A 144,179-nucleotide genomic window follows, 5' to 3' on the forward strand; every position below is an offset into this window, starting at 1 on the left:
TGGTGGGAGACATGGGTGGGGGCCTGGTGGAGGGTGTCCCTGGTGGATGGGGGGTGGGGGTGGTGGGAGACATGAGCAGGTGTGCAGGGTAGTTCCCTGTGGTGTGTGCTGCCTGCAGGGGCCGTGGAGGGTGTACAGGTAATGCCTGGGAGCACACAGCCAATTCGCGTGTGGAACTTCCCGCGCACCCCTGAAATCCACGTACCCGGCCATATCGCGTGTGGAACTTCCCGCGCACCCATGAAATCCACGTACCCTGACTATTTGCGTGTGGAACTTCCCGCGCACCCCTGAAATCCACGTACCCTGACTATTCGCGTGTGGAACTTCCCGCGCACCCCTTAAATCCACGTAGCCGGCCATATCGCGTGTGGAACTTCCCGCGCACCCCTGCAATCCACGTACCCTGCCATATCGCGTGTGGAACTTCCCGCGCACCCCTGAAATCCACGTACCCGGCCATATCGCGTGTGGAACTTCCCGCGCACCCCTGCAATCCACGTAGCCGGCCATATCGCGTGTGGAACTTCCCGCGCACCCCTGAAATCCACGTACCCTGCCATATCGCGTGTGGAACTTCCCGCGCACCCCTGAAATCCACGTACCCGGCCATATCGCGTGTGGAACTTCCCGCGCACCCCTGAAATCCACGTACCCGGCCATATCGCGTGTGCAACTTCCCGCGCACCCCTGCAATCCACGTACCCTGACTAATCACGTGTGGAACTTCCCGCGCACCCCTGAAATCCACGTACCCGGCCATATCGCGTGTGCAACTTCCCGCGCACCCCTGCAATCCACGTACCCTGACTAATCGCGTGTGGAACTTCCCGCGCACCCCTGAAATCCACGTACCCGGCCATATCGCGTGTGGAACTTCCCGCGCACCCCTGCAATCCACGTACCCTGACTAATCGCGTGTGGAACTTCCCGCGCACCCCTGAAATCCACGTACCCGGCCATATCGCGTGTGGAACTTCCCGCGCACCCCTGCAATCCACGTACCCTGACTAATCGCGTGTGGAACTTCCCGTGCACCCCTGAAATCCACGTACCCGGCCATATCGCGTGTGGAACTTCCCGCGCACCCCTGCAATCCACGTACCCTGACTAATCGCGTGTGGAACTTCCCGCGCACCCCTGAAATCCACGTACCCGGCCATATCGCATGTGCAACTTCCCGCGCACCCCGGTATACACGCACACGTTTATTTTTTCTCTCAGCGCGTGTCTGTGTTTGTGGGTACCCCTTTGTACGTCATTTGTCCTGGAGGGCCACAGTATTGGACATTGATCATGTCTGTATATAGGTGCTATTTGTTGGCGCACCTTTTAGCGCACATTTCTTGCAGGCGCAGAGACGCTACCGCCTGCTTTCTTGTGGCGGTCGTGTTTGTGCCTGTTTGTGCCTGTGCGCTGCTTTGAGCGTGCGCTTTTTTGCCCTATTCTATTCCATGAATACGTGTTGTATGCGAGCGTGTGGGCGTTCCGCGCACTTGCCTCCTAAACTTTCCCCGTGCCGCCCACATTCTTCCCCATTCCGAGTGTTGTGCCCCATTTTATTCCCCATTCCGAGTGTCCCGCCCTGTGTTCCGCCTACTTTAGAGCTGTGCGCTGCGCTCGGAGTGATAGCGCAGTGGCCGTGGCGCACGACGTTGGTTGACCTGTGCGCCGGCCTGCGCCGCGCGCTTTTTCAGCGCACGTCCTCTGCTTTTCTTGCGCACGGACTTCCATGAATCGACGTGCGCTGGTTTCCCTGCGCTTTTCGCTAATTTTCGGCGCAGCGCACGTATTGGCCCCTCTGCGCCGGGATTTTCGGCGCACATTTATTCCATGAATCGGCCTGTGAATGTTCTGGCCATGCAAATGCATTGAATTGACCCAGAGTTTGTTTCCAGGGCCCAGTTTATACCACTGAACATTGCAAAAGAGGTTTGCCCTCCCAAACCTGAACCTGTGGAAAGGTTGACTTAAAGATTCAAATGATGTGTGGCTCTCTTTCCAATGTTTAACAAAAGTAGTTTCAATCTTTTACACAGTGTTTGGAAACGGTTTTAATTGTACAAAAAATGGAACAGTATGTGACTTGAGATGTAATTGTTAAATTATTTGTTTTTAATGAATTACGGTCTGTGAATTAATGTCACTAGATAGGCCTTAGAATTTCAATTTTCTGTTGGTTTTTGTATTTATTACCATCAAAATAATTTATTTATATTACAACAATAAATGTCAGTCTGATTATTTCCAGTATGTGACTCAAGTCAAATCAAATGTAGAAGAGCCTGGTTAACTTAAAACCAACAGTTACCAGGAGCTTTTTGTTGGCTCCCCAGGACAACTAATGTAATGCTATAAATGAGTTCCTTGTTCCCTAGTGGTAGTTCCTGGTGGCTGGTTACTGCTGGATACCCAGGTGCTGGTTGTAGCTCCTGCTCATCCAATCCTAATATCAAGACCTGTTTGTAATGAACTCACAATATTTGAAGAATCTAAGCAGAAAATTGGGGCAGCAGGCATACAGAAACTCAACGGCCTCATTACAAGTCTGGCGGTCTTGAAATAAGGGTGCTGGAAGCAACGTACTGGCACCCTTTCCGGACCACCAGACTATGAGAATGCCTGCAGAGGCCTGTGCTCCCGGCAGGTTTGCTGCCAGGAGCATCGGCCCCTGCAGGCACGGTCTTCACGGAAGCACCAGCACCATTAGCAATAATGCCAGTGCCTCCATACCCCATTCCTGTGGAGTTTCTGCCGCCTGGGGTGGCACCGGGATAACAGGTGGTGGAAACAGTGTTACAATGTCAGCAGCACCCAGCAGTTAGCACCGGCGTGTTACCGCCGACCTCAAAATAAGGCCAACGTCTCCAGATCTCTAGTCCTCTCCAGTGTGGACTACTGCAACAGCCTCTTCCTCAATCAGCCTTTATCCTTCCTTCATCCTCTTCAACTAATCCAGAACAGGGCTGCAAGATTTATCCTTGGTCTCAAGCCCAGGCACTACATCTCTCCAGCCCAAACATATCTCCTTTGGCTCCCATTGGCTGCAAGGAGCAAGTTCAAGACCCCCTGCATCATCCACAAGGCTTTCTGGGGCCAAGGACCGTACTAAATCTGACTCTTTCTCTAAATACCAGGCCCTCCTCACTCAGTATACCCCAACACACTGTCTTCCTGCCCACCCCCCACAACCTACACTTGCCCTTCCAGGCCCCTTTTCCCTGACAAGCCTAGCGAGGTGTGCATCCCTACCGAGCCTGGTCCACCCTTGTCCTCGTATTTAGCATGTGGCCCTCAGTCCCTGCTTCCCCTGGCACTTGCCCACCTGGCCTCCCCTTAGCACTTGCCAAGCCCCATTGGCACTCTTCTTTCCATCCGCCCCCTGCACTTGTATACCTCCTCTTGCCTTGCACATCCCTCCCACCCTAGCATTTACCCTTCCACCCGACCTACACTGCCCCCCACCCCAAACAATAAACAAATTAAATAAATGAAGTCTAACCTCACTATAAAGTAGGAATCATGATAAGTGACTGCAGATTGCAGTAGGCCAAAGGTTTATGTGCCACAGTGTTAGCTAACATTGAAATAACAGGCAAAGGAATATGGCTTGCCAATGTGCACTATGAGCATGGGTCTGTGGCCTTTGCACATTTACATCTTACTGTGGAGGCCCTCATGTGGAGGACAGCCAGGTGCACCTGCATCAATGCAGAAATGAATATGATTGCTGGAATATATCTACACCGAAGCTAGTAAGCCTTTTAAAACTGCACTCATTCAAGGCATGCTGTAATTTAAGTGATATCATTTTTGTTTTCATTGTTGCTCTTCGCACATGTTGCCCTGAGTGCAAGAGTCCACCCAGCCTGGTGCGAAATTGCCCTGCCCCCCTCCCTTCCCGGTCCGGCCGTGCCGTTTCTATATATTAACCCACCGCTTTTCATTCATCTATATCAATGAATCTGTATTTCATGATTTAACCATCTATATATGTGAAATATGATTAATGAAATAAGTTTGTGTGTTTTTAATCCGCACTGATAGTGGGTAGCAAATAGCTACTTAGCTAACAGCAATACATACTTATCAGGTGTTGGGTGCTAGGTGCTTAGAGTACAGCTGAAATAGGTTGCATAGTCCCAGTGGTGAAATCATTTCACCAATTGACAGAATTGCCGAAGTCACTGTATTGGGCTCAAGATGCAAATGTCTGTTTTCCCGATGTGTATTCGAATTCTGTTTATTTCAGAAAGGAAGTGGCCCCCTTTGTCCAATAAAACGTCCCCACACTATTAATTTGGCTTTTTTCCGGGGCATTGCCCTATTGACGTATGGAGAAATCTGAGCATGTCTGCACCTCGCCTGGGGTCATCTTAGAAAGAATATGTAAATGTTGTGGGACCAGGCACATTGATACCGTTAAAATGGAAGAAAATATTTTCATATGTGGGATACTTGAAATATGTTGTTGTTTTTCAATGCACAGCTTGCCATTAATATTGTTCATTTTGTGGCATGTGTTCCCAAAAACAAAACTCGCTGTGAACACTGGATGAAGGATCCCATTCTTATTTGTCCTTGAATCCACTGCACTAACAATTTGAAGGACAAAGTGTGTCAAATATCCGCAAAGAATTGATAAGATTCACTATATTGAAAGTTTATGTTGGAAAGTTAAGTTTATATTATGGAGATCTGTTTTTTAAAGCAGTTGGTCATCCGTCACATAGGGAGAATGGAAGCTCAAGACACAATTGATCTCATTATGAATTAGCCTGTCCGGATTTAACGGTGCTGGTAAAACCGTACCGGCACAGTTTTCCGGACTGGCTAACTCTGACCTGGTGGGCATAACGCCAGTGGCCGCACACGGACGTGGAAACACCAGCACCATTACTGCATGGTGCCAGTGTTTCCGTTTCTGTTACTCCCTGTTGGGAGTAACAGAATGCCGGCTCAGGAATTACCAGACCACCGGGGCAGTAATGCCCCAGTGATTCTGGCAAGTTCGGAGCCGGTAAATCCCCAAGAGACCGGCGGCAGCCTGCTGGTTTTACTGGCACGGCTACCGCCGGACTCGTAATGAGGCCTAAGGTAAACAAAGTTTTAAAATAATATTTATGCGAGTGAGGATGGAAGGTGTGCTGTATGCTACATGATTAACGTAGTGACGGCTGAATGTTCAATTTGATGTAAAGAATAGACATCATAGATCAACTTAAATTGATAGTTAACATAAACATTTACTGTGTATATTCAATTATAAAGTGGGTACCGAAATATATTTTTTCATTTTCTATTTTACATAGTTATACTATGCCGATGTGCACCTGTCATGGGTACAGTGTACCGGTCTACGGCTTCTTCAACAGTAATTGGACAATAATCCTCAACAACGCATCTGTGATAACCGTTATCTAGGACGATCACCAGACACCAATATGTCCTTATGCGGTTGCACTAATAAGGAGCAGCATGGCAGCCTATAGGTTTTGAAAAACGTGCAGATGTGAAAGTGTTGCATTTGAAATTTAAACTACTCATTTCTTCTCTGTAATGGAACGCCATGTGCATCGATCAAAAATCAGTGATGGAAAATAATACCTTGCTTTGAAGAATGCAAACAATGGGATTAATCGATCGATAAATGGAATCGGCATTATAAGATCACTGTTCACAATTAAACAAAAAATGAGAACCATGTGATGTTCGCTAGCTATGACCTCTATTGTAAAAAGTTACCCATGTTTTCGTGGACTTAATTACATCTTTTCAGCATTATATAAAAATGAAAAGTACTTATTATGCTCCAGACTATTGCTTTTTTATTCAAAATTAATAGTTTTTATCAATTTTGTGAAAAGAAACAAAGGTTTTGCGTTTGTTGTGGAAGTGTGTGTTTATGTTCCTTGTTCTGCATTAGATAACGTTATGACATTGGTGATGATTGTTAGGTTTGGCTACGCTGCTCACTAACGTGATTTAAATAGGTGGAGCTCATCATGAGCATTTAGTGATGTCAGCGTTATGGGCGGGATGATCTCAATTAGTGCCGCAAGGGCACTTGTACTTAGGGCAATGGATCAACAGATAAGATTAGCACAAGATGGCGGTACCCGACCCGTCTTTTTCACATGTGTTAAAGTGAGAAAAACTCAGGTAAGTTGCATTCTTTTTAAGAACGATCAATGTATGCTCAGAAGTACATTTCTGACCGAAGTTTGGACTCATGTTTAAGTAACAGTGGGTTGTTTTTATTGGTTTTTGTGCCGTGGATCTTATTGGAAATGAGAAAATAATGTTCTGTCCTTCAGCAATGCTTTTGCATCTGCCCTGATGAAGGCCGGGTGCTTAAAAGACAATAACCCACTCCATTGGCCAAAACTCGAGTTGGTAGTATCAATTGGATGATTATATTTTTGTGATCTTTTTTGTCAAATTTATTGTATGTTGTTTGTAGGCGGCAAGTCACTGAAATGTCACGTTGTACAGAGTAGTGGCGCACAGTTGTGGAAAAAGGTGGCACCAGCTGGGATGTAGACACCAGCACGTTGTTTCTTTACATGTCATAATATATAATTACTTTGTTTTTCTATGTTAGTTGTGATGTGGTACGATTGAGGTGTACATAAGGATGAATGTGTGTGGTTCAATGTCTGGTGGATGGACCTCTAGGTGCAGGTGATGTACCTAGCAGTTCTTTATGAACATCAATTAGCCACATATATGAATAGTGTTTTCTGTTTGCATTCCTTTGCACATTTTGCATTTTACTGCACTTGTTAAAAGCACTTTGTTATATCTAATCTTCAGGTGTACTCCTTTGGACGTGTTATTAACAAAACAATAAAGAAAGTACAAATTGGTTCATGTCAGTGATCATTACATTTGGGAATTCTATTTTTCAAATCCTTCAGCATATAGTTTTTCCAAACATTTATAAATTGTGCTTTGGGCGCTGCTTCTTTGTTGTTTGACTTTTTTCCCCGCTGAGCCCTGATGCAAAATTGTGTATGTGAGACAACTTCATTTTTCGTGTGTTTTCGGCCTTGTCGACGGCCCTTACTGAGGCTTTTTGTATGGAGAATTGCACGGGCCTGGTCGAAGTCCTAATTTCCTGGCTCTGGTTAATGTACTATAACTAAATCCCAAAGCCTTGCTCTTTGTAAATGGGTTCTTCTCCCCCTATTTTGCACTTGGCAGAAGCACGAAACAGAGTAGCCTTTAAAGTCCACTTTTCTTGTCGACATTAGGTGGTACTCTCAGCTTTCAGGGATTTGAGGATCAATGTGATTAAAGTAACTGCTTGGGCAGGTGATATGCCTTTCTCAGCCAAATAAGGACGTTCCCCACCTACAACAGCTGATACATGCCGACTGTCGAGTTCTAGGCTACAAGACGAATCTGGACAAAATGGAGGTCATGCGATTGACAGGATTGTGCCTGTGCAGTGACTTTCATGGAAGCTCCATTCAGCGGCGGCCTACTAAACTGAAACACTTAGGGATGTATTAACCATATAAATAAGAGGCGCTATGATATGATATGGCATTTATAACGCGCCTATACACAAGTGTTTCAAGGCATGTATGTTGTAGTGTGTTGGACAGATTTAAGAAATTGTTTGAATTACGGTGGGTTCTCAAGGTGTTGTGATGGGGACAAACAGACTCTGTTAAAAGGAAGGTTACAATGAAAGTTCTCTATCCATTGCTATGCTCCCATTAGCGTGTCCGGACCAATGCCATGCCTCAGTGGAATGGGAAGAGACAAAGACATTTCTTTCATCAATGAAGTAAAGGCGCCAAAGTTTCAGGAAGTTGAGGGATTACCAGACCATCAGGTTTTCATGAGGGTTGTAGTTATTAAGCAAGCATGCTTGGGGCTGCAGCCGAAGCTTGATGTTTTCTTGCCATTGTGGAGTAGAGTTAGCGGAAGGCTCTAGCCCCTTTGGCTATGTCTTTGTGGGATACTCTTGTAATGGATCCTTCCCATGGTGGTTGATGGCCTTCATCAACCTTAGAGGTGCCTTTGTGTCACATACAGTAATGTGCCTATACAGTGGAATCCATGGTTTAGAATTAAGGGATATAAGCAGCTTTGGGATTCATGGATGAAGAACGTTCAGCTTTACCAGGATACTGGACTGATCCCCTTTCCAGCTGTTGTGACACAAGTTTGATATCTCTGTGGGTGATTGCCATAGGCATGTTCAACTAGCTGACATCATCAAGCACAACCTGGTAGCTGATTGGTAGAACCTTATAACACATTTTGGATGCAGGCTGCCACGTGTGTCAGGTGATGTAACTTCTCCTTCTCCCTTATTGGCTTTCTATAAATAACTTATTCAGTATATCCCATCCCTGGGATCAAAGGAGAATAAGGATGTCTGGGGACGATGAATGAAAAGACCCAATGTTAAAAAATGTACTAAAACCCTTTAGCACCCACTATAACTTAATCCATATAATTACTTGTGCACAGAGACCACATCACCCCTGTCCTACTGTACAGGTGGTGACTGCCGCCTAGCAATAGAGGCTGGTCTTGTCTGTGTCATCAGGTGTGATCGATGCTTCATATGAGCTTTGACTGTTCTTTGGTTCCGTCCTTCTGGGTGGCAGGTAGGATACTGTTATATTGGCTATTTACCTGCTGTTAGGATTCTGTGGTCCCATCCTCTGTTCCATCCAAATTGGAGACTTCTTGAAGCTAAATCCCAAAGCCTGGGGGAACTAATTGTGCTTAACATTCATTGACCGTTGAGTGGCAAAATCCCTTGTGCTCTCTCACAAGTCTTTGGAAATATCATCCTTGTTTTTCACATATATTTACCACAACACCTAAGGTCATATCTGCCACCTCACTTTTGCAGAACTATGGTCCATGTAAAAGGACGGACATGCACCCATGTTATCACAAAACATTCTTCCCCATTGCATCACTCCCTCCCTCGTCCCTCCCTGTTTTTGTAGCATCTATTTCCCACTTTTGCATCCTCTTATCTTCCGCTTTCTCATTTTCTTTACTCCAGCAGACAAAGGTCTGGATGCCTCTGGTGAGGGCACAATTGGGCACTCCACAGACAACCTCAGGCAGTCTGAAACTACTACTGTGATGATTTGGTGCAGTATAAAAGCCGATTTACATAACATATGAATCAAACTGGAATCTCTGAGCTGAGGATTTCCTTCTCAGTCACGTGATATTCAAAAGGTTTAAAGATTCCTGAGTCCAGACTAACTGATAGTTGCTTTATCCATTAAGAAGCCCACTAAGTAATTTGCCGTGTTGTGCACTGCTACATATATCAGCTCTGTCTACACAATGGTTGCCATTATAAATATGAGCTGCCTATCTAACGTAGTGTATTATTTTTCATTTGTATGGCTCCGCCTCCCACCTCCTCTCCCTTGAATCCACCCCTCGTATTCCTCAGTTCTTCTCTTCGGCCAGTAGATTTGTGTTATTTTCTTCTATTAAGCCAGTTAAAGATATTGCTACATTGGCCACTGCCAATGTTTTAACTGTAGAACAGTGATTACTTAACCTGTCAATTTGCACCTTAATCTCGACTATCTTATGAATGGTTGTTACTTATTCACTTTGTTTCTGGTTCTTGGAATACATTCATACAGTGTTATTAGTACTGCTACTTTAAAAAGTAACACCCAAGCATGATCATTTCCAGTGGCAATGTTGGAGGGTCACTGCACAATATTCAATAGAAAACAATATTCACGCAAACATCTCTATTTCTGCTCATGTAATGGGATATCCGGTTGACAATTTATTTTGTTGTTATATTTGCTTGTTTGTATACCTGCATACACTTAAATAAATTGATTGAACTAAAAAATAAAGTGCTAAATGGGAGGAAGTGGGGAGAATGTCAACACATAAACATTTACATAAATAAAACCTAAGGAGATAAGTGAAAGCTATGCATAGAGACAGATGTACGGCACCGGAATCCTCATTATGTATGGACAAGTAGAGATCCTTCTGGATCTGGGACTGGAAAGGGATCAGCAGGGCCAGGACAGCTGGGATTCAATGGCGTGGGAAGCGTCATGATGTGTGGTCAAATAGAGATCCTCCTGGATCCGGGAAGGCACGTCATTGGCAGGATCGAGACTGCTAGGATTCAATGGCATCAGACGAGTCATGAGATATGTGCACTAATAAAGATCCTCCGGGATCCAGGATAGGCGAGGGATCAGCCAGGCTGGGGCAGCTAGGATTCAAAGGTCTTTCTGAACATGATGAGAGCATAGAACTGGTAAAGGAGATACATATTTTCTGCCTTCAGAAGACTCCTGAGGTTCTAATATGTCCAAATCCCAGGCTGCCTTTTGAAGCTCTCTCCATATGAGTTGTTCTCTGCATGGACTAGCACAGGCGTTTATTTGCAGGAAGCTTTAAATTCAGAATACATGTACTTCTCTGCTCAAAGTATAAAATGACAATCCAAGTACTTTTCTATTAGGAATGTCGAGGGGACACTTTGGTCCTAATACTCCTAGGCATATACCACTACTCTGGTATGGGTTATTCAAGCTACTATAACTTATGACCTATCTTTCCACCATCATCTGTTAGTCCAAAATTACTTGTACAGAACTACATTGGTTTGCGCTATATAAACCCAAATCAAATAAAAATACAGAAAATACCATTCCAGGTGATAATGCCAGTGGGACTACACTAGCACCCTGATAGGCTGACATATTGACATCAGCAGTTCACATGCCACGCTGATGGGAATGCTAGCACGTTGTGTCCAGGTGGGGAGACTTGTGGGAGGGGCAGCTCGTACAGGCTTAGTGGGCCAAAAAGAAGGTGTTAAGACAGTCATATCTGCAGACATACTCCAAAAACAGATACTCCATAGTATAGGCAACAAAGAAAATGTATTAAGCCCCCAAACAGCTGGGAGATACAGATTCGGAAACAGCCCTGCTATTGGGCTGACTGAAAAAGTTCAGAAATCTGCCTTCCCTCAAAGTAAGCTTTATAGACACAAACCACAAAATTAGAATAACATATCTCAGTTGCATGATGGGCAGGTACAAATGAATGGCTTGGTCAAGCCCTTATAGATAAAATACATGGCTCTCTTCCTATTCAGTAAACACACTTCCTGCACTGAGCACCCACTCTGCCCACCCATGACATCACCATTTGCTGATCAGCAGAATTAGCTGGAAAAATACAGATTTCGACCAGCTCTTGTTTGCTTGGAAATTAAACTGAGATACGCAGTGCTCAAGGTTTGCTTACACTCAACCATTGACTCGCCATGTTCTGATTGGTTCTCCTGTCCTTCCTATCTCTCCCTCGCTTCATGCCAAGTTTAGTTTATAAAAGAAATCCTTACAACTATTACCCTTATTTTTCACCACCTGCCCACGAGACGCAACCTTTTTTAGTCAGAGGCCTGCCACCAGGGCAAAACTGGGATCCATATTTCCTCCCAGTTTTCCCCAGGGGGTCTGCGGAGACGACAATGGCACCGCAGGAGGATGCCACCTCAATAAAATTGGATATATTGTTAGCGATTTATAATCATTCAAGTCACAATCTGTCAGAGATCCAACACAGAGCCCTTGCTAAGGGATTGTCATTAGTCTCCACTAATCCTACAGATTGGTTCCTAGTTGAAATGGAGATGCAGAAATTCTTCAGGAAAGTTAGGCTGAAATCCTTCTTTCAGGAACATGAATCTACATCAAGAGAAGAAGATACAGGTCTCAGGTATACATTGTGGCCGCTTATCCTTCTGAATATGCCACAAGAGCCCTGGTTCTCTCTAGGCTGGACTATTGCAACAGCCTCTTTCTTAATCTTCCTACTTCCACTCTACGTCCACATCCAACTCATCCAGAACAGAACTGCAAGACTTATCCTCGGCCTCAAGCCCAGGGACTGCTTCTCTCCGGCACTGAAATCCCTCCACTGGCTCCCGGTGGCTGCAAGGATCAAGTTCATGATCCTCTGCATAATCCACAAGGCTTTCTGGGGCCGGGGCCCGCACGATCTACAACCCTCCTATCCTAAATATTTTCCCTCTAGAGCCCTCCACTCCGCTTTCACAAACAGAGATTTGGGGGTAGATCTTTATCCTCTGCAGGTGCCTCCTTCTGGAACAGCCTCCCTGTCTCTTTCCGTCTTGAGCCGGAGCACCTTAAGTTCCGGAAACTCCTCAAGACCTTCCCCTTCTCTTCTTCTCTTCCTTCTTCTCTCTCCCTCTCCCCTGCTAACCTCTGTTCTCTTTCTCTTCACCCTCCTTCCTCCTTCTGTTCCCTAACCTTGTTCAGTTTTTACGGACTGGTTGTCTGGTTCACCTCCAGAGCCTTACAGGTCCCAGGCTCCCCCACCAGTCTGTTTGCAGTTGCCTCCGGACCGCTGCAATTTGTTCAGCATTACTGCACTTTCAGCTTGCGCTACATGAGTGGGGCACCTTTCTGCACTTAACCCAGGGCCCTGCTGGATTGGAAACGTTTGTTCCCCGCCGCCACCCCTTCCTTGCACCTCCATCTGTACATATACATGACCTAAATGTACTAGGACTAGTAGGTTCATCTGTCCTGTCCCCCTTCCCCTTTTTCTTTTGTCCCCCCTCCTTAGCTTGGTTGCAACTGTAACACTTCATGCACTTGCACTAGGAGAAATGTTGTCAGGCCTACTATGCTAGTTTTTTCTGTTAAATGATTTGGAAACTTCAAGGCCTAAGAATGATTACTGTATTCCCTTGTTCTCTTCCCACCTTGAATCACATAGAAGCACTCCACCTGTGTATAGGCGCTGTATAAATAAATAATTACAATTACGCCCATGTTTGCTTGCAAACATACATAGAACTTAAAGGATGTTTGATCGATTCCCACCCTATGCAATCAATAGAAACCATTCACAATTGGAATTTGTGTCCAATTAATGGACACTTTCCCTGTGGGGGATGCTCAGTTTGCCAGTTTGCCAGAAAGATCAAGTTTTTCATGATTAGTCCCAGACAATGGATCTTCATGGCTTTACTAAGTGCAAAACAACAGAGGCAGTCTATTGCATTGAGTGTCCTGTGGCCTCAGGCACATTGGGCATACCAAGCGAGCGGTCCAGGTGTGCATCTCAGAGCATCGCTTGCGCATTAGGTGTGAGAACATCACAGCTCCTCTTGTATCCCATTTTCTAGTGTTCCAACGCTCTGCAGATGATTTTAGTTAGTGGGTATTGGATATGGTTAGATCCCCAATGCCCATCAAGCACTATTGAACAGAGAGGCCTGATGGATTCACAGGCTTCATTCCTACCAGGCAGGTCTGAATGACCAATTTATCTTCTCTTAGATGGAGCACTTTACCCCCCATTTATGTCGGCTATCTCCACAGACGCTTCACAGGTAGACCCTTCTTCTGACATGGCGTTCAACCAGACATAGAGGCATCTGTCCCTCCCCTCTGTCTGCGTGTGCTATTTCTTAAACCAGGCAGCCCTGCCACTCTGAGACCCTGTAATGCATTATGGACTATGTGACTCCCTTATACATATTGGCAGTGAGGAGCCAGCAGTTTCTTGTTGTCCTTGGTTTGACAATTATTTATTTAACCAGGACTTTCCTGTGCTGTGCTTTGTGGCCCTGTTGGCAGGCCAAGTCCATTGCCGTCCCTATTCATTCTGTGGCTCCTATCACTCTCCAACATGGCCGCTTTGCAAGCCACTTCTAGCTCTAGCCCTTTAACGTTGCGAGTGATGTCATCATGCGCACCGTTTGTTTGTAACGGAACGCGTCAAACATGCCTGCCATTTCTGGGTTTGGAATAGGCTCCTGCGTGACACTTCTTCTTTGTGGGCCCCTCTCTCACTTCTCTGTATCCTCGCATGGGCTTTGTAGCATTGTAGGAAGCGTGCATTGGTTACCCTGCGCACATATAGGCTCTCTGTGCAATAGGCTATTTTTTTCATTGTCTGTGTGGATGCCTTTACAGCATTTTTCTCAGTCCTTAGATGTTCCCCTTTTCCACGTGGTCAAGCCACATCCTTAAAAGGTTTGCATCAGTTTGGCTATGTTGTCTGTAGGCTCTTGGACATTCATTTTCAATAGGCTGCCCCTCTTAAAGACCGTATAGCTTCTATTGTGCATTTATTACCGAAAATAAAAGCACAAATGAGAAATGACCGAATTTCTTTGGTCGAAAAACGAAAATTACTTTTGCTTTTTTGCACGTTTTTTTTCTTTTAATGTGGGGGGAGACCCCCTGCACCACCCCCCTCCACTTCCCTTACCTTAACCTATACCCTTACCCCACCCCCATCTATTTTGTTTATAAAAAAAAAGTACAAACATTTCGAAATAATTTGGCCAAAAAAACAGTCATTTCTCGTTCGTTAGTTTTGCAATTGGTTATTTCTATGAATACTTTTATTTCCATCCATCTTTTGCAGATTTTGTCCAACTTGCAGTACAATTGTCTACTGACGTCAGGTGTCTCTCCAGTCTCCACACATGCGTGGTTAGGGTACTTTTCCCTCTTCTGCCTCGACCAACAACGAGGTGAGCACATTTGGTAATCCCCCCCATCTGGCCCGATGGGCTTTCATGATGAGCCCCAGGGGAGCCTGTGTAACTTACATCTATGGACAGACATGAGCTTAAATGCAAGCTCTTCCTTTTCCATTTCGTTGTATAGCTTGTCGGTCCATAGATTTGCCTTTCATGCCACATATCAACGCATGATATGTAGACTTCCCTAGAATCGTATAGGTAATTTTGAGGCACTAGGTCGTTGACATATAGCTAGTCGTAGCCTCCTCTCCATTGGCCAGGGCCTATTCATGAGCGCACCAGTGGTCTCCTCCTTGGGGTGGCACTTTCAGTTCTAGTGCACATGGGCTCGGTCAATTTATTTCTAGTTTATTTGGTGACGAGTTAAAGCCCTCCATCTAGTAGGGCAGCACAATTATGTTCCTTTCATTTTCTTACACCTTCTTGTGCCTAATATTTTCTTTACAACCAGCTGGTGTCATGGTAGCACTCCTATATGTTTCCATATATCTGCACTTCCTATTTCAGAATAGTGTCAGGTTTTTAATTTGTATTTTATTTGAGTAGGTTGTGTAAAGGACTCACCTTACTTCCTCATTTTAACACAGGGTCGTCTTCTGGTCCTGACGAACGTGGTGCACATTGCAGCTTCCACTGAAACGTGCGCTGCATGCCATTACATTTCCATATCCCCTGTGCAGGCTTTCCATTCGAGGTGGCATCCGCACGTAGACCGTATTTTTTGGTGCCTCTGCTTTAGATTACATAATTGCTCTCTGTTATCTAGCAGTAGAAACACAGCAGGTGCAGTTAGTCTACTCCTGCATTGTTCATTGGTCAGGGCCTATTCATGGGCACACCGGTTATAAATAACCTATCATATCTATCATATCATTCATGAGTGGATGGTTTTTTGTTTAATTTTGTCAGTCATGTTATCTCTGTATCATTTGGAAGTACCATTAATGTTGTTCTCCATTATGTTTGTTGCATTTGTCAGCACTCCAGCTTAATGTCCTGCACAGATGTTAAAGAGGAGTGTCCCCCATGATGACAAGTTGATCTCGACTGCCAATATTTACCGGGTTTTTAAATCACCTACAATACAAAAATCTATTTGGGCAAGCACCATCAATCGCCGTCCTTTACCACAAAAGACCAATCCTTTTATCGCATTCTTAAAAGTTATTCGATATCGTTTCTCTTTATTTCTTCGTTTATAGTTCTATCGACTCTTGCTGGCCTGTTGTTCTATTATTGCCAGAGCCTTTATTTTAACTTTAATATTTTTTCTCAAGTTTTTATCCTTCTCTGTTTGACGTCAATCACTTTATTATAAGACCTGATATTCAACAGATTTTATTACTATCGTTTTATATTTCTTAGTTTACACACAATAAAGGTTTTGCACTGACCTATTTATAACCCAAAATAAACGTGCACTTTTCTTTTTCTGTGATCACCTTCCTTTACCTTCCCTTAATACATGTATCGCATCTCACTATTTACTCCATTTTGGAGTGTAATACGCATTCGTCTTAATTGGCACTTGCCTCAGAAATCCGTATGATGTATTCTTAGAGTTTAATGCGTATTCTTTGGTCCCCTTGGAACCGGAATCAAGGTATCTCTGTTTGAACACAAATCCTATTACCATATAATTCCACTTTAGACTATAGTCCCTCCCGTTTATTTGCTACTTTCAATGCTCTACTTACATCTGTGGCTCAGCTCGAGTCCCTCAGCATCGACTCTTCCCAAATCGACCAGATTGCCTTTAGTCCACGGGGCACCAGTGGGGACTGTAAAGGAATTTCTTCAAATGGACACCTGCCGACCAATTCTTTCCACACGTGTGTATTGCACACCGCTCTCCACAGGAAGCTCCACGATCTTCTGGCTAATGTCAAAAGTCGTTGATCGTCCGAGAGTCTAGATCTGGTCCTCAGGTAGCTGGATCTCTAACCAGATCAGCACCTTGGAGCGTATTTTATGCAGAGAGTGGAATTACCATAGTAAATTACTTCGGACCCAAATAACCAGAAAGACTCAACGAATATGGTAAAATACCACTTTATTGTCAGCAAAATAAAGTAGGGACATCTGGTGACCATACAAAATGCAGTTCACTCACTCTCATCAAAGTTTTAATTACACAAAGGCTTTATACTTCAATGTATGTCAGCTATGACATCATCCTACGTGGCAAACAGTAGAACCTATCGGGGGGGAGGGATTGGTTAAGGGATCATATATACCTATAGTATGTATAAGTGTTATTGACACCATTGGCTGCGCTTTGTCTGTTAGGCACGCATCGAACTACCTTTTCATACGTATAATACTGATTATGATAAATAATAACAGCAGATTGGATATTGCAACATTGTATAGTATGCCGCTACATAGCCACTCATGATTGGTTGGTATACTCTCTCAAACTTGCACATTCTGCTCGCCCGCAGCACGTGAACAGAACAAAACCCAGGTGTAGAGAACAACATTAGACCACTGCCCACATTGGTCAATTAGCCTACCATCTCTCATCAGTCAGACCATGAGCCAAGGCATCTCCTTTGCAGTTGACCTTGCTGACTGCTTTCTTCTATGGGATTTTTAAAGGAGTCAGGGTACACCGATATCTAAGTCTGAGGCTTAATGAATAGACCTCGTTTTCGAGTCTTGCACCACGTTTCAGTAGACCACAAATTTTTCCATTCAACCTGTTATTTACTGTTATTTGATTTAATTGTGCTGGGTGCTATTACTCCCCCTGGCCTCTGGATACTTGGTTACTCCGTCTTGCATATACTTACTTCACCCCACCCTTGATTGTCCAATACTTGGCACTTGAAGATGTTTTTGTTTCTGCTTAATCTAATAGAAATGTGTCCTTCGTTCATAGGTTATCCTGGTTAACTCCCTTTGTACTTTCCAATTATGCCTTGCTGTATCATCCTTGGTCTCGGCAAAACAGATATTCATTTTTTCTTGTATGAAGCTGTTTTCTGCAGCATTTCTGATTAACAGCCCTGGTTTGTCTCTGAGGTAGTTTTAACACAATCCAACGTCCAGTTTTTCATCATGGCTACTTTCCTCATGTTATAGTTTCTACTGCAGCAAGCTTCTATTTATTCCAGCTACCTTGAGTTTCTGCATATATACATGTGTTGAGCTTTATCTCACTTACCTTCTCATCATAGATGATTTCTTCATCTCTTTATATTGGATTGGATTACTTTATTACTTGGACTACACCTTCATTCTTTACATATTCTTATATTGTTTCCATGTGCCATCGTGTCTTCTCTTCATGACGTCACTTTACTCTGGTTGGACTTTACTTGTAGCTCTTCTATGTCCAATGGTGTATGTTGACATCCTTCCACCACTTCAGTGAGAGGGTACACCCGATGCAATTTTTCGGAGTGCATAACGTTTCTCATACTTTTGGTGTGGTATTGGGATGATTCCTGGTGCCGTGCACAGAGTGTCCCTGTTTTGCATCCAGAATGACTGAGGTGAGGGGGCGGGCACCTGAGATGACGTCAGCTGCTGCTCTACAGTATCATTTGTTTATGACATCATATCGCAATAACACTCTGTGGCAAGCCTGTGTTCGAGCGAGAAGAACCTAGAGATCGCCAAGATGTCCATAACTATCACTGTTATAGTCAAGCGTTGTTAATAAAACAGTATTTTTGCCACACTACTGGTCTCTTCCATTTTTTGGGTGTGGAACATTCCCTGCCTGTCCACTGCATACCTGAGTGAGGGGGCGTCCTCCCCAAACTTGACAAATTCATGCAGGGTATATAATTGGAACAGGGGCAAAGACTGGCAAGAAGCACATATTTCATTTTCAGGAATTTTAGATCTCTTCATTTCCATAGGTGCCCAACAGTACAGCATGACACGGTTTAATGTTAACAATATTATTATTAATAATAATAATAATTATAATAATAGCTGGTCTTTACAAGACCATGTGCCTCATTCTGACTCGGGCGGTAAGGGATAACGGTCACCGGTAACTATTAGCAGGCCCATAATTAGCGCCTTCCCCATTCCCATTGAGCCCAATGTGGGCTCAAATGGGAATGGGGAATGGTTGGTTGAATGGGGATTTACCGGGTCCGCACAGGTCGGAATGTCCTGGTAAGTCCCCATTCAACCAGACCGGACACGGACCCGGTATTGGAGGCAACCATGGCGCAAATAGCGCCATGGCTACCTCCAATCTCGGAATGAGGCCCAATGAATCATCTTAAATCAATCCGTTTTAGAATGTTGCTAATAATGGGATACTTGAGAATTTGAACAATGAGCCTAATTGGCAGAGCTTGTGCAGCAGGGAATTCTTGTTGGGATCAAAGCATCAGACTACACCTCTATCCTCTTTGCAAAATGGTCCTGGGGCAAGTCTCCTTGCTGTTGGAAAAAGGAGGATGCAAAAAAAGGCCAGCTGAAAGCGATCCATCAGTCCGGACTTCATGGGCAATTGCATTAAGGACCAAGGAACTGCCAAAGCAAAGGCAAACAAGGAGGAAAATAGCTGGGGGAGCTGGAATGCATCTTCCTCCCTACCAGTAGCTCCTTTTACACTGTCCTGGATCACATGACACGAAGGAAGCCCTTATCTGCATGGTTTGGGAAGTGGGCAACTTCGATCGGTAGACACATTTACTGCTGTTATCAGAGGTCGTTTTTTTCTCAGCCTCCATAAGTGATGCAGCATCTACTAAGCAAACTGATAAGGCGCTCCACAACACCATGTTCCTCGTACCGTCAGTCACAGCGCATGTCCAAATGCATTTGTACCCGAAGTATAATGACCCCAGGCCACTCCTGCTGCCGCAGACCCACTGAAAATGGTTCGCACTCGCTCACTGCATGGAGTTAGGCCAATTTGGAGAACATATCGACACCCCTCCCCTTTAAAAATGTACCGTCAGCCCCTGCAAATATATAATGTAGCAGTAAAAGATGCCAAGCAAGTAAACGTGCCCATGCAGTGGCTTGTCCAGGAAGCGGCCTGGGGTGGCACGTGATACCACTGGAATCTGATTGGCCACCCCAGGCGCCACTCCAATATCCTAAACTATGATCATAAACTTTAAACACAGGAACGTAAGACACTAATGTTAGTAAAGTAGAGATGGGTAGTGGAGACAAATAGTACATTGATGCTATTAAGGTGTGTGTGTGTGTACGCTCGTATTTTATGCCACCCCTTCATAAGTCAGTGCCCCACTTGGGCCTCCCCAGTCAAAAGAGTCTGGACACGCCATTGGGCTCAGGTAGAAAAACGTCTTGCACTGCAGGGACAGACAGTGTGGAGCCCATTTCACAAACAGTGCAGGTCAGCCAGTACTCCACAAGTAAAACATTTGGAAATTAACTTGAGCATTAAGAAAATGGCAAACAAACTATAGCCGTTTTGCAGCATGAGACTAACATTCCAACAAAACGATCAAAAATTAGGCCATTGTGATCACAATGCTGGACTGTTCAGGTAAAGGCGAGTCAAGAAATCATTGGTAATTAATCAGCTTTTGTGAAAATGTTAGAACAAATAACAGCTTGTCCACAGACATTTAACAGGGAATAGCTTTCCAGGAAGTGGGGCAGGGGGAGGCTGCATCACTGGTTTGGCAACAGCTGTAAAAGATGCAGTATTTACGATAGCACATGTTTTTACCCATGTGGTTCAAGCTATAAATAGCCCAGATATTACATGCAGGAAATTCCATGTGTTTACTAGTTGAAATGCCATACCAACAAAACTGTAAATACCACAACAAATTACTTCCAGCAAAAAGGTGGTGGCAATGATTTCCAGGGGAGGCCAGTTTATGCTCTGATGCAACTTGTCACCTGAAAAGCACATACAAACCTCACAAAAAACAAAAACACACTGTGCAATAGAAGGCTGGGAGCTGGAGTTTAGAACATTCTCCTGATAATTGTGGATGGAGGCAGCCAGCAGCAGCAACAGGTAGTGGGAGGACCTCAGCAATGAGCAAATACCATCTACCAACCAGGACAGGCAGATGCTGGGGATGGCATTGTAATCTGCACAACCATAGCGTACCTTCCTAAACTAGTATCTGTCCTGCATGTTAGTGCAACAGTGATATTCCATCACCCCCTTCGAGGGCACCATCCTACATTTTCTGTAGTCCTGGTGAGGTGGAGGCCCACCTGCCACATGCCAGTAGGTACCTCTTTGTCACAGCCAGCCAAACAGAAAGGAGCCGACCACTTTAGCCCAGATAATGGAATGGAAATGAACATATAATCACTGTGGCACAAGTGTGTGGGAGCGGGGCTGTGTTGTGTATATGAAGTGTGCATATGTAAGTGTAAGAAGGGCACATGTGCACCGCCAATGCTCTATAACATTTCGAAAGTGGCCTGGGGCACTATAACAGTGGCATATGCCAACGTGAAAGTGGCATGAGGCTATGTGGCAACGTGAAAGTGGCCTGGGATAATGTGAAAGTGGCATGGTGCAAGATCCGAGTAGCTTGAGGCAATGTTGAGTAGCAATGTGAAAATAGCATGTGTGTGTGTGTGTGTGTTAGGTGCATTAATTGAATTGGAGCAAGGGCCAGTCAATGAACATCACCATACGTTGCCTGGATCCTAGAGAGGCTGGAGTGATTTCTGTTACTGGCTCTGCAGTGGCTTATGGCTGTCATTTAATGAAACTCAAGATGCCACTGCAGAAATTGCAGGGCACTCAGGTTCGGTCTGTTCAACCTCTGTTGAGTCAGAGGGTGGTGGAGGGTCATTGGCATTCAGTTATGCTTTCGGCTGTATTCACCTCAGCAAATGCCATATCATATCATATCATATATCATATCACTGTGTGCCGGCATCTTGAGAATATGTGAGGGTGAAAAGTTACAGATATTTGTTTCAGTTTGTTCCCGGTAAGGTGAGCACATGAACATTGGTGCATCTGCTTATTGGGTCGGTCTGCAATAAATGTATAGCTACTGCTTTACATTACCTCTGTAACATATGCAGTAGATCTCCTCTGCTGAAGAGCACAGCATTTGGTACCCTTCACACAATTGTCTATTCTTTTCTTTTTCAGTGTGATTCTTGTCACTAAGGCTTTCTAGCTCTTAGTTGCAATTTTGCTCCTTCTGTGATGCAAGCCACCTTGTGGAGCATTCAAATTGGGGGCGTACGGCAGGCAATGTGAAAGTGGCATGGGGTAATCTTCTAGAGTCAATGTGAAACGCCATGTTCTGGGGCAAGATGTAAGCAACATGGTCTATCTGCAATGTAAAAGGAGCACTGAGAAACATTCTGGGGCAATCTGAAAATAGTTTGGGCAATGATCTTGAGCTAATATCAAAGTTTCATTGGAAAATCATCTCAGGGCAATAGAAAAGTGACTTGGGCCATTATCTTGAGGCTACCAGAAAGTGGCATTGGGAAATATTCTAATTGCAATGTGGAAATGGCACGGGGCAAAGCTATAGGGCTGTGTGAAAGTATATTGAAGCAATATAAAAGTGGCGCTGTAATGTTCTGGGGAAATATTTTAGTGGCACGGGACAATGTTGGGGAAAATGCATGATCATTTTTTGGCAAGCAATGTAGAAATTAACATAGGAATATGCCTAGCAGGATAAAACTGGCAATGCAATGTTTAACATAGCATGACTGTCAAATCTTTCTTTTGTGAAAATGTGAATATGTTGGGGTAGGCGTTTTAGGTCCCAACATGGAAAGGAGGTTCACACTACGTAAATTGTACTAGGTCATGGTGCGGCTGAGTTAGATGCAATGTTGCAACTAAAGATTTGCTCAATGTAGTTAGAAGTACTGAAATGAGTGCTACTTTGTGTTTTAGTTGGATACATTTTAGAGTCACAGTAGTAGCAACATGAGTAGCAGTAGCATGGATACAATGTATCGTGCAATGTACAATTTGTAGCGCTGAGATGTATGTTGTGGGGAGCTTTATGCATGTGAGAGAGGAGTTCATTGAAGGGGAAACTAACGTGGGAATTCCACAATGGTTTAGATTGCAGACACATTTAGGGCATTGGGAAATATGGGGTTAATTGGGGTACATGGAGTCATCGCAGAATGCAGGTTTCACCTATTTGGAGTCTTAGTGGGCCGCAGAGTCACTGGCCTCGCAGGAATGGGGTTTTGCCTGTTTTGGAGAGCTGGACCACCGAGGTCATGGATGGGGGTAGGAAACGAACCGCATTGGGCAGTTGTGATAACATTACAAAATGCTGAAGGTGAGAATGGAATGGAAAGCCATTTGTTAGATTTGTATGGCAGAATTGGGTTCCTAGATACAAAAGGTAATTTTCCTGGGAGCTCAAAGAATTGTTTTTTTGATGACCAGAAAGGTCCGGTTACATGGAGGGCTACATTGAGAGCTGATAGTTTATCGGCTTTCAGGGAAATAAGCCGAAGGCTGTATGGTTTGAAGTGGCAGTCCCAAATAGGATTACATGAAGGAATGCAGAGAAAATAATATGAGACACCAGAGCATCGGAGAGGATAAGGATTTTACTGCTGCTTCAAAGGAGAGGAGTACTTATTTGTTTTTCTCCCTCGCCTTGCCTTGAAGTTTTTATGGAAAACCTTGCACAATCACCATCTGGGTAAATGGGTTTCTGTCACATGGCCTGAATAATAAACAGAGTTATTCACGAATGATAAATGTATTATGCAGAGTACATCAGAACTGACTATAAAAGAAGATCACATGTTAAAGGGGTTTTACTTTGTTAATGTATCTAATGGGGTTTTAGAGCTAGGGGTATTATATTACTTTGTATTAGTGAGGTATATGAGTTAGCCAATGGGGATTTGGGGGATGACTTTGTAACAGAATATTTGTGACTATGTAAATTGTCTAACTGTGTATATAAGCCTCAACTTTGTTGTCATTCAGAGAGAATCAGGTTGGTTTTCAGGTCCAAAGGAACTGACTAGCCCCTCCAGATCGTTAGCATGCAATTAAACCTACTTTTCTGACAAAGTGTATTCATTTTTTCGATTAAGCCATTCTTTCGCATTGGAATCTTTGAGTCACTTCCTTACATTTGGTGACCAGGCTGACGTGATCTCCAGGCTTTCTGCTGTTGGTTGCCATGCTGCACACACTCGGCTGAGGCTCTTATCTGAAAAGTAATCAGTTTCTGTGCACAACAAAGAAATGGCCTCTATGCACCAATTTAATTGAAGACCTGTAGGCTCACTCGGCCTGAGGTGCTGCAGTCCAGTCGTGCAGGTTTTTTGAAAGGGCAATGGTTCAGAGAGTTTCAGAGGACATCTCTTTTACAAGAGGGCACTCTTGCAAGAAAACTAACATGGAATTTCTTTTGATTGTACAATAGGGGTATGAAGTCAAAGATTTTTTGGTGCCATGAAGTTAGTTGAAATTGAATAAAAGTGAGAGATTTGACTTATGTGTGTGATGGTAGGATGAGTTGTTTCATGTCTCAAATCCCTTTTCTATCTTTTATTTCTTTGTTTATTATTTTTGGTAGTTAAAGTAGTGATAAGAGACCTTCCTGTAGCCAGGAAAAGACAGTATTGTAGTTGGGAACACTGTAGTAGTGAGAAGAAAAAGTGGTGTTGTAGTAAAAACACCACAATCCTGCAGTGCCTGAGCATGGGATATTCATTGATAAGGAACCATGGTATTGTGTTTTATTTTTGATAATATGCTGTCTTTTTGTGTAACAATGAATAAATAATGTGTGAAGTGAAGGGGATCCAGGATACTTTCCAAAATTAAGTTTATTTTTCAAGGTAACATCAGTACACCCACCAGCAGCACAGCATCCATCAGTACAGTAGGCTCTCCCTGTAATAATCCCCTTTACATTCTGGAACCCTCACATGTTCAACCATCCCTACTGTTCATCATTAATCCTATGCATACCAGTTAACTACACACCTCTCTCCTATTAATACAACACAAACTCTTTAAGCTTCTCTGGCTTAACAATTGACCTGCATGTTCATTTACCACCATTCTCCAAAACAAGGTCAATATGATTACCTGTGGAGCTCTATATCACTCTGAGATGCCCATTGCTTCTCAAGCATTCTCTCTCTACATGCACTCTTCATCACTTTTGCCACTCTGTTCATGTTCCAAAATCTTCCATTTTCTGACCTCACAGACTTATGTAAAACCTTCAAAACGTTGCATGGTGAGGACCATTTCATGGCGCCTTGCTTCAATGGACCTGGCAATTTGATTCTACCATAATCTCCGTGTTTTATCTAATTTTCTCTTACAGATTTCCTCTCATTGTATCTCAGTTTGTTCTACATTTGTTTTTTCTTTTATTCTCTCTCACTTGCTGCACACTTTCCCACTTCTACATCGCTTTCCCCATCCACGGGAAACACAATTTATAATTATGCTTTCTCCCTATAGATAACTCAAATGGCGATAATACAGTTGTGGCGTGGGGATAAAATATGTGTGCAGCCATCCTACTCATAACAACCTCCCCCCAATTCTCTCCATTCACCCAGGCCCATCTGATGCAATCTTTGATTAATTTGCTTAAAAAAACGTTCAGCTACCCCATTGATTTGGGGATGATAAATTGCAGTCAACCTGAGTTGAATACCATTCCTTGTCAAATATTGTCAATTTTTTTTAGATTTAAATTGAACACCATAGTCTTTCACCAGCTCCGTCGCGTATCCTTCCCTTCTAAATACATTAACCAGGAAAGTGATAACATCCTTAGTTGTGATAGACCTAGTAGCTTTTACCTCCACCCATTTAGACAAAATGTCAATTAATACAGTTCAGTATTTGTGTAAACCTTTGCCATGAAAGGGCCCAGCAATATCCATGCCCACTCTTCCCAAGGCATTTGGGGAATGCATACTAATGACATTGGGCTTTCTCTGAGTACAAGGTTCTTTTAACTCAAACAGCATGGGACGCAGTCCCTCAAAATTCTCTCCACTTCCAAGTCACACCCAGGCCACCAGAATTCTGCTCTCAGAGCCTGTTTGGCTTTCGTAATGCATTGGTGTCCCTCATGAGCTGTTTCAATTATTCTTTTTCTCAGATCAGTGGGTGGGATTACTCTATCCCCTCTTATGGCAAAGCCTCTCTCCACATGTAGTTCTTCACTTACTTTAGAAAGCCCTTCCAAATTGAATTAATGTGAAAAACCAGCGGACATGTGTGAACTATTCCTGAATTAATGTGGAAATGAGAGGACACATGTAATTTATTCTTGAAATAATGTGAACAACACTTGACCTGATCACCTAAGGATAGATAAAAAATGTAATTTAGCTTAGTGCTCAGCGCATACTTGGAAACACCAAACTGATTTCAATTATTTAAATGAAGAAGGGGGTACAACTTTTAGGTGTTTCCAGGAGCGATGGTCCCACTCTACAAATCTATTGACCAACGGCGCTGTGATACTCTCCTTAATACTCCAAGTCTGGAATTAAAGATTTAGATAAAGTTGTAGGTATAGAAGCTAAGGGTTGGCCAAAAATTCAAGCACATATCATGCGCCATTGTAAAAGGAGGCAGGAGAAAGAAAAGGAAATAGTGGAACAAGTGCAGAAAGCCAATGCTAAATTAATTCAAAAGAAGTTGGACACAATAAGCTTAGAAGGAGCCATGATCACAAGCTTAACCTAAGGATAACAGGGACAGCAAGGACAATTTGAATGAAATGTGGCTGGAAGGATATTCTCCTGATCTCAGAGATATGGGAGGTTTTTAAAGGGGCAGAGTAAGTTTCCTGAGAGTACGAGGGGGTGCATTTGGTGGATTTAGAGGAGGGAGGCTTAAGTTCGGTAGACAGATGGGAGGCCAGTTTGGAGGACCATATGGAGTCCAGTGGTGGTCCTGTGGCAGAATGGGACATTTGTTAGAGGATTGTAGGTGTAGGCCATCATATTTGTATGACTCACGCACTAATCCCAATGGACCAGCAGGTATGTTTGTTGGTTATCCTTCTCCACAGATACAGACCCCAATCATGCCTTGTGTCCCGGGATCTGTGCACCTAGAGCAAGCACGGGTAGGACAAACATGTGTTTTGGGGGGGGAACCCCTTTCCTCTCCAAGCTACATATTCATACCCAGACTAGGATAGCCCACAGAGAGATCTGACATGTCAAGTCCTGTTTGTTGCCACTGATCTGGACGAGGAACCCCAGGTAGGTGTAACAATAGGTGATCTGATCAAACATTTTCATTCAATGTCAATACAGGGGCAACTACATCTTGCATCAAGGAAGGTAAGTTTCCCCTTTCAGGAAAAATGTTGGACACACAGAGATTATCGAGGGCTATTCTGTCACTTCCATACACTGAGGATTACCTATTAAGGTAGGTACTCAGGAAATAACAGCTCCTTTGTTGTACTGTACAGATTCCCCAGGGAATCCCTTGGGGGTGACTTGTTGAGTAAACTGAATATGACGGTCTCATTCACAGAACAAGGTATAGTATGCTCAAACCCAACTTTGTATCATGCAAGACCAATGGTGTTTCTGCAAGCATGTTGCAATGGTAGTGCTGGGGTGGATTCCTGGGATTCGAGAACATTACGGATACCAGCAGAGTTTTTGTTTCAACCTGCTGTTTCACCATAGAAAGTGTCAGGTACTGTTGTCACCTTACCTTTATAGGCAGTGGTTGTTAATAAGGACAATGTGGTTCTCTCAGACACTGATGAGGAAGGAGAGGAATGACGCACAGTTTTGTGCATCGATCTGACACTATCGTTGAGGGAGGTGTCTAATGAACAATTGTTTGCAGATGCCAAGGACACAGGAGAAATGGTTCTTGAGGTTTGTATTCCTTGACAGATAACAATAGAGCATAGGGAGATACCTCATACTATGGCCCTCATTCTGAGGTGGGCGATAGGGATACCAGGCACTGGTAAGTAGTCCGGTGCCGGTAATCCCCTACCACCAAATTCTGAGGTCCCTTAGCGGGACCCGTAAGGGACGTGTGGTCAGACCACACGTCCCTTACGGGTCCCGCTAAGGGACCAGAGCGCAAATAACAGCTTGCCATTCGCGAACCTGTTATTTGCGCCCTCCCCATTCCCATTGAGCCCTATGGATGCTCAAATGGGAATGGGGAATGGTTGGTGCAATGGGGACCTACCGGTCCCGACAGGCTCGGACTAGGCTGGTAAGTTCCCATTGCACCACAGCGGACTCGGTCCCGTTATTGGAGGCAGTCATGGCGCAAATAGCACCATGACTACCTCCAATCTTGGAATGACCCCCTATGTCTATTGTTAGAACTACATTGCCATATTTAATGGATGATTTGGAGAAGGTACATAGGCATAATTGTGGACTTGTGATTCTCATGATGTGGGGTTGCTGACGAGAATAGGAGCGGTGAGGATACAATTAAAGCCTGGCGCAATATTGCCACGTGTGAGACAGTACCCCATATCTAGGGAGGCGGATGAAGGAATTTATAATACTATTATGACGTTGTGAAAGCAAAGCATTATCCAGCCTTCTGTGATCCCAGGTAACACAGCTATTTATCCTGTAAAAAATACGAAAGGGTTCAGTTGGAGGATGGTACGGGATTTGTGCCCTTTGAATAATGTTGTTGAAGTTCCCAGTGGTTCCAATTCCTTCTACTATTCTCTGTAACATCCATACTGGATCCACTCGCTTTACTGTAATTGATCAGAAGAATGCATTTTTCTCGGTTCCTTTGCCCCTTGATTCTCTGTACCTTACTGCATTTACATACAGAGGTCAAAGATTTCAGCACACAAGGTTACCACAGGGCTAGTGTGAATCCCAGAGTATTTTTAATTGGGTGGTTCAAATGGATTTGGGGAATCTACACATGCCCAGTACAGTGATTAAGTATGTGGATGATTTGCTACTATGTACCACTTCGGTTGGGCAGGGTCGAGGAGATTCAATCAAACTTCTCACTCTGCTCGCTGAGAAGGGGAACAAGGTGGACAAGGAGAATTTACAGTGTTGTCAGACAGAGGTAGTGTACCTGGGGCAAATAATATTGGTTGCAGGAAGAAAAGTAATGTGTGAGAGAGCCGTTGCCGTGCAAAATACACCACAACCAGCGACCATAAAGCAGATGGAACAGTTCTTGGGACTCTAACTATTGCAGATCTTGGTTTTTGGACTACTCTAGTTACACAAGGCCTCTGTTGCATGAACCTAAAGGAGCACATAAAGAGAAAGGTCTGATTGAGTGGAGAGAAGTAATGAAAACTTGTTTCCAGGAGCTCAAGACTGCAATCAGTAATGCTCAAGTCCTGGTGATCCCCGAGTATAGGAAGCTATTCTATTTGTTTTTACATTCCAATGGGCAGGTAATGATGGTGGTTCTCACCCAGAAAACATCATTGGGTCATACATTTTTGGCTGATTATAGCAGACTCCTAGATCCAGTTATGCAAGGGCACTTCCCGTATGAACAAGCGTTGGCGGTAGCAGCTTTTGCTATTCAAAAGTCTTCAACCATTACTATGGGCTGCATGGTGACACTGTATGTAGAACATGCAGTCTTTGTGAACTTGGCAAAATTTAAATCAACCCTCACCATGCAGAGAGCTTCGGGATATGAGGTCATCTTGTTAAATGCCTCCCTGCACCAAGTGAGGTGTCATACAGTCAATCCTGCAACATTATAAGCTGAACCAGTGAAACCTGATGATGCTGTACATGATAATGGGACTTAAGGGGGAGAATGAGATGAGAGTATGAACGTCAAGGTTAGATGCATTAGAGGGATGCAAGGTACTCTTTGTTGACAGTTCATCTACAATTGATCAGGACACTGGTGAAAGACACAGGAGTGGCAGGTGTGGGCCTTGTGGATGGTGAGTCCCAAGTCAGAGTGAATAAGAGATTGCTTTCACATTATTCTGTATTTATTTATTTATTTGTAAGGTGCTGGAGCCCACATAAACACAAGTGACATACAAAGAGCAGACGGGATGAAAATACTCTGTAAGGATGATAATCCAATGATGATTCTGCACAATCGGTGGAATTTGTAGCACTCACAGAGGTGCTGGAGATTGGGAAGACAGTCACTATTCACTCTGACTCTGCGTACGTCGCATCCACTGTGTATTCAGCGTTGTTGAGATCGCAGAGGAGAGGTTTTAGGAGATCTAACAGGTACCCCTTCCAGCCGGCTGCACTACTATCAAGACTAATTAAAGTGTAAACACTACCAGCAGAAATATCCATTGTTAAATGTGCTGTGCATACTAACAATACCGACTTAATATCGCTCTGGAATATTGCAGCTGACAGAGCAGCACCGGAAGCCACGTATTTACAATTTACATATTCCCAGATCACAGAAACCGTGTGTCTCAACGGGTACAGTTACCAGTCCTGTATACTGCAGTTCCTCTCATTCAAATTATAGAAATGCAAGAGATAGAAACAAAGGATGAGAAGGAACTGTGGATGAGACAAGGGTGTGCCGTCTCACCCACAGATTTGTTGTGGACACAGGAGCTAGAATTACTAATTGTGGCTGTGGAGCAGCTGCATTACTCTTCGCACACGTCTCGGTGACAAATAGAGGCAGACCTCCAGGATGATTGGCTCATTCCTAACTTGCAGGAACAGGTAAGTAAGTTAATATCTAACTGTGTGACATGCCACCAGTTCAACACTGAAAATATCATGAAGATTTTAAAAGGCACCTTGCTCTTACCTTTGGGGCCCTTTAGAGAGCTCTACATTGATTATTTAGACATGATAAACAGGTGCAGTAATTTGTGTTATCTCATTGTTGTCATTTGTATATTTTCCCAATAGCTTGAGGCTGGACCCTGTGAACGCACTGATGCTAAATCAGTGGGGAAAATCTCAGTCTTTGAGGTATTCCCACAGTGGGGTATATGCAAAGTTTTGAGGTCCGACAATGGAACTCACTTTTTTACTGTACTCTTTGCAGTGATTACTTCTTTATTGGACATAAAGCACAGGTTATGTTTGATGTATCACCTACAGGTCAATGGAATCATTGAAAGAATGAATGGACTGTTATAAAATAGGTTATCAAAGCTGTGTTGTGAACTTAAAAAGTCATGGTTGTTTTGCTTTCCACTCGCACTGTTTTATTTAAAGACTCAGCTGGGGAAGGATCATCACTTGTCGCCTCACAAGACAGTGACAGGGAGAGGGATACATACACCACTCTCACCTACACGCACAGCATCAGATGCTCAAAAGTCCTCAGGGAGGAGTTTATGGCCTACCTGAGGGATCTAACCCAAGCTGTTAGAATGATATCTTCACAGGTTGCTTCCTCACACCAACAACAGAGGGCATTGAGCAAGATTCTGTTCACCACACCATAGCTCTTCTCTGGAGACCTTGTGTATTTCCATTCATTTATCCTGTGCTGCAGTGAGAACCAATTTCAAGGGCTGCATACCGCTGTCTATGCCACCACAAGCACCGTGAGGGTGGAAGGAAATAAACGCTGGATCCACCTTACCGTTGTGCAGAAAGTTGCCAGTGCTTCTCCACCTTCGCAAGAGCAAGAATCTAATGGGGAAAAGTCATTACATTTTTTTATTAAATATTGTGTTAAGTATCCCCAAAGCGGTCAGGGCTCATCCCAGTTAAGGCATTTGAACGGACAAACAGACATTACGTTTCTTGTTTACATTTTGAAGAAATAGCTCAAAGGGTACGGGAGTTAGGATGAATGTTTGGTTGTTGTTTCTCTTTTTTCTTTCTTTTCTCTGTTTAGAAGCAACGATGGATAATGATGCAAATATGAATACTATGTCTGCTAGTGTTACAGGATCTCATGAAATTTTAAAACCCTGAACAAAAAAAAGAGATAGTGATCCAAATTAAATTGTAATTGAAGGGGTATGTTTGGATAGTGTAGTGATTGTGAATGGCTTTGCTCCACACAATTTATGGTATAGGCACATGCAGAGGGTGGGGAGAGAAATGGCAGCACACTGTTTTGATGTCTGTTCGCTCATCCCCCACGCTTCTGGTGTTCCAAGAGTATTTATTCCTGACGAGTTGTCACCAGAGATAGGTGGTGCACCAATCTTTGGGCAGAGTGGTTTATTTCAGGGACATGCAGTTCAGGCTACTATCATGCCAGTCGATGAACATGAATGTTTGCAAAATGAGAAAAAGGAGCACAATGATTTAAGATGTAGCCTGCAATCACAGTTGGAATTAGATGGTTTTGTTTTCATGCACAACAGATGGGAGCAGGGGGTGAAGAGCTGTAAAACGGGAGGAATGGGAAGAATGGGAAGGTTTACTGAACAACTAGTGGAGAACATTAATGAGGAATGTTCAGTGATATGGGATGTATATGTAAAGAAATTGACGTTGCTGAAAGACTTGTTAAGATCCAGTTACTTACACATTTGTCCTTCTGTTTTAAGGGCGATGGCACCATACCAATCAGGACTAACAATAACTGTACCAGAACTTTGCGCATTGGGGACTTGGCTGGTGGGACCTCTGCCATCCTTTATCACTACTGAATTTGCGGGCCCCTAGCTTACCTTCAACTCCCACTGGCCTGGAAGTGAGTGTGAAGCATTTCTTCTTTGCTCTCCCCAGTCTTCTTGTTTGTCCACAGCACATCTGGTAGTTTCTAGTGTGCTTTCCCAAACCATTTTTGTGCCCCCTGTGTCCCCTCCCTCATTGGGTACATCTGGACTTGAAATTGCTGTTGGACATAAAATGGCTGAACTTTTGAGACAATCTACCATGAGCAACTACCTCTCATCGGCTTCTTCACCGGTGTTAAAAAAAAAGGTATATGAGCACTTCAGACTCTTTCGTAGGACGTAGATGGTTTTGCTTCTCTCCTGACTCCGGGTGCCCAAGCCATTGTCAATGCTAAATGACTCCAGATCACACAGTATGGACTCATTCATCTGGTTAATCATTTAGATACTGTCTTTAATGCCATCAAAGCCTTACATAATCTGTGTGAGGACATGGAGAGAGAGCCTGGAATCAAAGATGACACTTGGTTCAATTTGCTCTTTGCCTGGGTTCCATCATGGCTGAGTCTGACTGTGAAGATACTGATGCCACTTTTTTATTTTTCTTCTTGTCCTGTTCTTTTCCTGCCAAGTGCTTTTGATATGCTGTTCTGCTAAAATACAGTCAGGGTTGATTGGGCCTCCAGGTGTTGTTTTGTGTCCTCTACCCAATCGAGATAATTATGTGGAGTGTTGGCTAGTGCAAGGGATCAAGGGTAAGACTCGGACACAGTGGCATGTCAGGTGCTTGCTGTAAACTTTCATTTATAAAAATAATTAGAGGGTTGGGGAAAATCCTATCTATCCCTAATCCTAAAAGGGGTTTCCAAGCCTCAACAAAATGAAGGATGGTCTGTGTCAGGGTGTTAAACAAAAGAGTGTCCTCTGTCCTGTGTCCAAAAACCCTAAACTGACCTTTAGACTCTAAACTCAATATAATGTGTACAAGGGGATTTCTGTAGGCTACGCACTGATAGCTTTCTTTCAGAGAACCAAAATATAAAGTTTTAACGTGCAGAAAAGAAAAGAATAAAGTTCCAACAGAGAACGGGATCCTGCCTAACCTTATGTTTCCTTCTGGTCTTTCACTGTCTATCCGGCACATCTGGATAAATATCAACAATGTTCCACTGCTCAAATAAACGACCGGTGGGGTGGCTCTTCCTCTGTGCTTCACTTTCCTTCCAATATCTTACTTTTTGGTTTAAAGGGGGACAACCTCTCCCTCGAGTTTCTCCACTTGTATTTCTTCCACAGTAAGGAAAGTACCTCCTTCCCTGGGTATCTTCTACTTCACTTAGCACAGTTCAAGTTTTACTCCCAGTACTTCACTTCACTATTACTTCTACAGATTATAAGGAGAATACTTATTTCCCTTGATACATTCTACTTCCCTTACCACAGTTCAAGTTTGTTCAAGGGGGATACGTCTTCACTTGGGCTTTCTTTAAATACACAATTCTCTTACATTTTCTGTTTCTCACACTGTGTGCTTCAATTAGCTTCATCTCCCTGGTGTACTCTCCTGCCAATGGTAATTTTGACTTTCTCACTGATCCTTAAAAGGGGGAAGATTCTTCCCTTTTATATTCATTTGTCACTATTTCACAATATCAGGTTTACTTACGTTCTCACTCCTGGTTTACTCTCCTGCCAGGATACCACGGTACTATTTCACCAATTCAAGTTCACTTCTCTTTACATTCCTGGTTTACTCTCCTGCTAGGATCTCATGCTACTATTTCACAAATTCAAGTTCACTTCTCCTTCCACGTCTGGATTTCTCTCCTGCCAGGATGCCACATTACCATTTTGCTTTATCTTCCTCTATGTGTGTGAGTCCCAGACTCACTTTTTGCCTAATTTACTAACCTGCTAGGGCTTGTCTGTTCTCCAGTCACTCTCTCTTTTATCCACGTAATAACGTTTTCCAATATTGGGTCACCAACCCTTCCTTAGCAAAGTTTGTATCTGTTTCAATTCTTCTTTTCAAATATCGGGTCACCAACACTTTTCTTGCAAAATTTGCATTGACAATTATTCCTCTTCTGAAATATTGGGTCACCAACCCTGTCCTAATATTACTTGCATCCAGATCAGTTTCTTTAATAGTATCACTTAGACCCTGTCGTGGTGCTCGTACGACACAGCCTTCACCTTCAAGCACTCCAGTGACCCATTTGCTTTCCCTGCACTACTGGGTGGCTTTGGTGTTCCGTGCATCTTTCCTTCTCCTTCCTTTTCGGTCCACGGTTGTGCTAGAGTGAAACGCGAGCTAAAACATGGCCCCGGTATGCAGCCATTTTGAACATTTGCTTGTGACTACAGTGAAAGTCTGCATTTTGTGATGAACCCTTTCAGAAGGCAAACATGATTTAGCAGCGCTAGCAGTATTCTAGTGAGAAGCACATGAGTTCATCGCTTAGGATAGTTTTGCATTGCTCGTTCAAGGATGAGCTACGAGAAGAGGCTGAGATGAGCAGGGTGCTGGGAACGGGAGCACAGTAGCATGAGAAGAGTTTATTCCACTGTCTGGATTTTTCCACTCTAAGAGTGCCTCTGACGATTGTTGTCTGTCACTCCGGCTGGAGACATTCAGTAACCTGTGGAAGGCAGAGAGAAGAGTTGGGTAATCCACTGAGGTGAAAGAAAAAGTCTCTCTCACTGAGAAGGAGGACGCTCCATTACAGGCCTGTTAGCTGAGGTGTTCTCTCTGCCTACCTGCTTTGGGACTTTGCAGTGTTGTACCAGGTGAGATGAAGGTGTTCTCTACAGCTGCGCTAACAGTGATGTATTAGATTATATTTTTGTCAATGTGTGTGTCTATGTGTGATAAGTAGCATTTATTCATTTGGTTGTTGTTTGTTAGTAACTGTGAATAAAGGGCCTGTAAAGAGCCAATTATATTGTATTGGTCTAAGTTTGTGTTATTGCCTCCCTGTGTCCAAGAACTTTCACTCTGTGTAGTGGTGTATGTATTACTAATCTGAGGTCCCTACACTTTTTGGAAAGCAAAACATAGTGGCGCTGTGCACAAGGTACTCGTGAGGTAATTGATTCCGAGTACTGAACGAATCTGAGCTTGGACACGGAAAGGCAATTTCTTTGATATTTTAGGTTTGATAAGAGATTGTGGAATATCCATTAATCAAATGAGTTCACTATTTAGGAAGAAGGGAAGCTCCACAGGTGGAGAATGTCCCGAAGTGATGATCCCAGGGTGGGCTACGAGTCCATATGACAAACATGCACATACTTGTGGTGCAGGTCTAAGTGAGCCATGGGATGAGAACATAGGAGACACAAGTCCAGACGAAGTGGCAGCTAAGTGGCTATAGAAAAAGGAAAGGAGTGCTCAGCTATGCCCAGAAGAGGTTGGGTTTTGTTGCATGCGTTTAGAAAGCTGCATCAGCAAAATGTGGAATTGCAGGCGAATGTCTTGAAGTTAGAGAAGGAGTTGGCTGCGGAGAAGCAGATTGCGTTAATCCAGCAGCTCCAGATGAAATTGTATCATGATAAGGCAGACTGCTATCAGGCGGTGACCGAACAAGCTGCCGTGAGAGTTGCCTGATTCAAATATCAGAAAAGGAGAGGGAGAGTGCATGTGCGTTTGGGTTAGATGCAATGCTGCAACTAAATATGTGTTCAATGTAGTTAGAAGAATTGAAATGAGTGTTACTTTGTGTTTTAGTTGGATAGATTTTAGAGTCACACTAGGCAGCAACATGAATAGCAGTAGCATGGTTTCAATGTATTGTGCAATGTACAATTTGTAGAGCTCAGAATTATGTAGCGGGGAGCTTTATGCATGCGAGAGAGGAGTTCATTGAAGGGGAAGCTAACATGTTGGAATTCGACAATGGTTTAGATTGCAGACATATTTAGGGCATTGGGAAATATTGGGTTCATTGGGGGTAAATTGAGACATTGCAGAATGCAGGTTTCACCTATTTGGAGTCTTAGTAGGCTGCAGAGACACTGGATTTGCAGGAATGGGTTTTTGCCTGGTTTGGAGAGCTGGATGACGGAGGTCATGGAAGGGGGTAGGAAGCGTACAACATATGGGCAGTTGTGATAACATTGCAAAGGGCTGAAGGCAAGAACTGAATCATAAGCCATTTGTTAGATTTTTATAGCCGTATTGGGTTCCTAAATACAAAGGGTACTTTTCCTGCTAGCCCGAAGGCTTGTTTTCTAATGACCAGAAAGGTCTGGTAACATGGAAGGTTAAAATGAGAGCTGATGGTTTATGGGCTTTCAGGGAAATAAGCAGAATGTATGCTGAAGGCTATATGACTTGAGAGGGCAGTCGTAAATAGGATTTTATTTAGGAATGCATGAAAACTAATATGGGACACCGGAGCATCTGGGAGGATGAGGATTTTACTGCTCCTTCAGTACCTATTTATTTTCTCCCTCCCCTTGCCTTGAAGTTTTTATGGAAAGCCTTGCATAATCGCCATCTGGGTTAATGGGCTTCTGTCATATGGCCTGAATAATAAACAGAGTTATTCATGAATGATAAATATATTATTAAGAGTACGTCATAACTGACTATGAAAGAAGATCACATGTCAAAGGGGTTTTAGAACTAGGGGTATTAAATTACTTTGTATTAGAGTTAGCCAATGGGGGCTGGGGGATGACATTGTAACAGAATATTTGTGATTATGTAAATTGTCTTACTGTGTATATAAGTATCAACTTTGTTGTCATTCAGAGAGAATCGGCTTAGTTTTCAGCTCCAAGGAACGGACTAGCCACGCCCGTTAGCATTGCTTTTCTGATAAAGTGCATTCATTTCTCTGTGGAAGCCATTCTTTCGAAGTGGAATCTTTGAGTCACTTCCTTACAAATATAATGTAAGGTAAAAACACTGAATATTCCAAAGGCTTGACCAGTGTGTGTGCTATGCTATATGCTACCAGTAAACCAGTCAAAGAGAGCATTCCACATAAGATCCCTTGTGACACTACTGAGAATATGAGAGAATCATAGACAAATATGAATTTTAGTAGTAGTATGTCCCCAACCACTGTCTCCTGTAACATTGTTTTAGGGATCACTAAAGAATCCTGAGCTTGTTATAACTAGCATGCAGCTTCAATAAAATTTGCTTTATTTACAGCGAGAATTTAGTTAGCCCCCAGTAAATCAATTCCAATTGTATTATAATCCTGAATTAAGGATACAGCTCCAAGTATCTCTTTCAAATCTTCTCAGGGATCTCTGTCTATCCCAAGTTTGGAAAGTGACTTTTTCCATTAAGGTCAGTTTTGGGATCTCAACAATGCATTCCTGCACATGTGATGTGGAGTACCCTTTAAATTACTTGAAGCATTGCAGCCCACATTCCCTATGAATGGCCTTCTTGGTCCAAATGAAAGCAAGCATTAAAGGCATGCTCCTTTGAATGTAAGTTAGCAGGATCTGTTGATGACACACTTTCCGACTCTATCCAATCAAACGAGAGGATTGACACTCCCTCTATGATGTTTTCCCAGAACATCTTGACAATACAATAGAAAACAAACATGTGTGAGAGTGAACCTCAGCCTGCACCACTTTCCAACATTTGCCCGAAGGCCATCATATTGAGTTAGCTCAACATTGAGGGATCCCAGTACAATGTAAGAAAAGATCTTCTGCTGTCGTGCCACCATTAAGAGAATGTGAACGGGTAATAAGTTCCAGATGTTTGTTTCACTTTGTAAGCGGTAAGGTGAGCACATGAACATTGGAGCATCTGCTTATTGGGTCTGTCTGGGGGATGCTGATATATTTGGAAAGATCTCCCTGCAATAAAAGTACTGCTACTGTTTCACATTATCTCTGTAACGTTTGCTGTAGGTCTTGTCTGCCGAAGAGCACAATACTTGGTGCACTTCACGCAATTGCCTATTCGTTGCTTTTATGCGTGATTCTCACCATTCGGCCTTTCTACAGGGTTTTAATGAGTTTCAATCTCCAGTGTGTATTGCTCCCTTTTCACCATCAAACTAGAGATCTTTGTTTCAACTTTGCTCCTTCTGTGATGCAAGTCAGGTTGGGGGACATTTGAATTGCTGGCTGAGGTGAGGCAATGTGAAAGTGGCATAGGGCAAACTTCTAGAGACTATGTGGAAGTGCCACCACGGAATGTTCTGGGGTAACAGGAAAGCGACATGAGACAATGTTCTAGCTAGAAAACATTCTGGGGCAATCTGAAAATAGATTAGGGCAATGTTCTTGGGCAAATATTAAAATTTCATTGGGAAATCATCTGAGGGCAATAGAATAGTGGCCTGGGCCATTATCTTGAGGCTATGTTCTCATGCAACCTAAAAGTGGCACTGGGAACTCAATGTGACACGGGGCAAAGGGCAGCGTGAAAGTATAGTCAGGGAATTTAAAATATTTTGGGGAAATGCTTAAGTGGCATGGAGCAATGTTCTGATACAGTGTGAAAATGGCATGGTCATTTTCTGTCAAGCAATGTAGAAATGAACATTCACTTTGGGGGAGAATTTAGTAAACCCCTAGTAAATCAATTCCAACTTTATTACAATCCCGAATTAAGGATGTTGCTCTATGTATCTCTTTCAAGTCTTCTCATGGATGTCTGTCTATCCAGAGTTTGGAAAGTGACTTTTTCCGTTGAGGTCAGTTTTGGGATCTCAACAACACATTCCTACACATGCGAAGGGAAGTACCCTTCAAATTACTGAAAACATTGCAGCCCACATTCCCTATCAAGGGCCTTCTTGATCCAAATGAAAGCAAGCTTAAAGGCCTGCTCCTTTGAATGTCAATTAGAATGATCTGTTGATGATCCTCTTTCACACTCTATCCAATCAAACTAGGGAATTGACTCTCCCTCTATGATATTTTCCCAGAACATCTTGACAATGCAATAGAAAACAAACAAGTGTGTGAGTGAACCTCTACCTGGGCCACTTACCAACATGTGCCCGATGGCCTCATATTGAGTTTGCTCAGCATTGAGGGGTCCCGGTACAATGTAAGAAAATATCTTCTGTTGTCCCAAATGGAAACTCACATTGCTGTCAATACTGGAAGACTCTTACTATCTTTCTGCTTTTGCCTCAGTCGTTGTTCCAATCCCTTCTACCCGCATATAAACATTTATAAGCATTGGTTGACATTACTTTATTAAGATGGTAAGCTGGAAGCTTTCTGTGATTTTCGTGAAGAAGGAAATCTGATGGACTCGTGTGTAGTACAGAATATGTGCTCTGGCCATTTAGGAGAACCTTGAGTGTTCTTCTCAGTAACATATAATCCCAGATATCTCCACTGTCTAGATTGTACAGAGTGTGGAACTTCCTGAACGACAGGAGTATGTGTTCTGCAGGATGTTAGTTACTGTAAGTATTTTACATTCTATGTTCACTGGCTAATGTTGCAGCTTCGGTTCCAGAGTTATACATGGATGTTTCCACAATATTCACGAGTGGGAACAAAATATCAAGTGCTCACCTTCCACTGTGCAGCCAACAAGTGTCTTTCTCATGAAAAGGGTGCTTTCCAAGAGGAGCGAGAGTTTACTGAACTTAATTGACTTTAATACCATAATATGTGGCATATGCCAAGCCAACCACATGCCCATTTCAATGATCACCCGAATCAGAGTAATTTCAGAAACTGGATCATGTCTATAGGTCCTAAAGCCTGGGACACCAAAACCACCCGTGCTAGGGACTTAAAGCCTCTTCATAAAAAAAATCATTGCTTTCTTTTCATCAGAATGCAACCTCTTCATCAAACTAGTCTCTCACAATTAAAACTGCACCCAAAAGGCTGTCCACATGTACATATAGGAACTTTTGAATTGTGTTCCTTCTAATAAAGATTCATTTAGCCCAGAGTCACAAGTGAAGCGGCTTTCATCTGCAAAAGTAATTCTCTGTAGTTCTGACCAAGAGATCAAGATTGAAAGTGTTCATAAGCAAAGTTTGCATGTGTTTGCCTGTGCACTTAAATTGCCAGCCACTGAAGAGGATTCTTTACAGGGTCGATGACATCAGTTAGCCTTGTCATTTTTTATTCTGTCTCTTCCCACCAGTGCATTTTACTTGTTTCCTTTACTGTGTGAATCCACTCTTTCTTTATTGGTGATAAACAGGAAGACAATTGTCCACACAAAGCAGGGTATTGAAGTATTGGTCTCCAATCTTTTCGCCTTTGTAGACACTGTTAGTGCTCAAGACTATGGCTAAGGTTTGAATGCAGACTTAAGCACTTCTGAACTTGGATGGGTCCCTGTGGTGAGCCCCAGTGCAGATTCCCCCTAACCTCTTATTCAGCTGATTTTAGGCTCCCTGAACTAATTAACGCTCCAAAGTTGCAAGCGACCAGGATTCGCACACATCAATGTAAAAGGAAATCAACAGCATTTCATCCCACCTGAACTTAACAAGCCTTCAATATGTAATTCAAGATCAGGTTTTGTAGATAAGTTCTCCAACTGCTTTGTTAAAACAATATTCCATCAGTTCTTTTTATATATGGAAACAGGGTCTATTTGAACACATTTTAATAACTCTACAAATAGTTAATCTTGATATATCAATGAAGCACAGGGATTTCAACATACTGTAAACATAGTGTGTTCCTTTCATTGCGTTTTACATTGTAATAGGAATAACAGCACATATTCTTTTTTAAATTTGTAATCAACGTGCCATTGAACTCTTGAGTGTGAACAATGCTTTCCTTAACTATCAATAGCTGTTTCCAATATATGGTCAAGTTGATTTATCATGTGATTTGGTGCTTTGTGTGTTAGCTATATTGAACACATAAATCAACCATGCAAAACATATTGTATAATAGCTTTAAAACCAAAGGGATGTGGTCTACTTGCTGTATTGTAAAATGTGTACCTAGAACCGAGGGCTCAAATCCCATCATCCCCACTTGATCACTGTGATGAAATCCCATGTTTTACAGTAAGTGATGGGGGAAATCCTGGGGATAATATACCACACATGCTCCATTAGGTATATGGAGGATCCCTGAGGATTCCCAGCCCACGCTCACACTGCTCTATGTGACCCCATGAATTGACCCTAAAGAATCATTTACTGGCTAGAGAAGCTGCTCTTTATCATATTGTAGGAGGGCCAGGATCCCTTTTAAGTTAGGGTGCCCCAGGGGAAAATGAAGTCATCGAGAGTTGTAGCCAAGGAAGACGTACAGGGAATTTAAAACACTGGAGTTTGATAATTTTTCTTTGTTTCCCACCCGGAAGGCAGAGCCTAAGGGAAAGAGGGAAGAACTGAGGATCACGGTCCTTTAGAGAAGCTATTGAATTTGCACTTAATACCAAAGGTTTCTAAGCATGGACACGGGGATCGAACCTGTGTTGCCCCGCGTCGTCTTGCTTCCAAGGGGAACTCGTTGCCCTCTGAGCTATCCCCCTGGCACAAAGTTCATGGCCGAGCCACTCTCCATCACTCTGCCTTGCTTTTCCTAAGTGCAGACGTTTGAATTGACTTGCAGTTATTCATTTAGTTGTGTGTTGTAGAAAAAAAGACCCAATAATACTTGGTTTAATACACTATTAATCTGCCCCGTATGTAGACAGCAAAAAGTGATGAAGGGAAAGCTACAAATTAATCATAGCTACTTGTATCATTTTGGGCAGCTTGCATTTTGTTTTTTCTCTGGCCCAATCAGTCTTGACCTGCCACCAATGTATGAAATGGAGCCCAAACTGCTAGTCCAGGTCCTCTCTGCATGGGAAGACAAGCAACACCCAACCTGTTTCAGCCTCGTTGGGTGTTGTCAGCGAAATACAGTTTGATTACCTTGGAACAGAGAGCAAGAGGCACATATCGGGGCAAAACCCCCTACCCCTTGCCTGCCCTCGGCCCCCCCACCCCGACTTCAGGGACACTCACAATAGACCACAGTACATTAGGAATGGGAAGTTATTAATTGTAACATCTGGCATCCCGATGGGCAGGTCCATTTCATAATTTATGAGTCTGTCTGCACCATTACAAAAGTTGTCAGTCTTGATCCTGCCCAGAATGGTAGCAGCCCAGCCCAAAGTGCTAGGCCTGTGTCCGAGTGGCCCTTGCCATCCCGATGGCTGACATTGCCCCAGGGTTACCATCACCTATAGGGCTACCTCCAGAGTCGCAGGAACCCCCACCATCACCACCACTCCTCAGTGTCACTAGAGTGCAGAGAAATAACACACCGAATAGGGCTGAGGTGGTAGAAATACTGGCCACACCAATGTCATCCAGAGATATGGGGGTCCCTGAGCGCTCCTTACTCTGCCAGGCATGGGCATGAAGGGGCACACTAGCGGCTGCACAGGAAAGCCTCTATGGGTTGCTTTGACAAAAATAAAAAACGTCCATTCCCAGCATGCTTGGCCTAGGGTCATCTTGTAGGCAGGGTTATCTAAGCCCTGGAAAGACATGGGCATGCTGCTCCCTGTAGAGAACCAGCTGGAAGAGGACTTACAGTGTGGAAAGGAGGTCTGACTGCCCCGTATTAATGGAGATAGACTGAGAGTGCTGCAGGGAGCATCATGGCACACTTCTACAGACCCATGTGACAAGGTAATTTCTTTGTGCACTGTTGAAAGGAGGTTCACCCTCGAGGTCATCACGTGAGACACACCCGCATGTCCACATAGCCGTACATGGATTAGAAACAGGAACGCTTTCCATGGTGGCCATTATAATGACTGAAAAAAGTAAACAAACAAAATGGCCACCATGGAAAGGGGAGAAGGGACTCTATGTAGGCTTGTGGGGGCTAATCGCATGACGGAGATGCATCGGGAACAGTCCTATTATCGGCGGCAGCGAGGGACGAAGGAGCGCAGGTAACTGGGGTTTGGGTAGTGAGAGGACCAGATATGTGGAAAAGGGGGTGGGGGTAAGTGGTAATGGGCATGGGACATGAGGACGCAAAGAGGGCACTTACATCCGATCCCGGCGAGGGAAGATGGCGGCCTCCCACTCCGAGGAGGCTAGGAGTGGGATCTTTCCCTGTGTGGTAAGGACCCCATTCCAAGTTTCCTCATTGGCTGGGAGGACGCCACATGCCCCTCGCCGGGTACTAATGCAGCGCAACTGGAATACACGTCAGGCTAGAATGGGAATAAATGCAGCACGTATCTGCCATAATTTGTGTTACTTTTCAGAACTACTGGATCGAGGCTTGTGGTAAATTATATGTTTAGAGGCAACAATTCTAATCATCAGTCAGCAGCACCAAGGAGAAAACTCAAGCTAAGCTATGGGCGTACTTAAATACTGACAAACGGTGATACCATAACCACACCATAACCGCATTTGGTAAACATACAGTAATTTTAAAGATCTTTATGACTGTGAATCATGTTGACCCTTCAGTTATGGCCATACAGAACCAGGCGTTAATCAGTAGTTCAGGTAATGAACCTCATAGTTTGGCGGAGTGGTAAAATATCCGGCATTCTAATATAACAAAAGATTCACCACCCAAGTCAAACTCGTAAGCAAGCCCTCGGCTTTGTCATATAAGCCTACATGAAGCTAACAATAGCGATGAATGTTGTTAATGATTAATTCGTAACCCTTGCGAAAAAGGCAAGCAAATATTTACACTGGCAAGAAAAGCAATGTGAGGCATGCATAAATGCATGCATGAGTGAATCTGAAGTGCAGGCAAAGTGGACAAAAAGAAAGGATATTATTGAAGAGTACCACTGCATGCATGAACACTGCAGCAACCTTTCTTTATCTTCCCTTACCCATCCTAACCCGAGTCTATCCAATTACTCTTAAATTTCCGTACCAATCCAAAACAGCATTTCCTAACACCCTTCCCACCCCGGGACATACAGGTCAAAGCGCAGCAATCTGTGTCACAGGTGCACTCTAATAGGGATGCATCCTGCTTCAACAATGAGACTGAACACTGTGACAGCCAGGTCTCCTATGCATGTGAAAGGGGATCCCAGATGCAAGGGTAGATCTTCAGGGAACCCAGCTGTCTCCTTAGCTTTCACCCAAAATGGAGGAGCTCCAATGACTGGTGCCAGGTTTCACTCTCCAGCTGAAGAGCCCATTGGTGTACAAGCAAGAGTTTCTCTACTGTCCCTGGGTCTGTGGGAACAACAGAATATAGATGTCTACTAGCAAAAGTACTCGTTCTCCGAACAGGTTCTGTAGACAGACATGATAACTCTCTCATCAATTGTTGAAAATCAATGATCCTGTAGGTCGCTGTTCTGATTCGCTTATCGCTTGATGTGCGTTGCACCCTGCAGTAAACTGCACTGAGAATGGTTGCGTGTGGCTGGCTGACATACCCCGGAGCAAACGTTGGGGGGCGGCGAGTGTTGGTGTGCTGTTGCATACTGAGACCTTCTGTGCCCTCTCCCCACCTGTTGCCTCACCCTGCCATGGTGGAGTTCGCTGTGGTGCATTGCAGTGCAAATATCTCGGAAACCGTGCATCCTAGGTCCTTGAAACATGGTTCTGTTCCCCGTGTCCGGACCAGTCCTTCTACAACCACATTGATGTTTTGTTGATTTCAGTTAACCATCTCATGTGTGAAGGTGCTGCAATCCGGGGTAAGGGTTGGTGTGTCCAAATGTCATCTAGCCAGTAATGTGCAGATGGTCTTAATAGGTAACTATGCATATTTTAGTGCAGATTGGTGAAACGGTGTGGAATTGTATAAGGAACAACGATTTGACAAGCCACAAACCCACAAACACAATTTGACTGTTGCTGAAATCCAGGGAAAGTGGTGGGGTGCCCAAATTGTCATGTAGCCAGTAATGTCCGGAGGGTCCTAACAGGTAGCTATGCAAAATAAAATAAAAAAAACAGTGTGGAACAACGCTTTAAAAACACACCACATTTTGACTTTTACTAAGATAGATAGATAGATAGATAGATAGATAGATAGATAGATAGATAGATAGATAGATAGATAGATAGATAGATAACACCATCCCTGACAACACCAAGGAATATTATAAGGACAGCATACTTTTAAATGGTCCGGGGACCCCTGCCATCAGAATGTTTTTTCAACCCTGAGGATGTAGCTAAGGCATCCAAAAGGACCACCAAGCTTGCAGGAGTCCTTCTCCAAATGTACTGGGGTACTGTTAGGAAATGATCTGGGGAGGGGCGCTGTTGCGTGGCGATTGTGATGGCGGCTCTCTGTTAGAGCTCCCACACCCGGCACAGCCGTTGGGCGAATTGTACTTCCTCCAGTGATCCGGTGCTGCCGTTCAGCAGACCGTAACACACCCGGTGTCTCCAGCTACATTTTGAATCCCCCCTGACCCCTCGTCTTGCTGAGACTGAAGGATAAGTGGCCGACTCAACTAGCCATGCTGCGCCAGGGGCGCTCTGCAACGACACGGCCCTGTGTTGCTGCTTGGCCGTGGCCCACCCGCGGGAGGCCTCACCCGGAGCTCTGGTGGTCCCCCTCCCGGGGTGTCCCTCGGCGTGGGGAGAGATGCTCCTGAACTACATCCACATTTGGTGGCCCAAAGGCGGCCCTGTGGTGAACCCACTGGTGCGTGCGTCAGCAAGCACGTCTTACTCCCCATTGAATGGGGATGGCCGCGGGTACCTTTCTACAGCCGGAGACTGCCACTTTGTTTGATGTGGTCTGCCACATACGGGACCTGACATTTCTTCTGGGCTGGCTGTTGCCCCTTTACAACTGCGCGGTTTCCCCGCGTGATGGACCTGGTGGGGGGACGCGAGGAGCCACCCGCGGTCCTGCAGATTACTTGAGGGCCCCGAACGGGTGTACCTTGGCAGCCATAGCAGGGCCCGAGCAAGGGTGCAGTCAGCCTTCTGCGCAATCTTCGTTGTCTGTGAGGAGGACTTTCAAGGCAGGACACGCTACTGGCTTAATCATCTGGCCCTTGCCCCACTGTCTACTACGGATCCATTGCTAGCCTAATATGCCCAGGGTGGCACACATACCTGATCTCCCCTTCTCCCTGCAGCGGCCTCCCTGCTTCCACCCAGTGGTGCTTCCCGCCCAACCTTTCGGCTACCTGTGAATCTGCACTGGCGAACAGCGAGCCGGGCGCAGGGCATAGTGCTGTTTGACCTTGAGTCCGCAGGGCCGCCAGTGGCCTGGACCACTCCTGTAAAATGACAAAAGGGGGCACCAAATACCGACGGTCCATGAGCCAGTACCCTAAATCCACCTCCAATCCCCCAGGGACTGACGCAGCGATCTCTGGTGAGGACCCTGAATCCTCTCTAATGGAACCCTCATAGACCCAGCGCATGATGGCCTGCATGGAGAGGGATTCACCAAGGTGCATAGCAAGCTGGATGACATAACCAGCACAGACTTGATAAAAACTCACATCGACAAAACGGGCCAGCGGCTATCGGAGGCTGAGACCAGAGTGTGCTTGGTAGAGGATGACATGTGCACAATGCGTGGGGAGCTGACGGCACTAACCAGGCGGGTATTCCAGGTTGAAAAGAGAAACGATGACTTGGAATCCAGATCTCACCGCAATAATATCCGGATCATAGGGGTCCCCAAGAGTAACACAGAATCCTCCCTGGAACAGTGGATGGAATCCACTCTTCCTCCACTACTAGGTGATCCGAAACTATCTCCACAATTTGCCATCAAGCGAGCCCATAGATACTTGGCTCCCAAGCCTAAACCTGGAGCTCCTCCATGCCCGATAATCGCTTGGATACTCAGCTATCAAGACTGTGACGCTATCCTCCAGGCAGCCCGCGAATGAGGTGAGTTATAGTTGGAATCAAACCGGATACATATCTACCCTGATTTCTCTGTGGCAGTCCAGCAGGAGAGAAAGTCCTTCCTAGCGGTGAAAAAGCATCTACGAGACAATAATGTAAAATACTCTATGCTCTACCCGGCTAAACTATGAGTCAAATGGAACAGCAAGACCTTTTCCTTCACAATCCCTAATGAAGCCATGAAGTTCTTTGATGAATCTCTGCCGGCACCCTTATTCTCTCTCAATGATCCCAGATCTGGTGACCTTTGAATGGTTGCTAAGCTTCTTAACTTAACTCAATCTGGTGGCTGTCTTGTGATGTCGTCCCTCCACACTGCACCCGCTATTTCTGTAATGTCTGGAGCAAATGAGGAGTGTTCCTCTCTCTTGTTGGTCTGATGGCCTGTGGATACTGTGCCCATAGGGGTATTGCTAAGCCCAAAGTATAATTTAGTTTCATCCTTTTTTCCTATTGTCATTGTGTTTAAGCCCTTTGGTAGCACGGGTACGCCCATGCATCAGCAACCCCATGCAAAGTTGCATTTACGGTTGGGGAAGGTTCTTTTGAGTTATCACCGTCCCTGTTTGGTGGGTGGTGCGGGTGGGAGAGGGAAGTTAACTCTGTTACAGTTGAAGTTAGTTATAAAAGCACTTGGAACACAATGTTTGTGGTTGGGAGGAGAGGGATCTGGGGGGGTGCATTAAAGGACTGGAGAGACAGTACAATGCCATCAGAACGAGAGTCAATACGCAACCACCATTGAGATGGCGGACATAACCTGCCTTTGCTGGAATGTATGCGTCTCGGTGAACCCAATCAAATGCTGGAAAGTGCAGCTCTATGCTGAGAGACACAAAGCTAAAATCCTTTATTTGCAGGAAACTCACGCTCTTTCCGCGACTTGTGAGAGTTTTGCCAAGAACTGGGGTGGGGCTTGTTATTACACTTCCTACTCTTCACAAGCGAGGGGGGTTATGATTTTAATTTATTGGTCCCTCCCTTTCCAATGTAAGCACTCTTAGATCCATCCACTGGGTAGGCATGTCTTGGTGTACAGGATACTTGCAGGGAGGGAGGTTTTGTTGGTATATATATGTGTCCCGAATGTGGATGACCCCCAGTTCTACACAAATGTGATTGAGGAAATTGCCTGCTATCCATTGATCCCTATACTGTGAGGGGGGACTTCAACACTATCTTTGACCTAAACCTTGACCGATCCTCCCTTGCACAGAGGACCATCTCGCACTCGCCCCAAACAATCAAAGAGGGGCGTTGCATGCGAATACTCGCTTCTACTGTTTTTACTCATTGGTACATGGTACCTCATCCCGCATCGATATGTGGCTTCTATCGGATAAGCTAATTGGCACAGTCACTGAAACACATATACTCCCCCGCCCCTCCTCCGATCACTCCCCGATTAGCATTACTCTGTCAATCCCAACAGTTCCCAGGTCACGCAACAACTGGAGATTTAAGTCACAGGCATTGCTAGATACTGTTTTTGCATCACCACTGACGAGCATGTCCAACTGTTCTTTGAATAAAATGTGCGGTTCGTGTCCTCGGCTGCCATGGTCTGGGAGGCCTTTAAGGGGTGTTGCAATGGCTATAAAATTTAGTGTCCTCAAAACGATCCATCGAAGCATTGAATTGTCCGAAAATTACCTCAAAATACTGGAGAAGAGACTTGCGGCCGATTCCCCTACTCCCACTCTTGTGCAGATAAGGGAGGCCATAGATACTTTTAAGGCACACACAGAGAGAGGAGTGAAATTCTTTGAAGCCCCGTTGTTGGCTAGGAGGTATGGGGAGGGTGATAGGACCGGTAGACTGCTGACCTGCATAGCACGCACAGACGGTGGCAGTGGGTGCATTCCCTATATCACAGACATGGCCGGCAGAGTGGCGCACACGCCTACCACTATCAACTGGCTATTCACTCAATGTTATGCAGATCTGTACTCTAATAAGGATACATGCACACAGGAGGCAATCAACGCCTTCTTAGATACTTTAACTCTCAGCCAGCTTTCCCGTGACACTGGCGAGCGTTTGGATCTCCCAGCCAAGCTGGCAGAGATTTCTTGTGCCATCAAGAGCTTACCATCGGGCAAAGCTTCGGGGACAGATGGCCTCTCAGCCAAACTCTATAAAAGATACAAGGAAACTGTTGCCCCCAACTACTAGAGGTATGGCAGGAATCTCTAACTTCAGGTGTGCTCCCGGGCAGTATGTGAGAGGCGGTGATCATGGTACTATTGAAGCCAAACAAGCCACCAGACCAGTGCAGCTCTTTCCACCGCCTCTCGTTAATCAACACTGATCCAAAAAACGTTGCAAAAATCCTGGCTATGCGACTGGTACCGGTCATGCCCTACATTATCCACCCCGACCAATCGGGAGTCATCCCTCGGAGGTCCACAGCACTGAATTTGCAGCACTTATTTAATATTCTGGTGCGCATAGACCCTGGGGTCCAGGCGGTGGCCGCCACACTCGACATCCAGAAGGCGTTTGACTCAGTCTCGTGGCAATTCATGTATGCTGTGCTACAAAAATGCGGATTTGGCAGTGGTTCCTTGAGACCGTGGGCCCCCTTTACGCCTCACCGATTGCTAGGGTAAGTACGAACGGAATTGCATCTGAACAATTTCAAATAGAGAGGGGTTCCTGCCAGGGCTGCCCCTTGTCTCCTCTAATATTTGCTATTATCATGAAACTGCTAGCTGACACGATACGACTTAGACATGCCCACAGAGGGATCAGAATGGCGGGTGACTCGCAGATCATCTCTCTCTATGCGGTTGACACGTTACTGTTAATTCACAATCCTAACGTGCACCTGGGACCCATAATGCAAGACATCTTATACTTTGGAGAGGTCTCTGGGCTCCAAGTCAATTGCACTAAGTCAGAGCTTTTGCAGTGTTTTCTGTCAAAAGTGGGCGGGTCTTCAGGTCTCTGTTGAAATTGTGGAAAAATCCTCCAGCGTAGAGCACAAAGCCAAACAGAAGGACGCGTGTGCACACATGGGCAAAGACATCAAAACATCCTAAGTCATGTGTAACTGGTACTCTGGACCATTTGAAAGAGCAAGGAAGATCAACGCCCAGTGATGTAATATCCAGGAGTGAATCAGTCCTAACTGCTAATGTGACGCAAAGGCCTGAGGAATGTTTTGAAATTACACAAGAAGAAGAGGGCAATGATGGAATGATGAATGTATCAAATCAGGAGGCAATACCAGGTGAAGAGTCGATCACGATAAAGGACTTATTTGTTACAGCTGACTCTCCATTTTTAAATAAACATGAAGTTCTTAAAATGATACATACTCTACCGCACCTGAAAGTGATTACAACAAAAGATATCTCCCTGGTAGAAATTCCAGATTTGGTGGCAGATAAAAACTGGGCTTGCCTTCATATAGGAAATGGAAATACGGCTGAATACCTAATCGCATCATGCTGATTTTCGGTGTATGGGTTATAGCCTAGAGTTTGGTATCATATGTAACCCAAGTCCAAAAAAGGGTCATAAAAGTCAGAATGTAAAGAAGAATCCACATGAAGCAAAGGGTGTCAGTAATGATACAAATGTCCCCCCAAAAGGTGGTTGTGTCTGGGTTGCCCATGTGGCTAAAGAAAGAAATATAAACTGACGGAAGTGAATGAGCAGCTGAAATCAATGTACGCTTATTATCTGGAATACGAGGGGCCATTCATGTTTTATCTATAAAAAGAGAGGCCTTAAAATATTATTAGAGAATTATATATTTCTCCTACAGGAGACCTGATTATTGAAATTACATATAGATGGGTATACTTGTTTTAATGTGCCTGCAACAAAAGGAAAAGCTTGCAGGCCAAAGAGAGGTCTGATTGCTGGTATATCCAATAGAGTAGAGTCTAGGATAATTGAGACGCGACTAGCTAAGGGGAATATTGTGGCAGTCCAGTTTAACGAAAAAGTATGAAATTCAGGGCAAATTAGTCTGTTGATTCACATCTACGATCCTCTGAGGGGAGTCAGAACTAAAGAAATAGTAAGTGCTGTCGAAATGATTCTGGTGTGTTGGATAATCTCTCATCCTATGGGAAGGATATTTATTACAGGTGATTTTAAAGCAAATTGCCATTAGGATCATCAGTATATAGATCTCCTTTCGATTGATGAGAATATGGGTATGGGCACGGGTTATAACTCCCGGCGGGCAAATGGGTAAATGTTCGATTGCCCATGTTTTCATGAGTTTGGGCGCACATTATAATATAACTACTGTCATACATAAACCCATGAAATTAAGTGACCATACAATATTGTTGGTCATATTCCCCAGCAAGCAGAGTAACAATGGCACCGTAATCAGTGGTTATTTTGAATCTCCAACAGGAAAAATAAAATCAGATGGACGGAGCAAAACATAGTAGCAATGAATAATAAGTTGATTCCAGATCAGTTTGAATCGGAGATCACTGAACAAGAGATTCAGCATACAGCAAAATAAATTGTGGATTATGTCACAAAATATGGACTAATAAAAAATACATATGTAAGAAAAAGGGCTTAAAGGGTAAGGCCATTTGACTCTGTCATTGCAGAAGCCGAGAAGATCAAAGCGCGGAAGGTGTGAACTATTAAATTACTACAAGTAAAGGGGAGTCTATTGGAAGGAGAAGCCAACAGACTAATTATGACAGAAAATACCAGATATAGAAATTGGTTAAGGAGATATGAGGCATCATGCAACACCATCAGGTGGCATTCCCTGTTTGTCTTATTAAGGATAAATGAACTGTGCACATTTTGGTATTAAGTAAAGGGAATTATGAAACCAAAGGGTACTGCAACAGTTAGCCCATTCAGGAGAGTGAGTGGGAGAAGTGTGTGCAGTGTTTATATGGGGCTAATAGCATAGTCCCGATAGAATACTTTATAGAAGTAAGTACAGAAATAACATAGAATTTACCCCTAAAGACATAGAAACAGCAATCAAAAAATTGATAACAACTAGAGTGCCTGGCCCTGATGGGTTATATGTCTTAAAACCAAATCCAGAGTTGTGGACAGGGATAATGTGGAAATGGTTTGGAAAAATCGGAGACAAATGCATTATACAAGCCCCCTTAAAAAAATCACTACTAATTCCTGCCCACAAAAAAGAGATTGGGGCAGCACAGGCTGCTTGCTATGTTAGATGCCCCGGGAAAATAGTTCTGCACACTGGGGTTTCGCGAAAATATGGGAACGTATCAGAATATCTGGGCTTTACAATTCCCAATCCAAAGTACACTATCATGTAAAGAAAAGAAACTATACATCGTTTTCGTGGATTACTCCAAAGCATTTGCTAGTGTAGACCCAGGCAGGTTATAGGAAAAACTGGAAAAATAGGGCATGGATAGTGATCTCCTCTATAAAGCAATTTTATACAAGGACTTCTGCTGCAGTAAGAACATCACAGGAGGGTCATGTGACTGAGTATGTTGGAACAAGGAATGGACTCAAGCAAGGTTGGGTCTTAGACTTAGACTGAGAGGGAGTTCATTCCAAGCCTCTGGGGCTAGTACTTCGAAGCTGGTGCCACCAGCTTTAGCTCTGTTGAAGGCTGGGACTGCGAGAAGATGAGCATATTCGACGCGTTTAGGTCTGTGTGCCAGGACTTTGTGTATTCTTTCTGAGAGGTATGCTGGTGCGGACTGGGCAAGGCATTTGTGGGTGATGGCATTTGGTCGAGCATTAGGTTTACCTCAATGCACTCCAGTCGAAACGATCAGAATGGAACTGGGATTGGTGTCTCTAACAACCCTTTTGAATATTAAAAAAAGCATGCTTATGTTTAAGATCGAAAATTGTTGAGGGTAGATTTCAGTTTGGATGGTATAGCATCCTTGTGAACATGATGGGGCACCTCCATGGGAAAGTATGGATGGATCAATGATCTTGTGGATTTGTATAAAAAGATTGGTTATAGTATGGATTATGCTAGTAACCAAACATGTATTAAGAGAAGCCTCATCAAAAAAGCCTATGAATGGGACTGCTTAGCCTCTATTGACCATCTACAGGACAAAAGCTCCTATGTGAAATACACAGAACAGAGGTTCATGTTGCTAAAACCATTCCAAAATTCAGTAGAATGGGATGACTCCAAACGGAGGTATTTTGCTATGAAAATGAGACTCAACTTATTACCTACCCTATCAAGGCTGGGTACAAGGACACATAAACCCATGCAGCAACATGTATGTAAACTATGTGATTCCGAAACTGAGACTATTGAACACCATATCGCAAAATGTGTTAAGTTAGAAGAATAAAAGAATTCTATTTGAAAACATATGAAATAATGGGACAATCGGCTCTATACTGAATGAATTGTCTCTCTGGCAAGCCATCTTTAATATGTTATCACCAGCACTAACACGAGTGGCCTATAAGGTCTGTAAATATGCAATAAACCAGATTGATATGGTTCATAGTATGGATATGGTTTCATAAGAATATAGACGAAACCTGGCTAGGGATAGAGGATGAGTAGACGAGTAACTGAGTTACAATATCTAGTTTTAGGGATGAAGAAATAAAAAGTTAATGATTTTATTTTAAACATTGTAAGTGATGAATTGTATATGTTAACTATGATGTTGGTTTTATGAATTTAAGGATTTTATAAGGTGTCAAGTAATTATAAATGTGTTCAATGTTTTGTAATATTAATTATTTTTGTAGTGTGTGCAGAAGTTTGAATAAACTAAATGCACAATAAAAATATATTTATTTTAAAACTATTCTCCCTTGCCTAGGGACCATCCTGAGCTGCAGTGTTTACTTGTAGAAGATGGACCCTCTACTGCAGACTTTACCAGGGGACAAAGAGAGTGTCCCTCTTTGAAGGCCTGCGCCAACAGGCAACTTCCCAGCTTGAAGGGCAGGAGCCTGGGAAGCATAGACTCTACTGGGGGGATGGCCTCCTCTACAGTGAGCCTATGGAGTCTAAGGAGACTTGTGGTGCCACAAGAAGTAAGACCCATGTTCTTGCAATTTGCCCATGAAGTCCCTCTGGCTGGTCACTTGAGTACAAAAAGGACCAACGAGAGACTATCATTGTATTTCTACTGGCCCAAGATGGGAGCTTAAGTGGATAAGCATTGCAGAATTTGCCACACTTGTCAGTTATCTGGCAAAAGTGGAACCAAGAATTTGCCACCCTTAGTGCCTCTCCCAGTTGTGGAAGTTCCCTTTGAGAGGGTGGGGATGGACATTGTTGGTCTGCTTGACCCTCCAAACTCCTCAGGCAACCGCTTTCTACTGAGGCTATACCTATGAGAACTGTCAGTTCTCAGGCAGTTGCCAAGCACCTACTTGGTATGTTTTACATGCGTGGGTTTTCCCAAGGAGGTAGTATTTGAAAGGGGATCAAACTTTATGTCCCACTACATGCAAGCCATGTGGAACACCTGTGGGGTCTCCTACAAGTTCACAACTGCCTACCATCCCCAGAGCAATGGGTTGGTAGAGAGGTTTAATAGAACTATGAAGAGCATGATAGGTGATTTAGAGGAACCCCTTAGAAGAAAGTGGGGACTTCTACTGACAGGCCTTCTTTTTGCATAAAGAGAAGTACCTCAAGCTGCAGTGGGCTTTAACCTCTTTGAGCTTCTCTTTGGTCATCCAGTCAGAGGAACCCTGGCCCTCATTAAAGAAGGTCTGGGGTTTTCTCTACCTTCCAAGCCAGTGAGAATCACTGACTATGTGCTAGGCCTCAGAAGAAGGATAGCATAGATGATGACTGTAACATCTGAACACTTGTAGCCTGGTCAAGCCCTGGTCAAGCATTGGCATGACGAGAAAGATAACATGGCGGAGTTTACTCCAGGTGAGCTAGTTCTTGTTATGATCCCAGTAAAACAAAGAGTTTTACAGGACCCTTCAAAGTTGTATGAAAACCTGGGGAGGTCAATTATTTGGTGGACTTAGGCAACCACAAGGCAGCCCCTAGGGTTTTTCACTCCAACCGCCTGAAGGCCTATATTCCCAGACCAGAGATAGGAGCTTTGTGAGCCTCTCCCTGATCTTCTAAAAGGACATCCTTCAGATGGGTCTGTAGGAGTTCAGCTCTATTCTAACCTGACACTGCAGCAACAGCAGTAGTGCAAAGCTCTATTAAATCAGTTTGCCCCTCTTTTCGCATTGATACCAGGCCTGGCCCCTTGGAGCCAGCATGATATTGACACTGGTGACATTGTCCCTGTAAAGAACAGGGGATTCAGGATGTCAGACACTATAAGATATCACATCAAAGAAGAGGTCAACAAAATGCATGACCTTGGTGTCTTTGAACCCTCCACAAGTACATGAGCTAGTCCAGATGTACTAGTGCTAAAAGCAGGGACCAAAGAATGAAGGTTTTGTGTGGACTACAGGGCCTCAAACTCAGTCACCAAGACTGCTGCCCATCATTTGCCAAGGATGGAAAAACTGGTGGATAAACCTGGTTCCACAGAGTTCCTCAGTACATTTGTCTTGATGTCAGGTAATTGGCAAATAGCCCTAACAGACCATTCCAAGGAAAAAACAGCTTTTTCTACCGAAGAAGGCATGTATCAATTTAAGGTCATGCTTTTTGGATTTAAAAATGCACCTGCCACTTTTCAAAGAATAGTGAATAATGTCCTGAATGGGCTAGAGAACGTCTGCATGGCATATTTGGATGGCATAGCAGTGTCCAGTCCCACTTGGGAAGAACATTTTCCCCAACTTGAGCAAGTGTTGTAGGCTATCCAACAGGCAAGTCTGACCATAAAGGCAAGCAAATGTCAAGTTGGTCAGAGTAAAGTGGTCTACCGTGGGTATGAGATAGGAGGGGGTAAAACAAAGCCCTTACCTAGAAAAGTACAGGCTGTACAAGACTTGGAGACTCCCACTACTCAGACACAAGTGAGAGCCTTCCTAGGCCACACTGGATACTACAGGAATTGTATAGAGGGATATGGAACCATAGCAGCACCTCTAAATACCATATCTTCTCATAAATACCCCAAGAAGGTGAAATGGAATGAAGAATGTCATAAAGCAAATGAAAGGCTGAAAGATGCCTTGTGTAATGTTCCAGTCCTGAGAGCTTCAGATTACACTTAGGCCTTCTTAGTGCAGACTAAAGCATCCATACAGGAATTGGGGCAGTCTTGAGCTAAATGGATGACAAAGAGAGAGAACACCCCATCTGTTTTATCAGTAGAATATACTCGCTGTACTTTAAGGACAGCCACCCCCCAAAGTTTGAATGTAGCATGAGTGCTGATTGGCGGGGTTCTTGGATAAAATGCTGAATTCCAGGTGCACAGAGTTAACCACTGAAGCTGAAGATTCGAAGAAGAGGACGACCAGAGACACATGCAGCAACTTCCAGCAACTGGTGAAGCCTGCTGAAGTGACCGCTGCAGTCCTATCCCTATTTTCAAATCAACAGGGAAGCTCCGAAGAGGCCAACTTCCTCCCCTGGGCTGATAGGCCTAATCAGTCCTAAGAGGGCCTGCAATTTGAGCCATCCCACAATGACCTGCAGCCTTCCTGGGCTGCAAACCGCCAATACCCTGGGACCTGCAACCATCATGCAATGCATCATCTTGCCACAAACAAATCCTCCTGAAACTTTGGTGGACTCCTACCAAACTTCCAGAGGCAGGATTCCACTCCTCAAAGTCCCCTCACCAGAACGGAGGACCGAGCAAGTGAGGCAAATCAACAGAGCAGTAACCCTTCTTCACTGGTGTCTGTAAAGAGATGCCAAAACCATAGATTTATGTTGGAACATAAAGAATTCTTTGATGAGGGTCACCTCTCTCAACTACTGCGACATCCCTTCAAGAGTCCCTCCTTTCATCACTGCGACCAAGGTACAGGAGACCGGGTCTGCAGCTGCTATATTGTGAAGGCTCCCCAGCTTCATATCTTCATCACTCCAAGGTACTGTGGGACTCTTGGTAATACTTACCTTGAGTCAGTCTGTCACTCCTTCACTGCTGGAGTGCTGATTTCAGTGTTTGGGTGTTCTCTCATACACGTTCGACCAGGCCTAACGCGTGTGCACTTTCAGGGAGCCTTCTCCAAACTCCCTGAACCCAAAAGCCTGTTACTTACATATAACTGAAGAATCCTCTGGAACTTTGACTCTTTTACAGCTGTGCCTTACCTACTTTCCCCTCCAATCTGACTTTGAAGAAATCATTCCTAGATAGAGATGGACTGCTGAAGCCTGTAGGCCTCTGAAAAGGATTACAAGTGTTGAAAAGTGCTTACCTGCTATTGTCAGTGCTGTTCATACATTTTATTCCTTCACCAGTATTTTTTGAGTTCCTATAACAGCGGTTTCTACTTATCTTTGAATTACATTAATTAACCTTATATGTTTCACAATGTGGTTTATTCGCCTGAATTATTGCATTGGTTTTCTATTATGTTTATGTACTTACCTATCTGAAGATTTATCTTTGCCTTGTGCCATACATGTTTTGGCCTTGCTGGGCATCATCAGTGACATTTTGCTTTATTTTCCAAGGCACAGCAAACAAGAAACCCACGTCTGTGCCTACCCGCACCCACTTATAGAGGCTCATAACAGACACCAAAAAGTAATCTATGGAACGCTGTAAATGAATAGTTACCAAAGATATCCCTCTGGGCAGCTTCCATTTCATCATATTATAGATCTTCTGCACCGTTCAGAAGAGGAGCAGCAATATGGAAGTCAGTCACAGTCCTTCCACCACCAATGGGAGCTGTCTAGCCTGAGCTGCAGGCGAGGTCCCTTCTGCATGAGAATACAACGAACCCCAGACATGTTTTGGCCTTCTAGGTCACCCTGAGTGAGGTGCAGCTTGATTCCCTAGTCACAGTTAACACATGGGAATTTCTTGTCACAATTAGAGAGCCAAACAGTAGACACTAAAAAGTGAAGAAAAGAAAGATACAAATGAATCATCACCAATGGCCTCACCCTACGCTGCTTCCATTTCATAGTTGTTCGCTCGTCTGCAACTTTACAGAATGTTACCGTTTTGGTCAGGGGCGTTGCTAGGGGGGGGCTAAGGGGGCTACAGCCCCTGATCTTTTAGTTGTAGCGCTGGATAGAATCTCAGGAGCTACAGCCAAAAGACTAGCTAGCCAACAGTCCCAACAGTTCCAACATCAGCGTAACCCCAGGTCTTTTCCAGACCTAGCAACTCTCCTGGGTTTGGTCCCGGTACCTTTGGGAGCATACCACCCAAAACTCCAAAGCCAGGTTCACAAAGGGAAGTAACCTAGTTCAGATTGGACAGCACCTTGCAGGGTAGGGGCAAGCCAGAATTACATATGATCGTTCTCTTTCTGTAGCTGCATAGCAAGCTGAAAAGGAACGTCTGGATCGTTTCCAAGAGCAATCCCAGTGGTTATGATTCATTCAAAAAAGAAGTCAGCCATCCCTCTTCAGTTTTGCAAAAGTTGCCATTAATGTACTGGCAAGAAATACGTAGCATACGTCAAACTTCAGAATCAATCCTAGCAAACATATTGTAATTGCAATTGTAATAGGTTATTTATAACGGGATTAATACCCAGAGGTTTCTAAGGGCGGACCCGGGGATCGAACCTGTGTTGACATATGGATAATTTATATAGTGCACACTGCACGCTGAATTGTTTGCTTTCTCATGGAAATGTCACTTTCTGATATATGGTCCCCTCACCGAAAATTGAAATAAATTGTATATGTAATAGTGGCACGTGCATTTTAAATATATCAACATTTACAAAATACTCTACCTTTTTTTCATCCGTAAACCCACTAGTTTTGCTTGTGCCTCCTCTTGCAAAGCTCTAGAGGCATCCCTGACTGGTCGCCAGATTCAAGGCAACACCAGGATTGCTACCAAGTCGTGTTACACAAAGTCTACGTTTTTGTTTACATTCCTAACTATAAACTCCCATCGCACTCTGCATAAGCGAAGCTCCCCGCTGCAGCATGCATGCATAAATAAAGGAATATCAAGAATAATGAATATAAACATCACATTTTTTTTCCATCAGAAGATGTAAACGGGAATTTTTCGGCTAAAAATTGATACTTTCGTTTTGCAAATCCCTGCTCAAATGTAATTGATAAAGAAGGGCGATGACCAGGTACATCACTAACAAAGCCAGTCACATGTTTCATTACGAATCGGGGCCTAAAAAGTAGTCATTTTTCCATGTTACTAGTACTTGGCCAGCTGCCCAGTGTTATCTTCCAGTACCTACATTGTGAAATGGACATACCTTGAAACATACTCTGGCATTATTACTTTCAGGCTTGATGGACAGATGGTGCCACTCAGACATGCTTTGATTTTTATCAAGACTTGGGGTCTCAGTACAAGTTCGATGGTATGGGAAAAAATGGCAGTAAAGTGGTGGGAATGTAATTTCTGCCACTTTCCCAAAACTGCTGAACACCGGGTTGAAGTTGAAAGTTTACCGGCAGCATATAAATAAATAAATAAATAAAATAATTGATTGATTGATTGATTTATTTATTTATAGAGCGCCTTACACCAAGACACTGATGGTACTGAAGTAGCTGGTAAATCCTCCACTTTACTTCAAGAAATCTGCAGATTTACAGCAGCAAAATTACCTCGCACAGTAAATCCACCAATATCCCCAAGGAGTCCTAGGGACTAAAAACTGGGTAATTACACCACTGCTATCCCACTCATAATCCTGCACAACCACGTGGCAGGAGTTCAATTGGGTTTGGTGGTAATTCTGCAGAAATACTATAAAGTTACTGCAAAACTCACAGCGAGGCCCTTAATGGGGAAATGAAGGGCCTCTTCATGTGTTTAGAGGCAATACCATGATATTTCCAGGAAAGTACCACCAAACTCATTTAACGCTACCGCCAGTCAGTCCAGCAGATTTACCAATAGATTACAAGTGGTGAAAAGGTGGTGTTGACCTATGGACTCCACAGGGAGTTTTGTGGATTTACTGTGAATGGTTTTTCCACTGTGGTAATTGGAGGTTAAGTGGAGGATTTACCACCGGATATATGCCAGAGGTATGATATGATTGGTTATTTATAACACACTTAATACCCAGAGCTTTCTAAGCATGGACTCGGGGATCGAACCTGTGTTGCTACGTGTTGTCTTGTTTCCAAGGAGAGCACGTTGCCCCTGAGCTATCCTCCAGAGACCTCCCCGGTCCCCCCTCCACTTCAACTTCAAACTCTGAGATCATCAATGTTTCGGGAAAGTGGCAGTAATTCCAACACCACCACAACCACCACACCACTGCCATTTTCTCCTGTACTGCAGAATTTGTAATAACGGCCAAAGTGGTCAAAAAGCAAAGCCTATAAAGTGCAGTTTCCATCAGAATACCCCATTCAGTCTTGCCAAATGATTTTTATGCATCCAGAGTATTTCTGTGGGGCTATTCAGATTTACAACTATGCATAACATATTGTAGTTGTCTGTCACTGTCATGAACCTTGGGAAACCCATTTTGTTCCCTGTATGTCAGCCCTGCACTAAACCTTCCAGTTGCTGCATATGCAACTGTGTGACAGTTTGTGGCACTCTGTGCAGGAGACAGGAATAGGCCATCAAAGCAAGACACTGCTCTAACTTGATACTTACTTTTACCACCCTTTTCCCCACCCCTTGACTGTCTCTTGGGCCCCTCTGCAAGTCTGGAGACTGCCAATTGTTGAGTTGCGATGGGCGAAGGGAAAGTACTGGTAGGCCCCAGATTCCCCTGAATGCAAACACTATAATGAGGTAATATTTACAGGGTGTGACACAAACAAGAAACTGACCAGTTTTTAGCTGATGTACTGTGGTCTTTAGTTAGTTCTTATCTAGTCTCCCTCTTGGCCTGGGGTGCAACTGAGTACAGCCGTCTCAGTGCAAACTCGTTTTCTTTACTTTAAATGGAAAAGTGGAAGTATGACACACAAAAAAATGTTTTTGTTCTTCAAAAAGTCTACTTTTTACAAAAAATGCACTTAGAAAAACATTGGGCCTCATTACGAGTCCGGCGGTAACCGAGCCGGAAAAACGCGCAGGTTACCGCCGGACTGTATTACCATTCCGCATCCGTGATTCCCGAAATCATTGGGGCATTACAACCCCGGTGACCCGGTAATTCCGGAGGCGGAATTCGGTAAATCCCCATTCCCATGGAGTCCGATCGGACTCCATGGAATTGGGGAAGTGGAAACACCAGCACCATGCTGTAATGGTGCCGGTGTTTTCATGTCCGCCTGCAGGCGGGTGGTGTTAAACCTGCCAGGTCAGACCTGGCGGGAGTGACACCTCCCACCTGCAGGACTCGGAATCAGCCGGTCCGGAAAGAACGGTGATGGCAGATTTACCACCACCGTTCTTTCCGGACCGGCTGACTCGTAATGAGGCCCATAGCCTTTAAATAAGAGGTCTTGATTCTTACATGTGCTCATGCAGCCACCACGGCTGCCTGAGAAGTCCTCATTTTGATGCTCCTCAGGACTCTTGGCGGTGTTGGGCCACATGTGCATCTGCTAGGGCCGGCCCCTGATTAGAGCTGCCACCTTTGTTTGTTTGTTTATTTATAGAGCGCACCTAACCCAAAGGTATCTGGGTGATTTTGCTTGGTGAGTTCGCAGTGGTTACATACATAGGAAATTCAGTTGGAAGTTGACTTATGTTACAGATCGAGGAAACTTGCTAGACAGAAGCATTATTTGAGTTGTACACTATAGTTTCAGACAAAGGGAATACATGACATTTGACTAGTGTTACAGATCCAGGGAGCTATCCGAGCAGAGCGTGTGACATTAGCTGAAGAGAATTGATAGCCTTCATTTTGCTGGTCAAAGAGCCAGGTTTTTAGCTTTTTTCTAAAAACCCAGAATGATGGTTCAGCTCTTGGTGCTGTGGGCAAGGAGTTCCAGAGCTTGACTGCTAGAACTGGGAAACTGATCCCACCACTTGCTTTTTGTAATTTGTATTTGGGAATATTTAAGCAGTTTGAGTAGTTAGACCGGATGGGCATGTTGGATTGGTGTCCGGTGAATTTGTCAACCAAGTATTTTGGGGAAGAATTCGATAGGCATTTGTGAGTGAGCTCTAATGTTTTGAATGTGATTCTGTCTTGCACTGGGAGCCAGTGGGCGGTGCGTCTTGCTGGTGAAATGTGGTTGGCTCTCGGTATGTTTAGAGCAGTTCTAAGCACATTGTTTTGAAGCACTTGTAATTTATTCAAGTTTTGTTTATTAGTGCCTAGGTATAGGGCATTACAATAGTCCAATTTTGATTATATAAGTGCTCTGGCCAATGTGATGCAGCTATTAGTGGACAGAAAGGGTTTGCATGCATTGATCAGCTTGGATGTGTATGCTGTTACTGAAGCCGTCACATTGACTTGTCTGGTAAGGGAGAGGGTAGAGTACAAGTATATGGCTAGTGTTTTAACTTCGTTGGAGACTTTGATGTTATTGCCGTCGATATTGAAGGAATTGTTTTGGATGTGTAACTTATTTAGTCGTTACTGTGAACCAATAAGAAGTAACTCGGTCATGTCGTCATTTAGGCAGAGACCATGGATGGCCATCAATGCCTGAATTCTCAGGTATATTTCATTCAAGAGTTTGGTATCATTGTCGTAAGCGCCTGTTAGAGTGATGAGGATTTGCGTGTCATCCACATAGTTAGTGTAGGTGACACCCAAATCATCCAAATGGTCAAACAAAAGCTTAGTGAAGGTATTATATACAGTAGGGGAGACACAAGAACCCTGTGGAACTCCACAAGGAATTGGGGCAGGTTCAGCTGAAGCCGTAGGTACGAATACCCTCATGGTCTTGTTTGCTAGGAAGGACTGTATCCAAGCAGCAGCGTTCAAGGAGAAGGAGACTGCTGAGGTCAGGTGTCTAGTGAGGATTTTATGGTCGACTAAATCAAAAGCCGCTGATAAATAGAGCAGGAGGAGGCGTGACAAATTTCCTTTATCTTTTAATTCATCCATTTGGATTTTTAAGTCAATAAGGGCTGTTTCTGTACCATGTCTTGGCCTGAACTCTGATTGACGCAGGCCTAGGAGGTTATTGGCTTCAAGGTGATTTTGAATTTGAAAGTACACCGCGCTGTCCAGGATTTTCAATAGGAAAGGTACTGTGGTTATAGGCCTGTAGTTAGAAGGGGTGTTTGGGTCGAGGTTAGGTTTTTTTAAGACGTGGCATGACCCAGGCATCTTTGAGATTTTTATGGACTGTACACGTTTCAAATTAGGCATTAATAAGGGATGTGATGAAAGGAGCAAGCTCTTTTGCCCCTTCTTCTATGACCGTTGAAGGACAGATTGTCCCTTGGCATCTTGAAGGTTTCAGGCTGGCTATGATTCTCTCTACTTCCCTGATAGTGACGGGGAGAATTCGAAAGTTTGGACGGTGGGTCCTGAGGCTCGCTGAATTTTGTGCCTGATGGCAGACTGATTTGTTTGAATCAAAATTGCACATGTAGGCCCGGCAACCCTGCACTTGAGGCTGTATCTGCAACGTTACAGTCCCCCTACCTGCATTATCTATCACTTTCTGTCTGCACTTAACCTTACACTGCCACCTGCTAGCCACACTTCTTGTTTTTCAATGTTTAGATCCTATGTCCTGCACTTTCTCCTCTTCTCCTTCCCCCAGCACTTTTCCACTTTCCTCTCCCCTGCACTTGCGAGATCTCAATGTCACTGGGCCTATTAAAATCATTGTCTTGTCCCCCCTTGTTGTCCTCCCCTGCCTCATCACACCGTGAAACACTTGTGTATAGGTGCGCTATAAATAGAATGTCATATCATATCTGCATTATTAAAATAAAGAAGTATGCTAGGTTAAAATGGGATTTCACTAAATACCATAAATATCAAACATTTTGTAAATATCATACAATACCATACATTTTTTGACCTTGATAAGATGAGTTAAATCCAACAACGTCAAACTGTTTGGATTTTAATAAGATGTTTATTAACCTAGTGGACCATCTTACCAGGACAATAGACAACAATGATCATTTAATCACTGAACATGTTATTAGTTTTAAAAGCAGCTGTAAAAACATTCCTACAAGACTTATTTTAAGTTTTACAACCCAGTGAATCCTTGAAATAGCTCAGTGGGTTAAAACGTGCAGCATAACTCTAGCTGCAGGTTTCACAAAAATCACTGCAACTGGCACATTAACCCACAGAGCCAACATTCCAAAAGAATCCCACGGGGAGAAAAGGTGAGAGTGATTCTTTAACCATTTTATAACGTGCACATCAATAACAGAATGGTCTGTTGCAATTTTAAAGAAATGTTGCCATTATTGCCAAACCAAATGAATTTCATGCGAGCAAGACATATTAAAAGCTGGTTTAGTCACATCTAGCATTAAGCTGGCTCTTCCGTATTGATTTTGTCAAATGATGTAATAGGCTGTCTTGCAACTGATTTCTCCCAGCATCTCCTAGCCTGTCAAAACTACTTGCCTATTACTAAATCGCCCCATTCTATCCTTGCACTTGTTAAACATATCATACAGCAATATAATAGATGTCTTGCTCCCTTACACAATAATCAGACCCCCAGTTTATAGCGAATTTGGGATTGCTTAACCTACTGCGAAATCAGATGTTTTTTTTTAAATTACGACAAAATCAGTTGGTTTGGCAAAACACACACAAAACGGCTGTTAAAAAGGCATTTTTTGTGAAAAAATATATGCTTTAGAGAAAATTAAAAACCTGTCTCCATATGAGGGGGAAAAGGAGAGAGAGGGGGGGGCGACAGTGGACCAGAGCCCGAGAGGGAGTGGTTGGCCAGAAAGCAGAGAGAAAGCAGTTTGCCAGAACGCAGAGGGCGAGCAGTGGGCCAAAGAGCGAGCTGTGGACCAGAGGGTGAGCAGTGGGCCAGAGAGCGAGAAGTGTGCCAGAAAGTAGAAGGGGTAGGCCAGAAAGAAGAGAGGGAGGAGTGGGTCATAAGGTGAGCAGTGGGCCAGAAAGAGTGGAAGTGGTGGGCCAGAAAGAGAGGGAGCAGTAGGCCAGATGTAGGGAGCGAACTGCAAATTGGGAGCAAGGAAGGGGGAAGAGCAGGATAGAGTAGATAAAAAAAGGTGCAAGATCGAAGAGGGAGAAAGAAGGATGGATTGTAGACTGCAGGAGGATCTGGAGAGCATTACGTGTGAGTTGAGAACACAGTTTGGAATGGCAGGGACTGAGAAGTATGAGCAGTGGCTTAGCAGTGTGACAGAGCAAGTAAATATGTGCATGACTGGCAGAGGGAGTGGTTTGGGAGTGTAAGACAGGGTTCGAAATTGAAGGAAGCTGGGAGCTAGTTTGCTCCTACTTGTTGCCTAGAAGAGCCTGGTTAGCTTGACACCAACAGCTACCACAAGCTACTTGGCTCCCCAGGCCAACTGAAACCAAACAAACACACAATTATGTCTATTTTGAACAATCTATAAATATTAAACATTACGATGCATGAATACAACATTTAAAGCATAAAGGGTCATAAACAACAAACAAAATAATACGTTTCCATCTTATGTGGTAGTTAGATTTGCAGAATTCCCTACCCAGTGGGAGCTCCTGGTCACTGGCTGCCCAGAAGCTGCTTTTAGCTTCTGCTTCTTGAATCTTAATTTCGAGCCCTGTGATAGAGACATTTGAGTGAGGGGTTGTTGGTGCGTGCAGGAGTGGGCAGTTGCTTGGAAGAATTGGAGAACATAGAATGGGAATATTTTGCGCAATTACATCAGGGCCATCTTAAGCATTTTTGGGGCCCTAGGCACAGACATCTTTTGGGCCCCACTCCACCAAACCAATGGAATTAAGTGATCAAGAATATCTGCCCCTCCCTCCCACCCCCGCCACAATCACAACCCATAGGTTGATATGCTGCCTCACCGCATTAAAAATAAGGATGTTTACTCCGTTTAAGTCCCCTTAACCCTCTTCATTCTTGCTATAATCAAACAGTACCATTTGAAGGCCAACATTATCAGTCTACAAAGAGGTTACTTCTGTTCTAGCATAGAAACAGGAGAGTTTTTATCAATAGAATTTAGGAAGGTATGCAGCCTGTAGTATTAATGCAGGACTGTATGTAAAAGGTACATGTAAGACGAATAGACAGAGAACTCGCATTTGCTGCCTCACAGAATGCACATATGCTCGAGCATGGATAGAGGAGACCAATTGGTAGGAAGGAGAAAGCTACACATACCATAGCATGGATAGTGGATGCAAATTAGAAGCTACCCGGAAGGTTCCTGTATCCAGACAGACTGAGATTATAAGTGGGACGTGGTTTTCAAATAGTGTTGTCATTAGAGATCAAAAGAATAAAGTGCCTGTGGTGTACAATATATCAATGCTCACTATTATAGTGGAAGCAAATCTATAGCCAGTGAAGCCATGAGTGGGGCTGTTTTGAGGATCATACTCTGAGAAGGAAATCTCTCTGAAGGGCTGACAATTTTGAAAGGTTTAGGGACTGGCAATTTCGAGAGGCTAGGCAATACAAGATTAAAGTAGATATTAGATGCCCAGCATTGCACAAACTGGTTAAGGGGTGAATCTGGGATTTGTGTCAACTCTGCCATTTCTGCATTTGAACACTTTCATTACCAGTACCTACCATGAACTAATATATAAAACGGACTTGGAAAGTGTACCAAACATGACCATTTTGAAAAACGAAATAGTATAGAAGGGTTTAACACAGAATTATTCTAGCTTTATTCTCTCCATCATCACAGAAGTATATAAGTACCAGCATACCAATCAGTGTGATTTAACAGATTTAATCTGGGTTGGTCTTTTGTATTTTAAAGCTTTACATACTTCTAAAACACTGGCTTGTCAAATTGTCATTTATAAACGTGCAGAAAAACTTTGGACTTTTCCAAAAATGCAAAGCGTTTTTTTGTGTCAAACGAGCAGACTTTAACATATGCTTGCCCGAGTCCTTCACCATCTGGTCCGCTCCTTTCTGTCTACCACCCCTTCCCATGGCCTACATAAGAAGAAAGATCAAGTAATGGGCTAAACGATGCCACCAGCTTGCGAGAAGGCAAACATTACAGAAGACAGTACACTAATGTATGAGATATTAGATGATTTGACCAGGATCACTGTATTGTCTGCTGGCAAAGCCAGGATACAAGCATGAATGCTTTGGTTCCAAATTCTGATACTTATTCATCTCTTGGACTTACAGTTTATGCTCATTGTTGGAGGTGATTGCCTAAATTTTACAACACCTCATCTCAACATACCAATTTCTAGACCTTCACCATAAGGATGACATGTTCATTTTTATAGCAACCCCTATCTGGTGCAGATATATTGCTGATAATAGCACCTGTTGTGCTGCTAGACCTAGTACATACGCAGGCAGGTTTATAAACATCAGACATAGGAAAGGCTCAGCCAGCCTTACAGGAATGTGCTATTCTAATCTTGCATATGAACACATATCACTGCAATGAGTGCTTAACACACTGAGCTAACCTCTGAACCATTGTGGCACTCAATTTACCAGTATGCTTTTCAGATTTGGCTATTGCACATGATCAACATAATTCCCACAGGAAGGAAAGAATGCTACAGGAGTTGTCCCGCAAGGAACACACAAACTATATATACCACAGTGAACACAGAAAGCATTACATGATGAATTGATCGAGGCAGAATGCACTTGCCAAAACAGACAGGCAATAGGTTTAGAGCCTCAGCACAATGCAATAAAATATCCTGAGCTGTGCTATTTAAGTCTGGTGAACAAAGGAATCTTTCTTCTTTAGATCAGGCAGCCTTGTGGGGCCCCCTCCAAGTTGGGGGCCCTGGGCAAGTGCCCCTTTTTCCCTCCCATAAAAACGTCTCTGATTACAACTATAAATAAAGCTCATGATTTAAAATAGGCTTGCACAATAAGCAAAACAGGTAGAGGAAAACAAACATTGTTCTTTCAAGCTGGGGCTATCTAGGTCTCTATAAAATTAATAGCAGAAACTACATCAGAAAAGGTTCATTTAATGACAACCTGGCTCTTTTGCAGCCTCACGCACACTACCACCGTTTTGCAACCTGGCTGTCTTACACCTTGGCTCTCTAGCACCCTCCAATCAATACAAAATACAATGCAAAAATGCTGAAATAAATACCATTTTGTGGCTCAAACTTTGCTTTCTCATATTGCAAAATGTTCAATGTCATGCGGCATTGTCTTGGTTGGTCTGAATTATGATGTTTATGTTCCCAATGGAAAAGCAGATCTAGAAATAGCAGGCTTTAAGGTTGATGCGGGCCTAGATGCCAGCAATTGTGTAACTCTCACTTGGAATGGGTTATTTAGATAGATCTGAGAGGAGGCTACCTTCCAGGAACGCTTTACGCAGAGAGAAGTGGTCCCATAACATGTCTGACACTTCCCATCCAGCGGCGGTTTGCATTCTGCATTTGCATACTGGGACTCGTAGTTTAGCTTTTCCCAAATGTGTGTGCTGCAAAGCAAATGCAGATTGGCATTGGCTAAAAAGGACAGTTCTTTGTTTCTGTCTTTGGCTTTCGTCTGCCAATGTTATTTGCCTTTTCCTTTCTCTAAACCTTTGTCTTTGACTTTTCTGCCTGGTCTGCTCCTCATGTCGCCTCCAGGAGCAAGTGGTGCTCTGGAAAGTGCTTCTGAGGCAAACCCTGAGCACGGCGGAAGAGCGGAAAGATCCTGCAAATGTGTCGAACCTCAGGCCTCGAGGGCCGAAAACCTGTTGAGTTGCATTTGTTAGTAACTAAATATAGTTTTGTAATGAGCCCTGTTCTTCTCAAATGTCCACTGCCACATTCACCTGTTCCTTCAATGTTCCTACATCTTATGTTCCCGACTTCCCTTGGAGAAATAATGTGCACAGGACAAGTGCTTGCATCTTCTAAATGTTGAACACCGCTTCAGATATTTTTAACTCGATATTTGATTATTGATCAAAATCAACAACCGATAATCAATAATCAAATTAATAATCTACCTCAATAATGTTCTCTTTCTTCTATTGATCAATACTATTTATTACAAAGGACACCAAGTCTTCACAAATATACAGCACTCAATTACAATCAAGTTACCCGTACAAATGAATACCTCTAACCACACACTAATCAATAACAAAAACACATCACTTATTGGGTTTTCCTCTTTCTATGTTTATTACACTTCTTGTATATATTATAAAATTGTCCCTTTAAACGATCTAATTCACCATAACAAAACACCTACCCATATAACTGTGATGTCGTGCAACATCTCTGTCAAATAATGTGCCTCTGCTGTGGCGACACTACTGTCCTCTACTGACCGCATTCCAGCAATGAAGCCCCAGTCTGTAATGACACTTTCATTGGGCAGCATATTATTCAGGGCAATGTCACAATTTACCTGCAAGTGAGATTTCCAAAGTTATTTATGTTATGCCCTTTCTGAGCATATGGGCAAACCCAGTATTATGGTCTTGTGTACAACAAACAAAACTTTGGGACAAGCAACAATCTCTTCTGTACTAAAATGTGTTTCATTTTAAATATAAAATAAGGTAATTCACAGATGAAAGATGATTCCCCACTCAAAATACAAAGGAAATGCACCTGGCAATTCCAAGCTCATAATCCATTACAAACAGACATTTTAAAAAAGGCTGTCTGGAAGTATCTTGCTAGCAGATAGAATAAGCAATGCAGAATAAAACTGACATCATTTATTCAAATCAAACACCCACTCTAAATCAACAGTTCAATGGTAGTTTTGAATAATGCATTATTGTTCACCAACTTTAAATGTCAAATGAATTAAAATAGCATTTAAATAACTTTATATCTTCAAATGTTCCCAGGGACCATGTCATATTAGTTTTGGTATGTCGCAAAATCACATGCTTCTGACATGAATCTGAAAATCACTCATTACTGAGCTCAGGTGTTAATTTATGCTAAACGCCTTCATTTCTGTGACGCTTCAAAATTCAAAACAGCTTAAATGGTTGGGTTGAAAATTATGCTTTATTTCTCAAGGACAATTATAAGGGAGAATTTGACTCACTCACAGGTATATATGGTCCGCATTCCCTATACCACCATCACCTTGTAAGATCTCATATGGAGTATGCAAAAATATGTTTATATAGGACTTTTATGTAAACTAAGGCTTTTTCAGGACACCAGGATGAAATAAACTCACTTCTTATCTAGGAAATCAACTGGTCAGTCAGGAATCACAGATTAAGTGAGATCCTCTAGCTGCTGCAACAGGCATGGGAATAGATGTGTAGCTTCCAAGATGTATATATATATATATCCCCTGAACTATAAACTAAGGCTTTTACAGCCAATCACATAAACCCTCTTCTTATCAGTGAAGTCTGCTGGCTGGTTGGAAACCACAGATTGAGTATGATCCTCTACAGGGCAGTCCAACTACAGGGCTCGAGGTCCAGACACCTGATGGGTTTTCAGGACAACCCTCATTAATATTCATGAGCAAAAATGTCGATACATTTAGAATCATCGTTTGCAAATGTATCTCATGGATATTAATGAGGGGTATCCTGAAAATCTGAAATGGATCCGGCCCTCGAGGCCTGGAGTTGGACAACCCTTTGCCAGGGCTATAGATGTATACATTTCTAATTAGATGGGCACCATATTTTAGATTTTATAGGGGTATAGTTTTGACATTATTTTCAGCACCTCAGTTTACTCACTTTTAAATTGTTTACAAGACAGTGGTACTGGACTGATATTGGTCAGTCTGTGTGACGCCCTCAGGTAAATCTCCCAGCTGTGTGTGGAAAATCAGTGTGGGCAATCAGCTAGGACCCTTGAAAAAAAAACCACTTGCAGGTACTGTTGCTCAGTTTCTAGGCCCGGTATCCCCCCTTCTCTTATTCCATTCCTGATTGGGGCCTTCATAACTGGCTTCTGTTTCTCGCTTCAGGCCTGCTCCTTTCCTTCCCAATGAAATCCAACCTCCTGGCTACAGCCCTTGTTGACCCCTTCCAGGCGTAGTGATCCCGTTGGGAATAAGGTCTGGGTATTTATAAACCCTTCACCACACCCTTTCTGCAGTATTTCGATGCTGGATCATTGTAATTATCTAATTGTTCTGATTGGTTAGTTCCCTCAGGGAATGATACGAAGTTCACCTCTCACATCTCTAATCGGTTAGTTTCATGGGGATCGATATAATGGATGTGTTTTTTAGTTACAGATATCTGAACTCCCATTTTGTAGTGACATCATCACGAGGACAATTTAGTTGTAATAACTACAATGATTAATATGAACGGTTTTCAAATTTTTTACAATTTGAAAAATAGTAGCATCGGATTCATATCAATGAGCGATTTTTCAAGCATCCAATGTGTGTTTCTGTAAAATGAGTGCACGCAAAGATATCAAATCGCTTTCAGCACATGAAAAAAGACCTACATTTATTTGAAATTGATGTTTTTGGAACTTCAACATTCTCCCCTTTACACATATGGATTCGGGTTCTATATGACTTCATCACCACAAATTACAAAGTGGTAGGTTACTTTGTGATAGATCCCTGATGCCCTGCTCTCACCTCCCTAACCATCCTTTCTCCAACCTTTTACCACACCTCCAAAGCCCTTTCCCCTCTAGCTATGTCTATCTATCTTCCCACCACAATGAAAGCAACCACGAAGGAACTTACCACATTGAAATTTTGGGGGAAGAAAGCAGTCATTTTGTAACATTTATTCCTGAAGATAGATGGACAATTGTAAGTATTAAATGCAACAATTTAAAACATTTGTTTTTTAAGAATGTCATTTCCTTCTTACCTCACAGCAGCTTTTATCTGGAATGCACATAAAGTGAACGCAACCTGGAGAGCTGCTTCTTCGCAGATGGCAAAATCTATTATTGATCTGTCAATAATAACACATCAGTCTCCTTAACTAGTCCTGTAGTGACACACGTATGAAGGTTCCCATCCTTCCAGCTCAGATGTTAAAATGTTGTGGACTGTTATTATCTGCTCAGTGGGTTTTCACGTGAGTGAGAACAAGAAAAAGACTTCAACTAACACCTGCTCTTTATAAGTATGGTTACCACCCATGGCACACATCAACACAACATCAAAGCTGATCAAACCCACTCCCCTCTCTTTCAGATCAATCAAAGCACCCGGAGACCATGCCAATGGCAATAGTGCATGGTATGATATCCAAGTACGATAATGTAACACAATACAGGATGTGTAGTGGCTCACAATCCCCTTACCTCTGTCTGTGTGCTTCTTCTTCATGTTTTTGCAACTGTTTTCCTTACATGTTCTTTTTATTTGGTCACATGGGTTTTGTGGAGAGAATGATGTCCCCTCACCTCTGTGAATGATTGCAATACATTTTTTCTGCTTATTCTTAATAAGCAATTTGGTGTTTTTGGACTTTTATGTTCATTCATTGTAAGTGTGTTTTGCTGTGTAATGTCTTCGTTTGGTTAACTGGGTGAGTAGTTTGTTGGAGGAGTGTGGCATTTCCCCTTCCTGAATCAATGTGGAGCTTTGTGTTTAGTGATTAATGCATGCATGGATTTGGGTTAAAGGTGCTAATTCAGCGCCAGATTAGGGGAACGCACCTATCAATTGCAGAAGTAAAGAAGATGCACAGTGAGAGTGGCTACATGGGGAATAACACAGATACTCTGAGCCACAGACCCTCTGTATAAAGAACTTCAACGGGAATGGTAAGAGGTAACAGTATATTGGATGTAAACCTGGTCCAACACATTGCTCTATGGTTTAAAACACGTGACCACAACAACAGTGATGTGCAAAGGGGGGAGGAGGCTCAATTTACTTGCCATATGGGAACGAAGACAACCGAAACTGGGTTAGGTAACTGCAGGGCGTACCACCAAACAAGCCAACATGCACGCTAGCAGGGAGGGTGGCTCTGTACCAGTGTGCTGGTCACCTGACCACCAATGCCGATCGGCAGGTGGCAGTGGGAAATAAAACACTGGATGGAGTGGTGTTCCTGAGAGGACCAAACTGACGGTAAGTTCCTAAGCTTTGACGAAGGGGCCAGCCTTCAAAGGATCTACCAGAGAGTCCACGAAGGTCATTATCTAACAGGTATTGTGTGAATGTCCCCTTTCCCACCAGCTGCAGGGTGTATTGTGTCCCGTTCTCAATGGTGCTGACCAATGGCAGTGTATTAAAGTTCCGGCGGTCAGCACAATTGTTGCCTCATCAATAACAAGATGTTCCGGAGTGGGTTGTGAATAAAATGTGGTACCACATGGGGAGGTGAGTTAATGGGAAACTATTGAACTGTTTGCTCTAATGACGTTTTCACTAATTAATAGAAAAAGAGAGAACCTAGGCTTGTCAGCCTTCGGTGTGGGCTGTACACCCTATCTTCCACTTAGTGGTTTTTATCAGTTAAAATCGTGCAGATTGATGATATGAATCCAGGTAGTTCAAAATAAATTAGTTTTATTAAATGGTTATAGAGGTCTTTGCAGGAGACCTCGATATCATTTTTAATTGTAGGCAGAGGCATCAATGAGCAATGTATTTCGGACTAATTAAGTCCTTCATCAGGGCGTGTATTGTCATCTTGGTTAATTCAAAAGTAGTAATATAATTTACCACAGCAACATTTACCACATCATATAGCATGTGTCAAAAGTCAGAACAATCACAGTTGTAACATACAATAATATGTACATTATTGTTGCATTAACATAATTCAATCATGGTACCATGTTTAACAGGGCACAAGATATTTGACAAACACACCCAAATAACATAAGAGAAGAGAGAAAACAGAAAAATAAATAATGCATATGTTTAGCACTAGAAAGCAAAAATTCTGTTGCATTTTTCATATTTTTGATTCTTATGGTGATATAGATTGTATCTATTACGTTGTCCATGTGCTCTCCCATTGTTGTCCATGCGCTCTCCGATTGTTACTATTATTTAGAGAATAACATATACTATCTGATCAGATAAAGCTAGTGCAAGTGAAGGTTTCTGTGTAAAAAGAGGATAAAAATAGTTTCTACTGTTAGCCGACATAATACTGCATCTCACAGTCTTCAATAATACTCATGGGAAATTAGATCACACTTACCGTAGTGGTAGTGAACTGTATCCTCACTACTGTTCGCTTCCTAGCGGCGTACCCCTGAGAAGCACAGAAAAAACACATCCTCCAACTTGCAAGTGTTTCTCCTGACTTCCGACTATTATATTTCTTGTTATAAAACTGCTGTTCATAGTCCATTCAGATGTCAGCCTCTCGATCAGAGCGAACCCATTTTTCTGCTTGATTTGTGGTCACCCAGCTGTAATACACAGCGTTGCTTCTTGCTCGGTTTGTGCTCCATCTTTTGAGTACATGGTTTTTATTATGCACTAATTAGTGGACCCCTGAATACATTTTGGAGGCAACCGCAAGATGTCTCAGTCCTCCACGGAGTACTGAGGGTATCCAGGCCACCCTCCCTGGGGCGCAGGTCTGGTGACCGCAGACCTTTTCACAGCGCATCACTGAGGAGCCCCTGCAGATGCCGATTTCACGAAGGTCTGCCAGGTCTTAATAGCCATCCTGCGTTTTAGTGGAAGGGTGAGTCTGTGGTGGAGGCTCAGTGCCGAGGGGACGCGAGAGTATCCTGGACGTGAGTATAACCATGCAAGAAGATGCTGCACAACAGGTCTATGCTAGCAGAAGGGGGAGGGATAGATTGTAGTTAGGGTGTATAGGACGCATCCTTGAGAGAAGGGAGGACGATTGTCCGTAGTGGTGTAGATATTAGAGCGTACTACCTGATAGAGAGTGGGCACTGGTGTGGGTTCACCTGTGGTAGAGCAGGAGGGGTGCGTGGTGAACTCCATTAGGCAGGAGTGGCGCATAATACAGGCGAGTGTATAGTTGCAATGTAGAGGAGTAGCCAAAAGCCTCTTCCAGATCCACCCCTAATCTGCCTATATGTTGGAAACCAGAGATAGCGACAAAGGCGACACCTGTAATGATGCCAATAACACGAACAGCCTTTGAAGCAAAATACCCATTAAGGACTTCATTCTTTATGTATCCACTACAGTGGGCGAAGTGTATGGATAGAAGTAATGGAACTATGTTCCCTACTGGCATGCACCGCTCCCCACAAATCCCATCGCCACACGCTCTCCCACGCACAATACAAACCCCCAAACACATGCACCTGCTGTTTAGGGGAACGCTCAGTGCAGTGCACTGAAAGAGAAAGTTTCAGCTTCTTCCTACACTTTTATTTTAAAATGAAACCATTTCGGAACGGTTTCTTTAAAAAAAAAAAGTATAGGAACTGTAAAACTGAATTAAAAGAAGAAGAGGAGCACCGCTCCCGCCCGCTCCCGCCCCCTTCGACCACTGATCCACTAAGAGCTGATAGTCTTTTAGGAAAGAACCCTGAAGAATGAGAGAAAATGAATGAAAGAGCAGACTGCCGACGCCACACGATGTAAAATGACACACGCAGAAGAGATGACAGTAAAAGAACAAAAAGATAACATATAGAACCTGATGGTGAAGTAAAATAATAGTGACATAATACGCGCAAAATTAAGATTACACATCTGAAGAGCACGGAAGAAAATGCAAAATCGTTTTACAATTGTACAGAGCCAGCAACACAAGCAGACTACGTGATCATAGAAGCTAGCTATATGTAGTATATAGATTACAGGCGGTGCTGCCAAGGTATAAATTAAGCATAAGAAATCTGGATGTTCCACATCATGGTTTCAGCAAACTGAGACCCCATGAGTAGGAAGTCTGAAGTGTGCCACAGTTAATAACAGTAGCTGACGAGCAAGAAAGAATCAAGAAGGCTTGTCTGGCCCAGTGTCAATAAGGCCAGACAATTCAAAGGATAGAATTAATACAAGAGGTGAGCCAAACTCCTGCCAAGGTGCAACTGAGAAACAATGAGTGCCAAGTTCTATTCATTTTAATACCATTTAACATTAAATTGAAGCTCGAAACGTGGTCTTCAGTCATGTGACCTCAATGGAAATAGACCTGAGCAAACTCTGCAGAGATGAGAAGATGTGGGTATACCCATACTCCTTTTTTATTCCCAGGAGTTGTGAAGCCTACCAGGCCATGTTCAAAGACTAATTGAATGACAAAAAGTAAGAGTGATGATAGATTTCTGCCTAATTGGTTGGGAAGGCATGGTCAAGACCAGCCTACCAGCACTTGGGGTACCAGCTTGTGCGCTGCTAGCAAGTGAAATATTCCAGAATGGGAAAAGTGTGGCCACAAATTATAGAGGGCCATGTAGCAAAGAGCCCTATAGTTTGTGAACCAATAGATTGTTGGGTATTTTGTGACAATGAAGATGACTTGCACTAGAGGAGGGCTTAGTTGCCCACCTGGCAGTAGAGACCCAATCACAACTTCAACACTCATAGGAAGTATATGTAGATGTTCCTTGTTACCCTATCACAGCCCCACATAGGTTTATTACATTTTGCCGCGTAGTATGATGTCAATGATGATGAATGTTTAGTATAAGAAGATTTTTTTTTATGTGTAAATCAATGAGAATTTGCTTTGAGATGCACAGTGATGTCCGTTGTACTCCCTGTTTTAGATAATTGTTAATAAAACAGAGTACACCTTGCTAACTTTTTGAGTCTACCTTATTCTTGATGTTTGCGTAATTTCTGCATCCCCATCATTCCCATGAGAGCACCACCTTGCCTTAAAGAGCCCTCCGGGTTCAAGTGGTAGCGGGTTGGATGGGTAAAATAAAGGTATGTCGATTTAGTAGACTCGAGACTCTCGGATAATCCGATATCCTCCGCCCTTTAGCTGGAAGGACGCAAAGTTTCCTGTTAAGAATGGCCAAAATAGTCAAGCTTGCAAGTAAAGAAGATACGGGTGGGACGGGTCTCTCTTTGATGAAATTCCTCTTGTTTCCACAGGTGCCAAGCGGACTGAAGGCAACAGTGGCCGGATTGCAGGAGGGCCTAAAGCTGAAAAACGAGTGGTGAATAAACTAAGAGAGTGGCAAAAGTGTGTGGAAAAGGGTATTGTAATAGTGGAAAGTAACAGGGGGTTGCTTTAGTGTGTGATGGAGGATCGTCAAAAATATATGATAAAGTGGTAAGGTGAGGCGTATAGCACCTGAAAGCCCAGTAGTCCTCGAGTAAGAAACATAGAAGAAATAATTTCAAAATCCAAGTGGATAAAATAGGTTGCGCTCAGATGGATCTGCGAGAGGACTTGATTTACACTGCCATCGGAGTATTTTAGGGGCTTAAGAAAAGAGGTCATGACGTACATGTGAAAGTTGACTGCTTGTCTGTTGGTGAATTTTATGTTTTAAAAAAGTGTTGGAAGGAAACGGCAGGGATGGGCTGCGTTGTATAGAGACAAGAGGTCATTATTTATTATAGGTGAATGTCAGCGCCGACCGAAGAGTATGCTGATCAGAGAGTAGATTGAAATTATTGGGATGTAAAGGCTTTGAGCGTGGAGCACGCTCATATTTATAATTTTTCTGAAACGTATTTTGTATAAACACTGGTAAGTATAGACAGTCGAGTGAGACTTGTCAAAATGGGAGAAGACACACCACTGATCCATATGTGCAAAACATTGCCCAAACATTTGCCCAAGATCAAACAGTATAGTGCAGAATGGGTAAAAGGCACAGCAGATAAAATATTTATGCCGTGGCCACAAGGGGGATGGTTGTGGAAAGCAGTTTTCCAATACATGACCACATACCTGCATGCAGCATTCACAGGAAAGGAATTAGCGAAAAGATTAGCTATTGTAGAGCTCTGGAAAATGTACTGAAGAATAGATGCTTAAAAAGAGCAAGGAGAAGTGTGGTGAGCCTTCTGCTCCCCCTACTCCATCAGAAATAAACGGCGATAGTGCAGAAGATATAGGGCTGTATCCGTTAAAGGAACTAAAAGCGGCAGCAGGAAATAGCAATCCAATATATGAACCACCTGCATATAGCAGTGGTGATAGTTCAGAAGACAGTAAGAGAAAGGAAGAAATCTTTAAGGCCTTGCAGAACAAAGAGGAGAAAGGTGAACGATCGACCATGACCACACATATGGAACGAGAGATCAAGAGATGGAAAGGTGTAAAGGATAAAGCTGAGCAGATAACGATCGTACACAACGAATGGATGGGTGGACAGCTATTGCTTAAACTTTATGGGAAAAGCATCGAGGTGTAAGGCAAGGAGAAGACCAAACTGAGCAAGATAAAAAAGACAGGGAACGAGAAAGAAGGTTGAGGGAAGATGAGACTAAGAGAAAGAATAGACAACAACGAGAACAGATGTATCAGGAGGACCAGCAAAGAAAGGAAGAGAGGGCAGAGGAACAAAGGAAATATTTATTTTGTTTATTTGTAAAGTGCACAACTGCCATCAGGCATCGCAGCGCTGTTAAGAAGGCTTACTTAGTTACATAAGTGCTTGCGAGAAACATTTGCCAGGCCTCAAGATGACAACAAATATGATAACAGACAGAGAGCACTTGAAGAATAAGACAGACTAGAAAGGAAGAGAAAAGAGAAAGAAGAACAGAAATTGCAAGCTAAAAGAATGCAAAGACAAAGAGATGAGGAGCAAACGAGAGAAGGGAAGATAAAAGAAAAGAGGAGGAAAGGATTAGATAGGAAGTTAATAAATGAAGAGAGGTAGATGAAGAAATAGAGAGAAAAATGAGACAAAGAGCTGATGGAACTGAGTCCAGTAATATCATGGAGCCATATAGAGAAGTTCCTCCCCCCACAGGGAGCAACGACAAATCCACTTAGTATAAACCTATAAGAGTTTCTTCCTTTAAAGGAAACAATGTCTGCGTCATCTAGAATAGACAAAGAGAACCTTGAGATAGGAAGTATCGGAGATAGGATTGATAAGGTTTATCAAGACATGAGGACAAAGGGTGAATTGGGAAGCAGGGGAAAAGAAGATCGACCTATAATTGACCAATCATGAGTCAAGGAATGAAGCCCGGTCAGTTTTGAGCACAGAGCCTTGTCTTTGGACAGGTTAACTTTGGATAAAAATGAAAGGGACGAAAGCCATACTATTTGGGGCCTCAATATGTCAGATGAAGAGAGGGAAGCCTTCTAAGGAGAAGAGGGAGAAAGCCCATGTGGTCCGGAAGGATGCATGCTGTCAGATAAGGAAGTAAGATGGTCAGATCAAGAACAATTTAGAGATAAGACACCAGAACCTATGTCCAGAGAGCCCTAGAGAACGAGTGCAGAGTGAAAGAGGAGAATCGCCACCATATGTGAGCAGGCTAAGGACATTGCCAGGAAGAAGGTGATGCAGAACCATTGTCCCTGCTATGGAGAGGCATACAATGGGAGCCGAAGGCGACGCTTGGTATACACAGTTCCCGCTATTAGGGAAAGGAGGAGCTAGGCCACAGTATATCCCATGGCCACAGATGGCTACGGTTAATATTTAAGGTATAAACTCTGTAGTTTAACAGCGGGCACAGGAAAATGGATGTATGAGCTAGAGAAAATGACAGGAGGAAATACATTAGCTATAGGGGGCATTAAAGGTCTCCTGGCAGTCATTCTTGGGGAGAGGGCTGACGATGTTTGAACATGAGCAGGTTATTCAAGTGTCACAGCATAGAATACAGCTCATGATGGAGGCCATTTAATAACTGTAGAGCAGATGTGCGGAGAACGCTGAGAGTACATTATCAAGATACCTCAGATATGGGTGCAATTATGGCATGTAAAGTTGCAACCAGACGAAGATCCGCTTGCTTAAAATCAGACCATTCAGGAGCAATGGATTTTGGAAACGCGCAAGCCTTGGGGAAAATCAGTGGCAGTATTTTACCATATTGTCAAGGACTGCCAGAGCAAGTGCAGAGGCAGCTCAAGAAATTAGTGGGAATGGAAGCCAGGCCTTGGGCAGAGATACAGTTAACAATCGTGCACCTCTGTCGACTGCTGCAAGAAAAGAATAAAAGGAAGGAGGAAGCTAGAAGCTTGAGGAAGCTAAATTAGTTCAGAAGAAATTGTCAAAATACTCTTTAGAAGGGGCAGTTTTGACAAGTGGAGAAGAGCTGGGAATGCAGCAATCTATGGGTGCGTCACAGGTGAATAATCAAATCCAGATGGACCAAGGAGGAAGTGGGTACGTACAGAGAGGCTGTGTAATGGGGTTCAGAGGAAGAGGTGGTTTTCAAAATAATCAGAACATGTAATGACAATCAGAATATGCAAGGAAGGCAAATCAGAAGAACGCCTCTTTTATGTTGGGCATGTGGCATGACAGGCCACATCGCACACATGTGTGGAAGTCAAGGGTATATACAGAATGGCCAATTTTCAAGAGGGGGGACAGCTTACACTCTGGTATATAGCCCACAAGTTAGAAATGGATTTGCACAAGATCAGACAGTATATCAGCAGCAAGCACTGCAAATGCAGCAGGCACAGCAATTGCAGCAAGCACCATTGAGTCCGCTGTAAGGGCAGTCATAACACCCACCCATGCAAATACAGTAGAACACAAACACGGGACAACTAATGACACCTAGGAGGTCATTACGACCCAGGCGGTAAGTACACCAACTTTACCACCATGGTGTAAACTACGTTTACACCATGGTAGATGGCGGATTTACCACCCCATTCCAAGGTGAGTGGGGCGGTAAATCCCCATTTCCCATTTACCCTTCCCCATTCCCATGTTTGCCCCATAGGGCATAATGGGAGTGGGGAAGGCGGTAATTACGGCACCGTAAATTACAGTGCCGTAATTAGCACCAAGGCGGTTTAGCGCCATGGATTTTAACGCCTGCTAAAAGCAGCCGTTAAAATTGTAATCAGGCGTTAAGGGTTAACGACGGCGTTAACCCTTAACGCCTGGGTCGTAATGACCTCTCTAGACTGGGGGTGCTGCTGTGATGGGAGGGAGTCCTTTCACAGGCATGGGGATGACCATATATCCGCAATAGGACAGCTCACAGTGCGACCTGATTTGTTCAGTACTATCGATAACACCAGACCCCAAGAGGAACCGAGGGTTGATGTATCAATAGGGGGCAAATCTTTTTCCTTTTTAGTAGACATGTGTACAACTCGCTCATGTATATGGGAGGGAAGGTTTTTGTTATCAGGAAATGCCATTAATGTGCAAGGTTTCTCTGGAGCTACAAGTAGAGTTCCTTTTACTGATGAATTGCCAATCTCTGTGGGAGAATGTGACATGTCTGTACCGTTATTGTATTCATGGCAGACACCAGTTAATATTTTGGGGCGAGATCTAATGACGGAACTTATGCCGATTTCATTCACTGACAATGGTGTAGTGTGTTCCACTCCTGGAATACACTATCTAAATGTGGGCGAATTTATAATAGCATTTGCAGAGTGTCGCTCGAATCTGAGGTTTTTCTGTATGAGATGTGCATTCTGTTAACATGGTTGCCTGGCCTAGTGGGAAAGACTATGAGAATACCTGATGAGTTTCTATTTAGACAACAGATCCCGAGGGATGAAGAGAGAGGGCAAGTTATTCCTCTACAACTAGTTGCAGCTGTGGTATGAGGAGAATTGGCTATGCTCGAAGGATGGGATGAGGTCAGGCCATGTAGAACAGTCATTGCCATTGGGGAAGAGGATAGACTGACTGATGTCACAGATGATGAACTGTTTAAAGACGATCCAGCAAATGATGAGCTGGTATTTGAAATGAATATTACATATTGGATTAAGACAGAGAAAAGAGAAGTCCCACAGCGAATGATGATAGTACGGCAGCGTCCAGAATATTTTGTCGAGGACCTAGACACAGTGCCAACCTCGTTATGGACTACAGGCGACTATGACGTAGGTCTATTGAAGGGGGTAGGAGAACTTCAGATTAAGCTGAAACCAGGAGCAATTTTACCTTGAGCCAGACCGTATCCAATGTCTTGAGAGGCAGATGAAGGAATTTTTAAGACCATTTCCGCATGAATGGAATAAGGTATTGTAGTGACGTCAGAGTAAATATGCAATACCGCAGTGTATCCGATTAAAAAATCTTAGGGAGGGTCATGGTGTTTAATTCAGGACATGAGGCTGATTAACCAGATTGTAGATGCAGAGTTTCCACTAGTTCCAAATCCTGCAACACTACTGTGTAATATCCCCATTGAAGAATGATATTTCAAGGTCTATCCCAGCCAATAGCACGCCGGCAAGGAGTGAGCCAGCCCACAGGAGCGAAGGACCACAGAGACAAGGACAATTGCCTGTCCGTCCCTGTCCAGCCCTTCCAACCACCATTGCCACTGACCCCTTGTTATTCCGAGTGCCGCAGCCGTGGCATACTGTGGCGCCTATAACTCGGCGCTTCAAGGGTAAGTCGCTGCTGCTTCATTAACACACTCAGTGCGCCTGTACATGCCTGTCTCCACGGACCATAATCTAACTTTTCCGACACCGCCCCACCGAACTCCCACTATCTTGAGTGGACTTCCCATTGTACACCTACCCTCTTGCAACCCCCTTCCTCTTACCAGTTGTACTGCTCGACCTGTTCGTCACAACAGTTTCCCACCAGATTGTTTTCTTTAATGAGCGGCCCCTGCACGCCTCTCATTAGCTCGCATTGTATGTGATACTGCCCAATGCCGGCCTTGACAGTGTCCGCCCTATCCTGATCTTCTACACTCTGTGATCATTGAACAATTTGTGAACCTCTATACAGCATCTGTACCTACTTTGACTCACACATTTATTTTATGTATTACTACTGCATTGCAGAAATTGCAGCATATGATTGCGCACTATCAGAACTACTAGCACTATAGTGACCTTGATGCGTGAATCTACTGTAACTTTTCAAATCTAAGTGATTCCAATACTGGAACTTTACCTCACATTGTCTGCTCACCACACCTCACTGTCATATTACTGTGATTTCTGAAGCGGGAGTGACTTTTGATTTTAATGTGGCTGTTGAACCCTACTGTGATTTTTTAACATAACCAAATTATTCCCAATTTTGAATTGGCATATACCTGCTATATGGACCGATTAACCGACGCCATGTTTTATGTTCCTAGATGATCCCCATTGTTACAACTAGCCACCTACACATCACTTAGTCAGCCTACACTGTGACACCCCAGTTAGACTAACCCTAGTGAAGTAACTGAAGTAACCTAGACTTATAACTACATTAACTACCATGAGCAGAAACCCGAACTACCTGACCCTCCTATTTACACTTGGCCTCATTACAATTATGACCTTTACTACTCATAGCACTAACCCACCTTCCGACAGAAACATGAGACTCAGGGCAAGACTACCCTGCATATATGAACCCAAAAGAAATTGCACAAACAAGAATGTTAGACTCCCGATTACACAGACTCACCTGGATAAGCAAACTCAAGCCACAAATTCCTCAACTCTGACCCTGATGCCCACTCACAACCACAAAAAGAAACTCCAGAGTCAAAACAAATACACAGTTAAACATATAAGCAACCCTACTCCCAAGAGTGCCTTGACCTTAACTGGATCCCTCATTGACGCCAGATCCATGGTAGCCCACGCCATTGAAATCTCTGACAGACTAAACAACAGCAATCTGGACCTTGCTGCTGTAACAGAGACCTGGCTCCATGAGGCAGCAGGACCCACTGTCATGGTCTCTGCTTCCAAAAGGTCAGGGTTTTCCCAACTCCCTTGGAAGCAGATCCATAACCCAGGTTCCGAGTGCCAACCAGTCCCAATTGGGACCTTTTGGACCCAGTTGTCAGATACCGAGGCTTCCTCCCCCAACTCCTCACCTGTTTCTTCCGGAATGGGTTCTGTAAGAGTAGCCTCTGATCTCTTCTGATCCCTCTTCCTTGTGGGAGTCTTGTCCTTTGGTGCTCGGGCCTTTTTATCGTACAGATAGGGTCTGTCCCCTCCGGAGGCCACCTTGGCAGAGATAATCCCTGACCGCGGGGATCCCCAGGGGGCCAGTCCTAGATTCAGGGAAAAAGCACTAAGGCAGAAAAAACCCTGTTCCCAATTGGGTTCTGCTGGGTGGCAATTAGAACTCCTCTCTTCCAATTATGAAAGTTCCATTTGCAGCAGGCAAGGAAGTCCGTTAGACTTGAGAACAAACTCCCCCGCTGATGAATACTCAGTGTATCCAGGAGAAGTGGAATAATAGAACAGGAGATATAAGAAGCTACTAGAACCAGTGGTTAAGACTAAACAGAATGACAGAGAAAAGTATTAGAAAGGATAAGTAGGTAAAGAATGAAAGAACCCATACAAAGCAGACCGCGAAGACGAACCATTAGGAAGAAGGAAGAAGTATAGAAAGAAACCCACTCACCAGTTTAGAAATGCTCCTTAAGGTCCCAGTGAGCAAGGCTAGCTCGCAAAAACAGAGTGACGGCACCGGTAGCAATATACCCCCGGTACCTACAAGAAATGAAAAGACCAAAAGTGCTCAAAGAATAAAGGCAAGAGTAAGTAAGCACGGCACGGCCCAAAGCAAGCCGATACCGCGTATAGTGCAGTAGAATTTGGGCTGAGGAATACAGAAGGGAATCACACAGTAGGCGAAAATAGGAAGCCGGAACGGATGAATTTCACGAGAGAATCTCCACACGAACCGAGCGCTGGTAAACAGATACAACGCGTCGGTTTGTGGGAGGAGTCAGCCTATAAAGGGTCGGCGGCCATCTTGGGTGAGGACTGGAGCGTGATCGATCGGCGGCCATCTTGGGTGAGATCGGCGGCCATCTTGGGTGAGGACTGGAGAGTGATCGATCGGCGGCCATCTTGGGTGAGGACTGGAGCGTGATCAAAGCTTCCAGCGCTTCCACAGCCTCCAATTCCTGACAGTATACCCCCTCTTTCTCGGGGCGCCCCCGGGTTTGCCCGGATGGAGTTGATGGAACTTCTGCACCAGACGCGGGGCGTGTAAATGACCCACAGGTTCCCACGTCCTCTCTGCTACTGGATAGTTCTTCCAATGGACCAGATAGTACAACCGCCCTTTGCGGTACTTAGAATCCACCAGATGAGACACCTCGTATTCTTCAGGTGTTGGTTTCACTCGGGCTCGTGTACGGATTACAGGTCTCTTGAAAGGATCCTCCTTATGTTCTTTGAGAAGGGAGACATGAAAGACAGGATGTATCCTTCTGAGGTATTCTGGCATCCTGAGTTTATAAGCAACTGGATTGATTTGTTGTATGATGGAAAATGGCCCAAGGAAACGAGAGGAGAACTTCCCCCTATGAACCCACTTGGGTAGGAATCTGGTGGATAACCAGACTAAGTGTCCCACCTTCCAGCTGGGATGTGCTCTCCGACCTTTGTCGGCCCATCTCTTTTGTGAAAGTTGACTTGCTTGGTGTGCCTCCTTAGCGAGTTTGTGAGCTTCTTGCAAGTCCTGTAGAATCGTATCCAGAGTTGGAATCTTGGTTGAAGGCGGACTGAGCCCGGGCAGGTGTTGAGGATGGTAGCCATAGGTACAATAGAAAGGACTCATCTGGATCGAGGTGTGAAGTGAGTTGTTGTAGGCGAATTCCGCTTGCGGGAGAAAGCGATACCATTCTTCCTGCTGGGGACTACAAAAACACCTGAGATACTGCTCTAGATTGGCATTGAGTCTCTCAGTTTGGCCGTTGCTTTGAGGATGGTATCCTGAGGAAAGAGCCTTATGAATCCCGAGAACCTGGCAGAGGGAAGACCAAAATTTTGAGGTAAATTGTGGTCCTCTGTCCGAAACTATGGTCTTAGGTAGACCATGTAGACGGACTATGTCTTGGAGAAATGTTGCAGCCATCTCTGAGGCCGAAGGCACTTGCTTGAAGGCGGAGAAATGTGCCAGCTTGCTAAAGGAATCGACCGTCACCATGATCGTGGTCATTCCGTATGAAGGAGGCAGATCCACAATAAAGTCAGTGGATAAGTGTTCCCATGGGCGATCCGGTAAGGAGTGTTGGTGTAATAACCCCAGAGGTTTTCCTGTTTGATGTTTGTTGGAAGCACATATTGAACAAGTAGAGACATACTGACCTACGTCCCTTCGTAGGGTAGGCCACCAGAATCCTCTCCGGACCAAATCAAAAGTCTTCCTAATACCAGAATGCCCTGTCAGGGGGGTGTCATGACACCAAGAAAGTATCTGTTCTTGCAGCTTCTTTGTGGGGATATAGAGGGCTCCTTCATGATAAAACAACCCGTCCTTTTCCTGTTTAGTAGATAGCGGAAATTCCGCACACGTCTGATAATGAGGGATTAGATCTTGAAGAAACGAAACCGTAGAAGCCAACACAGTGAGATGTGGTAAAACCTGTTCATGTCCTATATAGGATCCGGATGGATCTCCTAGGCTTCTAGATAAGGCGTCTGCCTTCTTGTTTTCTGTGCCTGGTATGTAAGTCATCATGAAGTCGTATTGTAGGAAAAAATACGCCCATCTGGCATGTCTGGCGTTGGAACATTCCAATTGTTGTAAGACCCGTAGGTTGCGGTGGTCAGTTCGAATAGTGAAAGGATGTGTGGCTCCTTGCAGGAGGTGTCTCCATTCTTGGCAGGCCAGCTTTATTGCCAAAAGTTCCTTTTCGATAACCGAGTAGTTTCGCTCACTACTAGTTAAAGTCTTGGAATAGTATGCGATCGGATGTTCATAGCTGTCTTCTGCCTCTTGAAGTAATACTGCCCCTACTGCCCCCGTAGAAGCATCAGTTTCCAGAATAAAGGGCTTAGTCTGATCTGGTTGAACCAAGATGGGTGCTGTAGAAAAGCAATCCTTTAAAAAGTCGAATGCTTTTCGAGGTTCACCGTCAAAAGCGAATCTAACACCCTTCTTCAACAAGGAGGTCAGAGGGAGTACTTTTTTGGAATAATTGGGAATGAACCTCCTATAAAAATTTGCCAATCCTAGAAACCCTTGCAGTTCCTTGATGTTGGTAGGATCTTTCCAGTTTCTTATGGCCTTTACCTTATTAGCATCCATTTCAACGCCTTCCTTGGACAATACGAAACCCAAGTAGGACACCCTCTTGGATTCAAATGAACACTTCTCTGGTTTTACTAGCAGATAGTGAGACTGCAAACGTTGTAAAACTAGTCGGACCAATGATCTGTGCTCAGACAAGGACTTGGAGTAGATCAGGATGTCGTCCAGGTACACCACTACCGACACAAACAGCATGTCAGCGAAAACCTTGTCCATGTACCTTTGGAAGACAGCTGGTGCGTTTACTAGGCCAAAGGGCATCACACAATATTCATAGAGCCCGAATGGGGTGCGAAAAGCCGTCTTCCACTCGTCTCCTTGTCTGATTCGCAAGAGGTGATAGGCGCCTCTCAGGTCAAGCTTCGTGAAGTACTCAGCCCCTTGTACAGCCTCCAAGACGTCCCGAATCAAGGGCATGGGATATCTATCCCGGACAGTGACCTTGTTGAGACCCCTGTAGTCTATACAAGGACGAAGTTCTGTCGAGTCCTTTTTTGGAATGAAGAAAAGGGAGGCCCCACATGAAGATTTGGATTCTTGAATGAGTCCGTTCTGCAAATTTGCATCTAGATACTCTCTTAACGCCTTCCTTTCCGGTAGTGACAAAGGGTACATTCTTCCGAACGGTACTACTGCTTCCGGTATTAGATCGATACAGCAATCCTCTGTTCTATGGGGTGGTAGTTGTCTAGGAATTATGTCCATGAATACCTCTGAAAAGTCCTGGTAATGTAAGGGTACTGAGGACACTGTGACTGGCTTCTGGATACTTCTCCTGCGGTCTATGGTGTGGGGAGCGTTACACAAGGTCATACAGTGTTTTTCACAGAACTTAGAATTGAAAGAAACTCGGTTTGCAGTCCAATCTATGTGAGGGTTGTGTCTTCTTAACCAAGGAATCCCTAATACCAATGGAAAATGAGCAGCTCGGATCTGATCAAACACCAGGAACTCTTCATGTTGACCTAACCTCACCCTTAATGGAACAGTTTCCAATGTGATGGGTCCGGAAGACAAGGGTCTACCATCAACCCCTTCTACCGGAATCGGGGTGATCTTGGTTTTGGCGGGTACCAAGTGCTCTGTAGCCCACTTGGAGTCGATGAAGTTTCCCGCTGCTCCACAATCCAACATGGCGAACACCTCTGTGGGAGCTTCTTCTGTTAACCATAGGTCCACTCTGAACACCATTAAACTGTTATCTTCCGGGGTATTCACTGCTCTTGTGTAGCTGCAAGGGTGCTTGTTACCTCCCCCGAGACTTCCCTTGCTATAGATCGGGGGCGGAAGTTTCCCTGTCGACGAGGAGGGACTTCAGTGCATTCTCTCAACAAATGTGTCGAAGAGCCACAGTACATGCATAGACCTGCCTCTCTCCTCCTTCTTCTTTCTTCTGGCGTCAGAGGACCACGGGCAGCTCCAATCTGCATAGGCTCATCTGTAGCAGGGTTGGCTCTAGGTGGAGGAGTAGGGTTAGGTTGTGAGAAGCTTCGGTTTCTTCTTCTCTCAGATCTTCTTTCTTGCAGACGAGATTCAATCTGAAGGGACAATGTCACTAGCTCCTGAAAAGATGCAGAACGGGCTACTCTGGCTAGTTCATCTTTGATCTCGTCCTGGAGACCTCTTCTGTAGATGGTTTGCTGGGCGGAATCAGGCCAATCTGCCTTGGCTGCTAGCCTCTGGAAGCGAGTTAGATAGGTTTGGACGTCTGTATTTCCTTGTTTGATGTCTAGGATTGCTTCCAAGGATGAATAGAATATTTCTGGCCTATCAAACCTTTCACTGAAAAGTTCCGTAAAACGGTCATAATCACTCAGAAGGGGATCGTTTCGGGTGACAATGGGTGTAGCCCATGAAAGAGCATTTCCGGTAAGATTGGCTATAATGAACCCAACCTTTGATCTGGCTGTCTCAAAGGCGTGAGGTCGGAAGGCGAAATACACCCTGCAAGCGTCAAGGAATTCCTTCAGATCTCCTGGATGTCCGTTGTATTTGCCAAAGGAAAAGGGCATCGTAGGCAGGTCCCCGCGATCATCCCGATGTAGCACCACTTGCTGTCGGAGGGCTACGTTCTCTGTTCGCAGGGCCTGCACCTCCATAGTAAGGTTCTGCAGAGCAGCCACCAACTCCTGATACTGCTCGAGCGACGCCATGAAGGATCTTGGGCGTTGTATTCTGTCAGATACCGAGGCTTCCTCCCCCAACTCCTCACCTGTTTCTTCCGGAATGGGTTCTGTAAGAGTAGCCTCTGATCTCTTCTGATCCCTCTTCCTTGTGGGAGTCTTGTCCTTTGGTGCTCGGGCCTTTTTATCGTACAGATAGGGTCTGTCCCCTCCGGAGGCCACCTTGGCAGAGATAATCCCTGACCGCGGGGATCCCCAGGGGGCCAGTCCTAGATTCAGGGAAAAAGCACTAAGGCAGAAAAAACCCTGTTCCCAATTGGGTTCTGCTGGGTGGCAATTAGAACTCCTCTCTTCCAATTATGAAAGTTCCATTTGCAGCAGGCAAGGAAGTCCGTTAGACTTGAGAACAAACTCCCCCGCTGATGAATACTCAGTGTATCCAGGAGAAGTGGAATAATAGAACAGGAGATATAAGAAGCTACTAGAACCAGTGGTTAAGACTAAACAGAATGACAGAGAAAAGTATTAGAAAGGATAAGTAGGTAAAGAATGAAAGAACCCATACAAAGCAGACCGCGAAGACGAACCATTAGGAAGAAGGAAGAAGTATAGAAAGAAACCCACTCACCAGTTTAGAAATGCTCCTTAAGGTCCCAGTGAGCAAGGCTAGCTCGCAAAAACAGAGTGACGGCACCGGTAGCAATATACCCCCGGTACCTACAAGAAATGAAAAGACCAAAAGTGCTCAAAGAATAAAGGCAAGAGTAAGTAAGCACGGCACGGCCCAAAGCAAGCCGATACCGCGTATAGTGCAGTAGAATTTGGGCTGAGGAATACAGAAGGGAATCACACAGTAGGCGAAAATAGGAAGCCGGAACGGATGAATTTCACGAGAGAATCTCCACACGAACCGAGCGCTGGTAAACAGATACAACGCGTCGGTTTGTGGGAGGAGTCAGCCTATAAAGGGTCGGCGGCCATCTTGGGTGAGGACTGGAGCGTGATCGATCGGCGGCCATCTTGGGTGAGATCGGCGGCCATCTTGGGTGAGGACTGGAGAGTGATCGATCGGCGGCCATCTTGGGTGAGGACTGGAGCGTGATCAAAGCTTCCAGCGCTTCCACAGCCTCCAATTCCTGACACCAGTTCTGGCGCCAGTGGCACCAGGCTCATAAATATGCCCAGTCCCAGCGCTGGAAGCGCCGGGCTCATAATGCTTGGGTGGACTTACCTGCAGCAGACCATGCTGCTTACTTGCCTGCCAGTTGAGTCTCTGATCCTCTTCTGTTTGGAACTACTTTTCCTGTTGGGTGGGGCTGGAGCCACTCCCTAGATTCAGAACACTGGAACTCTTCTGGAAGGCAGGAACTCTTTTCTTACCAGGAACTCTTTTCTTACTTAGGCGTGGCTGTGGAAGGAGACACCTAAGCACTACAGGAGGCTATTTAAACCACACCCGGTGGATGAATCTTGCTTTGCGTTATTCTGCACCCTCTGCAGCAGAACGCTCATCGTGTCTTCTGCATCCGGTCCTGGGCCTAAGGAAAAAGGCTTACCATCCTGAATCCAGTCTTCAGCAACTCCTATAAAGACAAGAAAGAACAGGTTAGCATTCCGGCATCTGAAAGGCAAAGGCTTACCTACTCTTCGCGCGCTCCGGAGGTCTTCACACTGCATTCCGGCATCTGAAAGGCAAAGGCTTACCTACTCTTCGTGCGCTCCGGAGGTCTTCACACTGCATTCCGGCATCTGAAAGACAAAAGCTAACCAACTCTTCGCACGCTCCGGAGGCCGTCGGCGCTGCATCCCGCATCTGAAAGACAAAACAAGGTGCGTTTAAAGACATTGGGGAACTTTAATACTCACGTGCCATTACTCCTTTCCACATCTAACCCAGTGGGTATCCCGGCACCCTGCAGCCGCTCCGAACTTGTACCTGCAAAATAAAAGACAGTTAGAGCGCATCGTGAAGCTGGCAACAAGCGCTTACTTAAGTGCTTCCAGGCGCTTCTATTCATCACACGGGCTCCATCTTCAACTCACTTCAGCCCGTCATCCGCCATCGCCGGAACCCTGCAAAACAAGAGACATCATTATTAAGGACTTTAAAGACATTTGAGTTACTCGAAACTTACCGTTCGTGCAGTAAACGACGGACAGCAGTCCTCTGAAGTCAAGAGGCCTGCGCTACCTATCCAGTGAAGAAACTGGTTACAGCACCCTGCCCCGAGGCAGATGGAGAGCTCGGAATTCACTTACCTAAGGTGAGAGCGTTAACCTGTGGGGGTCTACAGGAGAGGAGAAGAGGAAAGAGATAGGGACGTCCCAATAACCCCAGTTCATTAACCCCGTATTTTCTATCTGCAGACATCTTCTCTGCACGTCAGGCATACAGGGCACAGAGGTCCAGCCCAAAGAGCCAACCGGGTGCTGCACATCACCTTTGAAGATACGGTAGTCGCCCAGTCAAGACCGGCGCCTCTGCGAGAATCAGGTGAGCGTTACAGAACGCAAAGCCTACCGCAAAACTCTCGCCCAGGCGCTATGGAAACCTCGGATACTGACCACCTAGCCCGGTTACTTGGGGAACTAAGGGCAGAAGTGCATGCAGCTCGTCAGGAAACGAACGCTCTAAGAAGGGAACTAATTATTTCCAAGGAGAGAACAGATGATCTTGCTAGACAATTGCTACAGTCACAAGCCGGACAGACCCCGCTACCCGCATCAGGGGCAAACCTTCCTTCAACATCCTCTATGAATCCAGTGCAGATCAACCTACCTGGGAATGTACCTCTGGCTCCGCCCGAACGATTTTCTGGTGACCCAAAGAGGTTTGCGGTATTTATCAATCAGTGCCGGTTGCACTTCTTATGCCGGCCAGCAGCCTTTCCAACTGATCAAGCTAAAGTAGCTTTTGTACTTTCGTACCTTAGTGGCAATGCGGCAGACTGGTCGATCCCTCTAGTTAATCAAGATGATCCGGTTCTCCATGATTTTCAAGCCTTTCAGCTTAGTATGGAAAAACTGTTCGCAAGACATGCACAGGGGCAGGCCTTGGACAATGAGCTTCTTTCGTTGCGACAGGGTAATCAAGACCTTTTGGCTTATATTGCATCTTTCAATAGACTAATAGTGGAAACTCAATGGCCTGAGGACAAAAGGATTACGCTGTTTTATAGAGGTCTACGTGGAGAGCTCAAAGACGTTTTAGCCCAAGTAGTGAATCCCCCACAAGACTGTTCGGATTATATAGACTTGGTCGTTCAAATAGATCACAGACTGCAGAACAGGAAGGCCGATCGTTCCAAGTTTGATGCTCGAGTATTTTCCAAACCGCCAACTCCATCCAAAGGAGTAGACTCTGGGGAACCCATGCAAATAGGGGGTCTGAAAGGTCCTCTAACACAAAGGGAGCGGGAAAGGAGAAAACAGTTGCAATTATGCCTATATTGCGGAAACTCAGGGCACTTTCTTCGAGACTGTCCGGTGAAACCTGCCAAGAAGGCAGTAGGAGCTGCAGTTACCACAGTTACAAACTCTGAGCAGGGAAACGACCTCGCCCGACAAGAATAGAGGTCCTCTTGCCGAGCGTGAAAACCAGTTCCGTGACCTCGCATTTCGTGATACCTATGGTCCTCATTAGCCCTGATAATCCGGATCGATTACATGCAATTGAAGCTTACGTCGACAGCGGTGCCATCGGCAATTATGTGGATCATGAAATGGTTTTGAGGATGAATCTAGCTCTTTGTCCCAAGGCTGTAAAGGCCGTCATTACTACGGTGGATGGTACGGAGATAGCCTCCGGGCCAGTAACGCATACCACTCAAGAGGTGACGCTAGTTAGTCAAGATGGACACCATGAGAAGATCGTGTTCGATGTGATCAAGGCCCCTCAGTTCCAGATTATTCTAGGAATACCTTGGTTAGAGAAACACAATCCTCTGATCGATTGGCGAGCAAGAACGGTCCAGTTTCCAGAATGTGTCTCTACTTGTCACCCTCCACCTGGTGTTGCACTGGCAGCAATTTCTTCAGAGACTCCCCAGTTACCTCCCGAATACCTAGAATACCAAGATGTTTTCCGGAAGGAGCAGGCTAACTCTCTACCTCCTCATAGGTCTTATGACTGCCAGATAGACCTGATACCTGGATCTACTCCTCCTTGTAGTAGAATTTATGCCCTCACCGAGCCTGAGAACCTTCACCTTCGACAATACATGGATCAATACCTGGCAAATGGGTTTATTCGTCCTTCCAAGTCCCCTGCCTCTTCAGCTTTGTTCTTCGTTCCAAAAAAGGAAGGAGACCTTAGAACTTGTATCGATTATCGCTCCCTGAACCAGATCACCGTTAAGAATAGATATCCGTTACCTTTGATCCCTGAACTCCTGGACCAAGTCAGAAAAGCATGCATATATACAAAGCTGGATCTTAGAGGAGCTTACCACTTGGTACGAGTAAAAGAGGGCGATGAATGGAAGACGGCCTTCCGCACCAAGTATGGGCTATTTGAATATCAGGTCATGCCCTTCGGACTTTGCAATGCCCCAGCCGCCTTTCAATATTTTATGAACGATGTCCTCAGAGAGCTCATAGATGTGTGTGTTGTTGTTTACATCGACGACATTCTCGTTTATTCTTCATCGGAATCTGAACATCGGAAACACGTGAAAATGGTCCTCGAAAGATTGCGTCAACTCAAACTTTTCGCTAAGTTGGAAAAATGTGTTTTCAACGTGACTGAAGTTGAATTCTTGGGATTCATATTATCACCTGGCGGAGTGCGTATGGATTCAAAGAAGGTCGATGCAGTTCTCAAATGGCCATCACCATCCTCCGTAAAAGGTGTGCAAAGCATGTTAGGCTTCGCTAACTTTTACCGCAGGTTTATCCCCGAGTTCTCTCGAATAGTCCAGCCCATCACTGCCTTGTTAAAGAAAAACAAACGTTTTGAATGGTCTACCGAGGCGGAACAAGCTTTCCAGGATTTGAAGACTAAATTTATCTCTGCACCAATCTTAAAACACCCTTGCCCCGAACTCCCCTACATCGTGGAAACTGATGCTTCAAGCCTTGCCATGGGGGCAGTTCTATCACAAAAGGACCCGGTAACCAATCAGTTGCATCCCGTGGCATTTTGGTCCCGCAAATTCTCGCCTCCTGAAGTCAATTACACGATTACTGACAAGGAACTTCTGGCTATCAAGTCTGCCTTTAAGGCTTGGCGGCATTATCTGCTGGGGGCCCGACACACCGTTACTGTGATTACGGATCACCGAAACCTGCAATATTTGAAAACCGCAAAAGCCCAATCCTCTAGACAACTCCGTTGGGCATTATTCTTTGCCGAGTTTGACTTCATAATTACCTATCGACCTGGTACAAAGAACGGTAAAGCCGATGCCCTTTCTCGGATGGGAGTGGAAGAACACTTGATCAACCCTAAACCTGTACCAATCATTCCCGAACAAAGAATTCTGGGTGTAATCGCCACAGAATCCATAGAGGAAGTCAAGGATAAAGCCAGGCAACTTGTAACTCCTGCAGAAATACAGAATTGGCATCTGCAGGGAAAGGACTTTGCAGTAAAGGACAACTTATTGTATTTCCAAGAACGATTATAACTACCCAGCACAGATTTACAGAAAAAAGTAATCTCTTGTTATCACAACTCTTTAATGGAAGGTCATCCGGTATAGCCAAGACCTCAGAAAAGATCAAGCGCTACTTCTGGTGGCCGTCTTGGAAAAAAGATATCAGAGACTTTATAATGTCCTGTGGAGTATGCGCCCAAAACAAGAGTCAAAAGGAAAGACCAGCAGGCCTCTTACGCCCTATTGACATCCCACCTCGCCCTTGGCATACGCTTTCTATGGACTTCATCACCGATCTACCTCCATGCTCCGGATACAATACGATTCTAGTAATCGTGGACTTATTCTCCAAGATGGCGCATTTCATTCCGCTCAAAGGCTTGCCAACAGCAGCAACTCTGGCCCGAGAATTTCTCGAAAACATCGTCCGACTGCACGGTTTTCCTTCGGTTCTAATTTCGGATCGAGGTAGTCAATTTATTTCTCATTTTTGGCGAAGTTGCTGTCGGTCGGCTCAAATTGATGTGAGACTATCGACCAGTCACCACCCTCAGACCGACGGACAAACCGAGAGGACCAATCAAACTCTGGAACAGTATTTACGCTGCATGCTGCAACAAACTGAAAAAACTTGGAAAGATATCCTTTGGATAGCCGAGTATGCCTACAATAACTCTGTCCATTCGGGAACTGGGAAAACCCCGTTTTTTCTTTTGTACGGCAGTCACCCTCGAACCTCGGAGTTGGATCCCCTCCAAGATCTTGAAACACCAGCAGTAGACTACCTGCATTCTACAATCACCCAAGCCTTTAAGGAAGCTGTTTCTCACCTTCAAAGGGCTAAAGAACAATACAAGAAAGGAGCAGATCAACATCGGAAGGAAGCCCCTCACTACCAAGTAGGGGATCAAGTCTGGTTATCCACCAAATATCTATCTCTAAAAGGGCCACGCACATTCAACCCAAGATACCTTGGTCCCTATTCCATCACTACCATAGTAAACCCAGTAGCGGTCAAGTTGGACTTGCCCCCGCACATGAAGATACATCCGGTCTTCCACGTCTCTCTATTAAAACCTGTGCAACCTCAAACTCGACTAACCAAATCTCCAAAACCTATCCTAGTTGATGGAGAACTCGAGTTTGAAGTCAAATGCATTCTGGACTCCAAGATCTCCAAATCTAAACTATTCTACCTAATTGACTGGAAAGGCTACGGCCCCCAAGAGAGATCCTGGGAACCTGCTGAATATGTCCACGCTCCACGCCTAATCAAAAGATTTCACCGAACATTTCCTGACAAGCCAAAACCCCCGGAGAAGCCCGGTTTGGGAGGGGCCTTGAGGGGGGTACTGTCATGGTCTCTGCTTCCAAAAGGTCAGGGTTTTCCCAACTCCCTTGGAAGCAGATCCATAACCCAGGTTCCGAGTGCCAACCAGTCCCAATTGGGACCTTTTGGACCCAGTCCTGGCGCCAGTGGCACCAGGCTCATAAATATGCCCAGTCCCAGCGCTGGAAGCGCCGGGCTCATAATGCTTGGGTGGACTTACCTGCAGCAGACCATGCTGCTTACTTGCCTGCCAGTTGAGTCTCTGATCCTCTTCTGTTTGGAACTACTTTTCCTGTTGGGTGGGGCTGGAGCCACTCCCTAGATTCAGAACACTGGAACTCTTCTGGAAGGCAGGAACTCTTTTCTTACTTAGGCGTGGCTGTGGAAGGAGACACCTAAGCACTACAGGAGGCTATTTAAACCACACCCGGTGGATGAATCTTGCTTTGCGTTATTCTGCACCCTCTGCAGCAGAACGCTCATCGTGTCTTCTGCATCCGGTCCTGGGCCTAAGGAAAAAGGCTTACCATCCTGAATCCAGTCTTCAGCAACTCCTATAAAGACAAGAAAGAACAGGTTAGCATTCCGGCATCTGAAAGGCAAAGGCTTACCTACTCTTCGTGCGCTCCGGAGGTCTTCACATTGCATTCCGGCATCTGAAAGGCAAAGGCTTACCTACTCTTCGTGCGCTCCGGAGGTCTTCACACTGCATTCCGGCATCTGAAAGACAAAAGCTTACCAACTCTTCGCACGCTCCGGAGGCCATCGGCGCTGCATCCCGCATCTGAAAGACAAAACAAGGTGCGTTTAAAGACATTGGGGAACTTTAATACTCACGTGCCATTACTCCTTTCCACATCTAACCCAGTGGGTATCCCGGCACCCTGCAGCCGCTCCGAACTTGTACCTGCAAAATAAAAGACAGTTAGGACGCATCGTGAAGCTGGCAACAAGCGCTTACTTACGTGCTTCCAGGCGCTTCTATTCATCACACGGGCTCCATCTTCAACTCACTTCAGCCCGTCATCCGCCATCGCCGGAACCCTGCAAAACAAGAGACATCATTATTAAGGACTTTAAAGACATTTGAGTTACTCGAAACTTACCGTTCGTGCAGTAAACGACGGACCGCAGTCCTCTGAAGTCAAGAGGCCTGCGCTACCTATCCAGTGAAGAAACTGGTTACAGCACCCTGCCCGGAGGCAGATGGAGAGCTCGGCATTCACTTACCTAAGGTGAGAGCGTTAACCTGTGGGGGTCTACAGGAGAGGAGAAGAGGAAAGAGATAGGGACATCCCAATAACCCCAGTTCATTAACCCCGTATTTTCTATCTGCAGACATCTTCTCTGCACGTCAGGCATACAGGGCACAGAGGTCCAGCCCAAAGAGCCAACCGGGTGCTGCACATCACCTTTGAAGATACGGTAGTCGCCCAGTCAAGACCGGCGCCTCTGCGAGAATCAGGTGAGCGTTACACCCACCCTGATGCTAGTCGTCCCCGACAACTACCAGATCCTCAGAGCAGACAGACCTAATGCCAAAGGCGGTGGCCTAGCCATCATTTCCAAAACTACTCTGCCCATTAGATTGACCACCTCACCTCCTTGTGCATCTTGTGAAATACTCTCAGCAAAACTGCCACTCTCCAATAACCGCACGTTAACTATCCATTTGATCTATAGGCCCCCAGGACCCTTAGGATCCTTCGAAATGACCTTACCAGCCTTATAGCTAATAACACCCAAAACCATTCTCAAACTCTGCTGATGGGTGACTTTAACATCGGCTTCAACGAGCCAGATAACCAAAATGCCCACGCTATAACTGCCTTACTAAATGACCATGGGCTTACCCAAAAAGTCCTACACATGTTAAAGGAAGGACCCTTGACTGGGTATCTGAACTCAACTGTAACATTACCATTACTGACATCATCCCTCAACCTTGGACGGACCACTATTTAATAAACTTCACTGCCACACTTGATCTCCTCAGCCCCAAAACTATCAAAATGATACCAGCACTCCCTACTAGAAGTAAAAAAGACATTACCACAGAAAAACTCATCCCCTTACTCTTGCCTATTATTAATAGCCTGGAGAATAACGCAGACCCAGATATCTTAGTAGACACCTTCAACAAGACTATGACTCATGCACTAGATACAATTGCACCACCCAAACTACGTAAAGGCAAGCAAGAAGCCCATCTGATTGCCTGGTTCACACCCCAACTTAAGGACCTTATAAGGCAGAAAAGAAAGCTCCAAGCTATTTGGCGCAATTCACCCTCTGACAATAATAAAGCCAATCTAACCCAATTTTCCAAATCATACAAAAAAGAAATCATCAACACCAAAAACAATCTCTTCAACAACAGAATTACCAATGCCAAATCAAACACTAAGGAACTCTTCTCCATCCTCCAGGAAATGGAATCCCCTATTCATCCAACTGACACTGTCCCCAAGGATAAGATATGGTGTACTAATATACAAAACGCCCTATCTAATGAAATCTCCACCCTCTAACATAAAATAACTAACAAAAAGGACTCCCTGTTCCCCATTGATCAACAAACACCAGTGACCACTGAACCTAACACTATCCCACCTTTAGTTTTAAAACCATCTCTATTATTGACACAGAAAAGGTTATCCTCTCACTGAAGCCATCTAACTGCAAGGGCGACAGCTGCCCAGCACAAATAATAAAGGACGCAGCTAGAGATCTAGTCCCGTTTATCTCTAAGCTCATCAACTCCTCCTTCAAATCCAATACAGTACCAGTCAACCTGAAAGAATCTTGGGTTCTCCCCCTACTAAAAAAACAAACCCTTGATCCATCTATCCCAACCAACTATAGGCCTATCACCACTGTACCTTTCCTACTCAAAATTATCGATAGAGTAGCCTATCTCCAAATTCAAGACTATTTGGAAACTAACCATCTACTAGGCTCGCGCCAATCGGGATTCCGCCCTCTCCATGGCACGGAAACCACCTTGATAGATCTTAAAACTAAAATTGAGGAACTACAGGATAGTGGGAAAACAGCATTGCTACTCTTACTGGACTTGTCAGCAGCTTTTGACTTGGTGGATCATGCAGTCTTATGCAACCACATTAAGCTAGCTGCCAACTTCACAGGGGAAGCCATAGCCTGGGTCCAATCCTTTCTAGCCAACCGGACCATGAGAGTCTTCTCCTCATCTACCTGCGCTGATCCCATCCAAATAACATGTGGAGTCCCACAGGGCTCCTGTGTCTCACCCACCATGTACGACATTTTCACCAAGCCACTTTTTTGACAAGTTGGACAGACTGGGTGTCACCTACACAAATTATGCAGATGACACCCAGATCCTCATATCCCTTTCGGGCAACTATGAAGCAGACCTGGCCTTGGTGAATAAGATATACATCCTCATTCAGGCATGGATGGCCACCCATGGCCTCTGCCGGAATGACGATAAAACTGAAATCCTACTCCTCGGATCAGACTATAACTTAAAAAAACGTACCCCGGACTATGCATCATTTAATATTGACAACAATATTATTAAGGTTATGCCAGAGGTTAAAGCGCTAGGGTTCTACCTCGACTCCGCCCTCACCCTCAAAAAGCAAGTGAACTCCCTCGCCTCCACAACAACCTACATTTGAAAACTTATCGGAGCTGCCAGACCATTCCTATCCAGCGCCAGCCTAGCCAATGTTCTTATCATGTCTAGACTAGACTATTGTAGCGCCCTATACTCAGGAGCCAACAAGTCAGTCATTGACAAACTCCAGAGAATGCAAAACAACGCACTAAGAGCAGCGTTGAATATCCCACGCAGAGAGCACATCTCTAAATACCGGACTGAGGCTCACTGGCTAAAAATAAAGGACAGAATCCTCCTTAAAACCATCTCTCTCACAGCCAAAAGTCTAAATAATATAGCACCCCCGTACCTAGCTGAAAAAATCAACAGGAGGTCCTCAACCCGACCCACAAGATCCGCCAAAACCTTCTTACTCGAAATCCCCAGATTTAAACTAACCACGGCCGGAGGATCTAGCTTCCCAGTCAAAGCTGCACAATCATGGAATACTCTCCCACTTGACCTCAGAGGCCCATTACCCTATACCAGATTCAGTAACCCCCCCCCCTAGCCTGATCTTGCCATTCATATGTTAAGTTTGCCCTCCATTGCTGACCTTGGCAACTGTTCTGTATTGTACTATTTTTATTTTTGAATTTATCTTGTATGTAATAGCCTGTGTCAGGCATTGTAACTAAACTTTGAGTCTACTTGTACTGTTGCGCCCGGCTGCCCAAGGGATTGGTGCGCATTATCAAATAAACAAACAAACAAACAAGGTGATTGACTTGACAAATGCATTTTTCTCAATCCTGTTTCATAAGGACTCTCAAGATCTGACGTCATTTACTTTCCGTCAGACGAAACTGAAAAGCACGCGTTTACCTCAGGGGTTCTGTGAGTCTCCATCAATCTTTAATAGGTTCCTTCAGATGGACTTAGGCAATGTTGAATTGAAAGGGAAAAGTGTTGTACTGCAATACATAGATGATATTTTAGTTTGCAGCACGACATAGGATGAGTGCAGGGAAGACTTGATTCAGTTAATGATTATTTTAGCAGAAAAAGGATACCCGGTAGACAGAGAGAATCTGCAGTACTGTCAAAAGGAAGTATTGTACATAGGTCAGTTAATTTCGCATGAGGGAAAAAAGGTTATACCTGAAAGAGCTGAGGCAATTATGAAAACAGCAAAACAGCACACGATAAAACAGATGCAACAGTTTTTGGGATTGTGTAACTATGTTAGAGTGAGGGTATTTGATAATAGCTCATACACGAGACCACTTCTACAGGTTCTTCAAAAGGCACAAGCAAATAAGGATAAATAGAATGGACTGAGGAGATGGAGGAAGGCTTTGATGACTTAAAGAAGGCAATTTTAGCACCAGCACCAGTTTTAGGGATTCCCAATTATTCTGAAGAGTTCTACCTGTTTTCGCACACAAATGGGACAGTTATGACAGCAGTGCTTACACAGAGAACTGCTCTGGGGTATAAACCTTTGGCATATTACAGTGGGATTTTAGATCCAGTTATGAGAGGACACTTTCCTTGTGAACAATCGCTGGCTGCAGCCACGTCCGCTATTGAGAAGGCTACAATTATAGTGATGGGATGCTCCATGACGTTGTTTTTTGAGCATGCCTTATTTGCAATTCTGGAAAAGCCTAAGGGTACATTGACACATTGGAGAGCCTCTGCATATGTAGTAGTCATATTGAATCCTGCGATTAAAATAGTCAGATACAGGATAGTGAATCCTGCCACATTCGTAGCTGAGCCCAAGTCAGAATATGAGCAATTGCATGATTGTGCTAGTTATAAGGAGTCATATGATGACATACCATGTGTAAATATAAATGCATTATCAGAAGGGGAGATTCTCTTTATTGATGGGTCCTGGAGAATCAATCAAAATAATGGAGAAAGGAGGCCTGGTTCAGCTGTAGTGAGATACAGGAAAAACAGAGAATTTGAAGCAGTGGCAAGCATAAAGCTGCCATCTAATTTTTCAGCACATGCAACAAAATTGGTGGTGCTCATTATTGTGCTTGAGAAATACGAAGGAGAGGAAGTGACGGTGTACAGTGACTCTGCCTATGTGATGTCAACCGTGCATGCAGGATTAGCACATTGAAAAAGGAGGGCCTACTTCCGAGCAAACGGCACTCCAGTGCAACACACAGTATTATTGGATGGGCTTATTAAGGCACTACAGCTCCCAGAAGCCATTGCAATAGTTAACTGCACAGCACATACTAAGAGAACTGACTTTATTCCATGCAGAAACAAAGCTGCACACCAAGAGGAGAAGAGGGTTGCAGATTCTTCAGATATTTCAAGTTTTGATACCCCTAGTGTAAAGAGGGGGTGACCATGGCTATGATAATGCAAGGATGATTTAATCATTTACCAAAAACACAGTTGATGGAAATTAAAGGAAATGCTCCACAGGATGAGAAGGAGCAATGGGGAAGGAGGGGATGTTCTTTATCCCCCACTGAAGCCTTATGGCGGCAAGATAGCCCCGGAAAGCCAGTGATGCCATTAACATTGTTGAAGGTAGCGCTTGAACAGCTGCACTACCCTGCACATGTAACTAGGGAAAGCCTCACAGCATCTATTGCGGAGGACTGGTTTGTACTGAACCTGGTAAAACACGTTGCTTTTTATATAGTGAATTGCATCTTATGTCAAAAGTTTACTGCTGGGCATACAATACGAACAATTAGAGGAGTAATTCCTCAACTGAACAGTCCTTTTCAGCATTTACATATTGACTATGTTGACATGCTGCACATGCTGCAGATATGTAGTGGATATAGGTATATAATAGTGGTAGTGTGTCCCTTCTCAAGATGGATTGAAGCCGGTCCATGCACACACCCTGATGCCACTTGCACAGTGAAGTTTTTAGTCCGAAAAGTATTTCCTAGATGGGGAGTATGTGAGGTGCTAAGGTCCGAAAAAGGCCCCCATTTTGTAAACAAATTATTTGAACAGATTAGCTTGTTACTAAACATAAAGCATACGTTTTCTTCTGTTTATCACCCGCAAGTGAATGGAATATGTGAGAGACTCAATGGTCTTCTCAAAGAGAGAATTGCTAAGTTGAAACTGACACTGCAGAAGGGATGGCTTTATTGCCTACCCTTAGCATTGTATGCATTAAGGAACCAGCCCGGGTCGGACCACACCTCACACCCTATGAACTAGTAACAGGGAGGCGCATGAGAACGCCTCTGACTCCTCCATCGAGGAATAGGAGTGATGCCCAGAAGACAGCAGAATTGTTAGGAAATGAGATACTTGATTACTTGACATGTATGATCGCTAGTATTTCTGTCATGTGAGATCAACACAGCAGAAAGGGGTGTCGGTCTCAAGATGCAAGCAACAGCCATTCAGCAACAGGTGCACAAGAATGTTTACCTGTTCCTAAACTATTTGTGGGAGGCACAATCCTAATTCGAATCTTCAATAGGAAGTGGCATGAACCCGGTTTTGTTGGTCCTTTTGTAATAGAGAACATTACCCCTTCAGTGGTAAAAGTCCAGGAAAGGCATGCCTGGATTCATTTGGGAGATGTCCAGCCATATGCCAGTGAGACCTATCCACCCCCACCCATTGAGTCAGAAGCAAGTCAACACAAAGTAGTTCAGCCGGTGCAGACTCGATCGATGAGGAGGAAGAAGGACGCAGAAAGTGCTCACTGAATAAATGCATGTGTGCATTTGGACTGTGGCTTCCCTCGAACACTCCTTATAGATATCAGAGCAGGCATACAAACTTGTTGCTTGAGCCAGAGGGATCATTTAAAAACTTTGGACTTTAGAAAAGCATTGAAGTCCTGAAAAAATATGCCAGATCTTGAGTTTCTATTTGATGACTGGAAAAGGGAGCGGTTTCCTGATTCATTCCTCACTGAGTTCTTGTTTGGTCTCCCTAATGATGTTGTCCGATGTCAACACTCAACGGCTTGAATTTGCTGTTTTTCTTTTTATTTTGTGAGCATATCCTGCACTGGTGGGAAGAAGTACTGATATATGTGTTTTTCTGCAAGATCCTAAAAATGGTCCACTCATAAGGAGGTTGCTCCCAGCTATTAGTGAGCAAATTCTACAGCTTCCTGAGCATCGGATAAACTTGCCTGACTAATGAAGTTTGTCCTTCCTTAAAAAGTAGTTCACAGGCATGATGAGGACTCCTGATAGTAATACTATAGCAGACAACGAAAAAGCACAGCGATGTATAAGGAATCACTGCTGTTGGGGATTGATGTACTGGTGTCTAATATATGCATGCACTTTTTTATTTTTATTTGTATGTGGTTTAAAAAAAAACCTTTACAAAATTGTACAACAAAGAGAGAATAATAAACAATTTCACATCCAAAATGTAAACATTATTTCAATAAAACATTTGATCTAAAAGCAAGCTAAAAGATTGTTAAATCTATAATAGACAATGATTATCATTCAGATACTAAAATTCATAATAGAATACAACAACCTGTTTATATCAATTCATAAAACAAGAGAAATTTTGATTTTTCTGACAATCACCTATGTAAAGGATTTAAGAAAGACCACACTCTACCTTGAGGAATCTATCAACCACTAATTGCAACAGAATTTTTTTTATCAAATAGCATACATTTCCACACTTGATCTAGGTCCACATTAGATACATCGGGGACAAAGCGGGAAAAGGTATGACAGTCTCTTCATAATCAAGGCCGGACACTCAAGCATCAAGTGTCTCAGTGTTTCTTTTACTTCGGGATCCTTACAATGTCTACACAGTATTGTGGGTGGTAAAGGTTTTGCTCTTACAGCAATTATTTCTCCAGTGAGCAAAACATTAAATCTGAATCTCATATAGAAATTTCTCCACCCTCTGTTTGGAAAAGCATATAGATAAGGTTCGATGGAGATTTGAAGTAGTTGCTGCTCTGCTGGTCTGCTCTATGGGATGTAGTTGGAGATATAGCTCTGAGATCGAGAGAGCTGACACTGACTTGGAAGAGAGATGTTTGGTGGTGGCATAAGAGAGATGTTTGGATGACTCTGAGATCGAGAGAGCTTGGCAGAGGCATTGAGGCAGTTTGAGTGACCAGATCTTGAGAGAGAGGCCTGGCCCTGACACTGACTGACTGGCTGGTTGGAGAGTTAGCGGGAGAGGAGAGACAAAGAGCTGGAAAGGGGAGTATTGCTGAAAAAGACACGTGCATGGGGAATTAGAACAGACACTCACACAGAGCTATAGATGGGATAATCAGACAGGGTCTGTCTGAGAGAGAGAGAGAGAGAGAGAGAAGTATGGTGTGGATTGGAGAGGAATGCTGAATGCTGACACTTGCCATATGTATATTGCATTAGATATGATAGATCCAGCTAATCACAGGCTTGCATTAGAAGCCTCACAGGATTCCAATGTATTATATGCATGCACCACATTCAGTATTGTTTTTCTGTTTCTCACAATACACACAGTTTATTCCATTTGTCCAAAGAGAGCAGCAGTTATCTTGATCCTTCCCACACAAGAGGCTGCTGCAGACATAACTGTTTCACAAAGGTCAAGACCTTATGTGATTATTCCTACACCAATGACAAGTGAAAAGTCACCTATCTCTATGACAAGTGTCCCTATGATTCACCCTGTAGGAAGGATGTATTCTGATATATTTCATGAGTTAATTGCATGTTCTCTCCTTGCAAGAAAGAGACCTAAGAGAAGTGCAAGGGAAGATGATTATTAGTAAAATAATGATCTTTACAGTACAGATAGTGACTCTGGCAAGTGCAGAACTGTGTTTCAGAAACAATGGCACAAGAAAAGATGGCGAGAATCAACAATGCGACCAAATCTTCGACATACCAGGATTGAAGGATGGGACAGTAGGGATAATGGACCACTACTGGATTCTAAGTGATCCGACCGTGGCTGATTTTGCCACAGCCGGAATGTTTGCATGAGAAAGGTGCGAACTACCAAATGTTTGCACCTTTCTCATGCAAACACACTTACATACTACGGGGGCTGCTGGGGTTCCCCCGCAACACCCCGCTCACTATACTTTTTTTTCATTTTGTTTTTTTCTTGCAGGTGTGCTGCGGGGGTGTCCCTCGCAACACCCCGCTCACTATGCCACACAGTATAGTGAGCAGGGTTTGAGGGGGACGCCCCTGCAGTCCTCGCAGTATTTTCTTTACTTACCTGCAATGCTACCACCAAAGGTTCAAACTTTTGGTGTTGGAACCTTTGGTGGTAGCATTTTTCAGTCGTTTTGTACGGTCAGACCTTTTTTTTCAGTCCGATCGTACAAAACCCCACTACTGGACTTGTGGATTAAGCGCATACATGAAGTTGCCCAGAGCCTGGGATGGACTGTGTTCTATGCTGATCATTCATAATCCAGCACTAGTGATTCCGAAAAGTGACCTGAACATTGGACAGTTTCCCACAGCTGATGTTCATCTAAGAAAGAAGAGAACACTTGAAATTATCAAATGGATGAAAAGGGAGAATTATTTCTCAGCAAAATCAATAGCAGCTTTTGACTCCATTCCATATGAGCACAGGTTGGTCAGCAAGACTGCCTCAACATTTACGCTTATCTTTGTGCCAGGGATCAAGGCAATTGCAAATTCTAAATGGTTACATATAACCAGATGGGAGCTCCTGCAGACAATCAACACTACCATAAAGGGATTCAATGCAATCAAAGAAGAGTGGAGAACCATAAGACTAATGACACTCCAGAAGAGATGTGTTTTTGACATGTTTACAGCTATGGATGGAGGTGTTTGTGCTAAAATTGCCGAATCATGTTGCACATTCGTACCAGAAATGAAGGATGGGACAGTAGGGATAATGGACCACTACTGGGTTTGTGGATCAAATTGTAGTGATAATAATGTTTGGATTTTGTATGATCAGGATAATCATCACACAATGCAAGAAGACAACAAAGCAATAGGGATGAAGATCATGATTGATGTTGTATCTGGAGTTCAACCAAAGGAGCTGATGAAGAAATCCGAGACTATATAAAGGCCAGCATCCATGCACCTGAGGGAACAAAGTTCCTGTATCCAAGAGACCATAAGAAATATGTACGAAGATGGATCTATTGCAGCCCAAGTGGACAGTGCAAGAATATGGTTTGGAGCTTGGATGACTATGTAAAATCAGCAGGATACTTGAAGGGAGTGATGACAATTTGGACTCCAAAAAAGCACTTCTACAAGAAAGGATGTCTAAAGGTGGATAATGATGGAGTGGTTTATTAATCAACCAGAGATGATAGTCTTTTTAGGAAAGATCCTTGATGAATGAGAGAAAATGAATGAAAGAGCAGGTGTTGTCACATGACACAAAATGACATGTGGAGAAGAGATGACAGTAAGAGAACAAAAAGAGAACATATAGAACCTGATGGCGAAGTAAAAGACTCGAGTGACTTGATACGCGCAAAATGAAGATTACACATGTGAAGAGCACGGAAGAAAGTGCAAAATCGTTTTACAATTGTACGGAGCCAGCAACACAAGCAGGCTACGTGATCATAGAAGCTAGCTATATGTAGTATATAGATTGCAGGCGGTGCTGCCAAGGTATATATAAAGGATAAGAAATCTGGATGTTCCACATAATGGTTTTAGCAAACAGAGCCCCCATGAGCTGGAAGTCGGACGTATTTTGCAGTTAATAACAGTAGCTGATGAGCAGGAAAGAATCAGAAAGTCTTGTCTGGCCCAGTGTCAAGAAGGCCAGGGCAGCCAAGAACTGGTTGTCTATTCAAAGGATATAATTAATACAGAGAAGAGCCAAACTCCTGCCAAGGTGCAGCTGAGAGACAATGAGTTCCAAGTTCTATTCGTTTTAATATCATTTAACATTAAATAGAAGCTCTAAACGTGGTCATCAGTCATGTGACCTGGATGGAAATAAACCTGAGCAGACTCTGCAGAGAAGAGAAGCTGCAAGTATACCCATACTCCCTTTTTTCCCCAGGAGTTGTGAAGCCCACAGTTCAAAGACTAATCGAATGACAGAAAGTAAGAGTGATGATAGATGTAGGACTAATTGGGTGGGAAGGCATGGCCAAGACCAGCCCACCAGCACCTGGGGTACAAGCTTGTGCGCTGCTAGCTAGTGAAATATTCCAGAATGGTACAAGTGTGCCAACCAATTATAGAGGACCACGTAGCAAAGAGCCAATAAATTGTTGTGTATTTTGTGACGATGAAGATGACTTGCACTAGAGGAGGGCTTAGTTGCCCACCTAACAGTTGACACCCAATCACAACTTCAACCCCATACAAAGTATATGTAGATGTTCCTTGTTACCCTATCACTGCCCCACATACGTTTTTACACTTTGCCACGTAGCATGACGTCAATGATGATGAATGTTTAGTATAAGATGTTTTTTTAAGTAAAACGTTGTACTCCCCGTTTTAGATAATTGTTATTAAAACAGCGTACACCTTGCCAACTTCTTGATCAACCTTATTCTTGATGTTTGAGTAATTTCTGCATCCCCATCCTTACCATGAGAGCATCACCTCGTCTTAAAGAGCCCTCCTGGTTCTGCGTGAATTGGGATATGAGGGTTGTTGTTTTTTTCTTGTAGAGTGAGACATGCATGTGGTAATTAGCATCATTGCCTGGAGAGGGTTCAAGGTGGAGGAATCATAGCGCCAGAGATATTTTGTCTAAAATAGCAGGCTTTCGCATTATTAACAGCAGGATTGTGCCGGCGGTTCATGGACACTCTTGCACTAACATAGGGAACAGTGAGCCTGTGGAGAGGGCTGTCAAATACTACCATCGAGTGAGTGGTCAGGCCTGTAGAGAGGGCCAGTGTGAACGAGTGGAGGGGCTGGTTGGGCTGTGGATAAGGCCAGAATGAACATTGAAGGGTGCGCTTGGGAATAAAGGATGGGGGAAGAGTTGGGGGAACAGAAAAAAGGGGAAACACAGGTTAGTGGAATAAAAAAGAAAAGGAAATAATGGCATATATGCACTGCACCTTCGGCCATATATGCCATAAAATGCCCCAGTACCATGGTAAAATATTAAAATACAACTTCCAGTGGGCAGAGGAGACTGCGGGCAGTGTTTCCATGCCTGTCCAGGAGAAGGGACTTTTGACAGTAAAATAATAGAGAATACATTCTCATACCTGTTAACTAAATATAAAGGCTCTAAGCTAAAAAGCAGGCAGAATATATTGCTTCTCTCGAAACTATATGAGGAGACTTAAGAGGACAAATTAAACAGAAAAATTGACAGTGGAAGGGAATGGACCAAGCTCACCGCCCTCGCCCTATGGGTTATATCCCACTTTACGACCAGCCGCAGGGTACAATAACCTTTGGGGAAAACATCAAAGGGAGATAAGGGGAAAAGCACAGGGAAAAAAGAGAAGGAGGAACAAAGAGAGGAGATACATATGCAGGGTGAAAGAAAATATCTAGCAGGCATCGAAAAGAACACGCACCAGAAAGTGGATGCATTGTTTAGTGAAGCAGAATGGGTAATCGAAGAAAGAACAAAGGGGACAAGGGCAAACGTGTATGAGGAAGAATACAATTCATATTATATGGGGAGGATGGAGAAGAGGAAACGAAAAAAGATTATGAGGGGGATGAGGAAGACACAGCGTCAGACGAAGGGTCAATGGGAGACAAATGGAAAGATGGGGACAATGAGGAATGGACACCCGACAAACTAAGGAGAAGGGGAAGAAAAGAGCATAGACAACAGGGCATAGACAGTTGCGGTAGAGATTGGTCCACCTCCTTACGCAGTAGGACAGGGAAAGTAAAAATGGGATTAACACAAGTTGTCAGGGAAGGAGGGGCAGGACCAAAAACACAGATTATGCCTTTATTACAGAAGGGATGATGGGGGGGGCACATTATGTGCCCTGGCAAACAATGTACCGGGATAACCTAATATGTAGTTTACCTTCTCTCGTGGCCGGCATGGGCGTAGGACATGGGGGGGACATGGGGAAGAAATCCCCCCACAATTGTAAGTGGGGGGGATGTAATGTCATTTATCCCCCCCAGAATATGTGTTTGGTGTGTCGTGCAGGGATCTGTTTTTTAAGTGGGCGAGGGGCTGCTTACTATGAAAGCTGCCCTCTCCCCCTTGATCTCCAAAGCATGGGGGCAATACCCTGGTGGCAGATGGGTGATTATTTATTTTTTAAACTTAGTTTTGGGTGGGGTGGGTAAGGGTGGAACCACTAGCCACCAGGGATTTTTGCAAGTGGGGTGGCCCTCTCCCCCCCCGCCCTAATTGGATGGGGAGCACCTTATGTAGCCCTCCCTGGCGGCAGATTTCTGCCCCTAGGAAGGGGTACATGAGATGCCCTCATCCATTTGGGGTAAGGGGTGCGGCCACTGCAAAAATTGGCAGAGCCACCCCGCCCCACAGGCCTGGGGCAGTACGTTTTGCCATCCCCCTGGGGGCAGATGGTCACAGACATGTGCCCATCTGCCCCTAGGGAAAGGCAAAACAAATATATATTTAGTATAACTTGTTTTGGGTGGGGGGCCCACTAGGCCACTAGACCCTAAGTGGATGGGGGAACCTTATGTAGCCTTCACTGGGGGCAGATTTCTGCCCCTAGGAAGGGGTACATGAGATGCCCCCATACATTTGGGGAGAGGGGGAGACCACTGCAAATATTGGCCGAGCCACCCTCCAAGCCTAGGGCAGTATGTTTTGCCCCCCCGGGGGCAGATGGCCACACACATGTTGCCATCTGCCCCTAGGAAAGGGGCAAAACAAAAATAAAACAAATTATAACTTGTTTTGGGTGGGTGTGAGGGGCCACTGAACCACCATGGATGTTGTTAGTGGAAAGGGGGTGGCCCTCCACCCACCCCAAATGGATGGGGGGCATCTCATGTAGCCCTCTCTGGGGGCAGATTGCTAGCACAATCTGCCCCTAGGAAAGAGGCAAAATAAAAACAAAAATTAAAAAATGATAACTTGTTTTGGGTGGGGGTCACTAAACCACCATGGATGTTTTTAGTGGAAAGGGGGTGCCCACGGGTGTCTTCTTTTCAGAAATGCATGGGGTTCTCTGTTTTCCTTGGTGGCTTCGACACCCTAGGTCCAAATCTGTAGGTTGTCCACGTGAGCAAAATTTTGCTTTGCCGAAAGGCTTGGGGTTATCAGTGGGTTAGCCTTTTCCCTTTTCGCCGAGGTAGGTGCATCAACACATGTGAGGACACCTGTAGGAACGCGGGAAGGTAGGTCATCTGTTGTTGACGGCATGTTTCAGGTGGGAGGGCAGACGGAAATGTCTCTGAAATTTTGTGGAAAAAAACACAATTTTCAGACATTTCACTCAACCCACTGGTAACCCCAAGCCTTTCGGCGGAGCAGATTTGATCATCTGGACAACATACAGATTTGGGCCTAGGGTGTTAAAGCCACCAAGGAAAACAGGGAACCCCATGAATTTTCCAAAAAGAGGACACCCATAATCCCCGGCAATGTCTGAAATTTGGTGAAAAAACTACAATTTTCAGACATTTCCCTCTTGCCGCCCACCGAAACACGCCACCAATACCACATGTCCTACCTTCCCGCATTCCCACAGGTGTCCTGATGTAAACGGTACCTCACATGTGTGGGTGCACCTACCTGGACGCAAAGGGAAAAGGCTAAACCACTGGTAACCCCCAATGGGTTTGGGGAGACAACTACAGATTTGGGCCTAGGGTGACAAAGCCACGAAGGAAAACAGGGTACCCCATGCATTTCAGAAAAGAAGACGACCGTGGGAATCCACAGAGGACAGACTTGCACAAATCTCCCCAGAATTTATTACCCACAATCCCAGACAAAGTGAAAATGTTTTTCCACCAAATTTCAGATATGTCAGGGATTGTGGGTCATAATTTATGGGGCGAATCGCGCAAGTCAGACCTCTGTGGATTCCCACAGGTGTCTTCTTTTCGGAAATGCATGGGATACCCTGTTTTGCTTCGTGGCTTCAACACCCTAGGCCCAAATCTGTAGGTTGTCCACATGAGCAAAATTCCTGAAAATCTGCTGTGTGAAAAGACTTGGGGTTACCAGTGTTTAGGCTTTTCCCTTTGCACCTAGGTAGGTGCACCCTCACATGTGAGGTACTGTTTTCGTTGGGAAACCTGTGGGAACACGGAAAGGTAGGCCATGTGTTGTTGGCTTTGTGTTTCGGTGGGTTACCAGAGTGAAATGTGCGGAATTTGTGGGGGTTTTTTCTGTCATTTTCCCGATTTCCCCCCAACCTACGGTATCTTTCCCTACATAGTTGTTGCCTGAGCTGCGCAAATCACCCCTTCCTAAACTTGGGTTATTGTCTACTTTTCAGAAATGTATGCTTTTCTGGCTTCCCATTCAGCTTTCCTACCCTTTTCTTCCATTCCGTCCACGCATGTCCTATTGGACAAAAAACAGCAAAAAAAGCCTACCTCTCACAAAACAGCTGATTAGCATATAAAAATATGTTATTTTGGTTTCCACTCAATCTGTTCTTGAAAGCCTGGAAAATGGCGAATCCAGCACAGCAAACCATTTGTTCCTAGCTCTTACAAGGAAAACACCACAGGCTTCTTTGTACAACATTTTATTGGCATTTTCTGAAAAAAAACAAATGTTCTCCTTTTTGGTTATTTTCTCTCACCCCCTACAGCAAACCATGATTCCTGGGTGGCGTTACGACTGCCTACATTTGGGAAAAAAGGGGCCAACTTTGGCCGAGATATCTCATGTAACAAAGAAGTTACAAGGGATTGAATGGCGACATACCGAAATCACCAAAAAAGGCCTTGGCATTGGGGGGAAATACACATGGCAGTTAAGGGGTTAAGACGGTAAAGCCCCCGAGGAGATATCATTTGTAAGGTAGCTAAGTTAGTTAATGCTCCAAATGCAGATTGTGCACGGGAATATGTAACACCTGTGTTCAGCACCTGGCTTAATCTTCCGGTGGGTAATAGGCAGAGTGAATGCATTCAGCTTCCGATGCAACACAGCATTTTCCAGGTCAAATGGTTCAGAAAAGGTGGTGGAAAACACTATTACTGTCGCTTTTTGTAATTGGCCAGATTTTCGTGCATTTTCTGGGTGGAGTTCGGGAGCTGAGTGGACACACCAGGACGCCCTGTATTTCCCAATCCACCAGACAAATGCGGCCTTACTGCCAGCATGGATTCTTATGCTGCAAATAAGGAAAGGGATTCCTCTGGGATCTGCTTAGAAAGGAAACCTGGTAAAAGTGGGCAGGGTCCAGAGGAAGCCACAGTCAATTCCGCCAGCAATTGCTAATAGCATGAGGTATTTACACTCTTCCAAATTGGAAAAGCAATGTGATTTCACATGCCTTTTACGCTAAAATCTTCCATTTTGTGGCGGAAAAGTAAAAACATGCGCCAATGGAAGTGGTCCACTCCATGCAGTTTACTTTGCTCCTTGATGCTTGGGGCCTTTGCGTGATGCTACACATGTAATAAATAAATAAATACATTTAACATGACCCAGATAAATGGCAATTTGTGATCAGAATGAGTGAGCATGGCATATCGCTGGTAAGAGGGTGTCCTGTACTTCTTGAGTGCGTTGGCAAATGCCCTTAATTGCCATTTCACGTTAAGCAGGTGCTTAAACCCGTCAGTGTGGATTGCGCAATAATACGTCGACAGAGGTATTTCAAATGGCCATTTTCGCTCTTTGGGTGACATTGTCAAAGTGGGAAGATGTTGCCCAGCATGTGCCACTTTCTCTGCGGAGTGAATTGTGCCCACCCCGAGGAAGAAGTGTGAAAACTCAGACATGGGTAAGTATCAGGTGGCAAGCCTGTACCCTAGTTGATGTGGTAAAGGATTCCAGACTTCTGAGGCTGATAACATTAGTCGCATCAAGTTACATACCACCTGACAGGTATGTGTAATAAAGTTGCAAAGCAGAGCTATTAGTGGGCTAAAGCAGGAGGCAATGTCTCCCCACCCTCAAAGGGTACGTACAACCAAAAGTAATAGGCCCCTCCCCCATCATGGCTGTAGGGGACAGGCTCCAATCCAGGGCAAGAATAATGTAATAGGGCAGAGGACCCATGCTCTGCCGTCCTAGTAACATATGCGAGAATCAAATAGAGTCCAGCTCTGCATTCAGAATAACAAAGGCTAAGAAAGGCTAGACTCTGAAGCCAGCATGAGATGGAATAAGAGAGACCAGACTCATCATGAGAGGCTGGCCCGGCCCTCGCAGGGGCGCTAGAGGGGCAGCCCACATAACAGGCTGCCCCTCTGGCCACCTCCCGGGGTCCACATACACCCCACCTACTAGGCATCCCCCGGGTCCGACACATCCGGCCGCGGACCTGAGGAAAGCTTATAAGGGGGTGGGCTTGCGATCGCTCATCCTCCATTTTTGCTGTACCACCCCCCGGAGGACAGTCAAAGCAGCAACATCACAAACCTTGTCCCTCTACTCCCATAACAGGGCTTACTCAGAGGTACAAACAAGATTTCCTCTTTCTTTGAAACCCCCATCCTTCCATTCCAAGAGACACACACGTCTCCTTGCCCCATACAAAAAAGTAGCAACTTGCAGTTTGTAGAAAAGGCTGCAACTCCTTTATTTGGCAGGAGTCCACTTACAGGTGATCTGCCTCTTAACGAGCTGGCGTCCTAGCTGTGGCCTACTGGAAGTAATTGTTATTTCCTCTCTCTTAGCATGAGCTCACAGTCAGATGAAAAATCCAGAAATGCAACATACAAAGACATGTTCTTTGCTGCTGCATCCTTTAATTTTCTTCTATTTTCTTTTCTTCTTTTCTCTTGTTTTGTACAGTGATATTTGTAATTTAATACATACTGCTATTTTAATTCTAATTTTGTGAAAAGTCGAGTTCTTTGACTAAAACACAATAAATAAATAAATAAATAAATAAATAAATAAATTAAAAAAAGCAAAGACCCCAAGAAGTCCCCTCTCCCCCCCAAATTTTATGTGTCTCCTACGCCCCTGGTGGCCGGGCCAGTAAGTGGATACAGGCACTAGAGAAAAAGACAGTAGGAGTGACGCTGGCCATAGGGGATATGAAAAGTTTGTTCACTGCAACAATAGGAGAACAGGTAGACAAAATTTGGAATCAGGCGGGCTACAAAGGAGTGAAATTGAACACCAATGCTCATGACGGAGCTCCATTTAATAGTTGTTTAGCACATGTCTGGGAAGTTCTAGGAAGCATGTATAAAGACAGCTATGATTTGGGGACAGTGATGACTCATAAAATGAAAGGAGAAGATGACCCAGCAGAATATATAAAGAGAGTTCAGGATTTATGGACCCAGCAGACACAAAGGTCTTGGAGCAAATGTATACCATTGTTCTATTACATATTAGTGAAAGGATTTCCAACAGAAGTACAGGCATCCTTAGACAAGATAGTGAGCATAGAAGCTAAAGGCTGGCCCGAAATACAAGCCACAATAATACACTATTGTAATAGAAAGCAGGAAAGAGAGAGGCAGGCAGGAGAGAATGCTGCGAATGCAGAAAACAAATTATTACAAAAGAAGCTGGCTAAATATACTATGGAAGGAGCACTGTTAGTGCCAGATGCTGCTGCCGTGGTACCAGCCCTGCAGGGAAGATTTCCCGGAGGACAAGCACCACAGCAAGGAGGGTACATCCAACCACAGTATGGGCCACGATGGGGAATGCTACCACAGGGGAACTACATGCATGGGGGATACTTCCCTGTAGGAAGAGGGTTTTCACAGCGAGGAAGAGAGGGGTATCGAGGAACAGGGTACAGGGTCTTTATAACCATCCTACATATGTCAGAACATGGGACACCTAGCATGCTTTTGTCCATTTCTACAACAGGCACAGGCGAAGGCAAACCAAGCAGGGCAATAGCAAGAACTCCAATGGCAACAGATACAGCGTCCTCCAGTGCATATACAAGAACAGCAGGGGAGTGCAGACCCAAGAAGGGAGAACTGACAGCGGGCAATGGTCCCAGCAGTGACCGAGCCACCCACAGTAGCAGGGGGAACCACAGTGGTGCTGGGGAAAAACGTGGTACCCCACTACACATGATTCAGCATGGTAGGAGTGAATCCCTTTCCCTTCCCGCCAAACAACGCACAGCAATAGGGGGCCAACAGAAAGTCTGAGCGTGTCCAGTACTAGCAGCAACTGATGACCCTGAAGAGGAACACGGGGTGGCAGTGAAAATAGGACCCAGAGAGTTCTCATTTCTCATAGATACAGGAGTACCCAAATCCTGCATTAAAGAGGAAGGATTCCCACTATCTAACAAAGTCATGGATACACAGGGCTTTTCTGGGATGGTAGTTGCGGTAACAGTATCAAAAGATTTACCATTAACTATAAGGATGCAACATGTCGTAGCTCCCTTACTATACTCCAGAAACACACCCATCAACATATTGGGGAGAGGTTTGCTCAGTAAATTGAATGCAACTATAACATTCACAAAGAAAGGGATTGTGTGCTCCATGCCCAGCATTTACTATGCCCGGGTAGGAGCTCTTCTCTTGGCAGCACATGCCCAAAGCAACTTGCGAGCACAGCAATTATGCCACATCATGTTCCTGTACGGGGTCGAAGTTCTGCTAGGATGTGTCCCGGGAATACAGGGGAAGGTGTTGCAACCGCATTCAGAATTCCTATTCAGACCACAGTGCCAGAATTATGACTTAAAGGGGAAAACAACAGTGTTACAGTTGGCAGAAGTAGTAATACGCAAGGACATGTGATTCTGTGTGGCACAGATGATGAGAACATGGAGTGCCAAACAGCGCTGTGCATTGACAATTACAGGAGTGTTGGATGAACAACTGTTCGCCGATGACAAGAAGGAAGGAGAGATGGTGTTCCAGATACAGATACAATGCCCAGTTGAGGTAGTGGAAAAACTGGTGCCCATTCTGACACAGTTAGTGAAGAAGAAAAACAAACACACATAGGGAGATATCAAAGAGGTTCCAGATAAGTTATGGACAAAGGGACCTCATGGTGTAGGGGTACTGAAAGGGATTGGAGCAGTAAAAATAAAACTGAAAAAAGGGGTCCTGCTGCCCCGGGCAAAACAATACCCATTGATCAGAGAAGCAGATGAGGGGATATATTCCACTCTGCACGCATTATGGCAGCTAGGCATGATTCAGACATCAGCCTCCACATGACAATCTATAATTATAATTGGTTACTTATAACACGCTTAATAAGGAAGAGGTTTCTAAGCGTGGACCCAGGAATCGAACCTGTGTTGCTCTACGTCATCTTGCTTCTGAGACAAGCGAGCGATATGACCGATATGACCACTGAGCGATATGACCTGTGACTGAGCTATACTACCCATTAAAGAAATCAAAAGGAGGGTCGTGGTGTTTCATTCAGGATTTGTGTCCCCTAAATGAAGTGGCAGAAGCAGAATTTCAAAGGCAAAATACTTCAGAGTAATTCACTTAAAAAACACCTTTTTCTCTATACCCCTGCACCCAGATTCAAGATACCTGACTGCCTTCATGTATTGCAGAATCAGATGTGAACATACTTGCTTGGCCCAGTGCTACTGTGAATCACCTAGCATCTTCAATAGAATAATACAAATGGATGTATGCAATGAACAAACATCAAGCACAGTTATTCAATGTCTAGATGACCTGCTAATATGCAGTCAGACAAAAGTAGAGTTTAGAACAGACTCAGTACACATTTTGTCACTACTCGTAGAAAAAGGTAGTGTACTCAGGACAAATAATCTCCATTGAAGGGCGAAGAATAATACATGAAAGAACACAGACCATTCATTCAACCACCCACCCACAAACGGTGAAAGAAATGCAGATGTTTCTAGGTTCATGCAATTGCTGCAGAGCTTGGGTATTTGATTATGCCACATTCACTCAACCCCTACTACAGGGCCTTAAGGAAGCGCAGAAAGAGGCACATAAAATGGACATCTGACATGAATGACAGTTTCACAGAACTAAAAGAGGCACTAGTGCATGCACCAGTGTTAGCAACACCAAACTATAGCTAGAAATTCAATTTGTTCTCTCATTCAGATGGATCAGTGATGACAGCTGTTCTCACAAAAAGGAGGCTGCAGGGACATCAACCACTAGCTTACTACAGTTGAAGCTTAGACCCAGTAATGCAAGGACACTTCCCTTGTGAACAATTGCTTGCGGCTGCAGCGTTTGCAATTGAGAAGGCATCCCCGATTACCATGGGGTGTCCTGTAGTACTGTATGTGGAACACTCACTATTCGCTGTTCTTGAGAAATCAAAAAGCACATTGACCACCGAAAGGGCATCTGGATATGAGGTCATACTGACAAACCCTGCCATAGAGGTGGTAAGGTGTTGATTGATTGATTGATTGATTGATTGATATTTTGTTTCTATCGCGCTCATACACACGTGTTTCAGAGCGCGACAAGTGTAAAGTGTTGAAGTGTAAACCCAGCAGTCTACCTAGCAGAACCAATAGCGGAAGGGGATTACATACATGACTGTGCAGCACACATGGACAGGATGGAAGGAGATGTACGGGTAAAAGAGGAAGAAATAGCAGGGGCTGACATGGTCTATATTGACTGATGGGTCTTCAAGTATTGAGACAGGAAGGAGCCATACTGGTGCGGCAGTGGTATGCTGCATAAATGGGGAATGTGTAATAGCATCCCAGCAGCGGCTACCATCACATTATTCAGCACAGGCAGCAGAATTGTTGGGAATGATAAGAGCACTAAAAAGGATGGAGGGGCATGCAGCAAATATCTTTTCCGATTCTGCCTATGTCACATCAAATATCCATTCCGGACTGGCACAGTGGGAAAGGAGGGGATTTAACAACATGCAGAACTATTAAGGGAATTAATTGAGGCATTAAAAGCTCTAGTCAAGGTAGCAATAATAAAATGTGATGCCTGTACAGGAAAACAAGACAGGGTATCAATGGGGAACAAAATGGCTGACAGAGCGGCAAATGCAGCATATTTACCAGAGGAAGTGGGTGTGCTGAGGTACCCCAAGGAAGGGGAAAGGGTGCCACTTATCGCAGCTGAAAGAAAGAAGGTAGAAAAGTTTCAATATGATCGCCATACTACACATAATAGAATTACAAGGAGAAGTACCAAAAGAGGAAAAGGAATTATAGATACACAGAGGGTGTTCACTGTTACCAACAGACCTGATTTGGCGGCAATATAGCACAGGGAAGCCTGTGATGCCCAAAATTGTTACATGTAGCTTTAGAACAGCTCCATTTCCCCAGTCAAACATGCAAAGATAGCATAGCAGCAGAGCTGAGTGAGGAATGGTGCGTTCCAAAAATGCATGAGCAAGTAAATGAGTTTGTGGGAAATTGTATGGTTTGCAAACAGTTTCTGTCTGGTCACACATTGAAAACCTTAAGGGGAACAATACCGCGGCCAGAAGGGCCCTTCTGGCACTTGCATATCGACTATGTCGACATGCAAGAGAGATGTGCCTCCTACAGGTACCTAATAGTAGTAGTCTGTCCATTTTCACGTAGGCTTGAAGCAGGACCCTGAGCAAGGAATGATGCCAAATATGCTGCAAAGTTTCTAGTGAGGAAAGTATTGTCAAGATCGGGCGTATGTGAGGAGATGGTCTGCACTTTGCCAATGATCTCTTTGAGGGGATAACACGTCTCCTAGGAATTAAACGCAAAATTTGCACAGTTTACTGGCTGCAGGCGAAAGGGATTGTGGAAAGGAAAAAGTGTTTACTAAAAGAGCGCTTGGCTAAGCTAGCACATACTATGTGTTTTTTGCCTTCCTCTTGCACTCTTTTCCCTCTATAACAAACCTGCTGCGGATCACCACCTGACTCTGCATGAAATTGTAACATGAAGGAGAATGCATGCGCCTGTCCCTCCTTCACATCCAATTTCAGACACTAACCCTAGCTCAGAAATACTTGAAAAATAAATGAAAAACTATCTGTCTGAGATGGCAAATGTGCTTTGCTACATTTCCTGCCACTTCCAGCAATCTACAGCTCACTGACTGGTCACCTTGTGCACCTCCAGAGCCCTACAGGACCCAGGCTCCCCCGCTAGTCCTGCACTTGCCTCCAGGCCTCTGCACTTTGCTTGGTACTACTGCATTATGCTCCATGAGAGGGGCAACCACTCTGCGCTTAATCCTGGCCCCTGCTGAACTGGCCACACTTGTCCCCCTCCCGCTCTCCCTCCCTCGCACTTCCTGTCGCTGCACACTTCACAGCCTGTACTAGGCCTAGCAAGTCTGTCTGTCCGGACCTCCCTTCTTCTCCCCTCCCTAGCCAGGCCTAGTACTGTAGTTTATTACATGTTTTTAACGTGGATAAATGAAAACAAATGTCCAGAAAACATAAAGCCATGGACACAATATTCTTCATGCTTTAGAGCCAATGGAACAATAATGCTGGGGATGAATACCGGCTGCAGGAGGATGATGGACATCACAGCGTTGCAGAAAGGGACTGCTGCTGTGATAGATACTTGATAGACATGCAGAGCAAGAGCATATGCCCAACTACCACCAGATTGGAAGGGAATTTGTGCACTTGCGACTCATCATAACCTGACATTAGCTATGCCCCATGCAGACTTGATACCACTCAATGGGCTGTCCATGGCTAAGCAGAAAAACAAACAAACCAACATGAGGTGAAAAGGAACAAAAGGTCCAGTAGTAACTATATCTCGGCAGAGTCCACCAAGAGCTTAGAGAACATTCCATCTCATTTGAAACTGTTTTTCAAATTTGAATACAGCATCTGTATTATATACTTCTCTTCTGGTTCCTGGGGTGCAAGCTGCACCCATTGTAAAATGGCTGTAGATCACCCGCTACAAACTGCTCCAACTGGAAAATGCAATTGAAAAAGGACTCAATGTGGTGCGTGAAGAACTACGGGCTCTATGGTTGATGACCCTCCAAAACCGTTTCTTTCTTGATGTTATTACAGCAATGGAGGAAGTGGTGTGTCATAAAATAGGCAGCTCATGCTGCACCGCCAATGACGCTACAAATGGAACAATCACAGAGGTGGTAGAGGAAATAAGAAAAATACACAAGAGAATGACGAAAGAGGAGAAAGACATTTCCTCAGCACTCCGGTTGGATTCATTGTTTGCCTGGGCACCAAATTGGCTTGTGGCTATGCTGAAGATAACTAGCCCTCTGCTCGTCACGATCCTCATCATCACCTGCATCAGTCATGTGATCATCCAGTGCTGTAAAGGCCACCAGCACAAGAAAGGGTATACAAGGGCAATGAAATAATGCAGGTCAAGGAGGCATTAGGAGAGGAACGCCCCAGTGTAAATGAGAGCGCGAGTGTAGAAGAAATAATAATATTTTTAGCACCACCACCAGATTTAGAGAATTACCATGCATTATGGGGGGAGTGCTCACCTGACGGGACAGAAATATTGATGTTTGGGGAATACTTGAATAGGTAAGAGAAAGAGGGGGGCATGACTAGGGTAACAAGGGTGTGGGTGCGTTTAGAAAAGGAAAAGGAAACGAAAGGGGCAGAAGTATTGATTGAAAGATCAATCAAAGGGGGGAATTTGTTAAAGGTGCTAATTCAGCACCAGATAGGGGGATGCACCTACCAACTGCGGGAGTAAAGAAGATGCACAGTGGGGTGGCTACATGGAGAATAACACAGATACACTGAGCCACAGGCACACTGTATAAAGGACTTCACCAGAAATGGTAAGGGGTAACGATACATTGGATGTAAACTTGGTCCCACACATTGCTCGATGATTAGCTAAAGGAGGGGAGGAACAACAATAGCACAATCACAAATACGCATAGTGGGAAATCGATCTGAGCGGGTGGGATCTGTGAACTTTTCAATTTAAAATACGTGACCACAATGACAGGGATGTGCAAAGGGGGAAGGAGGCTCAATTTACTCGTCATATGGGAATTAAGACAACCGGAACTGGGTGAGGTAACTGCAGGGCGGTCCGCCAAACAAGCCACCCTGCATGTTAGCAGGGAGGGTGGCTCTGTTCCAGTGTAACAGTCACATGACCACCAATGGCCATAAGCAGGTGGCACTGGGAAAGGAACACTAAACATAATGGCGTTCCTGGGAGACCAATCAGAGAGTGTGCCTCATTACAACTCAGGCGGTAAGGGGTTTACGGCGCCGTAAACAGCGCCGACCCTTACCGCCTGAGTACGAGGTCCCTTAGCGCCATGGCGGACTTAACACCTGCTTTTAGCAGGTGTTAAAATCCATGGCGCTAAGGGACCATGGAGTTAATTACGCCACCGTAATTTACGGTGGCGTAATTAATGCCTTCCCCACTCCCATTATGCCCTATGGGGCACAAATGGGAATGGGGAAGGGTAAATGGGGATTGGGGCCTTACCGCCCCGCCAAGGTCGGAATGGGGCGGTAAGTCCGCCAACCACCATGGCGTAAACGGCGTAGTTTACGCCATGGTGGTAAAGTCACGGCCCAGGCGGTAACTTACCGCCTGGGTCGTAATGAGGCACAGTATGTCCTAAGCTCTGATGAGGGGGTGAGCCCTCAAAGTATCTACCACAAAGGTCATTATCTAACAGGTATTGTGTGAATGTCATTTTAACACCAGCTGCAGGGTGTCTTGTGTCCCGTTCTTAATGGTTCTGACCAATGGCACTGTATTAAAGTTCAGGCGGTCAGCACAAATGTTGCTTCATTTATAACAAGATGTTCCGGGTAGGTTGTGAATAAAATGTGGTACCACATAGGGAGGTGAGGTGATGGGAAACTATTGAACTGTTTGGTCTAATGACGCTTTCACTAATTAATGTAAATATTGAGGAGGAGGAGGAGGAGGTGGAGGAGATTGAAAACCAATCAAATCCTTGGGAAGCACAGAATAAACTAATCCTCCAACTTGCAAGTATTTCTACTGACTTCTGACCAGAGGTGTAGCCAGGATTGTCTAACAAGTGGGTCTTGAAGCTAATGTAGTTTCGCCCACCACAGTGATAGTAACATCTGTAAATGCCAATTACAGATTTTGGGTGGGCCTCTCCTGCTGAGGCCCTACATTTCTATGCCTCCGCTTCCGACTATTGTATTTCTTGTTATAAAACTGCTGTTCATAGTCCACTCAGATGTCAGCCTCCGGATCACAGCTAATCCACTGTTCTGTTTGATTTGTGCTCACCCAGCTATAATAAATAGCGTTGCTTCTTGCCCGGTTTGTGCTCCATTTTTTGAGTAAGTCGTTTTTATTATGCACTAATTAGTAGACCCCTGACTACAGATTTTAAATGGTATGAGTTTTCCACCAGTGGCAGTTGGAAATATGATATGATATGATATGATATGGCATTTATAACACGTCTATACACAAGTGTTTCAAGGCGCCATGAGGCAAGGGGGGGGAAACAAAAGGAGGACAGACAACAATCCTTCTAGTCCAAGTGTCATTCAGATCACGCAAGTGCATGGGAAGGGGGGAGAAAGGAAAAGTGCGCAGGGGAAGCGAGAGGGAAAGTGCAGTACATGGGAAAAAGTGGAATAAATAAGAAAATAAATAAACGGCCAGCTGGTGGCAAGTGCAAGGAAGTGCAGACAAAGTGCTGGTAAGGGGACTGTAGGGATACAGAACAACGGTCCCCAGGTGCAGGGGTTGCCAGGGAGGCAGTGCAGGTGAGCAATTGACGGGGACTGGGCCAGCGATCAGAAAGGGTGGCCAGGTAACCCAAGCAGTTTCAGTCAGGAAATCAGCAGGGGGGAGAAAGCAGAGGCAAAGAGGAAGGATTTGAGGTGCTCCCAGAACCGGAGATGGTTCTCCTCGAGTTTCAGGGAGGCAGGAAGACTGTTCCAGAGAGCGGCCCCAGCCGAAGAGAGTAGTCTGCCACCAACTCGTTGCTTAGAGAAGCGACTGACACTGTCGGAGCTGGAGGCGGATGAGCAAAGAGCTTGAGAAGGAAGATATTTAGGAAGAGAGAGTTGAAGGTATTGTGGCCCCAGACCCCAGAAGGCCTTGTGTACAATGCAGAGAGTTTTGAACTCGACCTCGCAGCCACTGGGAGCCAGTTGCAGAGCTTTCAGTCCTGGAGAGATACGAAACCCTGGGCTTGAGGACAAGGACAAGTCTCGCAGTCCTGTTCTGTATAAGTTGCAGAGGGCGGAGAGTAGAGGCAGGCAGATTTAGATAGAGGCTGTTACAATAGTCCAGCTTAGAGAGGACCAGGGCTCTGGAGACAGTGAGCTTCTGGGGGAAGGAGAGGAAAGGAAGAATACCTCTAAGGAGGTACAGCTGGTAGTGTGACTTCTTAGAGCTGTCAGAGATGTGAGGGGAGAAGGAGAGAGCAGAGTCGAATATGACCCCAAGGTTTTTAGCCTTGCAGGTGGGAGTAGGAAGATATAGAAGTAGGAAATAGAGATGCTGGAGTGAGGTTCTTAATGGTGGGTGCTCTCATGAACTAACCTTATTACCTGGAACGTAACTGAAAACTTAGAACATGCATTGGTAATGCTAACTATTTTTACTTTTGCAAAGTTTGATGGTAAGCTTTTATTAAAGAAGCTCAAAGAGTTCCCATGAGGGGGTGTTTTGGGTGTGGAGGCATAGGAACTGGGTGGGAATGGCCATGGGGATTAGCATGGCCATGTGCAGTCAATGGGTGGGCATATAACCAAACAACACCTACAAGCTTTGTGTTCCTTCTCATATGCCATTTCTCCCTATCTGTCGTCTAATGCAATAGTTTCGGCTTACAGGTGGCACAGGCGCCACCTAATAGCCGAACTACACACAGCACATAAAAATAAAACTTTACTTAACATTGTAAGTCATACAAAAAGTCACACAAAACACAATTTCACAGAGACAGTAACATGCATATTTTTAATTCATCAAGTTAAAACTATAACATTTTGCAAACAGTGCAAAACGTCACAAAATACACAAATTCACAGATGCAGTAACATAATATTTCAAATGTTATCAAGGTCAAACCTGAGGTACAACAGTCTATACCGCTTCCATAATTATTCATTATGGCACCTCAAAATATCTCAAATCAGTGGAAATTAATTAATTAAACGCAACTTAAAGCACCCACATAGTTGCATTCAGCTCACATTTGAGGGTCAAAGGTTCTCCTCTGAAGTACCCAAAAATGGGAAGGTCGAGAATGAAAAACCAGGTTTATTTTCTGAGCCCAGCAGACATGTGTTGTGTACTTAACAAATTCCATGAAATCTTTGCAGAAATTGGGTGCTGAGGCATTCAATGAATAATCTCTAGAGAGTTATTCCATTGCAGCAGAAGTGGGGTTTAAAAGATATTTCTTCACTAACACAAAAGAAGCATCAACCACTCGATTGAAGGAAAGTGGGACAGTCTGAAGAAAATTCTCTGCGTTTTCCAATGCATCCATGTAACCACGTGACCTCTCTTCCCTCAATTCCCAAATCAAAGTGCCCTCAACTATAAGTACATGGAACTGCGGAAAGTGGACTAGATGAAAATTCCTCATATCCTTTTGATTAAGAATCTCTCTTAAATGAGGCTGAAGACAGCCTGGATTCCCGAAATGAACTGAATTCTTCCAAGACTTCTTGGAGCTCTAGTAAGATGTATCATACGAGAGGCTTTGTGTAGTGACCTAGCACCTGGCAGGATGAGCTGTGTGTGTGTGTAAGTGGAGTGCAGCTTGGAATGTGGTGAGGCGTCTGGAATCTGGGTGGACCCTAGGTTCCAGTGAGGACTGTTGGGAGAAAGAGACAGAGAGCCAGAGGGAGTAGAGGTTTGTTACCTGCTCTCCTTACTTACCTTCTTCCCTGTAACTGGTACAATAAAGCAAGCTTACCTTTTGTACATATCTGGCTCTGGAGTGGTTCCTTCTTACAGCGTGATGATTCCTGCCAGACAAGATACTACATTTTGCTGATGAGGCCTTAAAAGAACCCAGAAGAGAGGGGGAGAGTGAAGGCGATGATGGAAAGAGAAGTGTCATGAAGGAGAAGCAAAGTCCTGATGGCAAATCCAGCCTTTGTAGAGTGGAAACTGTGAAAAGATGAAAAACAAGAGTCGAAGTCCTGTGCCATGATGGAAGATGGCAGGCATCAGAGGTGCTCAGGATTGTACAGAAGTGCATCCAGGAAAATGGTGTTGAAGTGCAAGACTCCCAATGTTAGTGCGTGCCATCGTGTCCATGGTGGCCCAGTACAGTTTGCTACTGCTTTGAGCGCTGTTGCATTCAGTGAAAACTACAGGGGATTATGGAGTCTTGTGGTCTCGTCTCCCTTTGTGATGCTGTGTCGAATATGGAATCGTGTACAGAGGCCCACAGAAGAGATTTGTGGCCTGGTGGAGGTTGGGGGGGCTGTTGGGCAGCGTGCATCTTGCAGAGCCCCTGCGTTCCAGCCATGCTGTTAGGCTGGAACACAAGCAGTGGGCCCGGCGCTATTCTCTGGCTTTCGTAGAATTTTGGGCAGAAATTAAATGAAAGGCCCTGGGCACGATGGTTTGCGTGATGACACAACAGGATGTAATGTGGACGAATCCATAAATCGGGACATGTTGATCTACATCAGAACAAGTATGTGCATGCGGTGCCGTGCCGGTCGCGGTATGATGGCGGATCCATAAGGGAGCGCGATATGTAGCTAAGGATTTGCAGATGTAGTGACCCTTTCAAGTGGTAATTGAGGTACTATCATTTAATTTATGTGATAGCGGGGGAAAGGATTTTAAAAGTACATTGCTGCCATTGTATGGGTTCAAGTTACAGAGTTGTATAGAGTTATGACATCTTGAGACGCAGAGTTGTAGGGCGTCCTAGTGGACTTGAATTCAACAGTGGATCTTGTAGAGCATGTGTCAGATGCTATTGAGTTCTGTATTAGATGCAGTTGGTGTAAGAGCGTCGTCATAGTGTGAGTCCCAGTGTGGATAGTTTGTAGGTTCACTTGGGACACTATCATTTTGGTGTCCCCTGAGATATAACGTGGAGTCTGATCAAACGTGGGTGGCACGTTTTGTGTTGGCAAGGGCCCCATGGCTTCAACATGTGAATTTGTAAACACTGGCAAGCGATTGTCTTAAGTGTTTTTTTTTGAGAAATGTTAATCCACTGTTCTAAAACAAAAGTAATATGATGGCAAGCGCAAATGCTGTCATCCTTTTTGTGCTTGCGTACAGTCTTTGTGCAGTAGTTGGATTCTGTTCACCCCTACGCAACACGCCTTTTGTGGTTGCGTCACGGTTTTATATGCTCTTTGTTTTGTCACTTTCCTGTCTTTTCCTTTCTTTTGTGTGTTGGAGAGGGGTGGTGTTTAGTGGTGATGAGTGGTGGTGTTCATTGGTCCCCTTCTAAACAAGTGTGAGTTATTGTTGTTACCTTCCATGTGTTTGTGATGAGTTGTTTGTGAAGTCTCTGAAGGATTTCTGAACAATAGAGTGGTTGCTTGCACTGCAGAGACTGGGGTGCTATGTACTGTCGGTGAGGTTGTGCCTAGACGTGGCAGGTCTAGGATTTGGGTGTGGCAGGCCCGAATGGAAGGAGCAAGGTTCTGTATAGGTGGTTTCGAGTATTAGTGAAGTCAATTTGCTCACAGGGAGCAGTCTGCGCTCAGGGGTGGCAGCCCTGAGGTCCTGGTGGGCAGACTAGGACAAAAGGAGTTATAGTTCCTCGGTATGTTGTTAATCCTTATGTGCATGTGGAGAGTCTTTTCGTTTTCTTCTTTTGAGGAAGGAGTTGTGTAGTGGCCTAAAAGTTGGTAGGATGAGCTGTGTGTGTGTAAGTGAGTGGAGCTTGGAATGTGGTAAGGGGCCTGGAACCTAGGTGGCACCTAGGTTCCAAGGTGAACGGTTGGGCGAAAGAGACAAAGAGCCAGAGGGAGTAGAAGCTTGCTACCTGCTCTGCTTACTTACCTTCCTCCCTATAACTGGAACACTAAAGCATGCTTACGTTTTGTACATATCTGGCTCTGGAGTGGTTCCTGCTTAAAGCCAGGGATATCATTTGGAGGTTACCAGGGGTCTCACCTGCGACCCCTGAGGTCTCCCTTTCTACCCCTGGGGACTCCCCAAAAAAAATATTTTATTTACATTATTTTTCTAGTTAAGTGGAAGTTCCTGGGCTGTGGCCAGCACCATGTAGGCCTTTGTTTCTGGTGTGGCTGGCCTTCTTGTTCAGGCCTCTTAAAAAAACATGGGGTTCCACAAGTGTAACACTTTGAGCAGTGACCCTAAATAAGAAAGAATAGGAATAACAAATAATTTGTCTTTCTGGAATTCTATACAATAATTGCTAGACTAATAAAAGGTTTATTTCAAGCACACTTCAGGGGGTGAGTCGCTGATTTAGTCTGTTCTTAAACACCTCAAATTCACAATGCAGACAAAAACTTCCTAAAAGCATTTAAAGTAGAATAAGCATCCATTTTGGACTTTGTATTTTGTTTTTTGCAAGTTGCAGTTATAGCATGTTTTTTTCTGTGTTGTCTCTGTTATGATCATCACAAGACATTCCATCTCAGTGTCCTCGGTCACCTGACAAAATCCTTGTGCCTAAAAGCTTGTGTAGAGTGTAGAAATGTTTGACCATAGCACATAAAGAAAGAGGCCCTTGATTTAATTGTGCCACATGTGGTGAAGTGTCTATCTTTCCTATCTCCATGCCATGCTGTTCAGGATGTTTCTTTGCCTGCATGAGGTAACGACTGCCCAGAGTACGGGATGCCGTGTGAGTGCACTGTTTTCCCAGTGCTAATCTAAATGCTTTAATACACAGTTATGAACCCTCCCAATGGTATGTGTTTTGCCACCCTCTGAAGCATGAAAAGTAGATCCACGCAGGCTTAACATGTGACCAACTGTGCACCAGACCTGCAGATGAACTGGCTTGCTGTTAAATCTCAGTTACCAGTTTAATGGTATCCACTACAGAGTGGAATTTGTTTTCTGACTTTGAGACCATTCAGACATGTAATTGCTCATTTTACTATAGCCGGTAAGATAGCTCAGTTGGTTGAGCGCTCACTGCAGCAATGTGTGTGCGTGTGTGATCTGAAGGTTGCAGGTTTGAATCCTGGCAAAACCAACTCAACCTTTCATGCTTCTGAGGTTGATGAATGAGTACCAACACAGGTTGGGTGATATTGTATGTGTATTTGTTCTACATAGAGCGGTTAAGCGTAAGTGCTATATAATAGCACATCATTATCATTTGTCCTTGGATGTCTGCTTGCATTCAGTGTAATTTGGTAATACGGGCCTATACACACTTATATTAACTATATTTATGGTGACCCATTCTTGTATGTGTTTCAAACAAACAGGGAAAATCCGTGGAAGCAAGGGGACACGGGCAAGCTGTTGTCGCCCTAAACCGAGGAGGTGAAGAAACTTTGGCCCACTCTCAACACCTGGAATAGTACCATACCAGTCCTGCGTTTCTCGCTCAAAAGACGCTCTAACATTAGTTACAAACTTGTGAAGACCTTGGCACATCCTGTACCTAGAGGCGACTCTAGCCAACGCACCCTATGGAACACCTCCCCTGTGAGGGGCCATGCACCGTGCAGCAATTGCTCAATGTGTGCCCATACCTCCCGCACCATAGAGATAGACATAGTTTGGAATACTCCTTGGAGACAAAACACCTTCACCATTTGTAATACGAGAGGGGTGATCTACATGATTACATGGCCATGTAATTTGAAATATATAGGCATGACCACCAGACCAGTCCGCACACGCATGATAGAGCATAGATCATGCATAAGAACAGGTAAGCTTACTGCTCCCCTAGTAGGACATTTTGTGGCAGAAGGACACACTGCAGACCAATTTAAATGGACCATCATAGAGAAGTTTATACCGCCTTAAAGAGGGGACAATTTCAACAATATCCTGTTCAGGCGTGAACAAATGTGGATCTACAGACTCAGAACATGCTCTCAAGGCCTGAATGAGAACATTCAATGGCAGGTAGCAGTCTTGACTTAGACCCCACGGCGCTGCAACCATGGAACACTTAGCTTGCTATCTGTTTTACACTCCAGTGTTCCCTCCACTTGGTCCATCATTTATTCGCCCTGCCCCTTGACCACCTGTTTACATCCTGTCCTTAGAGCCCACCTATGTTGTGCCCTAGGGTACCACTGCACGTGCCACTCCGAGCCACCCTTAGCATTTGTTCTAGCCTCCCCCCTTCTTTCCCTCCTCCAGTTCACACACTAGGCCCCCATGTGGGTTTTTTTCTGCCTGGGTGTGGTCTGGGTGCCCCAGTCTGAGATACTGGCCCTGCAAGATGATCAATACTACTGCAAAGTGGCACCAGGTCACCTCTCTTTCTTTTTTTCTTTTAATCCTCTCCTTTCTTCCACCCTGTGTGGTGTCCACCAACACACACTGCTCTCCTCCCCCCCATTTCTCCCGCCCTCCCACCCCAAGTTCACTCTGGCAGACACATGCATCCCTCTGCTTTCGGGACGCTCCTTGCAGTTGCCATCGTGATCGCACTCCGAGTTGTCTTTACAGGCGATTGGGCTTCTTTTGACTGCGCGAACACTACTGGTTTCTCAAGCTGTTCTCCACTATTGTCAGCCCTCTTAGTGGTTTAGCTGATTTCCTAAGTTCCTAACCATGCAGGATCTCTTCTGCACCCCCCTTTGGCCCCTGGCTCACCCTGGCACTGACAGACGCGTCCCCATGGCAACGAGACACGCCTTGCTGTCACCAGCACAACCGCGCTCATATAGTGATGTTGGATTTTGTGAGGCAGACGGGCCGGTGGGAGGAGTTGTGAGTTTATGTAAGCTAAGCAATGATTGGTGGGTCTGGTGCACATCATCCTTTAGGATGGGGAAGCGCCTGCGTGGGTCCGTTCACGCCTCCGATAATTGAAAGAAAGAAAGAAGAAGATTTATTTCCACAGGCATTTGGGCACATTTTCCTCACCCGGCAGCGTCGCATCAAGCAGCTCAGAGTACGAGGTAAGCAGCCCCTGCTTGCCCTCGCGCCCCCACAGGCACCCATTTTTACATTTGTTTGTTTGGGTGTTCCTGTGGCTCAGTCCCTTCATTTCAATCTGTTTCTGCGGTGTTGGATGTAGTACGATGCGAACACCAGTGAATCCTTAAGCTTTGCCGGATTCCTCTTGTAGGTAAGCAGGATTCTCTCCAGGCCCACCTTCACTTTAAGCCTCAGAGGTCAGCTGCACTTTTGCATGGGGTAGTTGCACTTATGCACGATTTATCCTGCTCCAGCCCCTCCTACCCAGCTTATATCTTGAGTTGGCATGCGGGCAAATGGCACACTGTGCATGAGATTGGGAGACCCACACTTCACCCCACAGGTGCTCCGGCACTATACCACTCCTGCATTAATTTAGGGCACTTTCTCTACTACCCCTTCAGAGTCAGGTTCTGTTTTTTTAACTCCCTGTTTCTCTCTCTCTCCCTCCCCTTTTTTGTCTCCTTACAGGGGACGCATATACCAAATATTGGCTTCTCCAGTGCAACAACACTGGATCAAAAATTCGTTTTTCCATGTTCTAATCATGGTCCAGATGAAGATGGCCCACTTGTTTATTGCCATCGAAACCGGTCGACTTCCGAGGTCATGAGGGCTCTCATGACCTGTTCAGATATCTCCCATCACATCTGAGAGATACTGGTTGAATAAATTAGATTGCACACTCACTCATATGGAGTGAGTTCTTTTATAAGAGCCAGTTTTAGCTTTGTTGTTTTTATAGGACATTTCAACTGCACTTATTGTTTTCCAGTTAGAGTGACCCATGGGTACAATGAAAGAGTTTGCACTGAGCCCGGAACCCAATTAGTGAACCCCCTCCAGGGTTCCCTTTTTTAACGCTGGTTGTGACAGAATCTAATATGCAGCTCTGTCCCTTGTTGCCCCAGCTAGTTGGACATTTTCTGAATGTATGATACTGTCCTATATGCCATTAGTTTAGAAAGTTAGAGTGTGCTCTCTCTTCTATCACTATTAGATAGGCGTTGCACCACACGCCATCTAGGGTGAGGCACCCCCAATAGGGTCAGGGTGTCCTTCCCCAGGGCTAACTTTTAGCTAGGTTGACTTAATTCCTTTTAGATTGTGTGTCCATGCAAGACTATTCAATTCCTTGTAACTTTGAATAACTCTGCTCCTAGTGAACCGTTTTTTGTGTTAACATATTAATCCACTCTTATATAACATGCGTATCCAATTACAGTGATATTGTAAAAATATTTTTCGTAGTGAACTTAGGAAAAATGCTATGTGATGCCACTTCTGTTTTGTCAAGGGATGAAGGGTTGTGTTCCATTGCTTCCTGTGATGTCACTTCGGGGTGGGGTCAAATTACATCACTTCCTGTGATGTCAACAGTGGTTAAGGGTCATGTGAAGTCACTTCCACTACCCGTGGCATTTTGGTGAAATGACGTCTGCGCCAACAGTTATTCTCTACGCATTGTTCTTAAAGCAAACCTTTGTTCTTAAAACTTAAAATCCTAAGCAACTCTATGAGAGCTAGAATTAAGTTGCTTCAACACCAGTTGACTAGCAGTACAGCAGCTACCAATATCCTTCTTCAAAAGAATGAAAATGGACCCTGTTTCCGCCACTTGCATCTCCAATACGTAATCTCCAATACGTAAGACGATAAGACCAAATGTCCAATCCCATCATAGTCAACTGGAGCGCCTCTACTGGGATAGCTTACTGCACCCCTCAGTACGAATTGAAATATGGTCCCTTCCAGCAACCTCAGATTTGGTTGTAGAATAGGATCCGCAAACAGATACTAGATAGACGTCCAGGCATCATCCTCATATTGCACATTGAATGTCAGCGCCCTTCTAAGTGACGTTCATGTTTTAGTACCAATTTGCGTAAAATAATTTTACAAAGTTAACCTGGAGTCCAAAGTTACTCTCAAGTCAGTAAAGGCTTCGACATGTTCTGACAGCATATCATTAATCCGCCATTGAGGCAAATTATTATAAGAGACACATCTGACCACTTTGTACGTGATTAATTATTAACTTATTATTGGCAGAAAACCTATAAATAGAATCCAAGACTCGATGTAATCCCATTGGGAACGGGGCAAACAATGCTATTGCTTTTCGCCGTGCAACCCTAGTTCAGAATTTACTCGTCACGATAATACATTTAGCGTTTGGTCTCATAAAAATGCCCAGTTACTGCTAATACTAGAAGATAACGTTGAGCTCCAGGAACCAGTGGACTGGCCAGCGGGCGGGGTTATCAAGCACTCAAGAGATGTTTTGGTAGAGCTTGGGGGTTGCATGACGTAATGGTATGGGAGTTTGTAGTAATGTGTATGACTCGTATGATGTCCGAGCTTGGAACGTGGTGTCATCTAGGTTCTAATAGGGACCGCTGGTCAGTGTTTCTGAGAGTGGCTGGCTGATGGGTGTGGGGAAGGCCAGTGTTTCACATCTTATATCTTATGTATGTGTTGTCTCTGTGATCCCTTATTCCTGCTGTTCTATGAAGCTTAAGTATGTGGCAATGTGACCACAGACAGTAAAGCGTGATTATGTGCCTCATTATGAGAATTGCAGTAAATACGGAGTAATTACCGACATGGTGTTATTAGTGCATCCGTGCTCCTTCGGCGCCGCTAATAGCGGCTGATTACAAGAGCGCGAGCACGCGCCAACCCCCATGCCGGTAATGGCAGCACCGCCATGTCACTAAAGGCCCCCCAAACCCCTGATAGCGCCATCACGGGACCCGCCGATACCGCCTCAGCCCAGGAGCAACCCCTTGATAACGGACCCAGCAATACCATCATGCAAATACCGGGTTCGTAATATCGGACCCAGAAGTGACGTCATCGTGCCGGAACGGGAAATGCGCCAGCAGCCTTCTTAAATAACACAATCCATTGCAATCCTCTTAACACAGCAGTGCTACAGAGTGGAGAGCAGGCCCAATCAACCCATCATGTGAAAGGCAACTCGGAAGTCCACCCCCGCTTGCGCAAGAAGCGCTTCTCTGATGAGGAGCTCAAAATGCTTGCAGATACACTGGCAGCCCATGCGGATGAGGTGTTTGCCAACAACTTGAAACGCGAAGCCCAACTGCGAAAAAACAAATATAGGAGGAGGTGTCACAGAAGGTGACAGTAGCGGACAACACCCCTGCACGGTGAAAGACTGCAAAAAGCGGTGGGACTATCTACATCTCCGGGTGCGAAACATACTAGCAGCAAACCACAGGGAGGCCATGGCTACAGGCGGCAGGGACCACTCACCCATCAAATTGATGAGATGGGAGGAGACCTGCAGCACCACGATAAATATGGAGTCTATTGAGGGCTTTGAAGAAATGGAGACAGGTGCAGCGACATCAGGAGATGGAGGTGAATGACTCCGTAAACCCCAGTAAACCAAAGCATGACGTTGCACAACAGATGTGAAAGGGAATCAAGCCAATGCATGGGCCATCATACACACACATACATATCCATGTGCAGGTGGTGGTCCAAACCCAGGCACAATGAAATGCATGCTGCATGCCAATACCATCACCAACAGACACCCAACACACAGGGATCAATCACATGTCACACATCACACAAACCGCAATACAACGGTATGCCACCTAGAACACATCAGTCCAGAAATGAGAGTCCACGGCGTATGCCAATATGGCCACCCCACATTGCAAGTACCCTGAGCGTCACACCTACAAGAAAGCAATGCATGAAATGTGAAATACTGAACAGCACCAAATCATGCATCTTGCACGTAGCACCGTCACTGATGCCCTGCATCTCTTGTTCCCACACAGGCACAGAAGCAGAAAGTGAAGGCCAGGAGTCTGCCTCCAAGGCCACCACATCCACAAAGGGTACCAGGGCCAGACAAGAAGGCACTGGACCTTCCACCTCCAGAGCAACAACAACACCCAGAGTGCAACAAAGGCCAGCAGTACAGGCCAGGGCAGCAGAGGAGACAACACCAGGCGACAACACAGCCACAATGGAGTCAACAACTCCTGCATAGAGAGAGGGTGATGGGACCCAGTCAGCTGCCACCAGTTCCATAGGGGAGGTAGCAGCCATTGCCCCCCTCAGCGACGTGGAGGGCCACGCTGAGGAATTCTCTGACATGAACAACAACATCCATGTAGTATGTCCGAATACACCCAGTCCCCAGCCAACCCCCATGCACTCCACATAGGACACACCAGTATGCCCCATGCTAGAACATGCCACAATACTGTCCAGTCCACATCAGTCCACAACATCAGAGGGCAGTCCAGCATTGGGCCACCCTGCCACTGCACCTTCCACATCCAGAGCCCCCACAGACATGGAGGCACGCCTCACGAGGGTTGAGGCCCGGCAGGACAGTTTGATTGAGCTGGTCCGCCAGTATGTGGCAGAAGGAGAACTGACCCGCCGCGAGATTCGGGAGGCAAATGCGGCTTCCATCACTGCCATGAATGCCAACACCATAGTGATCAGAGACAGCCTAGCTGCGGTTACAGAGGTCCTTGGCAGGATCGTGGAGAATATGCACCAGCAACAAACTGCCCCGGCAGTCGCACACCCATCCACCTCCACCCCATCCACCACACCTGCGAGAGCTCGACTCCCTCAAGTCCTGTGTGCATGATCAGGCGCAGCACATGCAAAAACGGACATGCCGCCTCCAGATCCGAAGAGAGGCCAGAAGTTGCAGGACCACCCTGCATGTGCCAACTGCCACCTTGCAAGACTCACGAATGGCACATCGTGTGTGGGATGACAATGGGTGAGGAGGGAGGTGGTGTTGAGGGTGTTTGGGGTGTTGGGAGTATGGGGTGTTGGGGGTATGGGGTGTTGGGGGGAGTATGGGGTGTTGGGGGTTTAGAGGGAGGGGGCAGGGGAGAGGGTGTGTGTGAGGTGGAGGGTTCTAGCACTATATTGTTAATATTCCAAAACACCTGTTGTGTTAAAAATCATTTCATGACTGGACATTGTCCATTTCGTGTGTGTTTATTCAATTCTTGACAGCGCACAGTGCCCACCTCCCCACACACCCTGTGTCCATGTCCACACAATCCCAGTGCCCAGTGTAGTACTAACACAGACCCATCAGTATCCCTGTGGTTCAGAAGAAATCGTCAATCAGTGATTGGTGCACAGCACCGCCATCCTGTGCATTGCGAACTGGCAGGGATGCTGCTCCTCCTCCATCATCATCATCATCATCCTCACCCGGTGCATGCAGGTCAATGTCAGGTGGCATTGGTACGTTTCTCTGGATGCACATGTTGTGCAGCATGGCACAGACCATGGTGATCTTTGCCACCTTCTCAGGCCCGTAAAGGAGTACTTCACCAGACCTGCTTATAAAGCGGAACTGTGCCTTCAACAGGCCAAAAGTCTGCTCGATCACAACACGGGTATGAACCCGATTGTACTCCTCTTCGTGCCTGTTCTGCGGGTTCCGAACAGGGTTAAGTAGCAAGGGCTTCAAGGGATAGCGACCATCACCTGCATGGGGGCACAATGAGGTATGTGTTAGTCGATATCAGTCCTGACACCTTAGTGATCACTACCATGGCTGCAGCTATTCAGTGTTGACATGCACATGTTCCTGGATGCATGCACGCAGGTTCATTTGACACAATGTGTACTGTACTATGGTCTGCTGGTGTGGATTGTTTTGTCTAGATGATGCAGGGCGTTCACTTGCATGCTGATGCAGATGTACTGTGGATGTGAAAAAATGTTTAAACACCCATGTTGGTGATGTGTGGTACTCTGTATGTATTCCCAATAGCGGCATTGCCACAGGTGTGATCATGTTTAGTCATCCATCGCTTGACATTCCCATGGTGGCCTGCTTGTGCGTCTGGCATATTGTCATTGCTGTGCAGCATTGGTCTTATGTATGGCATTGATGTGTCATGTTGATGTTGGGATGTTCAGGGCTACAGTGTTTCGCTGTAAGTGCATTGTCCACTCACCACCCATTCTCTCCCAGGTGGAGTATGCGTCCACCCCCCCCGGTCTCAGCCCCCCACTGCACTGCCATGGGCCTGTCAGGCAACTTACCAAGCAGCCAGGCACGTCATCCAGCATGTCGCTCCATGTAGCGGGGTACATGGAGTTACGCAGCACCATGGAATCATGTGTGGATCCGGGATATCGGGCACAACAATGTGTGATCATCCTGCTGGAGTCACATACAATCTACACATTTATGGAGTTGTATTGCTTACGATTGCGGTACACCGCCTCAATGGCATGAGGGACCACCAATTCTACATGGGTGCAGTCGAGGGCACCGACGCAATTGGGCATGCCTGCCAGTGCATGGAAGCCGACTTTAGTGTCAGCTAGCTGCTGGGCAGTCCATGGTAGGGATATGGGGTTGCCTGCATGCTTCAGGAGGGCATCCAGCACTTGGGTCAGCATGCGTGAAAAGAGTGGTTGTGATATGCCATGCAGCTGGCCCACTATGTGCTGGTAGGTGCCTGTGGCCAGGAAGTGGAGCACAGACACCACCTTCAGTAGAGGGGGGATGGCAGTGCGGATTTCTATCAGGCTGACCATGTCGTCGTGTATCATGTCCACTATGGTGGTGATGGTGTCCCGGTCCAAACGGTACAGGGTGTGGATCTGCATGGGGGTTAGGTTGAAGGGACTGGCTTTGATGCGAGGTATTGGTGGCTGCCTACGTGGTACTACTGGCTGCACTGGTGGGACTTGCTGGGCCTGTCTCACCCTCCTTCTCCTCCTGCGTCTCCTTTGTGCTGCCTGATGTTGTTGTAGTTGTTGTTGTTGCTGGTGTAGCATTGCAGGCATGTCTCCAGCCACAGGATTGCTACAGCAAGTGGGATCATTTTGGTGTTGGAAGGGGTGTGGTGTGTGGGTGTGCTCCTTTTGTGCTGGGACAAGCTCCATTGGCTCCACCTGTGGTGACTGTGTGCACCTGTGGCAGTTGGCTACACGGCAGGTTGCTATTTATGGGTGGTCCACGATGCCTGTAATACTACCATTTTGCAGGCCCTATTTATCGCCTTTGGGATGCTGGTAAGTGCATGCCCGCGTGACTTGTGATGTCCTCCTGTTAGCGGCATCCCGGTATTGCCGCCGCGAAGGGGCGCGTGTTAGCACGCATGCCGGTAAGGAATGGCCCGGTACAGGCGAGGGCGGCATTAATGGTTTGTCGGCTCGTAATGGCCCGGACCGGTAATCAATGCCGGTAATACCATTCCGCCTTCCTTTTTTCATTACCTCCATGCTCGCAAGGAGGCCCTATGACTTACCACAAAAAGTACACACGCCTTACTTCACTGGCGACGAGGATGGGATCTTGCAACAGGATCCTTATGCGACTGCTGCTGAGGGGGGTGCAGCAGAGCATGAACACTCCCCTGCAAGTCTTCCCCACACCCAGATGACGGAAAGGTACGTCTCAGCCAATTCATGTTGCCACATTTGGCATTAGCAGGGTGCAGACCCCCGGCAGTGTGCCCAGCAAAAGTTACGGCCTGCACGGTTTGTCAGTGAGGAGCGGGGGTGATTGGCGAGTCTGCCCATCAAGGTTGGCTACATCCTGGCAGTTTGGTAGCAGCCCGGATCCTTCGGCATAGGCCCTGGCTCCTTTCCCTGTCCATGTGGAGGACAGCAAGCAATCCGCCATCCATGGTGCCTCCATCTTCCTCCTGGGGGTTGGGTGGCCCAGGCGAGAGCGTGCAGGTAATCGGAGATGCATATTGCACATGTAACAGCGGGCACAGTACTCCAGGGCCGTCCCGCCATACCATCTTCCATGTCTCCTGAACTAATGGTGACATCACAGGAACAAACACTGGTGTTTTCAGGTCACGAGGATTGCTGTTGAGGCGCCTGCCTATCCGGTCTGGCACACTGCATCCTGCAGGTGGTACTTTCAGGGAACATTAGGAACTTTTTTTGAGAGAGTCCTGTACCATTGGGATACCTATTTTCAACTGAACCGCATCCAGGAAGAAAATGTTTGCAGAGTTATAGAGTTGATTAAAAAACAACGGGAGAGCCGACCTCAGGAGGTTGACACCGACAGTGTGCAGAGCCAGGAGAGTCCCGTGGTGTGCCCTGCAAGAAGGGAGCAACCCCTGAAGCTTCATGATATTTCGAGTGTTTTGAGGCTACTGGATCTTGCTTTGGGGAATTTCGTGGATCCAGCTGAACTTGACTCTGGTCAGGTTTAAGTAGTGCTAGGTGGGCATGGGCCTGTAATATTATGTCTGTGATGTCTCAGTGTGGTGGCCAACTTGGTACAGGGTTAGGATATATTTCCCCGGGCGGTAGGGGTATGTTGTGTGCAAGGCCGGTGTTTGTTCTTGTTTGCTGTGTTCATGTTGTGGCCTTAACCCTTTTAGGATTTTCTGGGTTTCCATATATTCCTTGCCAGCATTTTTGTAATACATCGTTGTATTTGAGCATTATAGAGAGTGAATACATGTATGGGAGTGTGGGCGATCCAATTTAGAGACAAAGATAATTTATCACAACAGTCGGACCTACCCAAAGGACAATTCCTGCAATACACGAGAGTAAGGTTTGTCGCAAGACGCAAATGGGGAGAGTGGCCTGCTGAACCGAAGTAGACAGGGCTTCTAGATCTAATGTATATGCTAGAAGAGAGACCCATGACCAGACTACATAGTCTCGTGCTGGAAGGAGTCAGCGCTAGGGACCCCAAATTTAAATTGAGATGGGAGGTGGAAATGGGTTCTGTCATCACTGACCAGGAGTGGGAACGGGCGCTTAACTTCCCCAGACAGGTGTCCCGAAATGCCAAGTTCAAACTACTCCAAATTAATGTGCTCCATGGTAGGTACATGACCCCTTGCAGGGTAGCTAAATTCAACAAAGAGGCACAGTCCTGGTGTCCTTGATGCCACCCATATGAATCAGATCTCTTGCATATGTTCTGCAAGTGTGTCAAAGTGCAGGCCTTCTGGTCCCAAATGGAACGCGCATGCAGGGCAGCAAGGGTTGTCAGATACTCCTGCAGCCCACTGGAATGTCTACTGGCAGCATATCCTAGACAAAGTAAACATAAACATGTCACCAAATTCATGGACCTAACATGCATTCTCACGAAATGACGAATCGCCATGTCATGGAAATCACAGAAGAGCCCCCAGTATAAACTCTGGCTCCACGACTTTGAAACCTGGTGCGAGGCAGAGACAAGGGTCTGGGCCAAATCAGTATTGACTCAAGATGATAGTCTTGATATCACTTTGGAAGCCTGGAAAACATTGGTTGACACCATGTTCCTCCTGTCAGACGACAGAACACCATGAAATCCAAGATAAAGTAATAATGCAAGCGGTAGACAACAAGGACTCCCTGGGCCTGCGGCCCAGGAACACACTGTTGGGTGGTATGCCTCCTGTAAAACACCCTAATACCTCCAAATTTTAACACAGCCCCTGAACTAGTGGGCCATCCCACACCTGACTGGTAGATGAGTCTGAATCTGTATGGAATGTTTGTTGTTTAGTTTAGCAAGTTCTATTGGCCTTTTTGACTTGCTGAACAATTAGCAGGACCTGTTTGTATTATTTCTTTTGCTACTGTGATTTGCTGTAACTACTATATAGTATTCTTGAATAAATGCCAATAAACAAAATTTAATATAAATAAATGGGAGTGTGGTCGATGATTATTATTGTCACGGTATTAGTACAGGACACAAGTTTCCTGTTTTATGCATTATTTTATGTACATGAGAGTGGCGGTTATTTTTGTTAAATTTCGGTATAGGATACAAATGCAGTCTATGAAATATACAGTGATGTGATTTTTATTCCCATGCGGTACAACATTCAACTTGTTTATTCAACTTGTTTAAAAACATGCTGTACAATGTGTCTGATACACAAATAAGTTTGTTTCGACTTATATTGTCGTATGTGAGTGATGCGTGAGGTTTAGCGAAGCGAGTACTGATAAACGGTTGACTGCATAGTTATGGGCGATATTAGTTTCTATATTGTATTTGCTGCACATGGTGTGGGCCAGTGTGTGTGTGTGAAGAATGTGCATTGTGTGTTTCCGGGTGCATTGATATTTGCATATGGAGCCTAGTGAGGGAGAATTATTTACCTTGTCCGTATAGATTTGCATGGTAGTAACCGCATGGGTATGTGCGGGCGAGTCGAGGTGAAGTAAGTGTGCCATGGCTTTCCGGGTGCATCGAGTATTTGCATACTGTGTGATGAAGTGAGGAAGCTATAGTTTCAATGTAATTTGGCTGTTAGCGAGGCGTAAGGCAAAGTAACTGGTCTCTTTGGCCGGATTACCACTTGGAGGCGCTGTAACGCTCACCTGATTCCCGTAGAGGCGCCGGTCTTGACTGGGCGTATACCGTATCTTCAAAGGTGATGTGTAACACACGGCTGGCTCTTTGGGCTGGACCTCTGTGCACTGTATGTCTGACTCGAAGGGTAAGATGTCTGCAGATAGAAAATATGGGATTAAGGAACTGGGTTATTGAATGTCTCTCTCTTCTTCCCTTTCTCTTCTCCTGTAGAACCCCAAAGGTTAACGCTCTCACCTTAGGTAAGTGAACCCCGTGCTCTCCATCTTCCTCGGGGCAGGGTGCTGTAACCAGTTTCTTCACTGGATAAGGGGAGCAGGCCTCTTGACTTCAGAGGACTGCTGTCCGTCGTTTACTGCACGAACGGTAAGTTTCGAGTAATTCTAATGTCTTTAAAGTCTTTAGTAATGATGTTTCTTGTTTTGCAGGGTTCCGGCGATGGCGGATGATGGGCTGAAGTGAGTTGAAGATGGAGCCTGTGATGAATAGAAGCGCCTGGAAGCACGTAAGTAAGCGCTTGTTGCCTGCTTCACGATGCGCTCTAACTGTCTTTTTATTTTGCAAGTACAAGTTCGGAGCGGCTGCAGGGTGCCGGAATACCCACTGGGTTAGATGTGGAAAGGAGTAATGGCACGTGAGTATTAAAGTTCCCCAATGTCTTTAAACGCACCTTGTTTTGTCTTTCAGATGCGGGATGCAGCGCCGAAGGCCTCCGGAGCGTGCAAAGAGTTGGTAAGCTTTTGTCTTTCAGATGCCGGAATGCAGCGCGAGGCGTTGGTGACAGCCGATGGACCAGGTAAGTGAAGAGCTGTCACTGAAGACCGTAATGCTAACCTGTTCTTTCTTGTCTTCATAGGTGTTGCTGAAGACTGGATTCAGGATGGTAAGCCTTTTTCCTTAGGCCCAGGATCAGATGCAGAAGACACGATGAGCGTTCTGCTGCAGAGGATGCAGAATAACGCAAAGCAAGATTCATCCATCGGGTGTGGTTTAAATAGCCTCCTGTAGTGCTTAGGTGTCTCCTTCCACAGCCACGCCTAGGTAAGAAAAGAGTTCCTGCTTTCCAGAAGAGTTCCAGTGTTCTGAATCTAGGGAGTGGCTCCTGCCCCACCCAACAGGAAAAGTAGTTCCAAACAGAAGAGGATCAGAGGCTCAACTGGCAGGCAAGTAAGCAGCATGGTCTGCTGCAGGTAAGTCCACCCAAGCATTTTGAGCCCGGCGCTTCCAGCGCTGGGACTGGGCATATTTATGAGCCTGGTGCCACTGGCACCAGGACTGGGTCCAAAAGGTCCCAATTGGGACTGGTTGGCACTCGGAACCTGGGTTATGGATCTGCTTCCAAGGGAGTTGGGAAAACCCTGACCTTTTGGAAGCAGAGATCATGACAGTACCCCCCCTCAAGGCCCCTCCCAAACCGGGCTTCTCCGGGGGTTTTGGCTTGTCAGGAAATGTTCGGTGAAATCTTTTGATTAGGCGAGGAGCGTGGACATATTCAGCAGGTTCCCAGGATCTCTCTTGGGGCCCGTAGCCTTTCCAGTCAATTAGGTAAAATAGTTTAGATTTGGAGATCTTGGAGTCCAGAATGCTTTTGACTTCAAACTCGAGTTCTCCATCAACTAGGATAGGTTTTGGAGATTTAGTTAGTCGGGTTTGAGGTTGCACGGGTTTTAATAGAGAGAGGTGGAAGACTGGATGTATCTTCATGTGCGGGGGCAAGTCCAACTTGACCGCTACTGGGTTTACTATGGTAGTGATGGAATAGGGACCAAGGTATCTTGGGTTGAATGTGCGTGGCCCTTTTAGAGGTAGATATTTGGTGGATAACCAGACTTGATCCCCTACTTGATATTGAGGGGCTTCCTTCCGATGTTGATCTGCTCCTTTCTTGTATTGTTCTTTAGCCCTTTGAAGGTGAGAAACAGCTTCCTTAAAAGCTTGGGTGATTGTAGAATGCAGGTAGTCTACTGCTGGTGTTTCAAGATCTTGGAGGGGATCCAACTCCGAGTTTCGAGGGTGACTGTCGTACAAAAGAAAAAAACGGGGTTTTCCCAGTTCCCGAATGGACAGAGTTATTGTAGGCATATTCGGCTATCCAAAGGATGTCTTTCCAAGTTTTTTCAGTTTGTTGCAGCATGCAGCGTAAATACTGTTCCAGAGTTTGATTGGTCCTCTCGGTTTGTCCGTCGGTCTGAGGGTGGTGACTGGTCGATAGTCTCACATCAATTTGAGCCGACCGACAGCAACTTGGCCAAAAATGAGAAATACATTGACTACCTCGATCCGAAATTAGAACCGAAGGAAAACCGTGCAGTCGGACGATGTTTTCGAGAAATTCTCGGGCCAGAGTTGCTGCTGTTGGCAAGCCTTTGAGCGGAATGAAATGCGCCATCTTGGAGAATAAGTCCACGATTACTAGAATCGTATTGTATCCGGAGCATGGAGGTAGATCGGTGATGAAGTCCATAGAAAGCGTATGCCAAGGGCGAGGTGGGATGTCAATAGGGCGTAAGAGGCCTGCTGGTCTTTCCTTTTGACTCTTGTTTTGGGCGCATACTCCACAGGACATTATAAAGTCTCTGATATCTTTTTTCCAAGACGGCCACCAGAAGTAGCGCTTGATCTTTTCTGAGGTCTTGGCCATACCGGGATGTCCTTCCATTAAAGAATCGTGATAACAAGAGATTACTTTTTTCTGTAAATCTGTGCTGGGTAGGTATAATCATTCTTGGAAATACAATAAGTTGTCCTTTACTGCAAAGTCCTTTCCCTGCAGATGCCAATTCTGTATGTCTGCTGGAGTTACAAGTTGCCTGGCTTTATCCTTAACTTCCTCTATGGATTCTGTGGCGATTACACCCAGAATTCTTTGTTCGGGAATGATTGGTACAGGTTTAGGGTTGATCAAGTGTTCTTCCACTCCCATCCGAGAAAGGGCATCAGCTTTACCGTTCTTTGTACCAGGTCGATAGGTAATTATGAAGTCAAACTCGGCAAAGAATAATGCCCAACGGAGTTGACTAGAGGATTGGGCTTTTGCGGTTTTCAAATATTGCAGGTTTCGGTGATCCGTAATCACAGTAACGGTGTGTCGGGCCCCCAGCAGATAATGCCGCCAAGCCTTAAAGGCAGACTTGATAGCCAGAAGTTCCTTGTCAGT

The sequence above is a fragment of the Ambystoma mexicanum genome, chromosome 2p (assembly GCF_040938575.1).
Source record: "Ambystoma mexicanum isolate Mex_15411 chromosome 2p, UKY_AmexF1_1, whole genome shotgun sequence".
In the NCBI taxonomy this organism is placed as follows: Eukaryota; Metazoa; Chordata; class Amphibia; order Caudata; family Ambystomatidae; genus Ambystoma; species Ambystoma mexicanum.